The sequence below is a fragment of the Camponotus floridanus genome, unplaced genomic scaffold (assembly GCF_003227725.1).
Source record: "Camponotus floridanus strain SB8 unplaced genomic scaffold, Cflo_v7.5 scaffold234, whole genome shotgun sequence".
NCBI classification, from domain to species: Eukaryota; Metazoa; Arthropoda; class Insecta; order Hymenoptera; family Formicidae; genus Camponotus; species Camponotus floridanus.
This window is the reverse complement of record NW_020229364.1, coordinates 60,104-204,282: the sequence shown is the minus strand read 5'-3', so window position 1 is coordinate 204,282 and position 144,179 is coordinate 60,104. Positions and strand designations below refer to the sequence as shown.

General features: G+C 29.2%; 5 protein-coding genes and 1 long non-coding RNA gene across 10 annotated transcripts; 1 reads left to right on the top strand and 5 right to left on the bottom strand.

Annotated features, from left to right (window-relative positions):
* Positions 1-13,602: 13,602 nt before the first annotated feature.
* Positions 13,603-21,218, bottom strand: LOC105257562 (proto-oncogene tyrosine-protein kinase ROS). Its single transcript, XM_025408850.1, has 7 exons — positions 20,495-21,218; positions 19,712-20,356; positions 17,985-19,432; positions 15,826-15,933; positions 15,431-15,648; positions 14,223-14,696; positions 13,603-13,983 (listed from the first exon to the last, which is right to left on the bottom strand). Exons 1-7 carry the CDS (start codon positions 20,617-20,619, stop codon positions 13,636-13,638), a joined length of 3,366 nt encoding a protein of 1,121 aa, XP_025264635.1. The 5' UTR covers positions 20,620-21,218; the 3' UTR covers positions 13,603-13,635.
* Positions 21,219-29,473: 8,255 nt separating this feature from the next.
* Positions 29,474-33,216, bottom strand: LOC112638000. Its single transcript, XM_025408849.1, has 6 exons — positions 33,115-33,216; positions 32,734-32,841; positions 31,923-32,682; positions 30,646-30,753; positions 30,209-30,423; positions 29,474-29,944 (listed from the first exon to the last, which is right to left on the bottom strand). Exons 1-5 carry the CDS (start codon positions 33,214-33,216, stop codon positions 30,323-30,325), a joined length of 1,179 nt encoding a protein of 392 aa, XP_025264634.1. The 3' UTR covers positions 29,474-29,944; positions 30,209-30,322.
* A 511-nt stretch (positions 33,217-33,727) lies between these two features.
* LOC105249376 lies at positions 33,728-36,055 on the bottom strand. The gene is made up of 5 exons (XR_889040.3): positions 35,924-36,055; positions 35,276-35,447; positions 34,367-34,460; positions 34,057-34,229; positions 33,728-33,970 (listed from the first exon to the last, which is right to left on the bottom strand). It is a non-coding gene; the product is annotated as an uncharacterized LOC105249376 (long non-coding RNA).
* Positions 36,056-51,640: 15,585 nt separating this feature from the next.
* Positions 51,641-85,116, bottom strand: LOC105258086 (epidermal growth factor receptor kinase substrate 8). 3 transcript variants are annotated; one of them, XM_011269152.3, is made up of 10 exons: positions 85,090-85,116; positions 67,383-67,462; positions 66,672-66,907; positions 64,719-65,058; positions 61,581-62,800; positions 59,214-59,331; positions 54,966-55,433; positions 52,129-52,300; positions 51,916-52,051; positions 51,641-51,849 (listed from the first exon to the last, which is right to left on the bottom strand). In XM_011269152.3, the coding sequence occupies exons 2-10, from the start codon at positions 67,423-67,425 to the stop codon at positions 51,769-51,771; spliced, it is 2,814 nt and encodes a 937-aa protein (XP_011267454.1). In that variant the 5' UTR covers positions 67,426-67,462; positions 85,090-85,116; the 3' UTR covers positions 51,641-51,768. The 3 variants fall into 3 exon arrangements, with proteins under 3 accessions (XP_011267454.1, XP_011267453.1, XP_011267455.1); XM_011269151.3 differs by lacking the exon at positions 85,090-85,116 and adding an exon at positions 84,881-85,078; XM_011269153.3 differs by lacking the exon at positions 85,090-85,116 and adding an exon at positions 84,881-85,078 and having other exon boundaries at positions 61,581-62,797.
* Positions 85,117-86,756: 1,640 nt separating this feature from the next.
* Positions 86,757-88,849, bottom strand: LOC105258085 (cytochrome b-c1 complex subunit 8). Of its 2 annotated transcripts, none has more exons than XM_025408845.1 (3): positions 88,644-88,849; positions 88,300-88,465; positions 86,757-86,946 (listed from the first exon to the last, which is right to left on the bottom strand). In XM_025408845.1, the coding sequence occupies exons 2-3, from the start codon at positions 88,451-88,453 to the stop codon at positions 86,852-86,854; spliced, it is 249 nt and encodes an 82-aa protein (XP_025264630.1). In that variant the 5' UTR covers positions 88,454-88,465; positions 88,644-88,849; the 3' UTR covers positions 86,757-86,851. The 2 variants fall into 2 exon arrangements, with proteins under 2 accessions (XP_025264630.1, XP_025264631.1); XM_025408846.1 differs by lacking the exon at positions 88,644-88,849 and adding an exon at positions 88,563-88,609.
* A 4,879-nt stretch (positions 88,850-93,728) lies between these two features.
* Positions 93,729-119,546, top strand: LOC105258084 (lysine-specific demethylase lid). Of its 2 annotated transcripts, none has more exons than XM_025408843.1 (18): positions 93,729-94,315; positions 99,509-99,725; positions 99,808-99,968; positions 100,215-100,583; positions 100,692-100,970; positions 102,193-102,685; positions 102,959-103,086; positions 103,333-103,527; positions 107,809-108,263; positions 109,790-110,051; positions 110,133-110,961; positions 111,914-112,122; positions 112,194-112,418; positions 112,546-112,627; positions 112,709-113,118; positions 113,899-114,025; positions 114,344-114,486; positions 118,234-119,546. In XM_025408843.1, exons 1-18 carry the CDS (start codon positions 94,154-94,156, stop codon positions 118,279-118,281), a joined length of 4,794 nt encoding a protein of 1,597 aa, XP_025264628.1. In that variant the 5' UTR covers positions 93,729-94,153; the 3' UTR covers positions 118,282-119,546. The 2 variants fall into 2 exon arrangements, with proteins under 2 accessions (XP_025264628.1, XP_011267451.1); XM_011269149.3 differs by having other exon boundaries at positions 118,163-119,546.
* The last annotated feature ends 24,633 nt before the right edge of the window (positions 119,547-144,179 follow it).

The following is a 144,179-nucleotide window of genomic DNA, read 5'->3' as shown; positions in this document are numbered from 1 at the left end:
ATTCGATATAACTGCGAAGCCATGGAAATTGCGTAAATTGTAATACGCGATGTATTTTTGTTACACGAAGGCCGTGACGCGTACACTGCTGTAGGTTACGGTAGTGTATCACGTAACGCTTCTTATCATATAACGTTGCAAGTAGTTTGAATTCCCGCTTACCGGGCGGCTTGTCGCGCGTCGGACAAAACGGTAGGTCAATGTGCGTATCGTGAAGATGTCGTGGGTATTCGAGATCGACTTCGAGGATATAGCCTGTAGGGGAATCTAGCGCGATGGATGATACATCAAAATTCGACACGTCGTCGACCCATCGAAAATCGGCATAGGGCAACGGTTGACACATTGCCCATCCGTATAAATTATTAACGTCAAAATACATCAAGTACGACGATGGTTTCGATGGATCGTACGACTCCATGTACTTGTTATTAGCGCGAGCGTATCTGTTGGAACATTGGCTCAGACCACCGCGTATACCGCGTTCGATGAACATAACCATGTCGATATCCGTAAGCAACTCGAACGTGATCTTTGTATGCTTTAACATGGCGTCCCACGTGTATCCGGGGAGAGTATAATAATACGCGGGGTCGAGTCCGTAACTTTCGATACATTTATCGCGAAAATTTTCGAAAATATCTGCTAATAACAATACGTCGATTTTGAGATACATGTCGCTATATTCACCCAGCGTCCGAATGGAGAACCGCGTCCAGACGTTCTCGGCGTGCGCGTAATCGCTCTCGGATACAGTTTCACCGGTCAAAGAACTGTAAAACGATTCGCGCGGTGGTAAACACGTATCGTGCAACCTGTCAATGGAATCGATGTATTCGTATGGAAATACACCTTTTCGCGTTAACAAATTGAAATTTTCGGCAGATAAATTTTGAAATTCCGATTTTAAAATTTTGAGTTTATCTTTGTCCAAAAATGATGCCAATTTATCGAGACTCGATGTGAGAAATTTGTATGAATCGATGAAACGTAATTTTATTTGATTTTTTGATTCTTCTTTAAAATCAACACTTTTAGTAAATGAAATATATTTTTCCTTAGTTATCGGCAATAACTCGATTTTCCCTTCGAACGCTGTGGCTATTTCCTCGATAATAAAATGAGAATCGTAACCGGATAAATTGTGAAAAACTATCGGAATGCAAAAAGAATCTTTATAATTTAGATTACAATTTGAATGTGCAGGACCTCTGTACCGCCCGGTCAGATGGCAATGATCGCGAACGCGTGTATCGTCTTGCGCGAACGGTTTTTTGCATATGTGACATTGAGTAACGTGATAAAATTCTTTCTGTTCTTCGAACGTTAAATCTACCATGGGGACATTTGTTTTTAAAATATTTTTTACGCGTAATGCCAAATTTTTAAGATCTTTAACGAACCATGCTATACAATCGGCGCTACGATGCGAATGATACGCCGATAAAGATTTGTCGAACGAGCAATGTACATAGTAAGCTATGCTAAATACTTGATGATGATGTTGATATAATTTCTCTTCTTCCTTTTTGGCCAGGACGCATTCCAAGTCGGCGTACACAATGAATGGAAGCCGCTCCTTCCGATTAGGGTTGCTGAACTCGAGCCACTTGTCCTTGTCGCTCGGCAATCGGACAGCGCAGTCGTTTAGCTTTCCGCAGTCGACCGTATGCAACTGCAACTTGTCGTCCGAACCAAAATAATGTAGACATCTGTAAAGGAAAAAAATTTAATTAAGATTTTAACAATTCATATTATAATTATACAAATAATAATTATTCAAATAATATAAAATAAACTAACCGATCGCAGATATATTTCTTGTGATCTTTTTTGCTGAGTTGCGAGCTCACTAGTCGGGATAGATTCTTGATCCACGCGAAATGTCCCACGCTGTTGTTACCATCTTCCACGTATAGCAGATTCACATGCTTGTCCCGTTTCTGCTGTGAAAGATGTATCGGGGCAATGTTGTTCTCTTTCTCGATGCTGTACACGTTGATTGAAATGTTATTTGCATGTTCAAATTTCTTAATCTGATTCATAGTCGCTGGAAACTCAATGTCCCGGAGATTCAACACTGTCGCGTAATGCGGGTACGATGATTTCCGTTCCGCGTGACTTTCGGCGGGATACAGAGCGGCGACCACTGCCCACGCGAAACATGCATTGTCCTTTGATTGCACATTAATCACCGCTCTCTTCATCATAATATCCCGCGGTAACTTGATGTGACATCCCGCGTGCATGGGATTGAACTTGTTAATATTTACAGTCAAGTTCAATATTCGCGACAAAGCCCACCCGCTATCGCGTTCCTGAAATTCTTCCAGAGACGCTAGGGTGGACTCGATAACGCGCTGTTCGTACCACTCGCGTAAATTGGATGTGCGAAAGAGTTCATGGTTTCTTGTATTTACACTTTTATTTTCGCATGTTTATCTCCGGCCACAAATTCACCATTGAATATTGTGTTCACTTTTATACTGCTGTGTTTTTCTAGAGCGTCCTGCACATGTTCTATCACAATGTCTTCGGCATCCTTGAGAAATTGGCGCGGTTCGATGTGATTATAATTTATCACCGCACCAGTCGATACGCGACTCTCGAACGCGGTATCGATCTCTCGCCAAACGAGTCTCTCCGCGTTATTGTCATCGCTGTATTCACCACCACTGGGAATAAATCTTCTCTGCAATCGAGTTTTTGCACCTTCGAGCTGCGCGATTTTGGCTGCCAGAGATTGCCTCTTTCCGATCGAGAGTCGCGGACGCTTAACACGACTGCGTTTTTCGAGCTCTTTGATCAATTCTTCGCAACGCTGCAGCCATGCAAAATACTCGCCCAAGGTGGTAATTTGGCGAGATCGCTCTATCAGATCGCCTTCAGTCTGCTCGATGTTTTCCATTTTATGTATTATCACACAATATATATATCACAGAAGACTAACAGAACACTATCTTTTTTCTGACAAAACACTTTCCGAGAGAACACTATTTTTTGCTACCGACGTGTCGATGCGTTTTCAAATGATGTACTATGATCTGCTGCGCTTCGATCCTTCTTATATTCGACCAACAAGCTTTCAGAGACTGTTGGGGGTTGACACGAAAGAAAATTTTCTTGCAAATGTACCTAGGATCGTAGAAAAAATGCGCTATTATATTACACAGATTGCTTGAAAAGGTTGGACTGAAATATCTCAAAAATGTAAGTTTATGAAATAAAGTCATAAAAATATGTATAAGAGTAAAAAAAAAAAAAAAGAGTATAAAAGGTTTTCTATAGTATCCCATTTACAAGAAAAAATTTTCTTTGTGTCCGCCGATAATCTCTGAAAGCTTGTCCGCTTAATCTCTATTGTTTATACGTCGAACGGGAAAAAAAACCTGGAATTATCTATTACGGGTGTACCTCGAGAGTACAAAGCAGCCGAACATCGGCGCTGATATGTAAACGAGGGAGACACCTCCGATTAGTCAATCAAAGCCAATTGTGTCCAATTGTATTGTGTCTAATCGAGTAATCCCCAGACAAAGCAGCCGATCATTAGCGCTATTAAAATTTTTCCTTAAAAAATAAAATAAAATACAATAAAATAAAAGAACAATAAAAAGGATTAGGTCCGCAAAATCTTTTTCAAAATATATAATAAAATACAATATATATAAAAATATATATAAAAATATAAAAATATATATAAATATATATAAAATATATATAAAAATATATAATAAAATACAATAAAAATAAAATAAAAGAACAATAAAAAAGATTAGGTCCCCAAAATCTTTTTCAAAATATAATAAAATACAATAAAATAAAATAAAAGAACAATAAAAAAGATTAGGTCCCCAAAATCTTTTTCAAAATATAATAAAATATAAAATATAATAAAATATAATAAAATACAATAAAATAAAATAAAAGAACAATAAAAAGGATTAGACCCAAAAAAGGATTAGACCCAAAAAAGGATTAGGCCTAAAATCCTTTTCAAAAGAATACCGCTCTTTTGTTTATGCTTGTCATTAACGTGACCCCCCCCCAACCCCCGCGTGACGTCATACCCCCGCTCCGCTGAGATCCCCTCGCACCTCACCTCCCTCAGAGGACCTGGGTTAGAACCGGCCTACTACATCTACTTTCCATGTATTCAGATTTTAATTTCGCAGGTAAAAGACGTTTTTCTCTTGATCAAGAAACAATTGAATGTTATTGCAGCTAGTAGTGTGACTAAAAATGAATGATAATAAATTATATATTTTATCTATATTCCAGGAGTATATTTAATTATATGCACATATTCTTATCGAGGCATTATCGGTTTATACTTATTATTTCCCGGATTTGTTTGTTAAAAAAATAACGACACTCGAGAAAAAACTTGACAAGATTATAAATAAAAGAATTTATATAATTCTATGATTAATATTTAATAACTGTAAAAAAACAATATTTTTAACCTTTTTATTCTTGGAGTACAAACATTAATAAAACTTTAATAATATCGGCAAATTGTTAAAAAGAAATATAAGTTACTACTGGAAGATATTTTTTCTTTTTTCGTGAGAAAGAATCAAATCGTTAGACAACATTGTTTTAATAATTGCAAAAAGCTACACTTTCGCTTGTACTACTTGATAAAAACTGTTATGAATACTTATTGACACTCGTTAACCTATTGATTGATTCTTTTTTTGACATGAGTTATGTTTGATTTACAAGATGCCTTGAAAAAATAAATAAAAAAATAAATTTTACGATATGAATAAAACTACGTCACATTCAATTTATATCATTTAGGAATGATATATATCAAACCGGTATTATTAAGCAAACAAAGAACGAATGGCAATTTTAATTTTATAATTTATATAATTTTTATCATTAAAAGAACCAAAAACAACCGCTTTAACGATATTCACTTAATTCTTTTCATATGTTATACTTTACGAAGGATATTTCAATGTCCGAGAAAAGTGATCATCATATACTAAATTTCAAATCTGACCGGAGTCTTTCTGATAATACTGTAAGAAATGAGCGAGAAGTCGGTGAAGTTATGCTAGCAAATATTTCTATCATCCCTGAATCTATCGGTAAATTGCAAAGAAATGCATAAAACGTTAATAACAAAATTTATGATAAAAAAGTTTAAATATAATTTAAATTCAAGAGAGAGTGGAAATCAAATCTAAAAATATCTTCCAGTAGTGAGAAGAATATAAATTCTAATTCCGTCCAAAAAAAAAATAGAAAAGCATAATATAAACATGACAGTGTACATAAAAATTGTCATAATTTAAGATAAAGTCAATTTTATTAATTTGCTACTCTGTTTTAAAGCAATGGCAAATATTATACTTCTAATTTCTTAAGCTGTAGAAATTTTTCGAAAAGTACTTTATTAAAAGTTATCTATTCGTTTTTGCCATGAATTAATGATTACTTTTTTAAATCTTAAATGATGCAAAAAATTCTTATATTATGTTTTTAAAGGTCAAGGTATTGTAATTTCCATATTTTGTAGTTTACATTTATTTTTCCTCTTTCCTTAATTTTCACATTAAATTGTTTTTTTTTTTGATTTACTGAGATAATCCACTTAATCTTATATATAATTAGGTTAATATGTACGATCTTAAAATCTCTAGAAAGCAGTTTGAGCAAGCCAACATCTCTCAGAGCATTTGTACAATTCGACAGTCAATTCACAGAAAAAATTAACGACATTTTTGTGACATTGAGGTAAGGAATCTAAATTTTCAGTTTCTATTTTTTCATTTTTCTCTCTTTTTCTTAAATTCAGGGACATAAATATATCAAAATGTTAATTCTGTTATAATTTCGTTAAATATAAAAAAGCTAAAAATTTTTTTTTACAGATGGGACCAACCTAAATTAGCCGATAAAAAAATACAAGGGTACCAAGTGCAGTGTTCTTTCTTCGAGAACTTTAAAGAAACCTGCGACAATAAAAATATCACAACTACAAAATTGGAGCACACGGTGCACAATCTAACATCTAACACGACGTATTATTTTCGAGTACGTGCGCATACTAAAATTAATGCTGGTCTTTACACGGATTTAATCAATGTGTCGACTACACATGAAAATACAATACCTAAATTATTACTCAGAACGAATCTAGGTATCCAAATATTCGACGTGGATTTAAATAGTATTAATTTTGTTATGTCAGAGTACATATACTAATAAAAAAAATAGTTATAATTATCATAAATTATTTTTAACACTAACTATAAAATTAAAATTATTATTATTATGCACAAGTTTATTATTATCAACATTATAATAATGACTATAAAATTAGAAATCTCAACTGAAATTTTTTACTATACAATTATAGTTCCCTTTTGTCAGATTAGTAATAGAATATAGCTCCTTTCTTCAGATCAATACAAGATGTTGTTTATTCGATACAAGAACATAGAATTTATTGGACAACATCAGTAAACCTAATGACATTGAAGGTTAATGAAAATAATATCACAAAAATAGCTAGCTTTGATAGTTATCTATATCATCTCTGCATTGACTGGAAAACAAGAAATCTATATTTTACACTTCGAGAGTCAGGCTATTCTTATATTGTAAAGTTTGACTTAACAATATGGGAAAATGGTATGATTAAATTTGATAAGATTTTGAAATCAAAATTTGATTATTACGATATACGTGTATCACCGTCTATGGGGTAAGTTTACTACCATTTACCTAAAAAATAATTTTCCAGTAAAGATTTATGCAAATTTGTAATTTTTCTATAATTTTACATGGTTTTATAATTAAGATCATAAAAAAATAATAAGTTATATAATTATAAAAATTTCAAATTTTTACTACATATAAGTTTCTGTTTTTTTTTAAGATAATGTTTTATAATGATTAAAATAATTATATACTTTTTAGAATTTTATATTTCCTATCATACAATTCGATGAATGGTGTATATGATATGATGCAATATCATCTTGATGGAAAAAATGAGCAAATTGTTCATATAAATTCATCCTTTTGCCTATTTAATCGTATGCATTATTATATTCATACAATTGATAACATGAATAATAAGGAACCATTAAGATACTGGATAAATTCTGATCACGTATTTGTGACAGACATTAACATGTCTATGTGCAATAATATTTTACACAAGAACAACATAAGTGATAACATCCGATTCCAAGATATGACGATTGACAAAACAAACATTTACATTTTAGCATATAAATTATTATATTATTATTCAAAACGTATATATAGATCTCATTATATGTACGTTTTGAAAAAGAAGTATGCAAGTCTCAAGAGCGTAAATGCAACTGAATATGTTAAAGAGATAAAATCATTTAAAAATCCAGCTGTTTATGGAATTTAACGCTTTTGATAAATCTTTACAACCATATCCTCCAATGAGATGCCTGACACCTGACGAAAATGTTTATAATTTTAAGAATGTGACTGTCACGACATCAAACAGGATCATTGTAAATCTTCCAAAACCGATTGTAAAGAGTGGATGCAAAAAATATAATTTACCAACTACTACATATACTATCTTCGTAGACTGTTTAAACAACAATCTCACCAAGTCTGAGAAATTCAATGTGCAGACGTATGAGCGATATTACGAGATTCAGAACTTAATACCCTTTACAGAGTACAAGTTGAAGTTTATTTTAAGCAATTTTTACTTTGATCAATTATCAATAAATCCATTCAATTTGAATGTGATACTAATAAAAACTAATTCGAGCAAACTTAATGCACCAGAAAACATAAGTGTTCTAGGTTTGACGCTTACTATAGCAGTAGTTCATTGGATTGGCCACTCAAGAAAGTGTACTGCGCGGCCGTGACCTGCGAAATGCATTGGAAGTCAATTACATATATGTGAACGGCACACAACAAAAGAGCAAACAATTTATCAATATGCCAAAACGTATGGCAGATGGAAGATTTTTCACAAAGTTTAACTTGTCGCTACCAGTATACTATTACTGGATATACGTGCGTATCCAAGTAATTTCAGCGATTTCTACAACAGGAATATATGCAAGGGCTATCAAATATACTCAGAACCAAATAACATTACTTTGAGTGAGGCCAACATAAATAGCATGGACATTTCATGGATTTCAAACATTAATCTGATTTTTCTACACTAGAGTACAAAGACATTACAACAGAAAAGTGGCAAACAACGAATTATACTAAAATGAATTATAACAAAGAAATAATATATCATGTCGAAAATCGGGAACTTTATACAAGTTTCGCTTGATATTGAGATACTCCGAGGAAAATTTTATATAGCCGGCTGATGAAAGATTTATTTTTTCAACACGTGGTACCAAACGTGGTAAGCAAATGAAAATATCCATACAACACAATAAAATTGAGGATATATTGAAGAATAATTTCATTCAAACATTGCATATTGCAAATCGATTGCGAAACTCTGCTGAGTTATTATTATAAGATTATGACAACGTTAAGATGTTCGCTTTTTGTAATATTGCAATGAAATATATATTATAACAACATTACAGTGGAATATATTTAAAAGAATGCAATGTTATTTGCAACCATTTAATAATATTACGTATAGAATATTTTTGTTTCTGACAAATAATTATCTTGGAAGCATAAATAATTAAATTAAAAAGTTTGATATAAATAGAAGTTTCCAACAATTTCGTATTTAATGTTATATATATATAAGGTAGATATTTTAATCAATATACGCGAATATCTCAGAAACACTGTATTAAATCGAAAAATGTTTCAGACAAAAGTTGTATGTATGGCTTGAAGGGGGACATGAGATGATGCCATTAGTTTGAAAAAACATAATTATTTTTGAGAAAAAATATGTTATAATTATTAATTGCAAATTACATACTTTCTCCGAAGCAATTATGTTGTGTTTTCTTTACATTAGTCAATTTCTCACATTATTTTGTGTATAAGTGTATTAAGGTAAAATAATCGAAAAATGAATATTTTACTAGATATTTTATAGTTTATGTAAAATTAAGATATTATTTTAAGCCTCATAACTCGAAAAGTACTAAATGAAAAAATATTTTATTATAGTGTTTCGGAAAGTCTTGAGGCAAGCTATAAGAATATAAAAGTATGTAGGGTATCCCATTTAAAAAGTTGGAAATGACATTTACGTGACTTTCAGGTGACTCTATATGGTAAAACTAATGGCACCATCTTATCCCCTTTCAAGCCATACAACTTTTGTTTGAAACATTTTTCAATTTAATGCAGTGTTTCTGACAAGGAGAGGTCGCGACCTTGGGGTCATCGAATTAAATAAAATTTTAACTGCGTGTAGTACTCGACCAAAGAAGTTTTTGAGGAAAGTGAGAGGACGCAACGTTCAGCCGTTTAAAAAAAAACTAAGTGAAAAATAGGCCGTATCTTGTATACCGGTAAGTTTAGACTGATCGTCAAGTAAGCGGCGTAGCTCGGGCGGTAAAGACCGATACTATTTTGCTGCTGATCACAGGTTCGATCCCGACCTGTGGTAGTTTCTTTTTTTTTTCATTTTTTTTTACGCGAAACATACAATATTTTTTTAAAAATTAAATAAATAATTTAATTTTTTTGTTTTTATTTTATTTTTATTTTAGGAAAGGCAATTATTTACGATATGTTAATTTATATTAAATTTTATAAAACGTCACAATTCTATATATTCTACTCGATACTAACAAAAAAAATATATAAAATTATTATGCCACTTATTAATTAATTATAAAATTTAATATAAATTAACATATCGTAAATAATTGCCTTTCCTAAAAGAAAAATAAAATAAAAACAAAAAAATTAAATTATTTATTTAATTTTTTTCATTAAAAAAATATTGTACGTTTCGCGTAAAAAAAAAATGAAAAAAAAAAGAAACTACTACAAATCGGGATCGAACCTGTGACCAGCAGCATAATAGTATCGGGCTTTACCGCCCGAGCTACGCCGCTTACTTGACGATCAGTCTAAACTTACCGGTATACAAGATACGGCCTATTTTTCACTTGGTTTTTTTTTTTGAGCGTTGCGTCCTCTCACTTTCCTCAAAAATTTCTTTGGTCGAGTACTACACGCACTTAAAATTTTATTTAATTCGGTGACCCCAAGGTTGCGACCTCTCCTTGTGAGATATTCGCGTGTATTGATTAAAATGGTCTACCTTATATATATATATATATATATATATATATATATATATATATACAGGGTGTCCGTCGATTTTCGACCTAAATGAAATAAATAAGTAGATTGGCTCGAATTAAGAAGGAATTACCTGTATTGTTTTGGGATTGTCGCAATAATTAACGAAATATTAAATAAAACAGATCGGCCAATCTGCGTGAGTAAAAGCGCGCGGCGACGAGAGTCGTCCCACCGTAATCCGATACTACGAGCGCGGCGAAGCGGTGGGCGGGTCGCTCTCCGAGACATGATGGTGGTTTGCGATATATCGCAATACCGCGCCGAAAAATGATCCGTCCCCCCTTTTCGTGGCGAGAAAATGATGCGCTATCATTTCCACACCACCTTGCGGTAGATAGCATGGTGCGCTTTTTTTATAGTGGTTTTCCCCATAGGCCTATTCCACTCTCAATTTAAAAATTATTCAAAATACCATTTACCATACGCCGAATATATCGTAAATGTAAAAAATTAATGGACAGTACCTTTACAAAAATTGATTCGTGGTTGAAAATCCCTCGATAAAATGTATTGCACACGTTGATAATGTGATACGATGATAAAATTCTTCAAGAATCCTTTCTTCATCTCGTACACGAAGACGCACTGCTGGACCGGTTATCCCGATATTATGCACGACACTCAGTTTCACATAATTATTGCACAACACGTAAAATTGTACGGCCACTTGGTTTTCGTGCACGCCCGAGAAATGATTCCATGTAAATTGCGGCCGCACGATAAGTATTTTCTCCCGCTAGTCCGTATGCCACAATCATATCCGTATATTCCTGCAGAGTATACTTCATTTTCTCTGTTAATTTACTACGCAAACACAAGATTTTTATTAAAACGTCTTAGCTCTCGCACGCTGTTACCAGACTGCGTACGCCAGCAGCACGCAACTACAGCTGACAGCTGAGCGGACTGAGTGTAATTATAGTGCGCAGGCGTCGAACTCACACGTACGCTTACACTCACATGTCCGCTCAGCTGTCAGCTGTAGTTGCGTGCTGCTGGCGTACGCAGTCTGGTAACAGCGTGTGAGAGCTAAGACGTTTTAATAAAAATCTTGTGTTTGCGTAGTAAATTAACAGAGAAAATGAAGTGTACTCTGCAGGAATATACGGATATGATTGTGGCATACAGACTAGCGGGAGAAAATACTTATCGTGCGGCCGCAATTTACATGGAATCATTTCTCGGGCGTGCACGAATCCAAGTGGCCGTATAATTTTACGTGTTGTGCAATAATTATGTGAAACTGAGTGTCGTGCATAATATCGGGATAACTGGTCCAGCAGTGCGTCTTCGTGTACGAGATGAAGAAAGGATTCTTGAAGAATTTTATCATCGTATCACATTATCAACGTGTGCAATACATTTTATCGAGGGATTTTCAACCACGAATCAATTTTTGTAAAGATACTGTCCATTAATTTTTTACATTTACGATATATTCAGCATATAGTAAATGGCATTTTGAATAATTTTTAAATTGAGAGTGGAATAGGCCTATGGGGGAAACCACTATAAAAAAAGCGCACCATGCTATCTACCGCAAGGTGGTGTGGAAATGATAGCGCATCATTTTCTCGCCACGAAAAGGGGGGACGGGTCATTTTTCGGCGCGGTATTGCGATATATCGCAAACCACCATCATGTCTCGGAGAGCGACCCGCCCACCGCTTCGCCGCACTCGTAGTATCGGATTACGGTGGGACGACTCTCGTCGCCGCGCGCTTTTACTCACGCAGATTGGCCGATCTTTTTTATTTAATATTTCGTTAATTATTGCGACAATCCCAAAACAATACAGGTCATTCCTTCTTAATTCGAGCCAATCTACTTATTTATTTCATTTAGGTCGAAAATCGACGGACACCCTGTATATATATATATATATATATATATATATATATATGTTTTATATATATATATATATATATATTTATATATATATATTTGTTTTATATACAGGGTGAGCCATTTTAATTTATCCACCCCAATAACTTTTTTATATTTGAATGTACAACAAAATGTTTCAAATAAAAGTTGCTTGACTTCGAGGGAGACAGAAGATGGGTGGCAAAAATTTGACCTTGGATAGTCATTTGAAAGTCGCATAAAGGTAACCTTCAATTTCTTAAATGGAAACCCCTATTTTTCATTACATATTCTTGTAGTTGTGTGTAGTAGTGTGTTAGTAGTGTGTTATCTCGAGAGCTTTCCGAAACACTATAATTAAGTACCTTTTCATTAAGTACTTTTTGAATTATAAGGCTTGAAATAATTTCTTAATTTTACATAAACCTTAAAATATCTAGTAAACCATTCATTTTTCGATTATCTTACCTTAATACTTTTATATACAAAATAATGAGAGGAATCAATTGGTGTAAAGAAAACATATAATTGTTTTTAAGAAAAAATATGGAATTGTTAATTGCAAATTACATATTTCATATTATAATTCACATATTTCTATAATTGAAATTAATTACAGGTATATAATTCGCAAACTTTGTAAAATTATATGTATTATAATGTGACCCGAGCACGTCAAGTTTTTGTAAGTTGTTTTGATGTTAATTTTTTTAGTTCCAAATTTACTTGGAACTTATTTTGAAAATCATTTTTATTTTGTCGAGAATCTAATATATAAATACAAGATTGAATTTGTGACAAATATTTCAAATTACAAATCCCTATCAATTGCTTCAATTAATCATCAATACTTGGCTAATTAATCATTGATTTCATATTTAGTTTTGATTTTTTTTAGGAAAATTATATATTTAGAAAATTATTGTATATATTTTTTGAAGAAAATTTTTATAAATTATTTATTATAAGGGTATTTTTTTATTAAACATTTTGTTGCATACGAGGTGGAATATTTTTTATGTACTTGGCGTATTTTTTTTACCTTTGTAAGGTTTTTTTTGGAAGGATTATTATATTTATATATTCACAATTTTAGAAGATTATTTGCGTTTCTCCTTTCACTCATAAATTTTATAAACAGTTTGTAATTATCGGTACATAATGTCAAAAATTAATTATATTTCCATATTGAAAAAAATATTGTTTATACATATATATATAATTATTAGATTTCGATTCGATTACTCAAAAAACCCAAATAAAATATATCATTATATTACGTTGTTGTACAATCAAAACGGATGTAATATTTTTTAATAATCAAAATTTTATGGAAGGTAAAATTTAAAAAATTTTTTATCTTTATTGATACATCTAATATTAAGTTTAAACCTGAAAATAACAGAATCAATTTAGAAATATTCTTCCTACATTAAAATTTATTGAATCGTTCGGAACAGAAGATAAACATTAATTTAATTATATGGGCTAAAAAGTATCGACTGGACTCAATAAGGCATCTTCTATGTTCTTTCTTAATGCTATAATATTTTTAAGACAAAGTTTAAAATTTGGTCTGGTATTCGCTGTACTCCAGCAACACAGCATTAACTGGTACAACATTGACGGACAGTTAAGAGTCATCGGCAACCTGCCTCCAGCACGTACATAATTTAGTACTTCTTCATTAGTTTTGGCACTGTAAGGTTGTTCACCCAATGATGTAATTTCCCACATTAATACCCCAAATGACCAAACATCGCTTAGAGAAGTAAATATTCCGATCACCAAAGATTCCGGTGCCATCCAACGAACAGGAAACAGACCTTCTCCTTTCTGAAACATGATTTAAACTAAAATCTAATTTTTTTATTCAAGTTGTCCATTTTTAGAGTATGAAAAATAAAAATAAAAAATGTTCATTCATCTCTTGTCTTATATAAATGAAAATAATTTATTTATATTTAATATTATTCAAAAAGAAAATGCACAATGCTGATTATGATAAAAAATGAAAAACATTTTCAAAAGAACTCGTTTTTTTAATAATTAATTTTTTAAATAATTATATTTACCGTGCGATAATAATCATCCTTGTAGATATCCTTAGCTAGACCAAAATCTCCAATTTTGATGATACGGTCCTCGCGATTTCTCGAAGATAATAAGCAATTACGACACGCAAGATCTCTATGTACGAAACGCAACTCTTCCAAGTAGCAACAGCCTCGAGCAACATCTTCGCACATGGCGAGCAAATCCTGCAAACGCAGTGCATGCGAATCTGACGCTTGCAAAGTTCGACAATCTCTTAAATATTTTAACAGATCACCAGTTTCCATCAATTCCAACACTAGTAACGGCGAATCTCCATCTAAACAAACGGCTAACAATCTTAATATATGTTTATGTCGAAAGTGATTCATAAGTCTGGCTTCTTCTAAAAATTTCTTTTTCTCATAGGAAGAAGCATCTTTTCGAAGCACTTTTATTGCAGCGGATATCTCTGTGCCTGATCTTTCTAAGTTTTTCACATTTCCTTGAAATACCTGCGAAATATTGTACACAAATTTACATACGTATTTCATTAAAAAATGTACAATTTACATACGTATTTCATTAGAAAATGTATAATTTAATGTCAAGTAACGTTTTACTTTATATTAAATAATTAAACGAAAAATACATAATAAAGTGCATGTATGTTCCCAGATAGCCAAGCTTGATATGATATATTCAGCAAATAAATGCATCGCATGTATTATTATATATTTACAGTATATTTGCTGACATCGAGATGCGGAATGCGTTACGAATGCAGCTATGTCTGCTTCTATATGCAATCAATTAACGAAGCAAATAGTCTGCAATATTGATGTATTACGTTGTCTACACAATAAGCTGACACGTTGCAATTAATTTGTTGTTATTAGCACATGAATTCATGTGAGTTCAACGTAACAGACATAATGCTGTCTCACCTTGTCTCTAATTTGTTAAAATTAGTTGCTTCAACAATTATTGTCAACATGACAGCAACCTCAACAGACATAATGCTGTCTCACCTTGTCTCTAGTTTGTTAAAATTAGTTGCTTCAACAATTATTGTCAACATGACAGCAACCTCATTGCATTTGGCTATCTGGGTTGTTCCACCTAAATTTTATATTATGATCTATAATAAAAATTCATGTTATTCGTGTCTTTATTATTATACGTATATCTGTTTTGTTGATCTAGAAATTAATATCGTGAAACGTTGCTTGAAAAAATTAATTTTTACCATTCCGAATGCGCCGCTACCAAGAAGTTTTATTAGTGTAATTTGTTTACGTTTGATTTCGGTGATTTCATATTTATCCGGATTATAATGTAACATAGGACTGTAAATCATATTGAATTGAATGTTTTGGCAAGGTATTTCATGTAGAATCTTCAATTCTATATCGGTCATTGTTGAAGACAAACATTGTTCATTATTACTTCTGCGTTGACGATACACTGTTATAAAATTTCGACTTAATTATGTAATAATATGTATTATAAAATTTTTTGTTTTTTAGTAAATTTATTCATTTAGTTTTATATAAATAAATTACTACTTTCAGTAAATTCTTAAATATTACATCAGATATATATGTATAATCTACAATTCATACCTACATCAAATGTACTTACAACGATAATAGTAGCAGATGCAAATTATAATAATTACAACGATAAAACTTAACATCAATAATAATAAGTAATATTGTTTCGGTATTATTCCAGGAGTGCTCGAAATATCTATATTAAGCAAAAATATAATTTTAATATCTTCGTATGTGTATCTTTTTACAAATTTATTTTTACTTATGACTTTATTACAAAAATTTAATTTTTTTAAATTTTAGGCCTATTCATATCTAAAAAAATTAGCACATAATATTATAATATCTATGCAGCACAGAATGTTACAACTTTGCAACAATATTGCAATATTATAAATTGCAATGCAACATTACGGAAACATTGTAGAAATATAAATTAACAACGTATGAATTAGATATTAGCAAAATGATATTTATATTTTGCAAACAGTGTAAATCTATAACAATCTTTAATTTATCTATAAAAATAATATATTTTTTATATTTGTATACAGGGTGGGCATTTTAAGTGATCCACTCGAATAACTTTTTTATATTTGAATATACAACAAAATGTTTCAAATAAAAGTTGCTTGACTTCGAGAGGGACAGAAGATGGGTGGCAAAAATTTGACCTTGGATAGTCATTTGAAGGTCACATAAAGGTTACCTTCAATTTCTTAAATGGAACCCTCTATTTTTCATTGCACATTCTTGTAGCTTATCTCGAGAGCTTTCCAAAACACTATAATTAAGTACCTTTTCATTAAGTACTTTTTGAGTTATAAGGCTTGAAATAATTTCTTAATTTTACATAAACCATAAAATATCTAGTAAACCATTTATTTTTCGATTATCTTACCTTCATACTTTTATGTACAAAATAATGAGAGGAATCAATTGGTGTAAAGAAAACACATAGTTGTTTCTAAGAAAAAATATGTAATTTGCAATTAACAATTCCATATTTTTTCTTAAAAACAACTGTATGTTTTCTTTACACCAATTGATTCCTTTCATTATTTTGTATATAAAAGTATGAAGGTAAGACAATCGAGAAATGAATGGTTTACTAGATATTTTATGGTTTATGTAAAATTAAGAAATTATTTCAAGCCTTATAACTCAAAAAGTACTTAATGAAAAGGTACTTAATTATAGTGTTTTGGAAAGCTCTCGAGATGAGCTACAAGAATATGCAATGAAAAATAGGGGGTTCCATTTAAGAAATTGAAAGTAACCTTTATGTGACTCTCAAATGACTATCCAAGGTCAAATTTTTGCCACCCATTTTCTGTCCCCCTCGAAGTCAAGCAACTTTTATTTGAAACATTTTGTTGTACATTCAAATATAAAAAAGTTATTGGAGTGGATCACTTAAAATGGCCCATCCTGTATATGCGATAAGTTTTACTTTTTTGCAGAAATCAAATGAATTAATGACACAGAAATAATATCAGTAGAGTAATTATAATTCTAAGCTAAAAATAAGCATTGCTATTTTTTTATTAAAATATAGATAACATTTTATATGAATGTTACACTATATTTTCTGATATATTTTCACTTTATGTGAATACGATGTTAATCTTCAAAAATAATATATTTTTTTCTTATATTCAAAATAGATACTATTATATCTATCATTATATTTTTCTATGCATTCTTATGTATATTTCACATGCAAATATATATAATTATAACGGATTTTTAAAATTTTTAAATAAAAATATAATTAGTAATGTTTAATTAATTCTATAACTAATGTTTATATATGTATAAAGTACCCATTAAAAGAGTATATAGAACATTTAAAATAAAAAAAATGATTTGTAACAGTTTAAAGTAATTTTGTATAAAAATATAATATTTTGTAATATAACTAAGTTTAAATATAATTTTGCAATATATTATCTTAGATATGATTATCTTAGATATTGCAAATTTTTACTTATATCAAGCTTTTTAATTATTTCCAAGATATTTATCCATCACAAACAAAAATATTTTATACGTAATATTATTAAATGATTGCAATGACATTGCATTCTTTTCAATATATTACACTGTAATATTCCTACAATGTTTCATTGCAAAAAGCGGACATCTTAACTTTATCACATCTTATAATAATGACTCTTTCAATTAAATTATTCTTCAATATATCTTCAATCTTATTGTGCCATATGGATATTTTCATTTGCTTACCTCGTTTGCTACTACGTGTTGAAAAAATAAATCTTTTATCAGACGGCCATATAAAAGTTTCCTCATATTCAAGGTATATCAATATCAAGCGAAATTGGTATAAAGTTCCTGATCGTAAATTTTCGATATGATATATTACTTCTTTGTTATAATTCATTTCAATATAATTCGTTGTTTCCCACTTTTCTGTTACAATGTCTTTGTACTCTAGTGTAGAAAGAACCGTCAGATTAATGTTTGAAATCCATGAAATGTTCATGCTATTTATATTGACCCAACTCAAAGTAATATTGTTTGGTTCTGAATATATGTGATTAATCTTGCTTAAACTCTCGTTGTAGAAATCGCTAAAATTACTTGGATACACCCGCACGTATATCAAGTAATCTTGTACTAATAGCGACAAATTAATCTTTGTGAAAAATCTACCGTCTGTCACACGTTTCGGCACATTGATAAATTGTTTGCTCTTGTGTTGCGTGCCGTTCACTAATGAAACTGACTTCCAAAGCACTTCGTAGGTCACGGCCACGCAGGTCAGTTTTTTGAGTGGCATCCAATGAACTACTGCTGTAGTAGGTGTCAAAGCTACAACACTTATGTTTTCTGGTGCATTAAGCTTACCCAAATTAGTTTTTATTGGTATCACATTCGAATCGAATGGATTTATCAATAATTGATCAAAATAAAAATTGCTTAAAGTAAACTTTAACTTGTACTCTGTAAATGGTATTAAGTTCTGAATCTCATAATACCGCTCGTACGTCTGCACATTGAATTTCTCAGACTTGTTGAAATTGTTGTTTAAACAGCTTACGAAGATAATATATATAGTAGTTGGTAAATTATATTTTTTGCATCCACTCTTTACAACCGGTTCCGGAAGATTTACAATGATGCTGTTTGTCGTTGCAATCACATTCTCAAAATTATAACCTTTTTCGTAAGGTGTCAGACATCTCATTGGAGGATAAGGTTGTAAAGATTTATCAATAGCGTAAATTCTACCTATAGAATATTTATCTGAGTCTATTATTATCTTTTCAACATATTCGTCTACATTTACGCTCTTGAGACTTGAGTATTTCTTTTTTGAAACGTAGATATGATGAGTATGTTGAAGCCGATTATACACTAAAATGTAAATGTTTGTTTTGTCAATCGTCATAGATTTGAAACTGATGTTATCACCTACGTTTTTTGTGTGTAAAATCGTATTGCACATAGAAAGGTTAATGTTTGTGACAGTTATATGAGAAGCAAATATCCAGTAAATTAATGGTTCCTCATTATTCATATTATCAATTATCATATGATTCATATAATACCAAGGAAATTGACAAAGGGATGAATTTATCTGAACAATTTGCATGTTTTTTCCATCAAAATGATATTTTATCATATCATATTTTTTATTCGTCCAATTGTATGATGTGTAATATAAAATTCTAAAATATATATAATTATTTTACTCATTATAAAACATTATTTTAACAAAAACAGAAACTTATATGTAGTAAAAATTCTAAATTCTTATAATTAATATACCTTAATAATTCTTATAATTAATATACCTTAATAATTCTTATAACTTATTATTATTTTTTACTTATGATCTTAATTATAAAACCACGTAAAATTATACAAAAATTACTAATGTGCATAAATCTTTAATAGAAAATTATTTTTTCAGAAAACAGTAGTAGACAAAAAAGTAGTAAACTTACCCCATAGACGATGATACAATTAAATGGTGAAGAAAAAGAGTTTCTTTTGTTTTGAAAATCTCATCAAATTTAATTATGCCATTTTCCCACATTGTTAAGTCGAACTTTACAATGAAAGAGTAGTTTCTCTCACCATAATAGGTTATATATAGATTTCTTGCTACCCAGTCAATGCAAAGATATATGTTATTATATAGCTCAAAACTAAAGCTAGCTATTTTTGTGATATTATTTTCAGTAATGTCCAATGTCATTAGATTATTTTCGTGCATCCAATAAATTTTATGTTCTTGTGCCCAGTAAGCGACATCTCCTATATCCGATTGTTCAACGAGATTATTAATAGTATTTGAATCTAAGTCCAATATGTGGAGGCCAGCATCCGTTACTAATAATAATTTAGGTATTGGATTTTCATGCGTAGTTGATACATCGATTAAATCCGAGTAAGGACCAGCAATAACTTCAGTATGTGCACGTACTCGGAAATAATATGTCCTATTAGGTTTAAGATTGTGCACGGTGTGCTCCAGTGTTGTAGTTGTGATATTTTTATCGTCGCAGATTTGAATCTCTTTTAAGTCCTCGATGAAAAAACATTGCACTGTATATCCTTGTAAATCGGTAAATTCAGATTGGTTCCATCTGTAAAAAAATAAAATTTTATCCATTTTATATTTAACAAAACTAACAGAATTAACATTTTGATATAGTTATGCCGTTGAATTTAAAAAAAAAGAGAGAACAATGAAAGATTACAAACTGAACATTTAGATTCTTTACCTCAATGTCACAAAAATGTCGTTTACTTTTTTTGTGAATTGACTGTCGAATTGTACGAATGCTCTGAGAGATGTTGGCTTGCTCAAATTGCTTTCTAGAGATTTTAAGATCGTACATATTAACATAATTATATATAAGATTAAGTGGATTATCTCTGTAAATGAGAAAGAACAATTTAATATCAAAATATCCTGATAGAAATTGCCTCGCTGACGCCATAACACTTGTCAGCGCCATGTAAGTTTGCCACGTCACAGCCTTATTTTCAAAAACTGAAAAGATTCACACCAGAACTATAGTCACGGCCGATATATAAATGGCGTAATATTATTATAAAATTAAACGGACGCAGATTTGAATTTGACTGGGCTTCTGATGCAGTCCATACTTGCGCGTCAGATGCTCAGACATCTTTTTGCTTTGTCAAAAAAGATAACATAAAAAGGATACAATATATGATACATGTTTCTTTACTTGCCGTAATGCGGCGACACCAGACTTAACTAAACTCGTATTCAATTTTTTATGAAGTGTGTATAAAGGACTGGTACACACATGAGATCTAAAATATATTTTTTTTTTGTGAGTAGTATCTAACTAAGGAGAGGACTTTGTGAGTAGTATCTAAGCTAAGGAGAGGACGCTGCTCACACAATCAGAAAGCCATGGCTCTCTGATTGTGTGTGAGTGAACCGCGTTTTCTTCTTAACATCACTTTATTAATTTAATTTAATTCTATTTTTGACAAACTGAATTTAAAAAAAAAATTATTTAATAATGTGTTCCTTGTGGGATTCAAAATTTTTTTTCTTGTTGAATTTTAGAATTTTTTTCCAATTTTAGTAATATTTTTATGCGACTTGATGCTGTGTAGGAATTTTTTTTATCAATAGTCAAATAGTTAAATAGTATTTTTTTGGAAAGCAATATTACACTGTACTACAGTAATTCCGAATCTGCCCTATGGCAATACCTTACTAAGACTATGTTAATGCCATGTTAGCACCACACAAAATTCACTTCAACGTGGCGACAGCGGGCAAAACGTGACGATTTCGAGGATGGCGCTTACCAGCGTGTCATGCCAGCTCCTTAACTAGCAGTGTGGCATGCTGGTCAGTGCCATACAAACGCTCGATCAAAATTTCTATCAGGGTAGAAAAAAAGAAAGAATAAATAAAAAAGTAAACTACAAAATATGGAAATTAGCACAGTATTGACCTTTAAAAAAATAATATAAAAATTTTTTACGTCACTTTAGATTTAGAAAAGTAATAATTAATTCATGACAAAAACGAATAAATAACTTTTAATAAAATGAGAAGTACCTTTCGCAAAATTCCTGTAACTTAAGAAATCAAAAGTATAATATTTGCGATTACTTTATAACAAAGTAGCAAATTAATAAAATTGACTTTACCTTAAATCATGACAATTTTTATGTACAATGTTATGTTTATATTATGCTTTTCTATTTCTTTTAGACGGAATTAGAATTTATATATATCGTCTTACTACTGGAAGATATTTTTATATTTGATTTCTACTCTTTCTTGAATTTAAATTTATATTTGCACTTTTTTGTCATAGATTTTGTTATTAATGTTTTATGCATTTTTTGCAACTTACCGATAGATTCTGGGATGATAGAAATATTTGCAAGTGTAACTTTATCGACTTCTCGCTCATTTCTCACAATACTATCAGAATGATTCCGGTCAGATTTGAAAGATAGGATATGATAATCACTTTTCTCAGATATTGAAATATCCTTCATAAAGTGTAAGATACGAAAAGAATTATAAAATAAATATCATTGAAGCGGTTATTTCTAGTGCTTTTAATGATAAATTATATAAATTATAAAATTAAATGAAAAATTGCCATTCGTTTTTTGTTTGCTTAATAATGTCGGTTTAATATATATCATTCCTAAATGATATATAAATGCGATGTAGTTTTATTCATATTTTAAAATCTACTTCTTATTTTTTTAAAGACATCTTGTACATCAAACATAATTCATATCAAAAATAAAATCAATCAATAGGTTAACGAGAGTCAATAAGGATTCATAAGCTTTTAGCAAGTTGTACAAACAAAAGTGTAGCCTTGGCAATTATTAAAACAATTTTGTGCCCAACAATTTGATTCTTTCATGATAGGTTAGATAACTCTTCTCCAATTTTATCGTAACTCAATTTTTTTCAAAAATTTGCCGATATTATTAAAATTTTATTAATGTTTTATTAATGTTTGTACTTCAAAAATGTTAAAAATATTGTTTCTTTACAGATATTAAATATTAGTCGTAGAAATTATGTAAATTCTTTCATCTATAACCTTATCAAATTTTCTCTCGATTATTGTTATATTTTTAACACACAAATTCTATAGATGATAGTATAAACCGATAATGCCTCGATAAGAATATGTGTAATTATATATTATTAGATATATGTGTATGTATGTACAACAAAAGTTAATATAAATTTTAGCATCTAGCGACTTTCTAAATTAATTTTTTAAAATAAAATCTACATTAATATAAACCTTACACTATATATCAATAAATATTATTATAGATATCTAGAAAAATAAAGAAATTTTAAAAATTGAAGAAAAATGACATAAAAGTCTGTTCAAGTGTCATCGTATATATGTATATATTAATGTCGCGGATATATAGTAAGCAGCAAATTTTATTAATTTTAAAAATTGTTATTTTTAGAAATAATAATTATATATATATAAAGAGAGATAGATAGATAGATAGAGAGAGAAAGAGAGAGAAGAGAGAGAGAGAGAGAGGAGAGAGAGAGAGAGACAATAATACTATCAAGTTTTGATATACCGTTTTACTTAAACTTAATATATTATACTATATAACACATCCATTTATAAATAAAATTTCGAAACTTTATACATCCTTTTTTTATAACACACTTTTTCTTTTATGTTAGATAGTTTTATTTTATTTTATCTTATTATATAGATAGAGAGAGTATATATAATTTATTATCATTCATTTATGAATTACTAGCTGCAATAACATTCAATTGTTTCTTAATCAAACGAAAAATATCACTCACCTGCGTGAAGTTTAAATCCTGATACATGGAAACATTTTCTTTTTGAAGGCTGTTTGAAGTGATATAATTTTTCGGCGTAAATGTGATAGTTGCTCTTGTCAGTACTAAACCTTTCAATAAAATACATAAAATTGTTCCAAATATAATTTGCATTTTTTGTAAATGTTTGCACTTAATCAGTTTCCGTTGAATTCTTTGCTAATTGTTTTTCTCACTCTACTAATTCTAATGTGCTAATCGAATTGATATTAATTCATATATATATACACATCATTCGTACGATTATGTTACTGTATGCTTTTTAAAATCTACTATTCGTATACAATTACACGTTTTTGTGACACGTTTATGTGATATATTCATACGATGCAGTTTGAATCAAGTGACAAGTAACGCGCTAGTGGTTTTGGCTAGTAGCGAGCGCAATGATAACTGACTTCGAATGATCAATCTGATCATGTGTTGCCATGACGTCTTATTAACTGCATTCCGTTTGTAATTTATTTTTCTCTACGATGCGATACTTGGCGTTATTTCAAAAAGAATTAAAATCTTTAAAAATTGTTTCACAAAAAGTTATATACGTATAAAACAAAAATAGTTCTATATATAAATAAAAATAATTATATGTATATATAACTATTTAATGAATTTTATTAAATTTTTTATATATTAATTTATTTCTGAGTATCTTCTCTTTGGTATGGGAAAGAGGCGTTTATTGTATAAAAGATATTTTGATTATAATGAAAGTAATAATGGTTTTAAAAAAAATGATTTATACGTTTTCTGTGACATTCATTTAATGTAGTTTAAATACGTAACGCGGTAGTGTTTTTACACTAGTATAAATAAATACAAATTTACAATAGCAATAAATAACTAAAATATATAAAATAATTGTACGAGTTATTATTATTGTTATTGTTCTTTGCATTGAATAACCTTATAATATAATAACGTATATAATTGATAATATACTTGATATAATATAATATAATATAAAAACTTATAATATTAATTACTTTATTATTTTAATTATACTATTGTAATTTTATATACAGCAATCTTTATATGCATCAGTGTGCATTAGTGCATCCAATTCAATCAAATTTCTTTTTTCTTCCGCTAATCATCAATTACTTATTTCCAAAAAAGTGTTATAAACACTTAATTACGCGAAATATAATGGAAAATAATTCTCCGATCCTTTTTGTGACATATATTCAGTCATTCATATATTAAATGATATACAACATTTTTATTTTTAAAAATGTCTTTATATTATTAAAAAAACATTCTGCATAGAATGATTTAAACAAGTATTTATATAATGGTCTCTTTTTAAATTCATGTATAATAATAGACATATTTTCAAATATTTTACAAATTTATAAAAATTTATTCCCTCCAACAATGATATATGTACGTACAAAAATTTATATGTATAATTTGAAATAGGAAAAAGTTTCAAAACATAATATAAAAAAAACTGAAAAAGAAAATTATAATTGTGTGTTCATATTTATGAATTTACAAAATAGTTAATACTGCATTAAAAAGTGCAGATCTTATATAATTTATAAAATACAAAAATACACATGTTAAATGTCTAATAAATATCGTAAAAAACAAACATTCCAATATTAATTCATACATATCCATCTACAATTTATTTCCCATTAACTAAAAGTTATGTATATCAGTTAGATAATATAAATATAATATTTACTAAATTCAATAAATGTCTTCTATGTCACTTCTTAGAACTATAATATTTTTGAGACAAAACTTGATATTTGATTTAATTTCTTTGCATTGCAACAACACAGCTTTAATATTGAACAGTTAAGTGGACAGTTAACCCTTTAACGGCATTGTCAATAGATGATTAAACATTTTATAGCTGTTGTCAATAAGTAACTTTAAGATATGCTATAATGCGAAAATTGCTTATTGACAATTCCACCCAGGTAGCAAGCACACGTCATTTTGACATTCCAAACTGATCATATTTGGTCATACGTCGTCAAAATGACTGATTTGTTACATTTGACTTTATATTGACATCTTGATATAACATTATTTTGACATCATTTTTCTGACATAAAGTGACGATTATTTTATTATTAATGTCATTAGTTAGTACATCGATCCCATAAAAAAATGTTTAAAAATTTTTTATATAACATGACTTTCGCGATCAGATTTTAATAATTATTAAAGTAAAATTCACTATAGAACCAGTAAATTTCACTGTAAAACCAGTAATCGCTAATTCATTCGTTTACTATTTAAAATAATGCTACGATCGCTATGATCGCTATCTCTCTCTTATTTAAGTGATTTTAGTCATAAGAATCATATAAAGTTTGCAAATAGTGACAAATAAAATTAGAAATATTACTTCGATTTAATTTCTGATAATCTCAATAGAGCGGCTTCAGAAATTAAATCAATCTTATAAGTCGGACAAATAAATGTCTGGCTACTTAGTGAAAATTACTCGTTCGTTATCTATTTAAAATAACAAGTTCAATATACATGTAATATAAATAATATAAAATTTTTAATATAATAAATAAATTTTTAATATAATAAATATTTAGTAAATATAAATAAAATTTTTAATTTTATATATATTTATTTATATAACATAAATTATATTAATATCGCTAGTCAATTAATCAAAGGATCGTTGGAAATAATATAATCGACCAAAACTAGCCAAAAATTTTTTGTTTATTGATTACGACGTTTCGATCATATGATTGTGATCCTTTTCAAGTAAATTGTTATATTCCAGTATTTACTCGATTATTTTCAACGATATTTATTTATATTTTTATATATTTATTTATCTTTATATTATATTTATGAAATAGATAGAGAGATGAATTGTAGTTAATAAGTATTTAATATTACTGTAATAACGAAAGAAATATTACTGATTGTGAGATATTACTGATTGAAATAGTCAAAATTATTAACTAGTTCTTTCAATAAAATATCACTGATTATAGCAGTTATAAGTACAGTGCTGTACTTATAACTGCTGTAATTAGTGACTATTTACTGTTTTTCAGTGATAATGCACTGATTTACTTTTAGAGAGCGCTTTATTCGACAACACTATTAAATATATTATTATGCTAAGAGAAAGACATCAAAATATGATACATTTTATGACGTCAAAATGTGGTACATATTATGATGTCAAGAATCTATGATGACATTAGACCGTCATTTTTACATCTTAAATTTTTCGTAACGTCAAGAATAGACAGTGAATGACCAATTTGAAACGTGAAAAAATGACGTGTGCTTGCTAGCTGAGAACGTTGTCAGTATTTGATGATTTTTCGAAATGATAGAGCGTACTTAATTGTGCGTAAATATTGTACATTAGCTTTATTAAATATAGCTAGTGGAGATAGAACAATAAATATAGTTCATTTTTACAACTGCATTCTTTTGTAATCAGTATAATTTGAATATATAGTAAGTTATTAAATATAAAGATAAAATATATGTATATATGTATATACTTATCCCAAATGATGTAAAAATTTATACATGATAACTGTTATAAATTCAAAAATTCAAAAATAATTATATTATTATATTTATGTATTCACAATTAATTATAAAGAATATTATTCGCGTTTCCTCTTTCGCTCATAAATTTTACAATCAGTTTGTAATTATCGGTCATATATAATGACGAACATTAATTATATTTCCATGTTGAAAAAAATATTGTTTATACATATATATATATATATATATATATATATACAGGGTCTACCAAAAGTGTGGAAACCCCTAAATATCTCGGAAAATATACGTTTTACAGAAAAGTGTTTCCAACAAAAGTTGTAGGGTTTAAGAAGATCTATATACTGATTCTATCAGTTTGACCTTGGATGGCGTCGTCAAGGTCAGGTCAAGGTCACATTGACTTTTTTAAATGACACCCCCTACATTTGATTGCATATTCTTATAGCTTAATTCAAGAGCTTTCCAAAACACTATAATAATGTTCATTTTTATTAAGTACTTTGCGAGTTATGAGGGTTGAAATAATTTCTTAATTTTACATAAACCATAAAATATCTAGTAAACCATTCATTTTTCGATTATCTTACCTTCATACTTTTATGTACAAATTAATGAGAGGAATCAATTGGTGTAAAGAAAACACATAGTTGTTTCTAAGAAAAAATATGTAATTTGCAATTAACAATTCCATATTTTTTCTTAAAAACAACTGTATGTTTTCTTTACACCAATTGATTCCTTTCATTATTTTGTACATAAAAGTATGAAGGTAAGATAATCGAAAAATGAATGGTTTACTAGATATTTTATGGTTTATGTAAAATTAAGAAATTATTTCAACCCTCATAACTCGCAAAGTACTTAATAAAAATGAACATTATTATAGTGTTTTGGAAAGCTCTTGAATTAAGCTATAAGAATATGCAATCAAATGTAGGGGGTGTCATTTAAAAAAGTCAATGTGACCTTGACCTGACCTTGACGACGCCATCCAAGGTCAAACTGATAGAATCAGTATATAGATCTTCTTAAACCCTACAACTTTTGTTGGAAACACTTTTCTGTAAAACGTATATTTTCCGAGATATTTAGGGGTTTCCACACTTTTGGTAGACCCTGTATATATATATATATATATGTATAAACAATATTTTTTTCAACATATAATTATCGGTTATATATAATGGCGAACATTAATTATATTTCCATGTTGAAAAAAATATTGTTTATACATATATATATATATGTATAAACAATATTTTTTTCAACATGGAAATATAATTAATGTTCGCCATTATATATGACCGATAATTACAAACTGATTATAAAATTTATGAACGAAAGAGGAAACGCGAATAATATTCTTTATAATTAATTGTGAATACATAAATATAATAATATAATTATTATACATATATATAATTGCAATTATTAGATTTCGATTCGATTACTCAAAAACACAAATTAGATACATCATTATATTACGTTGTTGTACAATCATGAAAACGGATGTGATATTTTTTAATCATCTAAATTTTATAAAAGGTAAAATTAATAAATTTCTTTTATTTTTATTAATCTAATATTAAGATTAAGCCTGAAAATAACAGAATTAATTTAGAAATATTCTAAAAATATTTTTCCTACATTAAGATTTATCGAAGATTTATCGTTTGCAAAAAAAAAAGAAAAACATTAATTTAATTATATCGGCTAAATAGTATCGACTGGACTCAGTAAGGCATCTTCCATGTTCTCTCTTAATGCTATAATATTTTTCAGACAAAATTGGAAATTTCATCTAGCATCCGCTGTAGTCCAGCAACGTAGCATCAACTGGTACAATGGTGACGGACAGTTAAGAGTCATCGGCAACCTGCCTCCAGCACGTACATAATTTATCACTTCTTCATTAGTCTTGGTAATATAAGATTGTTCACCCAACGATATAATTTCCCACATTAATACACCAAATGACCAAACATCGCTTTGAGAAGTAAATATTTTGATCATCGAAGATTCGGGTGCCATCCAGCTAGTAGGAAGGAAAGTTTCTTCTTTCTAAAACATGAGAGAGAGAGAGATGTTAACAAAAATTTAATTTTCTGGTTCAAGGTGTTCATTTTTAGAATATGTTTAAAATGAAAAATATTCATTTATTCATTTTTTCTTATTCATTTTTTCTCTTGCTATATATAAATAAAAACTATTTATATTTTATGTTACTTAAAGAAACAATGCATAATGCTATTATGATAAAAAATGGAAAGTATTTTCAAAAGAATTCATTTTTTAATCAATAATTTTTTTTAATAATCGTATTTACCACGCGATAATAATCATTCTTGTAGATCTCTCTAGCTAATCCAAAATCTCCAATTTTGATGACACAATTCTCGCGATTTCTCGCGGATACTAAGTAATTTCGACACGCTAGATCTCTATGTACGTAACGCAATTCTTCCAAGTAGCAACAGCCTCGTGCAACATCTTCGCACATGCCGAGCAAATCCTGCAAACGCAGAGCATTCGAATCTGATGCTTGTAAATTTCGACAATCTCTCAAATATTTTAACAGATCAGCTTCCATCAATTCCAACACTAGTAACAGAGAATTCCCATCTAAACAAACGGCCAACAATCTTAATATATGTTTGTGTTGAAAATGATTCATAAGCTCGGCTTCCTTTAACAATTTCTTTTTCTCATAGGAAAAAGCATCTTTTGGAACCGTTTTTATTGCAACGGATATCTCTGTGCCCGATTTTTCTAAGTTCTTCACATTTCCTTGAAACACCTGCAAAGTATTTCACACAAATTTACATGCGTACTTCGTTAGAAAATGTATAAAGTTTAATGTCAAGTAATATTATATTTTACTTTATATTAAATAATTAAACGAAAAATATATAATAAAGTGCATGTTTGTCTCATCTAAATTTTATGTTACTTATAATCTGTTATAAATATTCATGTAATTATATCTTTATTAGAAAATACATATCCGTTTTATTGATCCAGAAATTAATTTGAAACATTGCTTGAAAAAATTAATTTTTACCATTCTGGATGCGCCGCTACCAAGACGTTTTGTTAGTGTAATTTGTTTACGTGCGATTTTAGTTATCGCACATTCATCCGGATTATAATGTAACGTAGGACTGTAAATATTGAATTAAGTGTTTCGGTAAGGTACTTCATGTAGAATCTCCAATTCTATATCAGTAATTGTTGAAGACAAAAATTGTTCATCATTACTTCTGCGTTGACGATGCACTGTTATAAAATTTCGACTTAATTATGTAATAATATGTATTATAAAATTTTTCGTTTTTTAGTAAATTTATTCATTTAGTTTTATATAAGTAAATTACTATAACATCACATTTTCAGTAAATCAGATATTATATCAGATATATATATATATATATATATATATATATATATATGTGTGTATAATCTACAATTCAAGTCGATACCTACATCAAATATACTTACAACGATAAAAGTAGCAGACGCAGATTATAATAATTATAACGATAAAACTTAACATCAATAATAAGAAGTAATATTTTTTCGGTATTATTCCAGCAGTGCCCAAAATATCTATATTAAGCAAAAATATAATTTTAATATCTTCGTGTGTGTATGTTTTTACAAATTTATTTTTACTTATGACTTTATTATAAAAATTTAATTTTTTTAAATTTTAGGCCTATTTATATCTAAAAAAATTAGCACATAATATCTATGCAGCACAGAATGTTACAACTATTTTACAATGATATTGCAATATTACAAATTGCAATGCAACATTACGAAAACATTGTAGAAATATAAATTAATAAAGTATAAATTAGATATTAGCAAAATGATATTTATATTTTAAAAACAGTATAAATCTTTAATAATCTTTAATTTATCTATAAAAATAATGTAATAATATATTTTTTATATTTGTATATTGCGATAAGTTTTACTTTTTTGCAGAAATCAAATGAATTAATGACACAGAAATAATATCAGTAAAGTAAATATAATTCTAAGCTAAAGATAAGCATTGCTATTTTTTTATTAAAATACAGATAACATTTTATATGAATGTTACAATATATTTTCTGATATATTTTCACTTTATGTGAATACGATGTTAATCTTCAAAGATAATATATTTTTTTCTTATATTCAAAATAGATACTATTATATCTATCATTATATTTTTCTATGCATTCTTATGTATATTTCACATGCAAATATATATAATTATAACGGATTTTTAAAATTTTTAAATAAAAATATAATTAGTAATGTTTAATTAATTCTATAACTAATGTTTATATATGTATAAAGTACCCATTAAAAGAGTATATAGAACATTTAAAATAAAAAAAGTGATTTGTAACAGTTTAAAGTAATTTTGTATAAAAATATAATATTTTGTAATATAACTAAGTTTAAATATAATTTTGCAATATATTATCTTAGATATGATTATCTTAGATATTGCAAATTTTTATTTATATCAAGCTTTTTAATTATTTCCAAAATATTTATCCATCAACAAACAAAAATATTTTATACCTAATATTATTAAATGATTGCAATGACATTGCATTCTTTTCAATATATTACACTGTAATATTCCTACAATGTTTTATTGCAAAAAGCGGACATCTTAACTTTATCACATCTTATAACAATGACTCTTTCAATTAAATTATTCTTCAATATATCTTCAATCTTATTGTGCCATATGGATATTTTCATTTGTTTACCTCGTTTGCTACCACGTGTTGAAAAAATAAATCTTTTATCAGACGGCCATATAAAAGTTTCCTCATATTCAAGGTATATCAATATCAAGCGAAATTGGTATAAAGTTCCTGATCGTAAATTTTCGATATGATATATTACTTCTTTGTTATAATTCATTTCAATATAATTCGTTGTTTCCCACTTTTCTGTTACAATGTCTTTGTACTCTAGTGTAGAAAGAACCGTCAGATTAATGTTTGAAATCCATGAAATGTTCATGCTATTTATATTGACCCAACTCAAAGTAATATTGTTTGGTTCTGAATATATGTGATTAATCTTGCTTAAACTCTCGTTGTAGAAATCGCTAAAATTACTTGGATACACCCGCACGTATATCAAGTAATCTTGTACTAATAGCGACAAATTAATCTTTGTGAAAAATCTACCGTCTGTCACACGTTTCGGCACATTGATAAATTGTTTGCTCTTGTGTTGCGTGCCGTTCACTAATGAAACTGACTTCCAAAGCACTTCGTAGGTCACGGCCACGCAGGTCAGTTTTTTGAGTGGCATCCAATGAACTACTGCTATAGTAGGCGCCAAAGCTAGAACACTTATGTTTTCTGGTGCATTAAGCTTACTCAAATTAATTTTTATCACATTCGAAACGAATGGATTTATTGATAATTGATCAAAGTAAAAATTGCTTATAGTAAACTTCAACTTGTACTCTGTAAATGGTATTAAGTTCTGAATCTCGTAATATGGCTCGTACGTCTACATATTGAATTCTTCAGATTTGTTGAGATTGTTGTCTAAACAGCTTACGGAGATAGTATACATAGTAGTTGGTAAATTATATTTTTTGCATCCATTCTTCACAACCGGCTCCGGAAGATTTACAATGATGCTGTTTGTTGTCGTTGCAGTCACATTCTGAAAATTATAAACTTTTTCGTAAGATATCAGACATCTCATTGGAGGATATGGTTGTGAAGATTTATCAAAAGCGTGAATTTCTTTTAAAAAATATTTATCTGAGCCTATTATTATCTTTTTAACATATTCATCTACATTTACGTTCTTGATACTTGCGTATTTTTTTTTTCAAAATGTAGATATAATAAGTATGTTGAGCAAATCACGTGCTAAAATGTAAATGTTTGTTTTGTCAATCGTCATAGATTTGAAACTGATGTTATCACCTACGTTTTTCGTGTGTAAAATCGTATTGCACATAGAAAGGTTAGTGTTTGTGACAATTATGTCATATTCACCTATCCAGTAAATTAAAGGCTTCTCATTATTCATGTTATCAATTATCATATGATTCATATAAGTCGCAGGACGAAATTGGCAAAGGGATAAACTTATTTGAAAAATTTGCTCGTTTTTTCCATCAAAATGATATTTGATCATACCATATTCTTTATTCATCCAATTGTATGATATGCGATATAAAATTCTAAAAAATATATAATTATTTTACTCATTATAAAACATTATTTTAACAAAAACAGAAACTTGTATGTAGTAAAAATTCGAAATTCTTGTAATTATGTGATAACTTATTATTATTTTTTACTTATGATCTTAATTAAAACCACGTAAAATTATGATAAAATTACAAATTTGCATAAATCATTAGTGGAAAATTATTTTTTCAAGTAGTAAACGTACCCCATAGACGATGATAGAATTAAATAGTCAGAAGTTCTTGCTTTGGAAATCTCATCAAATTTAGTTATGCCATTTTCCCACATTGTTAAGTCGAACTTTACAATGCAAGAGTAATGGTTTGTATCTATATAGACTATATATAGATTTTTTATATATAGATTACCCAATCAATGCAGAGATTATATGCATGATAATCGAAGCTAACTATTTTTGTGATATTATTTTCAGTAATGTCCAATGTCATTAGATTATTATATTTGTGCATCCAATAAATTTTATGTTCTTGTGCCCAGTAAGCGATCCTCATCTCCTATGTCCGATTGTTCAACGAGATTATTAATAGTATTTGAATCTAAGTCCAATATGTGGAGGCCAGCATCCGTTACTAATAATAATTTAGGTATTGAATTTTCATGCGTAGTCGATACATCGATTAAATCCGAGTTAAGTTAAAGACCAACAATAACTTACCAGTATGTGCACGTACTCGGAAATAATATGTTGTATTAGGTTTAAGATTGTGCACGGTGTGCTCCAGTGTTGTGATATTTTTATCGTCGCAGATTTGAATCTTTTTTAAGTCCTCGATGAAAAAACATTGCACTGTGTATCCTTGTAAATCGGTAAATTCAGATTGATTCCATCTGTAAAAAAATAAAATTTGATCCATTTTATATTTAACAAAACTAACAGAATTAACATTTTGATATAGTTATGTCGTTGAATTTAAAAAAAAGAGAGAAAAATGAAAGATTACAAATTGAAAATTTAGATTCTTTACCTCAATGTCACAAAAATATCGTTTACTTTTTTTGTGAATTGACTGTCGAATTGTACAAATGCTCTGAGAGATGTTGGCTTGTTCAAACTGCTTTCTAGAGATTTTAAGGTCGTATATATTAATATAATTATATATAAGAGTGGATTATCTCAGTAAATCAGAACAATTTAATGTGAAAATACTGGTAGAAATTGCCTTGCCAGCGCCATAACACTTGTCAACGCCATGTAAGTTTGCCACGTCAGATCATTATTTTTAAAAAGATCCACATTAGAACCATAGTCGCGGACGACATATAAATGGCGTAATGTTATTATAAAATTAAACGGGCGCAGATTTAAATTTGACGGGACTTCTGATGCGGTCCATACTTGCATCAAATGCTCAGACATCTTTTCACTTTGTCAAAAAAAATAACATAAGAAGAACACAATATATGACACGTGTTTCTTCACTTGCCGAAACGCGGCGACACCGGACTTAACTAAACTATTCAATTTTTTATGAATTGTGTATAAAGGACTGGTATACACATGAGATCTAAAGTATATTTTTTTTCTTTTGTGAGTAGTATCGCCAAAAAGAGAACGTTGTTCACACGATCAGAGAACCATGGCTCTCTGATTGTGTGCGAGTGAACTGCGTTTTCTTCTTGACATCACTTTATCAATTTAATTTCTGACAAACTGAATTTAAAAAAACATATTTAATAATGTGGATTCCTTGTGGGATTCAAAATTTTTTTCCTTGTTGGATTTCAGATTTTTTTTCTAGTTTTAGTAATATTTTTAGGCGACTTGATACTGTGTAGGAAGTTTTTTGTCAATAGTCAAATAGTTCAGTAGTCTTTTTTTGTAAAGCAATATTACGCTATATTACAGTAATTCCGCATCTGCCCTATGACAATACCTTACTAGGACTATGTTAATGCCATGTTAGTACCACACAATTCATTTCAACGTGGCGCCAGCGAGCAAAACGTGATGATTTGGAGGATAGCTTTTACCAGCGTGTCATGCCAGCTCCTTAAGTGGCAGTGTGGCGCGCTGGTCAGTGCCATATAAACGCTCGATCAAAATTTCTACCAAGGTAAAGGAAAGAAAAAGAATAAATAAAAAAGTAAAAAAACTACAAAATATGAAAATTAGCACAGTATTGACCTTTAAAAAAATAACATAAGAATTTTTTGCGTCATTTAAGATTTAGAAAAGTAATTGTTAATTTATGACAAACACGAATAAATAACTTTCAATAAAATGAGAAGTACTTCTCGAAAATTCCTGTAACTAAAAAAATCAAAAGTATAATATTTGCGATTGCTTTGAAACAAAGTAGGAAATTAATAAAATTGACTTTACCTTAAATCACGACAATTTTGATGTACAATGTTATGTTTATATTATGCTTTTTTATTTCTTTTTGGAATTAGAATTTATATTTTTCTCACTATTGGAAGATATTTTTAGATTTAATTTCTACTCTTTCTTGAATTTAAATTATATTTACACTTTTCATAGATTTTGTTATTAATGTTTTATGTATATTTTTGCAACTTACCGATAGAGTCTGGGATGATAGAAATATTTGCAAGTGTAACTTCATCGACTTCTCCCTCATTTCTCGCAGTCCAGTCAGATTTGAAATTTAGTATATGATGATCACTTTTTTCGAACATTGAAATATCCTTTATGAAATGTAACATACGGAAAGAATTAAGTGAATATCGTTGAATCGATTGTTTCTGGCGCTTTATGATAAATTATATAAATTATAAAATTAAACAAAAAATTGCCGTTTATAAAACAAAAAACGAAAAATTCGTTTTTTGTTTGCTTAATAATATTGATAATATTAATAATAATATTGAATAATATTGATTTGATATATACTATTCCTTAATTGATATAAATTGAATGTGATGTAGTTTTATTCATATCGTAAAATTTATTTTTTATTTATTTCTTTTAAGATATCTTGTATATCAAACATCATATCTTGTATATCAAACTCATGTCAAAAGTAAAATCAATCAATAGGTTAACGATAGTCAATAAGGTTTCAACAGATTTTAGCAAGTAATACAAACAAAACTGCAGCCTTTGCAATTATTAAAACAATTTTGTTTAACGATTTGATTCTTTTTCGTGATAGATTAGTTAACTCTTCTCAATTTACCATAATTCAAATTTCTTTTCAAAAATTTGCCAATTTTACTAAAGTTACTAAAGTTTTATTAATTGTTAATTGCAAATTACATTTTTTTGTTCGAAACAATTATGTGTTTTCTTTACACAAATCATAAACCTTTACACCAGAAATATTATTAATTATTCTTAGCAGAAGTGTCTTTAATAATATAAAAATATTTTTGAAAATAAAAATGTTGTATATTATTTAATATATGAATGGATTGAATAAGTCACAAAAGGATACCGAAGCATACAAAATCATTTTCACGTAATTGAAGTGTTTATCACTTTTTTGGAAAAAGTAATTGATTTATAGCGGGAGAAAGGGAGAATTTGATGGGATGCACTAATGCAAACTGTGCATTTAAAAATTGTCGTATAAAACCTAAAAAAATTACCTTTTCAAAAAAAGGTAAAAAAAAGAAGTTGAGTCATCTCAGTAGTAAAACATTATTGTATAAAACTATTTTACAAAAAATTATTTTAATAAAAAATTGCTGTATTAAAAAAAATTGTGTAAAATAGTTGTCATAAATCTATCTACAAAAATTAATGATATATTTAAATAGAAAATTACGACGAGAATAAAAGAGTGCGATTTTATTTTATGTTTATCAACAGTGTGTGTGTGTATGTCTGTCTGTCTGTCTGTCTGTGTGTTTGTGTGCGTTAGATGTGATTGACTGCTGATAAATAATTAAATGAAGAAAAATTATGTTTATATTTTCGTCGAAAGTTATTACATCTTTGTCGTAAAAGTCAGAATCCCGATTTCTTCAACGATGAACAGTTGATTCATGTAGCTTGTAATTTAAAAAATTTTAATTATTAAAAAACTCCATGCTGCCAAATTTATTTGTATATTATTCAGTTAATTTTTTTGTATTCGGCTTACCAACGGAGATATTCGATTAAAATGGGCCACGGTGTATATATATATATATATATATATATATATATATATATATATATATATATATACAGGGTGTTCTAAAAAGGTATGTCAAATATTTAAGGAGATATTCCTCATACTTGAAGAATGAAAAAATGTTATATGGACGTAGGTGCGGAAATGCTTATTTCACGAGTTATGTTGAAAATACTGTTAGCTGTATTACTTACACAAGGAAAAATTTAGGATTAATTATTGACGACAATCGTTTAATTAGGCTTATTTACATTTGGTTTTAATGTGACCTTGAGTATGTTACAATAAATGTTGAAAATGTTGAAAATTCACCATTTTCCTGAATACAAGCAATGACACGTCGACGTATCGATTCACGGACACATTCAAAAATACCTGGCCTACAGAGGGTTGTCTCGCAATCTACAGTGATACGGTCACGAAGATCTTGAATATTACGCACTGATGACGTTTTTGAACGTGAAGGAGTGAAATTAGTGTATTTGCATTATTCACCTATTTCTTGTTTTAGTTGTTTGTATTTATGCCTAATTAAAGTGTATATATTGACGTAATTATTTGCCGGTGTATTCTTATAATACTTTTCTTATAATACTTTATAATACTTTTATTCTAAAAAAAAGTAACACGTTTCAATGCTTAAAGTATAAGAGCTGGTCCCGTAATAACTATACCAAAAGCGAGTCTTATTACGTATGCCATAATTAAAATTCGGAATAGATATCTCTTTTGTATATAAGTAGTTACCATACAATTTTTACACTATTATTTAGACTTAAAAAAATACAAGACTGGTGTAATACTAAGTATAATTATTTTATGATATTACTTATAATTATTTTGCTTAGCGAAGATTATTTCTTTTAAGTTTTTCAAAGATAAAAATAAATATTTATTTTATTTTTTATTTTAGTATAATATAATACAAATTTATAAAAAGAATTATCTTGCTTAATAAAAGATTATAATAAAAGTTGCCTTAAATTTAAAAAAGACATATTTATTTTCCCGAAAATAAGAACTGTTACTTTCATCCCCAGACTATGTTACTTTCGTCCCCGGTCCCAGGACAAAAGTAACAATCAACGTACTGCGAAAAGCTATAATAACTCTTTAAATATTTATCATTTGAGATTGAAACATAGGTATAATAATAGAGCAATAAATGGAGTTTTTAACATATAATTTTTTTTTATATCTTTAACGATAATTAATTAGTGATGTTACATTTGTCCCCGGTCTCGCCTATATATATATATATATATATATATATATATATATATATATATATATATATAGAGAGAGAGAGAGAGAGAGAGAGAGAAAGAGAGAGAGAGAGAGTGAGAGAAAGAGAGAAAATAATACAGTCAAATTTTAAAATAATTAAATATTTAATTAAATTTAATTTACTATATAACATTCATTTGTAAATAAAATTTCGAAACTTTAATCATTTTTTTACAACACACATATATTTTCACATACTTTTTTCTTTTATATCGAATTGTTTTATTTTATCTTATCTTATTATAGGTAGAATATATAATTTATTATCACTCATTTTTAATTACACTACTAACTGCAATAGCATGCAATTGTTTCTTAATCAAGCGAAAAATATCTCTTACCTGTGTGAAATTTAAATCCGGACACATGGAAACACTTTCTTCCTGGAAAATGTTTGAAGTGGTATAATCTTTTGGCGTGATAGTTGCCTTTGTCAATACTAAACCTTTCTATAAAATATATAAAATTATTCCAAACATAATTTGCATTTTTCGTAAATGTTTGCACTCAATCGGTTTCCAATGAATCTTCAATCAGTTGTTTTTCTCACTCTACTAATTCTGATGTGTTGATCGAATTGATATTAATTCATATATATATATATATATATATATATATATATATATATATACACATATATTTTCGACAAATTCCTTGAAACTCAGTTCTAACGAATCGCAAGTTAATATCTTTTAATATTATGTTTTTAGATTTCTTTTTATGGTCATGATCACAGTATATATTAAGATTAAATTAGAAAATTCTTAGTAAGTAAATAATTTCTATTTTTTTAGGAGAACAAATGATAATGCAAAATGATACATATTTATTGGATTGTATCGCGAATACAGAAATATTATTATATAATTATTATCAGCTTTCCTTTTTCATTAATATTATAGCACAGAAAAACATCGATAAAAAGATAACCACAATCAAATTACAAACGATCAAAGAAGTTATAGAATTATAGATCTTGTAACATTTTCAGCCATATTCAAGCACACACAGCGTGTAATCGAATTCACTTAAATATTTACTATATCTTTGGTTTTATTAAATATATAACTATGACAATTCGTTCGTACGATTGGTTGTGTTATTATATACAATTATGTTATTACGTATGCTTTTGAAAATCCACTCTATTCGTACACAATTTTTTGTGATATTCATATGATGCAATTTGAATTAAACGATAAGTAACGTGGCAGTGTGTTTGGTTAGCGATCACAGTAGTAACTGACTTCGAATGACTAATCTGATCATGTGTTGCCATGACGTTTTATTAACTGCATTCCGATGTAATTTATTTTTCTCCGCGGAGATACTCACGTTATTAAAAAGAATTAAAATCTATAAAAATTGTTTAACAAAAAAGTTAGATATGTATAAAACAAAAATAGTTCAATAAATAAAAATAATTATATGTATATATAATTGTTTAATAAATTTTATTTTAAACTTTTTATATTAATTTATTTCTGAGTATCTTCTCTTTAGCATCAGAGGCACATTTACTATATAAAAAGTTATTCTGATTATAAGAAAAATAATAATTGATTTAAAAAAGTGATTTATACGTTTTCTGTGATACTCATATAATGCAATTTGAATCAATACGTACCATTTTTAGTATAAATCTAGTAGTTCTAGTATAAATAAATACAAATTTCCAATAACACAGAAATAACTAAAATAAATAAAATAATTATACGAGTTATTATTATTGTTATTTGCGTTGAATAACCTTATAATGTAATATAATGTATATAATATAACTTTACTTAATATTAACTTAACATAATATACTTAATATACTATAATATAATATGAAAAGCTTATAATATTAATTATTTTATTATTTTAATTATATTATTTTAATTTTATATATGACAATTTTTGTATGCACCAGTATGCATTAGTGCATCCAATCAAATTTTCTCTTTCTCTCGCTATAAATAAATTATTTTTTCCAAAAAAGCTTTAATTACGTGAAATATAATTAAAAATAATTTTTTAATACTTCGATCTCCTTTTGTGACTAATTCGGTCCATTCAGACATTAAATGATATACATTTTTATTTTTAAAAATATTTTTATATCATTAAAGAAACTTCTGCTAAAAATAATTAAGAATAATTCTGTTAAGAATAACTAAAAATAATTCTGTTAAGAATAACTAAATAATTAAATAAGTAAAGTTAAAAATAATTAAATAAGTATTTATATAATAGTCTCCTTTTAAATTCATGCATAATAATAGACGTATTTTCAAATAATTTATAAATGATTACTAAGAATCAGTATTTCATTGATCTCTAATAGAAACACTTCTTTGTTACTTTATCTTATATCTCATTAATTATAGTCAGTGGAAGTAAAATTTCACTGAAAATCAGTAATCGCTAGTTCGTTCGTTTATACCGCTACGGTGCGCTAATTTTCTCGTACTTAAGTTTTAGTCATGAGAATTATATAAAACTTGCAAAGGGAGACAGATAAAATTAAAAGTATTACTTCAATTTAATTTCCAATACAATCTCAATAGAGGAACTTCAGATATTTAATCGATTTTATAAGTCGGACAAGTAAATGTCCGGCAAATAAACGATAATTATCTGTTCATTATATATTAAAAATGTAAAATGAACTATCATCTATTTAACATTCTTGTTCTAATACGCATGTAAATATAAATAAAATTTTTAATTTTATACGAAGTAGATAAATTAATATTACTGATTAAAACAATCAATATTATTAATTCTTCCAGTGAAATATTATTGATTTACAGTGCTATAATAACTTATAACTGCTCAATTGTGCCTCTGTTTACTGTTTTCAGTGATAATATACTGACTCATTTTTAGAGAGAGTATGTATGAATACATTATTTTATTAATTCCATAAAAAACGAAAGGTTTTTCGTTACGTTAATTATTTGATTTTGTTATTCGATTCGCTTTACTATGCATTTTCAGAACGATAACAAAAAAATAAAATAAAATCATAATAAAATTATTTAATGTGTGGTGCTAATGATTGAAACTCTTTGTAAAATGAAAGACTATTGTTCAGACTATTAATTCATATTTTTATGTAAATATCTTAATATTTTACAAAATGTTTCACAATGATATAATTATTTAGATACTTAATTATTGATTTGAACAGTCCAAGTTGCATTCTTTTATTTTATAAGTTTCATTAACAGAGTTTTAATAAGCATTGTTAATTAATAGGAAAACTGTAATATAATAGATCTTGGTTTCGAAAATCGTGCAACGTTTTGAAAAGATGCGTTAGAAAATGTAATAATGCCTTCAACTTGCTTCCAACCGAATGATCATTAAATCATAAAAAAATTAATTAATATTGTAATTAATAAAAAACATAAGTTAAATCGACCACACTGACAATTTATTGATTGGTATTGTATCACAACGTTTCGACCATGAGTTTTGGTCTTTATCAAGTAAAAGTATCTTAATTAACTGTTATATTGCAATATTATATTAGTCTTTCTCAATTTGTTGGACAGAGAGATTGACATAATGCAATCTTGACACAGTGATTTCCTTATTTCTGACGATATAACAGTTAACTAAGATACTGTCACTTAATAAGGACCAAAACCCATGGTCAAAACGTGATGTCGTACATTTGTGATACATTACCAATCAATAAATTCCTAGTATGGTATATCGATTTAACTTATGTCTTTTATTTTATCTACTGGCGACATTTAAGGATTTAATATTATTATAATTAATATTGTAACAAAAACTGTAATAGAATACACAAAACGTTCAAAAATCAATAAATTATCTAAATAATTATGTATGTCTGTATATATACAATATAGGGTAAACCATTTTAATCAATACACGCGAATATCTCAGAAATACTACGTTAAATCGAAAAATGTTTCAGACATAAGTTGTATGGCTTGAAGGGAGACATAAGATGGTGCCATTAGTTTGACCTTGAAGAGTCACCTGAAGGTCACGTGAAGATCGCCTCCAACTTTTTAAATAGAATACCCTATATACTCATGCATATTCTTGTAGTTTACCTCAAGAACTTTCCGAAATAGTATAATAGTATAATAAAGTAGTTTTTCATTCAGTACTTTTCGAGTTATGAGGCTTAAAATAATATCTTAATTTTAAATAAACCATAAAATATCTAGTAAAATATTCATTTTTCGATTATCTTACTTTAATACTTTTATGTACAAAATAATGAAAGGAATCAATTAATCTAAAGAAAATACATAATTGTTTCGAAAAAAAAAATGTAATTTGCAATTAACAATTACACATTTTTTCTTAAAAACAAACATGTTTTCACACATGTTTTCTTTATAGCTATCCATTCCTCTCATTATTTTGTACATAAAAGTATTAAGGTAAGATAATCGAAAAATGAATATCTTGCTAGATATTTTATAGTTTATATAAAATTAAGAAATTATTTCAAGCCTCATAACTCGGAAAGTACTTAATGAAAACTAGTACTTAATGAAACTAACTTAATTATAGTGTTTTGGAAAGCTCTCGAGATAAACTATAAGAACATGAAAACATGAACTATAAGAACATGCACTTTTTAAATGGGACACTCTATATGCTTTTGCATATAGGGTGTCCCATTTAAAAAGTGCATGTTCTTATAGTTCATGTTTTCATGTTCTTATAGTTTATCTCGAGAGCTTTCCAAAACACTATAATTAAGTTAGTTTCATTAAGTACTAGTTTTCATTAAGTACTTTCCGAGTTATGAGGCTTGAAATAATTTATATATATATATATATATACAGGGTGTTTCATTTTAATCCGACCATCTAAATTTCTCGGAACCTAAGCAAGATAGAGAAAAATGTTTTAGACAAAAGTTGTATGGTTTCAAGAGAGACATAAGATGGTGTCATTAGTTTGATCTTGAAGAGCCATCTGAAGGACAAGCGAAGGTCAGCTCCAACTTTTTAAATGGGACACCCTATATGCTTTTGCATATTCTTGTAGCTCATCTCAAGAGCTTTCCAAAGCACTATAATTAAGTTAGTTTTCATTAAGTACTTTCCAAGTTATGAGGCTTGAAATCATTTTTTAATTTTACATAAACCGTAAAATATCTTGTAAAATATTCATTTTTCGATTATTTTACCTTAATACTTTTATGTACAAAATAATGAGAGGAATCAATTGGTGTAAAGAAAAGACATAGTTATTTTTAAGAAAAAATATGTAATTGTTAATTGTAAATTACATATTTTTTTTCGAAACAACTATGAGTTTTCTTTACACCAATTGATTCTTCTCATTATTTTGTACATAAAAGTATTAAGGTAAAATAATCGAAAAATGAATATTTTACAAGATATTTTACGGTTTATGTAAAATTAAAAAATGATTTCAAGCCTCATAACTTGGAAAGTACTTAATGAAAAGTACTTAATGAAAACTAACTTAATTATAGTGTTTTGGAAAGCTCTTGAGATGAGCTACAAGAATATGCAAAAGCATATAGGGTGTCCCATTTAAAAAGTTGGAGCTGACCTTCGCGTGTCCTTCAGGTGGCTCTTCAAGATCAAACTAATGACACCATCTTATGTCCCCCTTGAAACCATACAACTTTTGTCTAAAACATTTTTCTCTATCTTGCTTAGGTTCCGAGAAATTTAGGTGATCGAATTAAAATGAAACACCCTGTATATAAATTATTTCAAGCCTCATAACTCGGAAAGTACTTAATGAAAACTGGTACTTAATGAAACTAACTTAATTATAGTGTTTTGGAAAGCTCTCGAGATAAACTATAAGAACATGCAAAACATGAACTATAAGAACATGCACTTTATATACATATATATATATATATATATATATATATATATATATATATTGTTTTGATTGATTGTTCACGTTATATGACCTCGTGTTATTCGAAAAAAATGTATAGTTTACGACATAAATGACAGAGCTAAGATATTCTATTTATGTCTGTTAATAATGTATGTATTATCGCTTTAAATAAATCAATAATATATCAACAATGCATTATTTTTTTTATACATGATTTTTTTATAGTCTAATACAGAAATCCAGAATTTTCTATTTAAATTTTTATTCTTATGTATCTTAGCACAAATACTGTTACATAACATGAAGAATTCTAAGAAAATATATCAGACTTAGTATTTTAAACTTCAAGCATTTTAATATATACATTACTTTAAAAAATTATAGAATAAAAATCTCAGAATATTTAACATTTATATACACTCTCCAGCAAAAAAAGCGGTACACTAAAAATTTAGGAAAAATTTACCAAACTTCAAACGCTTGTAAAACAGGAAATATTTATGATACGGGGGTGTTTAAAAAACGAAATTAAAGCTTGAAGCCAGTGCTTTGAGAAACTTTTAATGCCGATTAAGTGGCGTGCTTAATTTACTAATGGTCGATGACAGAATGAAAACTTGCAAAATCGATAAGTACAACGTGCAGTTTCTAGAGTTGTGTGGAGTGAAGCAGTTGACATAACTCAATGAAGTGAAAAGCGCGTGAAAGTTCGAAATTTTTCCTTCAAAATGCGCTTTTGCGGAACTCGATACAATAATTTTTCGCTAAGTTATGCCAATCTGAAGAAAAAGTGTTTTTTACGAGATAATGAATTATGAATTGTAATGCCGCCGTTATGAGTGCAAATCACCACAATTCTGTCCAAGCCATGTTGTTAGTCTGAAAACATATCAGTGTGTGTGTGTGTATTTGCACACCACAAGGATAAGGACCCCGTGGTTCGTCAACTCCACAGTATTTAAAGACTCCAAACCCTCCTTATGGTGTGTGTGTACGTGCGCGCACATGTGCACTAATAATGAGTATGACTTCCTCGTGCGCGTATTACTTCATTCATACGATCAGATACTGTCTCAAGCGAAACACTTGTTTGGAAACACTTTAAATACTGTGAGAGTTGACGAACCACGGGGTCCTTATCCTTGTGGTGTGCAAATACACACACACACACACACATACGCGCGCGCGCACACGCGCACACACACACACACACACACACACACACACACACACACTGATATGTTTTCAGACTAACAACATGGCTTGGACAGAATTGTGGTAATTTGCACTCATAACGGCGGCATTACAATTCATAATTCATTATTATCTCGTAAAAAACACTTTTTCTTCAGATTGGCATAACTTAGCGAAAAATTATTGTATCGAGTTCCGCAAAAGCGCATTTTAAAGGGAAAATTTCGAACTTTCACGCGCTTTTCACTTCATTGAGTTACGTCAACTGCTTCACTCCACACAACTCTAGAAACTGCACGTTGTACTTATCGATTTTGCAAGTTTTCGTTCTATCATCGACCATTAGTAAATTAAGCACGCCACTTAATCGGCATTAAAAGTTTCTCAAAGCACTGGCTTCAAGCTTTAATTTCGTTTTTTAAACACCCCCGTATCATAAATATTTCCTGTTTTACAAGCGTTTGAAGTTTGGTAAATTTTTCCTAAATTTTTAGTGTACCGCTTTTTTTGCTGGGGAGTGTATATAACAAATTCTAACAAAATTCATTTATGGCAAAAATATAGAAATCTTCATTCCTTTTTTGAAGATTTTTGAAAAGTAATTTGTACAGGAAATCTTAAAATTTCTGAGAAAGTTTTAGAAGATTTTTATAGAAAATTTAACAATTTTTAGAATTTTGAGAAATTCTGTAAATAATTTTCACCAGGGGTATTATATAATATAGTTATATATCTATTTGTTGTGAGTTAAAAAAATATAGGGATATATAAAACTCTACCGAATATATAAAAGGATTATATATCCGGTAGACTGTTTTTATTTATTTAATCAATTAATCAATTGATAATATTTAATCAATTAACGATTTAATAATTTATTTTACAGATATAATATATAAATTGCTGATACGTCATATACATTGATTACATAATCTTTTAATTACTACTTCCAAATATTAGTTTTGATAGAATATTTTCTTTTTTTGTAACAATTAATTTAAATTTGATTAAAATTTATTTTGCTTAATATTTTGCTACGTTGCTGTCGAATAATAAAGTAATTTATTTATTCTACATATATATTTATAAAGTGTATAATAAATACCAAACTCTAATAATGTGTATAATAAATATCAAATTAAAATGCTTTAATTGAATTTTCAATTCAAATACCGCACTGGAAAACAACTTATATTTATGTATTGAATAAATCTATTAAAATATAATAAATGGATTATATTGCTTGAATCTTAAAAAAAACATCACAGGTTTTTATTGTATATAACACATGCTTGTATCTTGCTAAAAATCCTTTGCATGTAATATTGCTTTAATTAGCTATGTAAATAATATTATCACAATATATAAGGTAAAATAAAATATATCAGTTTGATAGGATATTTTTATATCGACAATTTTTGTATTGAAATTTTTTTATGAAAAGTTTGTCCTATGGAAAATTACGAAAAAAGTATTTTATTTTAAAATTCATCTTCTTCCATTTATCCTCCTTCCTATTAGTCCTCGCGTATTACAACTCGCACATATTATTTTTATATAGGATAAGTCATTTTAGAAAAACTTCCTTCTAAAGTATTTTCATATTAAATATTGATTTTACATAAAAACAGACAAAAATTAAATAATTTTAAAAGGACTACATTTTGGCTATCTTGGTTTTTTTTTAGCTGACATCAAGAAGTTTTAAACGTTATCTTTAAATTTTGTAAATGAAAAAACCTATTTTTAATCAGTGTGGAAAAAACCTATTTTTAATCAGTTATGTGTCTTCGGGAATTATTGATACATTTAGATATATTATATATATATATATATTTGTTTATTATCATTCCAATATGAAATCTCAATGATCACTGATTCTATTCCCTTGTGTTTATTGACCTCGAAGATATGCGATTATAATAATATATATTAATAGAAATTATATTAATAACGTATTAATGCTTATCGAATGATTTTAAAAGATATATTGCAAAGGATTCGCGAATCTTACAAAGAGCGGATCATAAAATAAATGGACAACACTTTGAATACCTTAATAAATAAAATTAATGGTAAATGTTTATTTTAGGTTACACAGAAAAATTTTCATTTTGACATATATATTGTAGAGGGTACATTCCTAAGTAATAAAATACCGTTTGTATTTTGCAGCAATCTCTCTTGGTATTCCTGAGATACGGTTTTGAAATTTCTTATTTATCTTTTCATTATATTCTATTTATGTGTTTATATTTTTTTTTGTTTACATTTGCTCGTCACAGTTTCATGTTATATTTTACCCAGATAGCACCGAACATTCTATGGATGTTCATTTTATGTCCATTTTACATCTGCATGTCCATGGACATGAAATGAACGTTTATCATACATCCGATTCCAGATATTCATTACGGCCAATATTTGAATGTCCACAAAATGTCCAATCTTGGATGTTAATGTTTCGCACAAGCACATGAGGATGTGTTAGTTCGTTCGTTTACCGCTACGCAATGTGCGATGCTCTATCTTTCTCGTATTTAAGTTTTAGTTATTAGAATTATATAAAGTTTGCAAATAAGGGTAATAAATAAAATTAAAAATATATTATTTAATTTAATTTGTGATCTTATTGCAAGAGCTTCAGATATTAAATTGATTTTATAAATCGGACAAGTAAATGTCCGGCAAATAAACGAAAATAATCTGGTACCTATTTAAACTTGCTTATTGCACTTTACATTTTAAATTACCTATTTAAAATGTAAAGTTCAATAAACAAGTATAAATATAAATAAAATTTTTACATGAATTTTATGTAAAATTTTATATGAAATAGATAAATTATATTATTTAATTTTGTTGGGCCAAAAAATTTATGTTTTATATGTTATAAAGGATGCATAATGCGATTTATTTGTGTATAATAAAGAATAATTTTTTATATATGATTAAATTAGGTCAAAATCCATACATAATTATATCTACACAATTATACAATTAAATATAAACTTTTTTCTGAGTTTATGAATTTTTAATGTTTATTTCAACGATAATTTGGAAGAGTAGGACATTGAAAATGATATCCATTTTAGAGTATTAAACATCCTTTTTTGAATATTATTTTGAACGTCCGAAATTGTGACAAACCGACGCCTTATGGACGTTCAATGGATGTCCGTCGAACTTAATTCACGTCTTTTGGATGTCCCAATGTCTGAACTCGGACATCCACTGGACATCAATGGGACGTCCATGTACTATCTGGGAATTACTTATGTATTTATATATTTTTTGTTTACATTTTCTCATTACATTTTCAGTGTCGTTAAGTTATAAATTAAAATAAAATATAGTAAAAGGCCATAAAGAGCCAACGCAGTTGTAAGGCGTGATTTTTGGAGAAAAAAGTAGTCCATGAAAACGATCACATTCGACGATCTTTCTTCTTTATTGACAAACGTTTCGGACTCATTTCGAGCCTTCTTCAGTGAATATGTATAGTCTTAGAGAGCGAACGTGGACCCGTCAAGGCAAGTCAACCCGAAGGAAGTCAGATGCAAGCAGTCCTTTGAGCGTTTGCGCCTTGCAACGCTCAAAGGACTGCTTGCATCTGACTTCCTTCGGGTTGACTTGCCTTGACGGGTCCACGTTCGCTCTCTAAGACTATACATATTCACTGAAGAAGGCTCGAAATGAGTCCGAAACGTTTGTCAATAAAGAAGAAAGATCGTCGAATGTGATCGTTTTCATGGACTACTTTTTTCTCCAAAAATCACGCCTTACAACTGCGTTGGCTCTTTATGGCCTTTTACTATATTTCATTTTAATTTGTTAATTTCGAGAGCCTTTTATTTTGTTTAATTTTATTTTAAGTTATAAAATTATTGTTTTACCTAAATTTTTTAATAAATGTAAGTATTGTATATACTTACTTCTGTACTAACTTATTTTGTCTTGTAAAATGCATGCGGATACCGCTCCCATAGTTCTAAAGTATTTTCATTTCCATATAAATTTGCAACTTTTTATGCGAAGCGAGGTATATCCTACACTTCAAACACTCATCGTCATGGACTCTACACTGAGAAAAATATCCAGCAATTCTAATTGGAAAAAACCATTCGAACACTTTATCCAGTCGGTTTTGAATGGATCTTGGACTATCCGATGAAATAATGGATGTCTTTATCCGATGAAATGTAATTTCCGATGAAATATGAACGGATAATGAGCCGCGATTTATTTATTCTTAAATTAATATACAATATGATCGGAAATTGCACTTGATTGGATAAAAACAGAGTATTTTATTCGATCAAGCTGAATATCCGATCTAATGTACTATTTCCGATTAAAATAAATCCGATGAAATACAATTTATTCGTTCAGAATGTATCTGATAGTTCTGCATGAGGCATGCACGAGCTTGTACTCTATTGTCTCATGTCTCGTCAAAGCAGCATGTATGCCGTGCAGTGTAATACAGTATTACTTGTGAACAGTGGAAGTGTCGAAAATCCTATTTTGTTCGCGATTTTTGCTTTTTTCCGTAATTATTGAGATTTTTTAATTAAAGAAAATCTCCGAAGACACTTATTCACCGATTTAATATCTCAATAACTTGAGTAAATAATTATATAGATTTTTCTGTTCTATCAGCTCATGAACGTTATGCCAATTATCAGTATAATTTGAGCAAATTTTGAAAATTAAAAATATTCATTAATATTTAATAGGAAAATTCCGACCAAGAGTTAGATCTATTGATTGGATATGATGTAATCGGACTATCCGCTCAAAAAGTAACAAACGGATATTTTAGATCGGATATTTTCTAATCGAAACTTTCTGATCGGATATTTTTGATTGGTCATTTCGGCTCTCATCGATATTTTTTTCCGATTAAAGAGATCAATAATATCCGTTTGTTACCTTTTGAGCGGATTTTTCGTTCAATTTTCACCGGATATTTTTCTCAGTGTACTTTCAGAAGATATAAGTTAACCTAATCTATGCTTGAAGTGTGAGATAGGGACGGAACCCACAGTGTTCACGCATGTACTTTACAAGACAAAGCAAAGTTACATATACAAATATATATTCCATTAAATATATTTTTTTTAAATATACATGGAGTCGTGAAATTACGGTATATTCATTAAACTTTTAAATAAATAATTTTTTAAATGACGAACGACGGTTAAAACCTTCTGAAAGTTATTTAGAAAGTTATTTAGAAAGTTATTTGACTTCGATGAATGTAAACAAAAGAATATGCTTAAAAAGCAAATATAAGCAAAAAATATATAATACACATTTAAGATATAACAAAAAGATGATGCAAGTATTAAGTATGAAATTTCAAAATCACATATCTCAGGAACCAGAGGAAGAGAGATCGCTGCAAAATTTAAACAGTGTATTACTCAGGAATATACTCTTTGCAATATATGTCAAAATGAAAATTTTTCGTGCTATGTAACCTAAAGTAAATAAGTAAATAATACCAAATTAATTTCCATTTTGTTCGAAAATTATTACTTTAATTATTTACCTATTACTCATCTTATTTTTCTGGATTTTTCATTCCAAGATCATCTTATGGTCAACATTTTACATGTTGTTGGATCTTTTCATCCTCTATAATCATAGCTGATTAAAAAAAAGGATTTTTCACTTTCAAAAATTTGAGATGACCTAATCTTCAAAACTTTTTGACGCTTCCACCTAAAAAAAATTCAGACAACCATAATGTAACTCTTTCAAAATTATTTAATTTCTGTCTTACAAAACATTTTTATATAAAATCAATATTTATGAAAATATCTCAGAAGGCAGTTTCTAGTAATTCATCATATTTGCATTATTTTCGCACAATGCGTAATGTAAGGAACATATGATTTACAGAATATATGATTCACTGTTTTACTTCATTTATCGTTTAACTCTTCTGCTCTTTGGCGCGCTTTTTCTAAAATTTGCTTGAGTTCCGATGATCGAGCTGTTTTGTACTAAAAATAAACAATTTCAAGCATAAAAAAAGTGACGCAGAATTATCTAATCTAAAATGCACTTACCTCGCATTCATTTTTCGCTAAAGTCAATTGACCGTTGAGCCTGCTTCCCTCGGACAATCCACACATTTGTTCCAATCGTCTTCGCGATAAATTAAATAATTCCATGCCGTTTATATCTTCCAATTGTTTGCAAACTCTGCAAGTAAAATAAATCATTGAATAATCGAATTCATTGGATAATAAATATCGAGATAAAATATGAAATCAATGTACTTCTCCGAAAATCCTTTGGCCGTCAACCAAATTTGAATTTCTCGAGAGGTCGAGTATTGATTCACCCAAATCTCCCGCATATCACTGCTAAGAGAAGAACTTGCTTTCTTTTCTCGCAACATCGTCAAGACAAACTTGAGCTCTTTTTGAACCTCATCTTGGCCGGAAGTGCCTTTTTTATTCAGGATGATATTAACAATACAAAAGTGATTATGCTAATATTCCAAAAAATAAAAATTTCATTTCTTCTTTATAAAATTAATCAATTCTTACGAAAAATGAGACAAGAAAAATGAACATGACACTATATTTTTATTAGAGAGTTCTAGATTTCGAGATATAACATTCAACTCTCTTTTTAACAAATAAAATATTTAATTTAATAAGTTTTGCAGAAGAATTTAATATTCAAATGTCAATTTAAGTAATTTCTATATCTTTATCAGGCTTTAGAATATATTCTGGTGGGATAGAAACAACAAGGCAGCAAGCACATGTCATTTTGACGTTCACACTGGTCATTTTTGGTCATATGTCGTCAAAATAACTAATTTGTTACATGACTTTATATTGACGTCTTGATATAACATTATTTTAATGTCATGAACTGACGAGTATTTTATTATTAATTTTGTGATTAGTTAGTACATCGATCCCATAAAAAATCTTTTAAAATTTTTTATATAACATGACTTTCGCGATCAGACTTTAACAATTTTTTGTATGTATTTTAAATTAGTGCACAGTGAAAATATTAATTATATCAATTGAGTGTAATTAAAGTGCCAAAAAATATACACATTTTTTAATAATACAGTTGATTGGCAAAATACATTTTTATAAAATGCAGGCAATGGAAGACATTATTTATTGAAATTTTATGTGATATTAGAAGTAAATTTTTATTTATGTTCTCTAACAGCACATGTAGATACTGAGAATGTTCGAAGAATATCGCAAAAGTACAATGGCATATATTCTCAGAACATTCGAGATACATACTAAGTATATACTAAGAATGCTCTAATGTCCGCCTATTTCGGTTAATAGCAAATACTGAGAATATCTTGTAATATAATTCATATATGTAATAGAAATACTTTAAATAAATGCAGTAAACGCACACACTATTTCTCATTTTAATTTCCAATAATCTTTTTAATATTCTGAATCCCAACAAGGAATCCAGAACAACTAAACTACTAAACAAATAAAAAATTTTAAATTAAGTCAGTTTATTATAAATTAAACTGACTAAAAAGAAAAAAGAAGAAACTTTGGAATTCATGTTAGTACCAGTCCTTTATATCCATTTCACCAAAAATTAAGTACGAGTTCGGTGGCGCGCGTAGCGGCAAAATGAGGAAACGCATGTAATATTATAGAATATCCTGAAAATATATGAGAAAGAATATACTAATACGAGATATGCAAAGTATATTTTGAGAATATATGAAAAATAATATACAACAAGAGATGTTATGGGATTATTCTCATCAGTATATTATATCTGTAACGTATATTTACAGTATGAGTATAGAATATTCAAATGATATCATGTGCTGTTAGGATTTAAATAAAATAATAACAAATATAAAACTTGTGACCTATTATATACATATATTATATTTATGTTTAAATAAAATAATGACAAATATAAAACTTGTTCTTATCGTTTGTGTGTTATCCAGTGTTTTTCAAATAAAGTAGTTTAATCATTCCAAGATTCCTCTGAAAAATAGAATGACTGTAATTGTTCAATGATGCTCTCGAATCAATTAATCTGCTTTATTCCACAACGTTATTAAATACATTATTATGCTAAAAAAAAAGACATCAAAATATGGTACATTTTATGATGTCAAAATGCGGTACATGTCATGACGTCAAAATGCGATACATGTCATAACGTCAAGAATCTGTGACATTAAATCGTTACTTTTACGTCAACTTGTAAAAAAAAAGTCAACTTGTGACGTCAAGAATAGTCAGTAAATAACCAATTTGAGACGTCAAAAGGACGTGTACTTGCTAAGAAGTAAGCTGTTTTCATGTGATACTGATCATATAACTGATGGGATATTTAGATTGTTGATGATTCACTTTCTTTGACATTTCATGCTGAAGAGAAGGCAATATTTCATGTAAAAATAATTACTTGATCTTTAGATTCTCATCGTATCATAGGAATGACGAAGATCATTGACCGTATTTTATTTCTTAATTACTCACAAAGATCATATATCACAGCATATGAATTAAAGAAATGTGTGTGCTCAGGTTTATACAATTAGTTTTCTACTTTACACTCGAAATAATGGTAATATGCTGTTTTAATTAAAGAAATAATTAATGTTTCTGATATGAAAAAGTCGTCTCATCCTATATACATATAATAAAAATAGTCAATACATTTACGTGACATTTTGAAAATGAAATGTAAAACAAAGCAAAATATTTAAACATGCAATCAATATATTTAAAAACAGCAGTTTCACAATAAATCAAGTTTATGCTAGCTCAATATAAATGCAAAATAAATTTAATACAAAAATAAATTTTAATAATATAGCTTCCATTTTAATAATATACTTAAAATCAGTATGAATCAGAACCTAAATTCTTTGGATTCAAAATTTCTTTGATAAAAATTAAATACTTCTTTAAATCCTAAAAGAAGCTATATGAAAATGAGAGCTAAGAATTTTAATTATTATATTCTTTTTCTTTTTATCAGAATTAATAAGAATTGACTATTTCAGAAAATATTTCTCATGTTTCAGTATTGAGAACTAAAATATTATGAGGCAAAAAGTTAAAATTTGATCATAACTTACCATTGAAAAATTTAATATTTTTGGAAAATTCCGTTTTGGGAATAGAAATTGTTGAAGGCGCAGATTTTTGAGTTTGTAGCGGCGGAATAGGTCTTATTGGCGTCGGTGGTGGTGGTGGAGGTGGTGGTGGAGGCGTTGAAGATATCTTTGACGAAGCTAACGCAGGTGATGCGGGCGCTGATTTCGGTGAAGATAGTGCTGGTGATGATTGCAATATAGGTAATATTGGTGCCGATTTTGATGTAGCTAATGTTGATTTTGGTGTAAATGTTAATGCAGATATTGCTGGCACAAGCAGTGGCGCTGGCTTATCGGATATTACATCTGGTATTACATCGCGAGGCGGGGAATGCACTTCCACGATACTTTGTTGTGTGTTGAGTTTTCCATGTGATTCAGAGATGCTTTCAGTGGAGGAAATACTTGATCTGCTGCTGTTACTGGTTTCATTGTAAGCATTAATGTTGTCTGCAAAATAATTTTGTAATTAATTTTACAAAATAATTAAAAATTAATTACAAAATAATTTTGTAATTAATTTAAATTGTGTAAACTACCATAAAGAATTATTTATCGCATAAGCATTTGATTGATATAAATAAATCGTAATGTTAACATAAAAGAGCTATTAAACAGAAATGAAATATGACTATAACTTACCCTAAAAAGCTTTCGCATAAAACACACACAATCTTATATGTTGGACGAACAAACATTAAGCACATGTAGTTTAAGCGTCACAAGTGACAATATTTAAAATTTTCTATAGTTAGGAATTTAATTTCTATTAATAAAAATCGGAATAATAAATCAGTTGTCAAATATGCATGTTTTATTCTGCAAAATGTACATGCACGCACGTGCTTGTATTAAATGTGCGTGTATGTACAATGTACTTTTATCATATTTCATTAAACAATGTGTTTGTATAAAATATGACACAATATTACTTCAATTAAGTTTAATAATCGATTTGCAGGAAACAAAAAAAATGAAGGAGACGATGATACTTCACACAAATACAATCTGTAACTGCATATATTTATTAACAATAAGAGTGATATACATAAATTACAGTGTAATGAAATTCTGGACATGAATCGCATCCCCAACCCACCCATGGACAAACATATAAATATAGAGTAAAGATTTCCATCAATCGCAAAAAAAAGAAAAGATAAGAAATAGCGCGCGTGTAACTGTTTACGTTGGAATTAAAATGTTTTGCAGAAATTATATGTCATGATTTTGGATTGCTATATTTCAGAGAGCACTTTATCAACGCATATATATTGTGTAATTTTATAATATATGGAGAATTTAAAAAAATGCCTCTGTGATAAGAACGGATTAATAAATGCTTGTCTACTTCTTGTCCACGATTATTGTTTACGCGCGAATATATTGTTTATTAATTTCTTGATTTTTATTTATTATTATCGTGTTACAATACTTCGATGTAAATTTAAATATATAATAATAAATAATGCAAGCTATAAGAAGTCATGACAGTATCGATTTGATAATATCATTTTCATATTTTGCTTGTACCTTCTATTACTATCCTTTAAAATAGTAAAGATTTAGAATAAATGTATATTGAGATAAGTTTAGACCGTGTTACATTAATAATGAAATTAATATAAATCATAGGAGGGAAACGAATTGATCATACAAGAAAAAAATTTTCTTGTTTACTGGAAAAATTATAAATATAATTTTTCGTCCTTTTTTAAAGTTGATTTTGCGAACATTTTTTACCTCTGTTTCTTTTTCTTTTCTTTTACTGTTTCTTTCAATTATTTGTACAAGCTTATTTACATTGATCTAATAAATACAAAATGCATGCGACGACATATACAAGCTGAACCGAACAAAAGATATTTTGCTTCAATAAAGGCTATTGATAGAATACAGAGTATACAACATAAATGCCAAAATGTGTCATATAATAATATCAGAAAAATTTTCTTCGCTTTTCCTTTCTGTATTTTTTTCATTGGATTCTTATCAAGAGCCTTTATTGAAATTGTAAAACTTTTCCTCACAAATGAAACTCCCAATATAAAGACAAACGACAGACACAGCAATTCTGCTATAGTAATATAGTGTGGATATATCTTAATCAGACTAATTTAACTTTGCCATTCAAATATATTTCTTCATAAAATTAAAGCATCACTTCGAATCAAGTCGAAAAAATAATAAAATTTAAATGTAACTTTGTGAAAAATGATTAATGTTCCTAAAAGTTTAAGAACGTTTCTTCTTTTACGTATATGTGATCTTAAAATTGAAATTTCTCGGTCAATTTTTCACCGTTGATTTGGAAGTGATACTAGGTTTGTTCTTTTTTTTAGCTGCATTAATTTAGAGTTTATATTTTTTCTTCCAATGTAATGTAAAAAAAGAATTAAATTCTGTGAATTATAATAGTACATACACAGCAAGTTCAGTTAAAAAAAAACATAGCTATAATTCAAAAAAAATGATTGCCGGAAAAAAGCATAATAGTGTTTAAAAATAGATTTCCAATTTTAAAATGTTTCCAAGAATATTGTTGTATGATCATTTATCGCAAAGTTACAATCGAATTTCATTATTGTTTTCGATCGATTCAAAGTGATGCTTTAATCTTAATCAGGAATATTACACACACATACATACACAATATATATAATATTTGAACAGCAAAATTATAGAGTATCTTGAAATTTGCAAAGCAAATATTATAACAAAAATGTTTTCGAAAAATTAAGTTAAAAAATTATTTTGATTTGCGAATCTCAGAGCAACCTGTATATATAATTTATTTGACATAACTTGCACTGTTTTACTTGTATAAATATACTTACATATATAAGTATTTGTATGTATGTACTTTCTAACTAGAATATGTTCAATGCGTTAACATAACATTTCTATATAATAAAATATAGTACGTATATAACGTATGTATGTATATGTGTGTGTAAAAATACATATATTTATACATATATATTTCTTTTCCTTCTGTTACTATAAAATTATATAATTAATTATTTAATTATATAATTAAATTTAGTTAGTCGATAAATACAGAGGATATAATATATGACGGTAATCTTTAATTATACAATCGATAATTAAAAATACAATATTAAAAACTAATCCGGTAATTCTCAGCTACTAGATGTCAGATTGTCATTATTACTCGAGATGACTCTAACACATTTCATATTATTAATTAATTAATTAATTTCGTGCTAAGTTTCAATATATGTATATATCTTAGCCTTTCGATACAATATATCATTATATATTGAGAAATAATTTCCTTCAATATCTTCAATGTCATATTGCCATTGCGCTTTCATTTCTGATTATTATCAATCATAATTTCTCTGTCTATGATAACGCATGATACGTTTATGATAACGATAAAAGAGATTCAACAAAATAATTAATCGGTATTTTCGAGAATAAAAATTATTATATAAATATCCACATATAAGAGTGAATAGTGATATAGAGTGAATTATTATTATTTATTTCTCATAAAACTTATTTAAATAATTAAAAAAATTTCTTTTAAAACTTATTTATATGTATTAATCTGTCGATAGCAACTATGCAGTTTATTACAGTTTAGGTTGTACGACAAAAATGCAATGGTATCGCAACGAAAAGAAAATAAGAACAATATAGTTCTTTGAAAAAAAGTCAAATGTACTTACACGTCACTCTAAATGTTAAAATAATCGCGATACAAAGAATTTAGAATGCCACGCCCATCTTGTAGTCGTATGAACGGCTCAGTCTACGTACTATTTATTTATATATCTCTTTCTATGTACACATTCAAGAGAAAAAAATCATCAGATATTACAATATTCTTCAACGAATGCGCTAATTGGGACGTGACGTGAACGATGATCTAATAATTAATTATGCTAATTCATATACATACTAACGTAATACGCTTTTCTTTACCTCTTATGTATTAACTTCCTTTATCAAATTTTTGATATATTGACTTTAGTGTCCTATCCACGCCAATTAAGGCAGCATCTTTCAATTTTGAAAGACATTCATTGATATTTAATTATAAAATAATCGAAGCTTATTTATATAAAAAAGGCAATGAAAGTAAAAACTGCATTTTATAATTTCACTTTTGATGGGATAGTATTTAGAAATTGCTTCAAATTCGAATGCAGATAGAACGCCTGTAATCGCCTGAAATAACTTAAAAGTATCGAAATTCACCTTTTTTCCCGAGTCTTTCTTTTCTCACCCAATCAGCAGGCGCTGGTGGTGGAATCGCGTGTGCTCGATGAGTGGCTTCTGGTCCTGGACTAGTGCTGGTTCTTTCGATCTCCGAATCCTGCGATACATATACAAATTACAATTTTCATTTTATAAATATTACAAATTTTCAACTAAAAGGAACACGTATAAACATATATAACAATATTATATTACAATTATATTTAGCAATTATACATTACTATTATAATATTACAAATAATATGATATATTATAGTTTTATGTTATATTATTGTTATATTATTTTATCGTTATTATATTATTGTTATATATTATTTAGTTATTATATTATTTTTATATATTATGTTACATTATGTTACATTACACAGGCCTGCGAGGTTTTTTTTAAAGATGCAATAGTGATTTCCGATGTAATTTTGTGAACTGAATTCGAATCTGGCCACCGAATTTGCGTAGCACATCATGTTTTTGAATATTTGTAATTGAATGGCTCAAAAATCTATTTTGGCCAATTTCATGAATTTATTGCGAGGAAACCAAATTTTTTGAACCAATGTAGTTTATAGAATTAATTGTTCGGATTGTGACGCTTCATATATTGGCCAAACTTCGAGAATGCTAAAGACGAGAATATCGGAGTATAGATCACAACTTAATAGAAATTATACTACTCGCTCTGTCGTTACAAATCATAGGCTGCAATACGGTCATGATTTTTGTTGGGACGACGTTAAAATTCTGGATGAAGCTCCTTTTTTCAATAGAAGATTAATTTCTGAAATGCTTTACATCAAGAGACAAAAGAATGGTTTAAATTTACAGACAGACACAGAAAATTTACCGTCTTTATATCATGATATTATAAACAAGCTACCGAAAATTTGAATGTCATGTTCGGGTATATATACCAGCCTTCTCTTCGGCATTTCTAACAGTAACTGTTTCTCATGTTGAACCTTATTGTTTCTCTCCATCTTTCGTATTATCGTTGAACAGTCTCTTTGTAAGTATTTATATTGTCACACAGTATATTATATGAATTGTTTAAAATACCGGATCACGCCAATTTCAGGCTGCATTTGGTACTGTTGTCGAGTTTCTATTCATCACCAATTACACTTGCACAATAAGGTTTCTATTTTTTACCATGAAGATCCATTACTTCGATAAGCATCTATTAACGTTGCACCGATTGCGATTTTATCATTATTTATATGTTACCCAATACTTTATTATATTCATGATTTATTAGTTTTTATATTAATTTCTGTTGGTTATTATTATTGCGCTGAAGAAGGCTCAAAGCGAGAGCCAGAAACGTTCGTACCTTATGTATATTCTTATCTTTAATTTTTGTATGTTTAATCATATTACATTTCTCAGCTATTTATATCGTACTTAATTTGCTTTATTAAATTATGATTTTTCTATTTTAATCTTGATTATCTAATTATTTACATGCTCTCTATCGCCTATGACCTTTCTATTTATTGTTAAAATTTAAGAGAGCTTTTCTCAATATTTGTTCAAATTTTTTGAAATATTTCTGCCAATGGCATCGTATAATACTCACTTTCGCCTTTCAAATCCACTTTCGATTACCGCCGCACGATTTTTCTTCGCTGAGATATATAAGTATGACGTTGTAAGAAAATTTACGTTAAAGAACATTTATATAGACATTAATATGGTAGATCCATGATGTTGAAAGTTGGAAAGACTGACATATGTCAGGTTTGGTTGTCCAAAAAAGTATTGTAAAGAAATATCTAATACAGTTGTCACATTTTGATAAATTTTTCTAAATTTTATGCCTTTTTATTGTGATTCTACTCGCTATATTGGATGCGCCATTTCTAATTTCAAAAGGTGACAGAAGGTTTAAAAATGTATATTTTTATCCTAATTTTGATTCGTAGTGAAATAAAGAGGTGACACGGTTGATTTAGAATGGCTTATTAGATTCCTATGCATGACCAGTCTTATGACTTGTATATCTGAGCGAAAAAAAATCGTGCGGCGGTAATCGAAAGTGGATTCGAAAGATGAAGGTGAGTACTATACGATGCCATTGATAGAAATATTTCAAAAAATTTTGTTTCCTCACAATAAATTCATGAAATTGGCCAAAATAGCGATTTTTAGGCTATTCAACTACAAATAACTCAAAAACCTGACGTGCTACGCAAATTCGGCGGCCAGATTCGGATTCAGCGCACAAAATTTCGTCAAAAATCACTATTGCATCTTAAAAAGAAATTTTGACCCCCTTTTTTGCAGGCCTGTGTAATTATTCATCGATAAACTATTTGTCAAAAGGAATATTCACTCTTCAACGATTCTCACCTCATAATTATAGCCGTGTCCCTGCCTCGGATATCTGCTAGTATACAAAGGATTGTTGAAAACATCATTGTCAGCAGTATGAGCGGTGGAATTATGCGATGTAACGATAGTGTGCGGCACGTGAGCAACCTGTCCCCGAGAATTTCTCGCCTTCCACCATTTCCTGCTGTCGTCAAGGATCTCCAAATATTCGCCCCTGACTACAGTGAGCTCCTTGTCGTTGTTTGCCGTTCGCGGATAGGTAACTTGTACTATTTTGGCATGGCGCGCTGCCAATTCATCCAACCAAGCTTCCTGCGCTCTGTCTATACCAGCAGACGTTCGAGGAGCTCTCTCAATCGAATCCACAGAAATGTCGCTATGCGCCCTGGTCTGATCTACTCTCTCCTCTCTACCGTATAACTCCGAACTAGGTCCGTAATTTCTCTCAAAGTACTCGTTACCGCCGCGCTCCTCTCGACTTTCATACTCTAGATAATCGCTACTATAATGCGACTCATCTACATCACGGTGATTATAGTAAGGATCATTCTGCTGTTCTGGTAACTCATCTCTCTTCTGTTTATCTGCGTTTAGTAAGGACGCCAAGTGATCGTGGTCTCTATCCTCGGGGATAGGATATTCCGGTGACCAACCATCCATGAAAATTGGATGATAAGGCGGTACATGACCTTTCCATTGATCGCGTGGTATTAGCCACGTGTCGCCTAGCGAATGCCAGAGTTCGGTTTCTTTGCTGGTTACACAGTTTATTAATAGATTGACGGCTTCTCGCGTGAGAAGTGGCGACACCACTTTGCTAGGTAAATTCGGATCGTAATTGGTGTCGTGGGATGCATCTACGATGAGTGCGAGCGGCGTGAAGAGAAAGTGCACAAGTTCTGGCGCATTGGGATCGTGGATATGCGCTTTGAGCTTGGCTAACAGATTGAACGAAAGCTTAAATTTCTGGAATATATCAATAAATTCCATCTCAGGTGGTGGTTTCGCCCTCATCGTCAGCATACCGTCGCCAAGGTTTCTCTTTTTCGATTTCCGGTTACGTCGTCGACGTTCCAACTCTCGTGACGCAGCAGCTGCGTGCTGCAGACGCGCGATGAACTTCTCGATGTCATCAAAGCAGTGATTCAGAATCGTCACATCGCGCTCGTATTTCTCTGATGACGTTGATGACACCTCATCGTTGTTTTCTTCTCGGGAAATGTCATTTTGACTGTCTGCTACATTACAAATATCATATACAAAAATCTCCACACATGTATTAACATTATTAATATTATTAATCCAAAAACCGTGAAAAACTTTGATTACACAAAATAAAATATGTCTATGTAGGATAAAATGGTATAATACGCTCCACAATTACTTAAATCAATATAAAATACATTAATGATGAACAGATTTTATTGATTGTTGAAATTTCTAAAGATTTACTAATATTACAACTAATCATTGCATCAATTTTCATTAAATATTCTAATTATAAGATCAATTTTTTAAAACTAAAGATATTTATAGATGATGGAAAGATATTCACTTCGTTTTCATTTCCATGAAAAGTTTCAAATAAATATAATTTAAAAAAATAATTCTTTTTAAGTTACATAATTCGATAAAATATAAAAATTTATATTTTAACTCACTAAAAATATTAATTGTACATATTTGCGAAGATTACATTTTTCTCTATTTCTTCAAAGGGAAAATATATTGACACATGTTTATGGCTTGATCTTCGCTAGTGCTAATGCCTCTTTATTTTATTTCGCACTAATTTTTTTGATAGTTATAGTCTACTAGAAAAAATATTATAATATATAGAGCCAGTATATTACCTTTATTCAGAACATTTTAAAAAAAAAGTATATCCTCATATACGTTAAATAGAAAAAACTTTGTTGCTGATTATATTTTATGTTAGAAATTTTGTAATTTTTTAAAAATGTAAAACACCACATTTAGAGTGTGGTTTCCTGATTGATTGTGTATTGCTATACAGGATGTCCCAAAAGTCCCGGACTGGTTGAATATTTCATAAACTATGCACTTTAGAAAGAAATGTTTCAGACAAAAGTTGTATGACTTGAAGGGGGCCATCAGATAGTGGCAATGATTTCAGACATGGGAGAGTCATTTGAAGATCACCGTCAATTTCTTAAATGGAACCCCCTATTTTTTATTTCATATTCGTGTAGCTTATCTCGAGAGCTTTCCAAAACACTATAATAAAGTATTTCTTCATTGAGTACTTTTCGAGTTATGAGGCTTGAAATCATTTCTTAATTTTACATAAACCGTAAAATATCTTGTAAAATATTCATTTTTCGATTATCTTACTTTAATAATTTTATGTACAAAATAATGAGAGGAATCAATTGGTGTAAAGAAAAAACATAGTTGTTTTTAAGAAAAAAATATGTAATTTGCAATTAACAATTACATTTTTTTTTTAAACAACTATGTGTTTTCTTTACACCAATTGATTCCTCACATTATTTTGTACATAAAATTATTAAGGTGAGATAATCGAAAAATGAATATTTCACAAGATATTTTACGGTTTATGTAAAATTAAGAAATGATTTCAAGCCTCATAACTCGTAAAGTACTCTATGAAGAAATACTTTATTATAGTGTTTGGAAAGCTCTCGAGATAAACTACACGAATATGTAATAAAAAATAGAGAATTCTATTTAAAAAATTGAAGGTGACGTCATCTTCAAATGACTCTCCAAGGTCAAATCATTGCTACTCTCTGATGGCCCCCTACAAGCCATACAACTTTTGTCTGAAATATTTCTTTCTAAAGTGCATAGTTTATGAAATATTCGACCGGTCCGAGACTCTTGGAACACACTGTATGTCAATATAATCATGTGTCATATATATGTCAATATCTCTCCCGTTTCAGGAATACTTATTGGTAAGCTCATTATGTCTGAGCAATGAGTGAGGTATTTTCCCTGCCAGAGCATATTATACCGTTTTACTCGTATATATCACTGTAATTTTTCTATTCGAGCTTTCCATTTATGTTTAAATTAATGTTTGAAATGTTAACGCTCTTCTTTTATGTAAAAATGTTAATATTATTCCCAACGATATAAAATATTGATTTTCGACAATTACATACTTACCACTCGCCGTGTTGAAAGCGGACACTTGTTCTCTGACGTTAACGCCGTTCAAAGGTGGTTCCGGGGGCGGTAAGGTCGGCGGAGGTGGAATGTGACCTCTAGGACCTCTGGGTGAACCACCCGTAACAAGTTTTCCCATTTGCAACATCTTCAAGTCCTCGACAAGATCCTGTGCCGATACACTCTGGCATTGGAATATGTGCATCTCTGCTCGCTGGCCAGAACCACTGTCATCGGCCACCGTGAAGACTAAAATATTATTGTACATCTCCATGGGATCCCTCGACGTAAACGCCGTCGGTTCCTGTATCAAGGAAGCCGGGAATCGTTCCATGACAGCCTAAAAATTGTATTATTAAGTGAAACTGTCACCAATTGTACTTTTTTGCGTAAAATGTCAAATCGAAATGTTGATACAAATTACACAGGCCTGCGAAAAAGGGGGTCAAAATTTCTTTTTAAGATGCAATAGTGATTTTTGACGTAATTTTGTGCGCTGGATCCGAATTTGGCCGCCGAATTTGCGTAGCACGTCAGGTTTTTGAGTTATTTGTAGTTGAATAGCCCAAAAATCGCTATTTTGGCCAATTTCATGAATTTATTGTGAGTAAACCAAATTTTTTGAAATATTTCTGTCAATGGCATCGTATAGTACTCACCTTCATCTTTCGAATCCACTTTCGATTACCGCCGCACAATTTTTTTTCGCTCAGATATACAAGTCATAAGACTGGTCATGCATAGGAATCTAATAAGCCATTCTAAATCAACCGTGCCACTTCTTTATTTCACTACGAATCAAAATTAGGATAAAAATATACATTTTTAAACCTTCTGTCACCTTTTGAAATTAGAAATGGCGCATCCACTATAGCGAATAAAATCACAATAAAAAGGCATAAAATTTAGAAAAATTTATCAAAATGTGTAACAACTGTATTAGATATTTCTTTACAATACTTTTTTGGACAACCGAACCTGACATATGTCAGTCTTTCCAACTTTCAACATCATGGATCTACCATATTGATGTCTATATAAATGTTCTTTAACGTAAATTTTCTTACAACGTCATACTTATATATCTCAGCGAAGAAAAATCGTGCGGTGGTAATCGAAAGTGGATTTGAAAGGCGAAAGTAAGTATTATACGATGCCATTGGCAGAAATATTTCAAAAAATTTGGTTTCCTCGCAATAAATTCATGAAATTGGCCAAAATAGCGATTATCGAGCCATTCAATTACGAATTACTCAAAAACGTGACGTGCTACGCAAATTCGGCGGCCAGATTCGGATTCAGCGCACAAAATTACGTCGAAAATCACTATTTACATCTTAAAAAAAGAAACCTCGCAGGCCTGTGTTATGTAGTCCTCATTATGTCAAATAATTTCGTTTGAGATATCATATTACTACATAAAAATATATATAATTTTATTTTAAAAAAAATAATGTCAATGAATATTGAAGATAATTGGATTTAGAACAACATTAAAATGTCTTCCTCTTATTGTTAGAGCAGAATTGATCTAGTTGTAGGTTTTGAACAACTTATCACTTTTAGATACACACAGTATCCGATATTAAAGATCATATTTACGAATAATTTATAAACAACAATTAATATTAAATTTATATGTTATATCATAAATTTTTAAATAACGAAATAGTTTTATGAAAGAATTGTTTAAAAATCGCATTTTGAAGAGTGCAAAATAATATTTGTATAACTTAAGTGTCTTAAATGACTGTAATAGTTTTAGAAAGAAATAGAAAAAAAAAAGAGAGAGAAAGAAAGGAAAATTGTAATAATTTTTACAATTATATAAAGGGTCGAGAGAAGACATGATGGAAGGCATAATTAAATTTAATTAAAAACGTTATGAAGTCCCATAAAAATGATTTTCGATTGTTACTATATTTATAGTAAAATCTCTAAAAGAGAAATTACCCCTGTTTCATTGTCCATGATAAGAACCCAGTTTCGTTCTAGACGAAGCTGCATTTTTTGACTCCAAATGCCATTACTTTTCTCCAGTTGTAGAAGCCGGCGCATACCATCTGCTGGATAAACAATACCGGTTTCCTTTGTGACAGTGAACGTGGCTAGGTGCTCCATCATATACGTCGGTTCCGAACTGCTGGCACGACCACCAGAAGTGCTCGACGGCCCGCTGGAACCGCCATCTGAAATGTAAGATTTGTTTTTAATTAATTTACTCATTTAAAAAATCTATCTCTATTTTCTTTGCTCCTTCGTTACTCAATTTTTAAAATGTCATTTATATTTATAATTCTTTTTTAATTTTTTAATCATTTAACCAATGTTATTAAATTTTTTTTTTCGAAACATTTCTCATTTGTTCCTCCTTTCTTTCTAAAATAATAACAAAATATTTTTAATTTATTTTTCTTATTTATATGTAATTTGTTGTACTATTTATTATTCTGATTTATTATTCTGATCTTTTTATATATTTACATAAAGCTACACTTTGTTATTTCCGGTGCAATAATTTGCAATAATAAATAGATTAATAAATAAAATAACATTAGTAATAATAAATAAAATAAAATTAGCAGAAAATTAATATTTTAGTGAATAATAATATATATGAAAATTAATTTTAATTCCGTAATATAATCTAATAAGATTACTCACCTTTGTTATAAGCGGGACTGTGGTTACTATTGTAATACGGCATTATGAACAGGATATACAGATCTCCTTTCTGATTATAACTGAAACAATAAAATGACGAATGAGTCTTTGAATTAGGAACGTAAAATATATAAAGTAAGTCGTCATGGGCGAGTAAGAGTACAACAAAAATCTTAATTGGCTTTCAGAATTCGCGTCCGCCCGTTTAATTTATGCACATCTAGTTACGTCATCTCTTTATTCCGGATCGCACAATTAGTCAAAAAGATACTAGTGTTGCTAAGTATCAAATAATCAGACAACAGAGTACGTACATTATTTAATAATTTAAATAACAGTGACGACCAATAGCAATATATTCGCACAATGTGCGATTCGTAAAAGAAAAAGAAGAAGAGGAAGAAGAAGAAGCACGTTGTATGATGCATATCCGGCTACCAGGTCAGGAGTGCCATACTTGGCGCTCAAAAAGGCCAACGCATCGCCAAAGTGAAATTTCAATGAACCTAAATTCATTTGACAGGCGTGTCTGGAATTCTTCTTTCTCCCTTCTTCTTCTCCATTTCCTTCTTCTTCTAGTTTACTACACTTTATTGTCGAAGGTGAAACTTAACATTCAACGCGGAGCTAATCACTCGTTAGACACTTCACTCGTCATTTAATTTGCGTGCATGCAACTCTTCGTTCACTTCTCATTTCTTGTTGGAATATACAGACTGTTTCATATAAAGCGTAATTTTTATTTTTTTGTTAATATCGTATAAAAAATGTTGCAAACAAAATTTATAAAGTTTTGAGAGAAAAAAAGTTAATCTAAAATTTTTACTAACGTCATTTTTCAAAATCGTAGCCGGATCAATCCAGTCTTGTAAACGGAATCATCCTAATTTTTTTATATAATATAAATTGATGTCTCTATTTGACATACAAAATTATAAGAATAGAATTGCCAAAAATTGAGTAGTTTACGAAATATTTTATATATTTTATTAATTTGACATAATTTTATATAAACTACGAAATATCTCATAAAATATCTTTAATAATCTTTTTTTATGCATAAATGACGAAAGAAATGATAAAAGGAATATAAAAAAATAACAGATCAATATAAAAAAAAGACAGATGCTTTAAAAAAAATATGCAACTGCTCGTGCAATTCATATTTATTCTTTTAACATAAGAAAAAATATTAAATAAGGATCATTTAATTAGCAACATTTTTAAGCGAGGACACGTCCATGAGCCATTCGTCAATTGAATGTAACTATGTACACTTCTTGATACGCAATTCACGTATGTCGTTTAAAAAACCGCGCTGATTGGATAATCTTTATTTAACAATTCTTACTACTTAAGTATTACAGAAAAAAATGGATCCGGACTTTTTAATTCAGAATTTTTCATTAAGAAATAACGTCTTATAATTTGTGAATTATAATAAACTTTTTCGTGTGTAATGACAAATATATATATATATATATATATATATATATATGTAAACAAAGGAAATAAATTAAAATAAAAACAATTTATGGGAGAAGCTGTATTATCCTGATAAGGAAAATTATTTTGCATACAATATAATTTCTAAATCGCTGTGTGCTTGTTAAAGCAATATTTTTCTTTTCACTTCCTAACGGAAAAATTTCTCACATCGCGTGTAGATAGATCCATCATAAAATCTACACGTTCGCCAATAATCACTTCTATAAGCACAAGAGAAACTGAGATGACGATTAGTTTTTGCATAACTATGCATGAGGAATGTGAAATTCTGAATTTGTTCCAAGAGAAATTCTTCTCCTCGAGTCAATCACATGAGCAAACGCATGACTATTTAAACTTACTACATTCAAAAAGGCTATGATGCATGGAAAAATATAAGCAATAAACAAATGGATCAACAACCAGTCAAGTTTTTTGATAGATCAATTGTAAAATATAAGCAATAATCAAATAAAAATATTAATTTGCTTATTACTTATGTCTCTTGCTTATGTTTTTTTATATGCCATCTTTAAAGAAATTACTCAAAAAATCTGTTCTTTTTAGCCTGCATTGTATATTAGTTCAGAGTTTACCTTTTCTTTTTCATTGTGGAATAAAAAAGATAATATAGATAAGCAACTTACGATAAAGTATATATCACAAGCACATCAATTAAGATAACAAATTTAAATTAATACAATCCCACAATTAATATATACCTATGAATAGATTAATAAGAAATATTTAAAATTTTAAAATAATTTGCAATTATATTTTATATGTCTCGATTTAATATCGGTAAATAAAACTAGATTATTATAGTAAATGTATTTGTATTACAGTAGTATATTCTATGAAACAAAGAGAAAACAAAGAGAGAGAGGGAGAGAGAAGACGAAGAAGAAGAAGAAGAAGAAAAGAAGTAGAGAGAGAGAGAAAGAAATGGATACTGTTTTCAATATTCAAAAAGGTCATATAATATTATATTGTCCATCAACTAAGTTAATACTAATTATATACAAATATTGCGCAAGGATATATGACTAGATAAAAACATTTGCAATTATCGTCAGTAAAAATGTGGTTTATGTTTCCGCATGAACAAAACACTCATTGCTTTTTACTAAAATTATGCTGATATTTTAGTTGCGGTTGCGGCTAACAAGAAAAGAAATCAGGAAGCACAGTGATGGACTAATGCAACTGTATATGTTTATAAGGTTTTTATACTTTATTTCTTTAAATTTTTCGGTTAATTTGTTATTTTTTTCTTTGATAAACGTATAATATATAAAACATATTTAATTTTATTTTTTAATTTTTAGCATTATATACAGGGTATCCCATGACTGAAGGTCCATACTTTAAGGGCATGTTGCTGATGCTATTTAGAGTAAAAAAAGTCTAATAAACATATGTCCGCAAATACTTCCTAACAGAAGTACAAGTATTAAAAGTTGAATATTTAAAAAAAGAAAGACATTTAGAAAAGAAAAGAAAGACATTTAATTTAATTTGTTCATTTACAAATTCTGTTTAAAATGACATTTTGCAGATTCAATACAAAGTCTTGCCCTGCGTAAAAGTGATCTAACAACTTGCTCCACCATTCCAAAAGAATTTCTGATTTGTGTTGCCGCATCCATAATTCTGTTAATAAGTTCATCCCTATTGTTAGATTATTTCTCATAAACCATCGACTTCATATGCCCCCAAAGAAAGTAATCCAGGGGTGATAGATCTGGTGATCTCGGAGGTCAAGAAACCTCTTCCGATCCAACGGTATGAATTATTTAAAAATGCAGTTACTTTACAGAAGATATAAACGATACTAGATTGACCGAAAGTGTAAACGATACTAAACTAACCGAAAATGTGAAAAAAATCAGACAGAAAATGTAAACAATACCAGTCTGATAAAAATGTAAACAATAACAGACTAATAGAAAATGTTTCACATATTCATATCAACTTTTAATGCTTGTATTTCTGTTAGGAAGCATTTGCGGACATATATTTATTAGACTTTTTTTACTCTACATGGCATCAGGAACACGTCCTTAAAATATGGACCTTCAGTCATGAGACACCCTGTATATTAGTTATGTTTCAAATAAAAATATTATATAAAAATTTGATTATATTGCTATCTCATATGCAAGGTGTTTTGAAAAATTCCAGGATTATTGCGAATTGTATCGCATGCGTTCATAATCCTGTCAATGAGCTCATTTCGGGTATTAACAGGAGTTGCATACGACATTGTATCGGGAGCAACAAATATGCAACCGTAAATATTCATTGCAGCCTGGAGGCACGGACACAGGTTGCTTAATAAAAATTGTTCCATTTATCGAGATCTATCACCCCTTTAAATTTGTCGCAAATGTCCGGAAATATCCTGTATATTTCGCATTAATTTATTATTTATTTTATATATACAGTGTGTAGTTCATCAATTATAATTATTTAAAATATTATATTGAATAATTATTTTTTCAAAAAACATTTTATAGATTTATTCAATTTCAAGAGAAGAAAAATGTTTTTAAATCGATTTTTTTAAATAAAATGTAAAGACACTTTTATTTTTTAAAAAAATTATTCATTTTTTGTTGTAAATGTTTTCTAAATGTTTTATGAATAATTCAAGGACTTATTATTATATTTTTGAAATAACCTTACACAAAAAAAATTTTTAAATATACCATAATGATTAAATACTTTCAATATACCATCAATTTTCAAAAATTTATTAAACTGATAAATAAATAAAAATGAAACTTTATTTATAGAGTTTTATTATTAGTACAAAAATAAATAAATAATAAACCATGCGTTATAAAGTCTCATTACTAATAGAATTATATACATTTTTATAATATTAGCTATTTTTATAATATTACTATATTATTATATCTTTTGGCGTTGTAGGCGTATTTGCAAATGTTTAATATTTTTGAAAGAAATAATGTAATGTGTGAAAATTTGATAAATGTGCTGCCCAATAAATACATGTGTCTCTTCTTATTGATATTTGATGCTAAATGCTAAATATTGATTAGAAAAAGATAAGTGTTGATTATTATATTTTAATACAAATTTTATATTTTTTAATTCACATATGTTTCAAATTGCGAAAATTATGCAAATTATATGTAAAAACGGTGAAGCGGAACTAAATTCGTTTCATGTTTTTCTACAGGTTATTAGTATTGGGATATTAATAGAATTAAATTTTCATTTTTTCATAATTGACTTAAAAATTTTCTGGAATATGATAATAGATATTTCGCACATATTTTGTTATATTGTCGTAATACATTTTTTAAATTTGTCGCGCACAAAGTTAATTCAAGGTTATTTCAAGGTCTTTGAATTAACTTTGTGTTAAATATATTATTTGTGCTTAAATAATATTTTCGATCCTTAGATTGTTCATAAAAACTATAATAAAAATTAAAAAAAAAATATATATATAATTTCATTTAAAACAATAAAAATAAACTATAAAATCTATGTTTAAGAAATCAATTTAAAAACATTTTTCTTCTATTAATCCTTTAAAACTAAAAAAATCCGTAAAATTCATTTTTTTAAAGTATTAAAATTAATATTATTAATTATTACAAATAATATTTTAGACAATTATAATGTACTATATTTATACAGTTCGCTTAATATAATTTTAAGTTTACTTCTTTAATTTTACTTCGTCAGTTAAGAATTAAGATAAAAATAATTAAGCAGAATGCGAATTATGAAAATAAAGATATGTAAAAAAACGTTAATATAGAAATTATATATATAAAATATTAAATATAATTATAGATATTAAATATTAAATATAATTATAGAAATTATATATATAAAATATTAAATATAATTATTTCGCCTTGAATTCTCTCTCACGCATGTAGGTAGCTATTCGATGAAAGAATTTCTGTTCATGGTGCGGTTCTAATGCTTGCGGGCATAAGAATCTCGACAACGACCTAACATACAGTAATCATGGCGAAAAGGGAAGGGAAAAGGAAGGAAGGTGAGAGTGGGCTTCAATGTGTATATCTCTCTACACACTAAAGTTGCCAATGTGTTTTCTGCGTACCAGAAATTCCTCACCAATACTCTGAATTATAGATTTCCGTTTATATAAAATTTTTAATTACTGTTCTCATTAATATTTTCTATTCCATGTATACATACACACACACACACATCATATATATATATATATATATATATATCATATTTATATATTAATATATTTATATAGTTACATATTTATATATTTATATATATATAATATATATATATTTATATATATGATTATATATTTATTTATATATGATATGATTTATATATATATATTATATATTTATATATATGATATATATATAAATATATAAATATATAAATATATAGATATGATATGATTTGTGCGTAGCACAAGAAAATTTAAATATTTCTTGTACAAATTTCATATTCAATTTATAACAGAAAAAAATATAACAAAAATGATAGAAATAGAGATATATTCTTTTAGATTACATTTTTTCGAACGCACAATGCGAAATATGTATTCATATACATGTATCAATACAAAATTGCATTGTTATACACATGCACATGCACATGCACACGCGCGTGCGCACATACATACAAAAATTATAAAAAATATACATTAATGTAATTACTGATCATATGTACATATATACACATATACGCGACAATTTTACAAGCTGACATGCCTCAAATCTCAGAAAGTTAAAAAGGTATCAGAAAAAGGAGAGAAAGTGTACGCGACATATAGAGTTATAATCATTCCTGACGAATGTGTCATATTACCATAATATTTAGTCAATAATGATATAATTGATGTATATTTATCATAATTTTTACGTTGACATTATATGACGATTTCTTGATTACATCTTATTACGGACATAAAAATTTTTATAGATATATTTGTAATAATTATCATTATTATCAATGACTACTGCATAATTATTTTATGAGATGTCATATTGTGTGGGAGTGTTGTGGAATAACACGAACAAAGTAAATAATCGTGCATGAAATTACGCCATTCTCTTTAAACGCGTGGTAATTATTACTTAATAATACTCAAATACGTTTATCTGGGATGTATGTAGGATGCACATGCAAATTACAGAAAAGAAAGAAGACTCTCAATAAGAATATATAATCTGTATATAATCAGTTACACAAAAAATAATTTAATATTGCGCCAATATTAATTAATCATTAGTCAATATCAAATTAGCGCTTATTTATACATTTGTTTCAATTTATAGGATAGAACGTTCTAATGTAATACGTTCTAATAGGGAAAAATGCCTTATTCATTATTCAGGCATAATAAGCTTACCAATAAGTGTTGTTGAAACGGGTGTCACATATGTATGGGTAATTATTTACTTTAAAGGAGCAATTTCTGATGACCTCGACCTTGATATATGTTATAGTAATCACCCTTCTAAGTAACCTTCAGAAGATTTTAGTCATCGCTTGTGATTCGTTGAAAAGTTATCAACATAAGAAGTTATAAATGGAATGTAATAAATGTTATTGACACCGTGTAGATAGGACTATAGTATATACAACCTATATAAACATGAATTGTAGTATTCTCGATTCTTATTCATATACAAGTGTTCAGTTGTTCCAGACATCATAGTGAACAATTTCTGTTACTTATTCTTGTGAGTTCAACCCTCAACAAATAAAACATATTGTTTGATGTTGTGTACATATAGATGTTCACGTTTCACCCTGAAAGTATACATTTTACTTTGTCTTTCATAGAAAGTGAACTTTGCTTCTCCTTGTTATTTTGACTCTCGCAGAGAGTTAACTTTGCTTCACCTTGCAAAGTACACGCGAGGTCCATTCCACACCACCTCTGTCAGCGCGAAATGAGGTCTATGAGTCCCCGCTTCGCATTGCAAACTCATGTGGAACCGTATAATATACCTCATGTGGAACCAATAATAGACCTCATTTCGCACTGATTCAAGGTGGTATGGGATAGACCCCGTTTCGTATGGAGAGTTGCAAATCTATGTGGAACCATACAATAATAGACCTCGAACTTTCGCGCTGATTCAGGGGTGGTGTGGGGTGGACCTTGCGTGTACTTTGCAAGGTGAAGCAAAGTTAACTCTCTGCGAGAGTCAAAGTAAAATGTATACGCGTGGATACAGTGGGTTCCGCCTCCCTGCGGGGGGCTCCACTTTCGAAAGGTATAACCTAACCCAAACCTATTTTTTATTTAAACCAAATTTTAGTTCTAATGTCTAAGGAACAATTTGTATATAAATAAGAATCGAGAATATTATAATTCATGTTTATACAGGTTATATATACTATAGTTCTATCTACACGGTGTCAATAAAATTTACATTCCATTTATAACTTCTTATCTTGATAATTTTTCAACGAGCGATGGCTAAAACCTAGGTTACTTAAAAGGGTGACCTCTATAACATATGTCAAGGTCAAGGTAATCAAAGATTGCACCCCTAAAGTAAATAATGATGAAAAAAATGATTTTTATTATAATTATCTGAGATGTTTTTTACTGAAATCCGAGAGAAATCGTGCGTTTCAATATTTTCAAAAAGTTGTCATATCAATCTCAATAATTAGAATATTTTAATTAATCTAAAATTGATGCATTTATTAATTATAATTAATAAATCTTTATAAATTTAAACTCCTAATAAAATCTGTCCATCATATGTGTATTTTATATTTATTTAAGCAAATATGAAGCATATTATACCGTTTTACCGTTTTAAGTTTAATGTTTTAAAATTTTCAAAAAGTTAATCTCATAATTAGAATATTTTAATTAATCTAAAATTGATGCATTTATTAATTATAATTAGTAAATCTTTATAAATTTAAACTCCTAATAAAATCTGTCCATCATATGTGTATTTATTTAAGCAAATATGGAGCATATTATATTATACCGTTTTCATATTTTACCGTTTTAAGTTTAATGTTTTAAAATTACAAAAATAATATCTTTCTTAAGAGAGAAATATATTTCGGTAAAGTCAACCTTGCATAAAACATATTTTTACATGGAATATAAATGGAATTTTGATCGTTTTTCAATTTTATATATACATAAGATCGGAATGCCGGCCACACCAACAAGACATGTTGAAAGTAAATATATACATCGCGGACATAAGTCTATATAAGCGTTGAAAAAGTGGAAAGAAAGTTGCCAATGCACTTCGCATACCTACAGCGATCCGTTCGCGTTGAGTTGCGAACGAGTTTTGCAGTGAATGGACCGAATCGTAGCACGAATCAACTTTTCACTTGACCGTTTGGCTCGTTGATTAATCATTAAGGATTAAGGAATAATTCAGTCGATCATCTGTTGTCGAATGAATTTGAACGACACGGTACGTTTGCCCCATATCATCCGTTATATTCCAAGAGATTAAAAGAATATTCATTTTAATTGCGTGCTTTATGTAAATCTTTTTTCATTTAACTATCTAAAAGTATGTATGAGATATAGTTTAATAAACATGGAATAGTCTATGCGATCGATATATAGAGAAATTCTTATGATCTTTTTAATAAATTCTATATGCGCTAAAGATCTATAATCCTTTAATTTTATACAGTAATAATTAAACATAGTTAAATAAGCGATAATTCATATCAAATATTCTAATTATATGAAAATGCTAGTTTTTCGTAGAAAGCTAATGTAATCCATTATAATAATAATGTAATTGATTATATTATTTTATGTAAAATATAATAATATGATTAATATATTATTTATCTTTAATTAATAAGTAATAATATGTATATTAGAATTTTGTTTTATATATAAATATAGATATTATGTATATGTATACAAAGTGTCAAAGCTATCTGTTGTCAAAAAAAAGTTCTTGTAGCTTACCTCGAAAGCTTTTCAAAATACTATAATAAAGTATTTTTTCATCGAGTACTTTTCAAGTTATGAGACTTAAAATAATTTCTTTACAATTTTAACATTAATTATTAATTTTACATAAATCATCAAATATCTAGTAAAATATTCATTTTTCGATTACCTTACCTTAATACTTTTATGTACAAAATAATGAGAGAAATCAATTGATATAAAGAAAACACATAATTGTTTCGAAGAAAAAATATATAATTTGCAATTAACTACATATTTTTTTTAAACAATTATGTGTTTTCTTTACATCAATTGATTCCTTTCATTATTTTGTATATAAAAGTATTAATGTAAGATCGAAAAATGAATATTTTACTAGAAATTTTATAATTTATGTAAAAATTAAAAAATTATTTTAAGCCTCATAACTCGAAAAGTACTCGATGAAAAAATATTTTATTATAGTATTTTGAAAAGTTCTCGAGATAAGTTACAAGAGCATTTTTTGGCAACAGATAGCCTAGCACCCTGCATAAATATAGATATTTTGTATACAAAATAAGTTAATCTATATTATTCTATATGTGTATAGATATTACACATATATAAGAACACACAATAAGCAATTATGTATCTGCGTAGGAGGTTTAATATTGATTTTACATATGTATTATAATCAAATGGATAGATTTCGAAATTAATGTTTTAGAAAACTGCCTTTCTAGCTAATCGTTAAAATACAACATATTTAAGATGTACATATGTATGTATGTATGTATATTTAACTGCAAGGAAGAACATCGCACGTCAAGACGACTCACTTACGAAACAATCTCTTGAAAAAATATGTTCAAGTGGAATGTCATGTCCATATATCAAGTTTTCCAGATAACATAGCCTGGAAAAAGGCGAAAAGAGAAGTCAGCAAGTTTATAAAAAGAGAATTCCAAATAATTTTCATAATGGTGAATGTAATTTGTGCTTCCGTACCTTTCGTTTTTTCTCTTTTTTTTGCAATGTAACGTTTGTGTACAAAAAATACAAAAATATGTTGGTTCACGAAAAACATATATATGATACCAAATATATATGATATCAAATGCATACTTCGAAATATTTCCATAAAAGCTAGAAATTTGCTCAATATAGATTTTATATAGATATTATTCAGAAAAAATATATAGGATTTTCTATTTTTATTTTACACACACACACACACACACTGTTGTAATAAATATAAATATAATAAAAATAACAATATAAATATAATAAAAATAACGATATTAATATCGATAAATCTGTGATAAATAATCTATCAAATGAATAAACGTATTAATTAAGCTTATGTAATACTTTGTGACTGGATTATTAATATAAAAACACAATAAATAAATAAATTTATATATATATGTTTATAGAAATATCATGCTTATTTGTACATAAAAATATTTACAAAAAAAATTTTTAATGTTTATATTCGTAGTGTATGAAAAATTATACTAATGGACACGAAACAGAAATATTCTTCATGTGTGTCACGCGCGAAATCGCAAACGTATTAAGAGGTCAACAAACTAATGCTATGTGCAACTACGTTTTCCATATGTACGTTAGATTATAAGAAACCAGGACATTATTAAAGTCAATGTGTATATGCATATTATAAAAATAAAATTTAATAGGCAAGTTTCAAAATTATATTACTACTATAGAACATTAAATTAGAATTGAAATTAAAATTTTCAAGATTTTGCTTTAATTTTTTTCATTATAATAATAATTTGAATTATAATAATAATTTGAATATAATAATAAAGAAAAAAAAGTACTCTTTATATATAAAAACACATTAAGAAAATTATTTACATCAATAATCTTTATTTTTTATTTTCCTCTGAGGAAGATACAAATTAAATTTCATTGTAATAATCTCATCAGAAACGTAGATTTAGCAGTTTGTAAAAAATAAGTTTCTCGATGTGTACATTAATCTATCACGAATATCAAAATGATGAGAATTCATGTGCACAGTAATAAGCATTCGCGATCTGTGGATCTGTGTCACAATGCTAGATTTCACGTGGGAGATCACGTAGGCATTTCGTAGGCGTGAATTACAGGTGTCGTTTGACGATGAGATACGAGAAATGATTCGATGGGATTATCGCTTGGATGAACTTAACGGATTATTGACATACTCTGTATGATGTCTTTTCTCCTATTATGGTACAAAGTGAATTACATATATCATCGTCGATCATTTAGAACAAAATTTTTGCACGATCTCGAAAACGATCAACGTCATTCTCGATACCAATTACATGTATTCATCCGAATATAAACATGTTTGAAAACATAATACATAATACATGCATATATAATATAACAAAGTTCTGATATCGTCCATCACTGATTATATATGTATATCGCGGTTATAATTGATTAAATAGCGAACAATGTAGTTGTGCAATTGTGACACGACACAAGAATGCAGATCGCAAATGTCACGGGCGAGCAGCGACATGGGATTAGGTTTAATAAGAGACTGGGAGCTCTTCTCGTATTGCGATGTCCGTCGTGAACTTTTACCTGCTCATTCAATGGAAAGATGCCGACATTCGCGACTTTAGCGCGTGATTTCAAGTTACAAATACCGCGAAACTACCGATTCCTATATATTTACAAGCAACGATGCTGCGCTTTTAAGTTTTAAGGAATTTTTTCATGTTGATATTCATTCACATAAGACGCTCATTTTCGTCAAAAAACATCATGTGATCAAAAAATGACGAATTGATATATATTTTTAATTACGTGATATCTTTTGAATCTGAAAATGAATATCGAACGTCAATATGAAAAGACATCTTAACGAATGCAATAATTGTTTTTTACAAAGAATGTGTATGTACATCTTATATAAAAAATATGTGTGTATATATATATATATATATTTTTTTTTTTTTTTTTTTAAGAAATATCGTGACAAGAAAAAGCTATTGTAAATATGGAACAGGATAAAGTTCGTGTAACTTATAATGAATATTATTACTATATTCATCATGGAGTATGAATATTGATATTGTATAATTATATAATTTATTTTATATAATTTATTTTATATAATTTATATAATTATTTATATAATTTATTTTAATTCAAGTATTTTTCTTTAAATTTCGGATAATATTATATGTAATTATGTGTGCATACAAAAAAATTAAAAATTCACAAATTATATGAATTATAAAAATATCATTGACTACATATTGAAATCATATTATGATTATATCATGACATTAAATCATATCATGACATATTATATTAAAATATGATGAACTACATAATTATATATGTATAACTATATTATAGATATATAATTATTGCTTTATTTATACAATATATTAATTATACAATATATAATTGTCATTTATAAATGATAAATAAAATGAAGATTATGATTTAAATTATGACTAAATGCTTATCTGCGATAAAAAAATGGAAATTGCACGTAATACAACTAGTGAATAAAATAAAAGAGTATGATCAAAGGTCGGCGATCAGTGAATCATCACACAGATCTCGATAATGATAATCCGATAAGAATTGGCGGATCAATATTACAATAGAAATAATGATCGATGTCGCGCATTCGTTATAGATATAGCACATTCGCAAAGCAATAATCTTTATGGCTAATCCTTAATATTATGATTAGAAAGTATTTTTCCAATAAACATTGGATTCCCGTACATATAACAATATTAAAATCACCAATAAAATTCTTGTATTTAATGCAAACTTGTAATTTCTTTTAACTTTTGTCATTTTCTCAATTGTAATTGAACAATATTGCATTCTATTTTTATCGTTAATTTTATATTCAAGATTTTTTATTATAATAATAAAGACTAATATAAAAATATGTTATATTTATTTTTTATAAATGAGAATATTCTTTTAATATTGTAGATTTAAATATTTTATAATTAAATTTTAAATTTTAATCCCTCGATATGGAAAAAGATTCGAGAAATTTAAACATATATATATCATACGTGCTCTAGATACAATAAACTATCCGACAATTAAAATGTTATCCATCCAATTAAGAAATTTATCTTAATCTCAAAAACACATCAATCTTTAATTATTATTTAATTAGTTAATTATGTTAGAAAATAGTGTAAAGCTGTTTTAATGTCATTGAAAGCGCATAGTCACACGCATATGCAGTATGCAGCAACACATCATACACACGCACACAAATATGTACGATACACACATACATATTTCGATAGAATTATTTATAAATCTGTCAGGAAAGCACAGATAATTTATAAAACATATAGAAATTTCCTCTTTTTTATATAAAATGTCAAATTATTTTTCAAAATTTTATGAAAATAAAGAAATTATGTATATATTTCTATTATATTACATGTATAAAAGAAATTAAGCACATTTATACGATATAGAATTAGAATGTTAATAAGGATAAAATCTGTTAATTTTATTATTCATATTAATTTTATATTAATTCATATTAATTTCATATTAATTTTATTATTCATATTAATTTTTATATTAATTTTTCCTTTAATATTTTTTTTATCTCTGATCTTTAGTTATACTTTGATTAAAATAAACTTGAAATTTTCACGTTAGTCGGATTTAAAACGTGGGAAAAATGTTACTTTTCTTAACTTTTTAATACTGTAATTTTTTCTCATACTCACAAGTTTCCCGTCGATGTCATGACCTAGAGTTAAAACACGACGCTATATTCCGACTCTATGTTCCTTCTGCATTTGTAGAAGGTTGCGATATACATAAATTTGACATCAGTCATATTACGTTGTAATATAATAATTCTTGTCGTTCAATAAATATTGTTATATTAATATAATATAAAAGCAATAAAACAGGATGTTACACGTAATATATACATATAAATATTACCGATATAAATATTATATATACCGACAAGTGATTACTGATTAATTGTAATTTCCCATTATAAATGAAACATATAATATAACATTTGTATATATATAAGTATTGTTGTTAAATTGTAATTATATTCCATATAAAATTGTTTCATATAGAATATTAATCATATATAAAATTAGTAATTAAATAAATAAAAATAATTATATGTATTTAATATATAAGATTTAAAATAATTTATATAGAAATTTTATTTAGGTAGTCGAATTAAATAATTTATATAAAAATTTCGAGTTTTTACTCCAAACTTAGAAAATAAATGAACTTTCTCATTTACAGGCTCAATTTAAAGTTATCTATTTAATATTCTGAATCTCGTGTGCTGAGATTGTAATAGTAATTAAATTAATAAAAAAGTGATATACTTTGAATCTTACATTAAGGATGTTTTGTATGTACAATCCCAGCAAAAAGTAGCTGAAAATCAATATTATAGACGAATATATCCACTTTTGGTGTATTTTGAGTAAAAAATTGTGTGGAATATTACAATTTAATCTTAGCTACACTGCAGAGATGTATTTTTTAATATTTATTGCATTTTTACTGGAGTATTCCGAATTTTGTGAATCGAAATGCTTAACTTTTGGCAGAGAATTTCGCCTTGTAACAGATACATGGCTAACTTCATTGAATTATATTTAATATCTTTTTAATCAGTTAGTATTTGTATAATATTATTTGACCAAATATTTCATCTATATCTAAACTTTTGCAAATTTTAAATAAATTCTGAATATTATTTTATTTCCATGTGTTTTTGTCATTTGAATCGACGTGGTTATACGTTTCCCATAAGAACACATGTTAATTCGGTGCAAATTAAAATCCTTATAACTTGTGAACGCTTTGGTGAATCGATTTAAAAATTGTACTGAAGATTCTAAACATATGTAAGAACATTCTGTACAATTTTCATTAAATTCTCATTAATTTCATTAAATTCTTTTGAAAATAGGTACAAAACATCCTTAATTCTCGTTCTTTGTAAGTTTTACATCCATTTCATGATGAAAAATTTAATACGACGATCAGTTAAGTCTGGTTTCGCCACGTAGCGGCAAACGAAGGAACATGTATATAACATGTATATAACAATATATTGCAATAATATATTCTGTTACTATTGTAATGCTGCAAAATAATATACATACAATTTTATATCATATATCATGTTACATTCCCTAACAGCACATGATATCATTCGAATATTCTATAATAATAATATTCTACTCATACTGTAAATATACGTTACAGATATAATATACTGAGAATAATCACATAACATCTCTTGTTGTATATTATTTTTCATATATTCTCAGAATATTTTTTGAATATCTCGTATTAGAATATTTTTTCTCGTATATTTTCAGGATATTCTATAATATTGCATGTGTTTCCTCATTTTGCCGCTACGCGCGCTACCAAACTCATACTTAATTTTTGGTGAAATGGACATAAAGGACTGGTACTAACATGAGTTCCAAAGTTTCTTCTTTTTCCTTTTTAGTCAGTTCAATTTATAATAAAGTAACTTAATTTAAAGTAATTTGTCTAATAATCTGGATTCCTTGTTGGAATTCAGAATATTAAACAAATTATTTAAAATTAAAATAAGCAATAATCCATTTACTGCGTTTATATAGAATATAGAAAATATCCGTAGAATGTCTTGAGTATACTATACGTATATTATACGCAGTGTTTGCTGGTATCTAGATAAAATTATCTAGATAATCATCTAGATAAAGAAATGGATCATCTTTATTTCTAACTAAATGAAGAAATATAAAGTATCTTTATCTTTATCTTAGATGAAAAATATGTCATCTTATCTAAAAATTGTCTAAGATGACGTTTTCATTATGCAAAAAAGTTTTCCAAAAATCTGAAGCAAGCTTCTAAAAATCTATCTAAAATGTCTAAAATATATTTTTTATATTATTATTATATTATTATTAATATATTAATATATTAATATATTAATATATTAATATATTAATATATTATTGTTAATATATTATAAATATATTATTATTATAATATTATTAATATATTATAAATATAAATTAATAAATAAATATTTATCATATCATTTATATATCTTTTTGCTATTATTTAAATATTCTTTAGGAAAAGAGAAAGAATATGTGTTTATGATTTTAATATCCCATTTATAATCTGCGTCACATTTTTTACAAATATTTATAGTCTTCTAAAATAAACAAAAATATCTAGATAATTATCTAGATTATCACAATAATTATCTCATCTTTCATCTAGATTAAGTAAAAGCAAAATCATCTTTATCTCATCTAAGATAAATTTATGGATTTTTACCTTTATCTTTATCTAGATAATTTTAAAATTATCTACAGCAAACACCGATTATACGTGTATCATATGTGTACTAATAACATACTTAAAATATTCTATGGATATATACTTCTTATGTACTGAAAGATATCCTCAGTATGTACTAAGAAGTAGGAAAACTTGGACATAGTAGCATTCTTAGTACGTACTTAGTACTTATATCGCAGTACGTATTTCGAATATTCCTAGAATATACGCAATATACTCTTTTCTGTTATTCTTCGAATATTTTCAGAATCTACATGTGCTGTGTGGGTTATTTGTTACTTCTACGTTATATTACTGCAACAAACAGTGTTTACTAATCGTAGAAAGGAAAATTCATATGTGAATCTCACGTTGATAACGGGAGTTAGCGCTGCAACCCGCGCCTTTTGTTAAGCGATTTTTATCTGCCATGCGCTCGTTGAGGCCTGCTCGTCATCATCATAGACGAGCAGCACGCACGGGCACGCAACGCGGCCATGGAAGATGGCAACAGGTGCGCGTGACCGGATGATTCGTCCCGGCTCGTTGCAACGATCGGTGCAGTATTAATCCCGTGCTCATTTTTCGGAGTAGCCCGGTGCGAGATTCCATCTCCGTGTTTACTCCAATCGTATTCTCGATGAAGAGATGCACGAAAATCACTTCGTGCACGCAATATTTGCGCGAGAGGAGGAAAATTACTTACCTATTTACAAATTTCTCACAACACGCCTTACACCACTCGTACCCAGAAACGGTGACAAACGAAGGGAGAGGTTGGGGAGGAAGGGGAAAGCTTACGAGTTCGAGACGACACGAGAGAGACACGCCGCAAAATTTACGTCCCGAACATGCTCGACCGCAAATACTCCGGCGACTAATCCGACCGATCGCCGTCGATCCTACGCATCTTACCTGTCTCAGGTGCGCCTCACGTAACGCAACGTATCATTGGCTGAACCTCGAGCGAGACCAATATGGTGGTCGGACCCGTTGGAATCGGTAATCTACGCCATCGTCGTACCCAGGATCGTATACTAGAATCGACGTTATAACGGTCGATGTGTTTCTTGCAAAAATGTTTTTTACTTTTTTATAGGGTTTACTAGTAACAGTAATTGGAGTCGTACAATATCATCGTAAAAGGATTGCATCGAATAATAAATGTAAATTTTTTTATGCGTTATAAACACGTAGCGCGAGGCATTGCGATGATGTTATACCACACGAGATGAACGCACCCGAAGACTAGTATCTCGAGCCAATAAAACTACTTGTTATAAAGAGATCATAAAGAATGTGACTCGAGGAAAGGTGGAAAGTACCTGTTGATTGCACCAGTTTGATGTATCGGATTGGCTAAAAATGAGACGAAACAATTTAAAATGTTACGCGCTTGTAACAAATGTTAAATTAAATCTACTACTTTTATTCAATAGATGTAGAATATTTAAGTGCCGTATATACAAGTAGAACTAATTAGTTTAAAATTGCATTTACGTAATTGATTTTAAATCAAAGAATTCTTTTAAGATTTATATAAAATACATAAATTATCTTAATATCGCTAGTCAATTAATCAAAGGATCGTTGGAAATAATATAGTCGACCAACACTAGCCAAAAATTTTTTGTTTATTGATTACGACGTTCACCTAATATTTTACACAATGAAAAATATGTATGAAAGAAAGAAATTGCTGAAATGTTTTATATTAAAAAATTCAATAATTTAATCAACCAGCAGAAAGTTTATGGATAGTTTAAACAACATCTACGACAAAATAATAAAGGTCATGTAATGTATTTTTTATTTAATACTCAGTTCGTTGACGAAGTCTCACACCACATCGTTTTTATCTCACGATTTTAAATTTATTAATATGTAACGATCGTGCAAACTTGTACATTTTACAACACTATGATTTATATCTGTCATTTGATCTGTATGTACTCAAATTGTTCACATTTAATTCGTGTGTATACTCGTTATTCAAACCGTTAAAAATTTAATTGTTTAATTGTTATATTCCAGTATTTACTTGAAAAGGACCACAACCATATGGTCGAAACGTCGTAATCAATAAACAAAAAATTTCTGGCTTTTGGTCGATTATATTATTTCCAACGACCCTTTGATTTATATAAAGATTTTTGTATAAATATTTAAATAAAGATTCAAAAATTATAAAAATTAAAAAAATAAAAAGAATAGAAAAACTTAATTTTGAAAAGAAATTAATTTATAAGAAAATAATCTTAACAATATGTAAAAAAAATTATTATATTTGACATTATGTTTATCTATTAATATAGTATATACATATAGTAATGTTATAACTTATATATATAATTACATAGAATATCTCTAAGATATATCAAATTTAATGTAAAGACAAAAGTATATTTATATTGAAAACTTATTTTCTTAATAGATCTTTAAAAATAAATCAAATGTTTTCTTTTTCAATTTTACTTTCTATTTTACTTAGATATTCTCTGTAAAAAGAGGAGCTTAAAATGGACTTACAAAAGAAGAAAAGTCCAATAAGAATCTAATATATTTTATAACATATATATTAATAATTTATTTTTTTATTTCAAGATTAGTATCTTACAATGTACTACTTAGATATGCTTATATATTATTCGAGCTAAAATTTATTTACTCATATATTTTATGTATCATTTTCATAATCCTTAGGATTTTTGCGACTAAGCTCTTGATTCTTCTCCTTTGCCCAATTTATAAGCAAGTAGGAAAACATGAATACTGTGACAAACAAATAATCCATTATTAGGGTATTAAAATCTATTATTAAATCTATTATTAAATCTATTATTAAATAAAAAAATAAATAATTATTAACTTATGTAACTATTAACATATTATAAAATTATATACTGAGTAAATTTTATATATGTTGTCATCTATGCAAGAATTTTTTATCATTGAAAGTATATAATTATAAAAGATATAGAATATATATATATATATATATATATATATATATATATATATACAGGGTGGGCCATTTTAAGTGATCCACTCAAATATTTCGGAAAATAATGAAAAATCGAAAAAATGTTTCAGATAAAAGTTGTATGGCTTGAAGGGGGCCATCAGATAGTGGCAATGATTTGACCTTGGAGAGTCATTTGAAGATGACGTAAAGGTAACCTTCAATTTCTTAAATGGAACTCCCTATTTTTTATTACATATTCGTGTAGCTTATCTCGAGAGCTTTCCAAAACACTATAAAGTATTTCTTCATTGAGTACTTTTCGAGTTATGAGGCTTGAAATCATTTCTTAATTTTGTATAAACCGTAAAATATCTAGTAAAATATTCATTTTTCGATTATCTTGCTTTAATACTTTTATGTACAAAATAATGAGAGAAATCAATTGGTGTAAAAAAAACACATAGTTGTTTCAAAGAAAAAATATGTAATTGTTAATTGCAAATTACATATTTTTTCTTAAAAATAACTATGTGTTTTCTTTACACCAATTGATTCCTCTCATTATTTTGTACATAAAAATATTAAAGCAAGATAATCGAAAAATGAATATTTTACTAGATATTTTACAGTTTATACAAAATTAAGAAATGATTTCAAGCCTCATAACTCGAAAAGTACTCAATGAAGAAATACTTTATTATAGTGTTTTGGAAAGCTCTCGAGATAAGCTACACGAATATGTAATAAAAAATAGAGAGTTCCATTTAAGAAATTGAAGGTTATCTTTACGTCATCTTCCAATGACTCTCCAAGGTCAAATCATTGCCACTATCTGATGGTCCCCTTCAAGCCATACAACTTTTATCTGAAACATTTTTTTGATTTTTCATTATTTTCCGAAATATTTGAGTGGATCATTTAAAATGGCCCACCCTGTATATATATATATATATATATGTAGCACATTTATGTATTTTCTCAAGTGACTTTCTTATGGCGCACCCATACATTCTATTTTATTTAGAAGTAAAAAATTACAATTTATTTGTCGTAAATGTTTTAAATTAACTTAAATATTGTTGCCATAAAAAATCGACTACTTGTTAATGAGGATTCACATAAATATTTAATATGTTGAATATGTAATCAAATATGCTTACTAGGTGCAACTCGAAATACACGATTTTGGAAACGTCGTATAATGTTTGGTACACCTTCGGAGATTAGTCCCTTGAAGGGTTTTTGTTCATATGGACTAAGACGGAAATAAACAATGCCATTAATTTTGGCAAGATTTCCGAATTCCTTTCCCATGTTAGGTAGAATCTATAAAAAAAAAGTCGTAATTATATACCTAATTAATATAATTTAACAACACATAACCAATTTCGAATAATTATAAATGCTCCTTAAATTCAATAACCTCAATTTAAATCAAATTTGGCAACTTTGAAGAAAATATACGACAACTTATTATTTAATTATATAATTTTTCTACACTTACTCAGCGCACACACAAACAAATCCAAATGTTGCAAAGCTTGCAAACTATGGGCACAGTATATACAGTAGCACAACCATAGACTTATATAATAGACCGGCCCCTACCATAAGAGGCAGGGTTGAAAAATCTAAAGGACAAAGAGATGATTACGGGTATCTCTGTCCTTCTCTTTTGTCTCGTGGTGAGGACACTGATGGGATGAGTGAAAACGAAGCGAGCATGCACACTGCTTTCCCCTCAACTCCTACAGTGTCCCCACCACGAGACAAAAGAGAAGGACAGAGATATCCGTAATCATCTCTCTGTCCTTTAGATCTTTCAACTCTGTCTCTTACGGTAGGGGCCGGTCTATTATATAAATCTGTGAGCGCAACTCTCTGTCAGCACTTTTGATGTTAAGCCGGATCTTCATTGATCGTATCGTAACGTCGCAAAAGCCGGATCTACATTGGTCGTATAGTAACATCGCAAGTCGTAAGTCATAGGCAAATTGACCAAATTTGGTTAATTATTTTTGAAATAATTAACCATGATTGGTCATTTGGCCTACGACTTAAGGCTATAGCACACACTTTCCATAAGGCCGGGTCTACAATAGATAATTTAAGCCTTAAGCCTTAAGAGATTGACCTATCACAGTCAAGTATGAAGAGAATACTCGACTGTGATTGGTCAATTTTTTAAGGCTTAATGCTTAAATTACCTATTGTAGACCCGGCCTAAGACGTAACAATAAGGTTTCGATCAATCGCGTTGCTCAATTTGGCCGTCCGTAACCAAATTGAGCAATGCGATTGAAACCTTACTGTTATGTCTTATGAAATGTGTGTTACAACACGTCGTCTACAATGGCAGTAGGATCAAGCATCAAAAGAATACTCGACTGTGATTGGTCAATTTCTTGAGTTACAGCTTTAATCCATTAATCCTACTGCCATTGTAGACAACGCTTAAGACTATAGCACACACTTTCCATAAGACATAACAGTAAGGTTTCGACCAATCGTGTTGCTCAATTTGGTTACAAACGGCCAAATTCGAAACCTTACTGTTATGTCTTATGGAAAGTGTGTGCTATAGCCTATAGCCTTTACGACTTGCGACATTATGATATGACCAATGTAGATCCGGCTTAAGGAGTCGCAAGTCGTAAGTCGTAGGCAAATTGATCAATCATGATTGATTATTTTTGAAATAATCGATTATGATTGGTCAATTTACCTACGATTTACAACTTGCGACTCCTTTGCGACATTACGATACGACCAATGTAGATCCGGCTTTAGGCCCGTTCTACAATGAGTATACTCCGCGACAACGATTCGTTCCATGGTCTCTCTCGCGGGGCAAGGGGAGCGTAGCTTCTAACCAATCAGCCACTGCCACACTGCCAGCTGATTGGTCACTTCTACGCTCCCCTTGCCCCGTGAGAGAGGGGCCGAGAAACGAATCGTTGTCGCGCAGTGTACTTTCCGATTCAAGCGTCGTCTACAATGGCCGGTATTCATAGTCCGATCTTATATTTGAGATCGTCTTAAGTTCAAGCCTGAAATGCTACGCAGCTGTTTGATTGGTTGAATGATGTCTTAAGTCAACCTTAGACCAGACTTAAGACAATCTTAAATATAAGATCGGACTATAAATACCGGCCAATGAGATTTTAAGGGGACTTAAGGCATAAGATTTAAGAAATTGACCAATCACAATCAAGTATTAAGGAGAATATTCGATTGTGATTGGTCAATTTCTTAAGTCTTACGCCTTAATGGTGCGGTCCCATGATACGGAACGTATGCGCAATGCGGAATTGGCGGAACGCTCGTGATTGGTTTAACCTGTTTTACGTCTGTTCCGCCGATTTCTATCCGCAAGTTTCTATTTTATACACATTTTGTGCGGAACTTCGAAATTGTGTGTATGATGAAAAATGTCGAAACAGCAGATATCCGTAAGAATATTATTAAAAAATATTTTAAATAAGAGTGTAACAAGGAATGGTCCAACTAATGCTAATAATGCGTCAAATAATTGAGGTGCCATTCTAAAATAATCCATATATTTTTCTGTGTCTTCGATCAGCATTTCCTTTACAAGATTCTCACTTGCTCCTTTTGTTGGAATCTTCTTTCTAAGCTGAATATAGGTCGCATCCAATATTTTCGTCATTTTTTAATATTTTCATTTCTTTTTACAATTATATACAAATATAATTTGTGTAATTGAATATAATTTTATAATCTTACGGCGTAATTCATTCTTTTTAAATATACACCAACTTTGTTTTAATTTACTTAACAATCCACAAATAATAATAAACAATTTTTCAGAATCCATATTCAATATTAAGTTGTTGTCAGTTTTGAAAGTTATATATGAAATTCATGAATTTTTTGACATATATGTGTGAATCCGATCCGCATAAATTTGTATTTCCTATGTCCCATGCAGCGGAAAATACGGAAGCGTAATTTGCGCGAGCCAATAATGTACGCTGTTCCGATATAGACAACAAAAAAATCTATGGGAAAGAATCTTGTGATTGGCCAACACCAATTGCGCTTCCGCATTTTCCGCTCCATGGGACATAAGAAAATATATTTCAACGGAACGCAATTGACGGAATGTCTGTGATTGGACGAACTTCGTTCCGCCAATTCCGCATTGCGCATACGTTCCGTATCATGGGACCGCACCATAAATGTCCTTAAAATATCATTGTAGACGCCGCTTAAGGCCGGGTCTACAACAGGTAATTTAAGCCTTAAGCCTTAAAAAATTGACCAATCACAATCAAGTATGAAGAAAATACTCGGCTGTGATTGGTCAATTTCTTAAAGCTAGCGTCAGACTATGCGTGATTCGTAATTCGCGATTCGTAATTCGCGATTCGTAATTCGTGATTCATAGAGATTCGTTGGAGATTCAGAAAGATTCGTTATTCGTCAGTGTAAACTTTCAACACTATTCGCGATTCGCGTGGATTGCCCGATTAGACACAGTACAATTAGACACAGCCAATCATATCGACCGATGCTTAGAGGCCTAGCACGGATCAATAGAGAGTCCGAGAGAGTCCTGTGTCCGATTTATTCTGTGCGCAACTGGGCCTCACTCAAAACGACGAATTATGAATTACGAATGATATATAGGGAATCGCGAATAGTGTGGAAGCTTTACATTGACGAATAACAAATCTCCCTGAATGTCCAACGAATTTCTATGAATCACGAATTACGAATCGGGAATTACGAATCGTGCATAATCTGGCGCTAGCTTTAGAGCTTAAATTATCTATTGTAGATCTAGAACTAAGGCTGAATCTGCAACAGACAATTTAAGACCTATGCCTTAAGAAATTGACCAATCGCAGTCGAGTATTCTCTTCATACTCAACTGTGATTGGTCAATTTCTTAAGGCTTAGGTCTTAAATTATCTATTGTAGATCCGATCTAAAGCGTCGTCTACAATGGCAGTAGGATTAATGGATTAAAGTTGTAACTTAAGGAATTGACCAAATACAGTCAAGCATTAAGAAAATACTCGACTGTGATTGGTCAATTTCTTGAGTTACAGCTTCAACTCATTAATCTTACTGCCATTGTAGACACGCTTAATGGGACTGCAATAGAAACAGGAAGTGGACATTCTCTGTCTTTTCGCGCATATTTACATTATTAAAATTTCTAAAAATATTTATATATAAGTAAATTATAATTTATAAATAAATGCGTTTATTTTTTAATGTTGCAAAAATAGTTAATTTAATGTTTGGAAAATTATAAATGTTTGGAATTTAAATTATAAATAATAATAGTTAAACTTAATTTATTAATTTCAATATGAATAATTTATTATTTACTTAATAATTAATTAATTAATTATTTATTTAGAGTTTATTTAATTTATTTATAATTTATAATTTAGCTTTATTAAAATAAAATCTGAAATTGTAAATTAAATAAATTAAATTTCTATATATTAAATAAAAATATATAAAGTAATAAGAAATAAGTAATAAAACAATAAGAAATATTTCTTGAATTTATTGTTAAACAAAATACATATGTACATGTGTATATATGTGTATTTACACATATGCATTTTGTTCAGATAATAATAAATTATAAAAAAGAGAGATACTATTCGTATTATATATTCCCTGTTTTAATAATGCATTACTTGTCGAGGAACATGTTTTCTTTAGAAGAGAATAGGCAATGTTTAGTTATATATGTCTGTAGATATAATATAATAATTATAATTTGGGATTAAATTCTACAAGATAAATCTTTATTTTGACTTAAATTAATAATTAATTTTATGTTTTAAATTTTATATTTTAAATTATTAATTTTATATTTTATCAAAGATTGAAAGTACTTTGTGTAATGATTTATTAATTTTTAATATACTTAAGTGGGGTCTATGCAATTCCTTCTTTAAAACTTTTGAAATCAATAGATCATCAAAGCAACAAAATATAATATCAATAATTAGTTTTGAAATAAAGATGATTTGTTTTACAAATATAAATATTTTAATATTTTATTATTCTTAACATTTTATTTATTTTTTAAAATGTTTTATTACGTAAATATATGTAAATATTTTAATATTTGTACTACAAATATATAAATATAAATATTTATATAAATATTTATATATTTATATAAATATTTATATAAATAAATATTTATATAAATATTAATATTGAACGAATTTTCTAAAACTCTATCATAATAATGTTACAGTGATTGTAAACAAAAAATTCATGAAAATAAGAATTTTAATTCTGCAAGGCATTTGAAGTAAAGATACTTTACTCACAAATTTACTTATTAATTTTATATCTTAAAGAGCTAAAAATACATTGATCGCGATATCAAAAATTCGACGTAACCAAAGTGCATTACCTCTTGAAAAATCTAGGAACCAGTGAATTAGAGCACCAATCAAAAACGCTGACACAGGTGTCCTAACTTTTACTCGAAGACTCTAGAGCTCGGCGAGCCAATGAAAAACCATCACTCGGTGCATCCTAACTTTTACCCGAGACTATATACTTCTACGAAAAGTGGGGGGGAGCAAGCGAAACACGGAGCGGAATAATCAGTTACGTACAGTTACGGTGAATCGTGTGACAGGCTGATGCGTCTCGTCGATGTTGCGTCCGCGTGATACGTCGCGTTCGCGTCGTTCATTGTCAAGCGTAGCAATAACAGCGTGTGTACACGCGGAAAACATGATCGGGAGGCAGGAACGTCGTGGTTACGTGGTCGTACGAAAGTTAATCCGAATTGAGTAATCGAGCGTCGCGGAAGTGAACATCGTCTAGCGTGGGCTCCTCGCTCTAGAATTTCAAGTGCGTGCATGCGTACGTACGTACGTACGTACGTACGTGCATACGTGCCAGCCAGCGGCCAATCAGCCGAGCGGTGTGAAAGTAGCCGCGATCCCCAGAGCGGGCTCGAGGAGTAACTGCGGGGCTCGTCGTTGCGTTCGAGACAACATGGCCTGCGATCGCGCCGAGAGCGACTTTGACTTTACGGTACCGCCAGAGGCGCCGGTATTCGAACCCACCAACGAGGAGTTTCACGATCCCCTCGCGTACATCGCGAAAATACGCCCGATCGCCGAAAGGTCCGGCATCTGCAAGATTAAACCGCCGCCCGTGAGTAGCCAGGACAATCCAAGCGCTTATGGCCCTTATTATTGTCATGGGATGTTTTATTTAAAATCGCACGAAAATGAGACGTAAATTGAATAATTCTTAACGGAGACTCTTGTTATCGTCCTCGAAACGAAGGATGTTAAATTTAAAAATGATGACTACTTTTTTTTCATATATTTATTTATTATGTATGATTTTTTTTATAATGATTAAAATGTACTTTTGTTGGCAGCAGTTGGGAGTTTTTTTAGAATATAATTAGCATATTTTTCTCTCGTGTAGCTATGATAGTAATTTCTGCAGGATAAGTAGAATCGCCAATGATTGCGATGACATTGGGATCAGAAAAAAAAAAGGAACCAAGGTTCTCGAGCGTTCACACTATTTTGAATATTTACGTTTGCGAAATGCAATTCCATGTAATTACTTTACATTGTTGCATCCGAGATGCGCGTCATAGAGAAAAAAAAATTAATTTATGCTGTTTCGAAATGCGAAATATGAAACAAGATGGAAAGAGAAAGATTTTACTATATTTCTTCTCTCTCTCTCTCTCTCTCTGTTTCTTTCTCTCGCTTTTGACTAGTATTGCACGAGGTATATTAATGATTGTAATTTTTTTGTAAAACGCATCTTCGACTGATAATAGCAATATTGATGAAAAAACAATACTAGTTACATTAATTCGAATACGTCTAATTAAATAAAAGACTGGCAAGCTAAAACTGCCAACGTTTTATAACGAAATGACAACGCCATGTGATAAAATGGCCGTGACAGTAGGATCTAACGATGTCACGTCGAGGAAATGTGGGAAAAATATTCTAAAACCAGAAAAAAATAAGGAGCAATTAATAAGAAGGTGGCTAGGTTCCTAAATTTCGGTGAAAAATATGTGCCTTTTTTCTAACCATTCCGAACTTGTTTCGGACCTGTCCTCGTTCGTTTTTCCACGAAATTGTTTCATGCAATTGCACTTGCGAAAATGTACAGAGTCTCGATTACATTGATTCCTGCGTGAGAATCTCTCCGCGTGACATAATTTTTTCTATCGTCACCTTTCACTCCGCGAGATCCTCGACCTTAGCAGGGATCTCCTTTGTACTATGGATTTCTAAAGATTTCATCGCGATTTTTTCATCCGACAATATCCTTCCTTAGGCAATTTGCTCTCGCATGCCGTTGATTTAAGCCACCATTAGAAACGATTTGAGCCACCATCTTGTTTCTGTATGCGCGGAAGAAAAATTAGGACCGGAAATCGAGCCTTTCCTCTTTACGACTTGAAGCGTAGGCCAGCACGAATATATTTGGACAAATTCGCGATGTACATATATTTCCAACAAGAATACGTGTCTTCGATGCAATTTCGTTCTGCTAAAATAAAATCAAAATCCTATTTGGAAAAGTCTTCCATAACACAAAACGTACAGTATTGGGAACACTTAAGAGCTTACATAATGGTAGCTTAATTATGAGCGTAATCCTCACGTACATATCAATTTGCCACATCAAATGAAATATACATTCGAAATTTTATATTTATTTTTCTTTTTATAAATATTTGTTCTCCGAATAATTTTATCTAATTTGGATTATATTTTTACAAAATTCTCATTATATTGATTTTCGAATCCTTGTTTCGCAAAGTGCAATAGAAAGAATGTACAATAAACGAAATATATATATACAGGGTGTCCCAAAAATCCCGGATCGGTCAAATATTTCATAAACTATGCACTTTAGAAAGAAATGTTTCAGACAAAAGTTGTATGGCTTGAAGGGGGCCATCAGATAGTGGCAATGATTTGACATGGGAGAATCATTTGAAAGTCACGTGAAGATCGCCGTTAATTTCTTAAATGGAACCCTCTATTTTTTATTACATATTCGTGTAGCTTATCTCGAAAGCTTTCCAAAACACTATAATAAAGTATTTCTTCATTGAGTACTTTTCGAGTTATAAGGCTCGAAATCATTTCTTAATTTTGCATAAACCAAAATATAGTAAAATATAGTAAAATATTCATTTTTCGATTATCTTACCTTAATAATTTTATGTACAAAATAATGAGAGGAATCAATTGGTGTAAAAAAAACACATAGTTGTTTTAAAAAAAATATGTAATTGTTAATTGCAAATTACATATTTTTTTCTTAAAAACAACTATGTTTAAAATAATTTTTTTTAACTAACTTTTATTTTATTTTCATAAAAGAAAAAGATTTTTATTTTTATCGTTTTTTTTCAAGAAATTTATTTAGTTTCATTTTCTTTTTATTTCATTTTCTTTTCACCTTTTGCTCTTCCTTCATCAGAGGTTTTTGAGCGATAACTTCTTAAGGAAGCATTTTTCGACCCATGTTTATAGAAAATTTTTTGTTCAGAATTAAATCCTTTCCTATAAAATCTCAAAGTCTTATTTCCTATAAAATCTCAAAGTCTGGCTGAAACGTTCGGGGCCACCCTGCATAATAGTAGCCTTTAATAATCGAGATACATCGTGTGCATACATTTGTCGAGAAAAATTAATAGATTATCACACATACATGTACACATATATAGGATGTATGATTACATGTATCCTCTCATTCTCTCGGGCAAGTGCCAAAAGCAAAGCGCCACGAACTCTCAAGTGATTATTGATTTTTATCTACGCCACAGCTAATCAATAGTTAATAATTAAATATTCAGCTACAGTCGATTGTTTATTTTCTTTGTTCAAGGCAATTTTTTGAAATTTGCTCCAGTGTATTTTTTGCTCCCATACAATCAATTGCGAATAATCCTATGCAATTTATAAGTATTATTACGTTTTTATCTAATCATTATTTGTGATATTGAATCACATGTATTTGAGTGTGATATAGATTTAAAATTGCTTTGTTTATCTAGTCTAACATTAAGACATGCATAAATAAGTGTAACGTAAAAATGTTTGAATTTCGTTGAAGACGTTAATGCGCAGTGCTACTTATTTTTCGAATAATTTTTATTATTATTATATTGATTGAAAAGTTGAATAAATTTAAAACTCGTCATTTCGTAAATAACGTAATTTTTCATTGATTTTTAAATATATTAAATACATATCGCATTTTTTTCAATTATTTAATAAACTTTGAAATAATTGAGAGAGGTAATACATTTCTTTTATCGACAAAAAGATAAAAAAATAAAAGATATTTCATGAAAATGGAATTTTTTATCTGGAGAAACAACACTCTTTGTTTCAAAATTATTCAAATATATACATATAATTGAAATATAAATGCAAGAGATCTATGATAAAGTTTGCTGATGTGTTGAATTATAAAATATTTTCCATCATTTATACCGCCTTTATGTGCTAAGACATTAATATTCTCGTATATGTACATATATATACATATATCAAGAAAAATTTCCCAAAAGATATTTTTAATTAGCCATAGTTGTAACATATTTTAGATATTTATTATGATTATTTTGGATTCTTATATATCATATATTTTTCAAGCATTTATTATTTCGTCACTTTTTTATCATCTTATCGTTATGATAAAATTTCAAATTTCTTTTTCATTTTACTAATACTTAAATTTTTTATTATTTAGGGATTTATTGGGAAAAATTTAAAAATACTATGAATCGTATGTGTGTGAAAAATGTATCATCAATACATGAATTAATAATTTAATAATAATTTAATATTGTTTAGAATTTATTTATTCAATTAGACTTATAATTTAATTTACTCAATTAAGTGATATTGATTTGTTCAATTTTTTTTCCTTCCCAGAAAAGGTACAGTTTAGCATAAAAATTAAATTTAAATTTTATGATTAAATGGAAAATATAAAGATTTATAATTAACAATCTATTTATATTGTCAGATAAAATCACATATATCATTTTTTTATATTTTTAAATTCAAGTAAATATTACTACGATATTATATTATCACACAAGGAAGCTTTCGGGGCATTTATCGATCATCTTGTTTCGTCGTTTCATCACATAATTCTTATGGACGGTTTATATACAGTGTATATATTTTTAGAAACACGATTCTACAATTTTTACGCGAGCATATATTATGCACTATTGATTAATAGTACGTATATATGTATATTATTTCATGATAGATATAATTTTTATTTTACTGCACTAAACAAATCATAAAGATTTTGAATCCACTGTGTAAAATAACAATTAATTTAACTGCCATTTTACAATGAAATAAAATGATGATCGTAATATATATCTTATCTTAAGTTATAGGACTTTCAATTTTCAATACAGGATTTTTTTATAAATTCCAAATATATATGATTTTGAAATATGAAGTGTTATATTGATATATGATGTTTTTTTATCTATTTTTTCTATCTTTTTTTTTATCTATCTATCTATTTTATCTATCTATTTTATCTATCTATCTATCTATCTATCTATCTTATCTATCTATCTATCTATCTATCTATCTATCTATCTATCTATCTATCTATCTATCTATCTATCTATCTATCTATCTATCTATCTATCTATCTATCTATCTATCTATCTATCTATCTATCTATCTATCTATATCTATCTATTTATCTATATATATATATATATCTATTTATCTATATATATATATATATATATATATATATATATCATATCATATCATATATCAATATACTTCATATCTTCTTATATATCAATATCATGTATACACATATATATATATATATATATATATATATATATATATATATGATATTGATATATAAGTAGATATGAAGTATATTGATATGAAGATATTTGTTAATGAACTTTAAAATCAAAATATTTTTAGAATCTTTTTAATAAATATAAAAATTTTTTTGAAATAAATATTATATAGATATTAAATAGATATAATAATATTAAATAGATATTTATTAATGAACTTTAAAATCAAAATATTTTTAGAATTTGATCTTTTCAATAAATATAAAAATAATTTTCTTGAAATAAATATTATATAGATATTAAATAGATATAATAATATTAAATAGATATTTGTTAATGTACTTTAAAATCAAAATATTTTTAGAATTTGATCTTTTCAATAAATATAAAAATAATTTTCTTATCAATAATTTTCTAATCAAATAAATCTACTTTAAAAAAATCATATTTTTTTTATAAGAAATATTTATAAGGTCTAACGTTTGTTGCAGAATTGGCAGCCACCATTTGCCGTGGACGTGGACAAATTTAAATTTGTTCCGAGAATACAAAGATTAAATGAATTAGAAGCTAAAACCAGGATAAAGCTTAATTTCTTAGATCAAATTGCAAAATTCTGGGAGCTCCAAGGTTCCTCCTTGAAGATTCCACTTGTAGAACGTAAGGCATTGGATTTGTATTCCTTACATAAAATAGTTACAGATGAAGGTCAGTTTTATTTATATATGTTTTATTTATTATATGTTTTATATTTTACAGACTCATAACTTTAATCGTTATTATGTTACAGGTGGTATAGAAACTGTAACAAAAGAAAGAAGGTGGGCAAAAATTGCCAATAAACTGGGTTATCCATCAGGTCGAAGTGTAGGCAGCATATTAAAAAATCACTATGAGAGAATTTTATATCCATTTGATGTTTTTAAACAGGGAAAAACATTGTCAGATATTGTAAGTCAAAGTTTCACCTGCAGAAAAAAAATTTATTTACAAAAACAAATTGTGAAATCAATTATTTATAATATAATTTAATTTAATTTAATTTAATAATATAATTTAATTATTGATAATAATAATTAATTTAATAATAATATAATTAATTATTTAATAATAATATAACTTAATAATTATTATTATCTAATAATTACTTGTGTGTGTAATTTTAATTTAATATAGAAGTGGTTTTGTTTGATACAGAAAATCGAGCCAGAATCAGACTTGAACGAGAAGAGGGATCGAGATTATAAGCCGCATGGTATAATATCTCGTCAGCAAATTAAACCGCCGAATGAGAAATTTTCGCGGCGATCGAAACGGTATTCCGGCCAAGAAGAGAAGCAGGATGTATCAATTAAACAAGAGGACTATAAAGAGGAATGCGACTCAGACAACGAATGCAAGGATAAAGTTAAAAGCAGGCATTTCACTTTTGAAACGGATAAAAGCAAGGAGCTTAAAAAATTACAATTTTATGGAGCAGGACCGAAAATGGCAGGTTTTAATACCAAAGAGGGAAAGAAATCTAATAAGACACGCGGTTTGAAGCTTGTTTACGAGTTTGATCCTGTAAATATAATTTAACAATCTCCTATATTGTGCATTTTTAGAAAATTAAATCAGATAATTTAATTAGATTTAATTAGATATTAATTATCTTTTTATCTTTTACTTAAGTTGGCAAAATACATTTGTCACAATTGTGGAAGAGGTGACAATGAAGAGAACATGCTGTTGTGCGACGGTTGCGACGACAGCTATCACACTTTTTGCCTTATGCCGCCTTTAACAGAAATACCAAAGGGTGATTGGCGATGTCCTAAATGCGTCGCCGAAGAAGTCTCTAAGCCTATGGAGGCTTTCGGCTTTGAACAAGCGCAAAGGGAATACACATTGCAGCAATTCGGAGAAATGGCCGATCAATTTAAAAGTGACTACTTTAATATGCCTGTTCATGTAAGTTCTTATTGTTTAGACCAAATTACAAAATGTATTTTAAAAGATTACAGTGAATATAAAATAACACATATGTATATACAGGGTTTTCGAAAAGACCGGAAACGGTCGAATATCTAAAAAATAAAGCATTTTAGAGAAAAATGTTTCAAATAAAAATTGTTTGGTTTAAAGAGAGCTATAAAATGATGGCAATGATTTGACCTTGAATAAAAAAAATATGTAATTTGCAATTAACAATTACATATTTTTTCTCAAAAACAACTATGTCTTTTATTTACACTAATTGATTCCTCACATTGTTCTGTGCATAAAAGTATTAAGTTAAGATAATCGAAAAATGAATATTTTACTAGATATTATGGTATATGTAAAATTAAAAAATTATTTCAAGCCTCATAACTCGAAAAGTACTTAATGAAAAAATACTTAGTTATAGTGTTTTGGAAAGATTTCGAGATAAGCTACAAGAATATGCAAAAAATATATAGGATGTTCCATTTAATAAATTCAAGATGACCTTCATGTGACCTTCCAGCGACTATTCAAGGTCAAACCATTGCCATCATTTTATAGCTCTCTTTAAACCAAATAATTTTTATTTGAAACATTTTTCTCTAAAATGCTTTATTTTTTAGATATTCGACCGTTTCCGGACTTTTCGAAAACCCTGTATGTATATATGTGTCTACATATAATATAGAGTGCCCTGAATTTAAATATCAAAATTTTGAGAGCATATGAAGAATAAATTAAGTAAAAAAATCTTTTTGCTTCTTTTTATTTCGTTTTGGAATCGCAATCTTATTTACTTATGTTGTCAATTTTTTGTAATGAAGATATTTAAAATATAAGTAATATAAATATATAAACATAAACAAACTATAGTAAACAGGATACAATAATCCTATATTGGCATGTATTTATTTACGATTTTCTAATTTTACTTTAAAATGATTTTAATTCACTCTCTTTTCTTAATTCTATGCTCTAGAACTTTTCGATAAATTTTATAATTTTAATTTTTATGTTTTTTTGATGAAAACTTTTTTTTCCATTTTCTCCAAAATGAAGCAAAAATGATCAAATCTTTAAAGAGATCTCTAAACTTTTTTTCTTTATTTACTGATCTCCTGAAATTTTGACATTTAAATTTGGGATATTGTATATTTATTTTATATTTATCTTCTATTTATTGTATTTAATAAGTTTTTGTTTGCAGATGGTTCCAACATCATTGGTGGAAAAGGAGTTCTGGCGAATAGTTTCATCTATCGATGAGGATGTGACTGTAGAATATGGCGCTGATTTGCATACGATGGATCATGGATCTGGATTTCCGACTAAGACCAGTGTCAATTTATTCACCTGCGATCAGGAATATGCCGAATCTTCATGGAATTTAAATAATTTGCCAGTCTTGCGTGGCAGCATCCTAGGTCATATTAATGCTGATATCAGCGGCATGAAAGTTCCTTGGATGTATGTTGGCATGTGCTTTGCCACATTCTGTTGGCACAACGAAGACCATTGGAGTTATTCCATCAATTATTTACATTGGGGCGAACCAAAAACATGGTACGGTGTACCTGGCTCTCAGGCAGAGCGCTTTGAACAATCCATGAAGTCCGCTGCACCAGAACTGTTTCATAGTCAGCCTGATTTATTGCATCAGCTCGTTACCATCATGAATCCGAACATATTGACGAGCGAAGGTACATCACTGTTCATTAAGCTTAAAATTAACAAGAAAAGTTCTAATAAATTAAAAGAAGGAATAAGATGTTTTTATTTCGTTAAAAGAAAAATTGAATAAATTTGGCTAGGATTTCCTATTAATTTGTTTATATCTATTTAAAATAATTTTTTTACTAAATATAGATTGTTTATTTTATACCTATTTGAAATAAATTTTTTACTGAAAAACTTTTCTAAATATATGTGTATCAAAATATATGTATCAAAATAATTTTATAATTATTCATTAGGAGTGCCAGTATTTAGAACAGATCAGCATGCAGGCGAATTTGTCGTGACATTTCCAAGAGCATATCACGCAGGTTTTAATCAGGGTTATAATTTTGCTGAAGCCGTCAATTTCGCACCTGCAGATTGGGTATGTAAATTGTTGCGCAATCAAATTCGCTTTTTTAGGCCTTATTGAATTAAAAATATGATTAAATATAATGTATTATAATTAAGATAATGTATTAATATATTCAAGAATTCAATTTAATTATTTAAGTACAAATAAAAGGCATTACTTGTATAAATAGAATGTATTCTATTATAATTTTGTGATTTATATATTTAAATATTTAAATTTCATGCAAATTATAATAAATTATATATCTTATTCTAGCTTAAGGTTGGACGAGATTGTATCACGCATTATTCGAATTTGAGGAGATTTTGTGTATTTTCTCACGATGAGTTAGTTTGTAAAATGTCATTGGATCCAGATTTGCTAGATATTGGTATTGCAACAGCTACATATTATGATATGCTGCAAATGGTTGAAGATGAAAAGAAATTACGAAAAAACTTGCTGGAATGGGTAAGTCTATATCTATTTTCTATATTTTTTGCTAAATAATATTTGAAGTCTATATAATCAATTATTATTATCATAAATTTCTAACAATAAGTGAAAAACTTTTGACATTCTACATGAAATATTTTTTAATAAGAATTTATTTTGAGTCTTTAAATATTTAGCTTTAATATTTTTGTTGTTTAATTTTTAATTAAATATATTTATTTTAATTAAATATATTTATTTATGCTTATGTATTATAATTATTAATTTATATTATTCATGTTATTAGTTGTATTTATTTGTATTAGGTCTATTTATTTATATTATTACTTATATATTTATAAATATTAATGCATATACATACACTTATATGCTGCTTATATAAAGTGTTTGATATGTAATTCCAAGATTTAAAACCACTGTACATGAAGAAGTTTTAATTGTAACTATAAGACTCTAAGCAAAAATCGAGCAATCACAATCATTCTCACTAGTAAATGCTTAATTGTGATTCATTATTACATTTATAGTCTTACGATTGGCTAAAACTTTTTTACATGTAATAGCTTTTGAAGAAAGAAAAATTTTATGAGACTCTATATATGTATTCCATACTAATCATATGCATACTCTACATTTAACACTAAATAGCTGATTCTATGTTTTATTTAATTTATAAGGATATCCTCGTATGTGTAGTTTGATTTTTCACACAAGAAATCAATAGGTTTGTTCTTTTGTTGCTTCTTGCACTTTTCTTTCCTCTCTTTCTCTTCAACTTCCAAAATATACAGTACAAATGTTTTTAAAAATATACTCAGTTATTTTTTTTTAAGTAATAGAATTTTTAAAATGTGTTTTGAATAAAAGTTTTATATTGAAAATCTATATGATATGTAAATTAAAGAAAAATAAAAAATTTTAAATTATTTACTCTCAAATATTGTCTATAATTTTTTTAATAAAATATTATATCTATTTTGTTGTAGTTCTAAAGTGTACGAGAAATACAATAATATGCAATAAAGTGAGATATTTAATAGTGAGATATTTAATAATCATTCATAAGATATTGTTACTGTCATGTTGCTTTTTTTATATGAGCAGAAAAAAATTCTATTATTAAAAAAAAAAGAAAGAAAACATTCTATTATTATTATTTAAACAATTTACAATTATTATAATTATTTAATTATTATTCTTATTACTTCTTTATTATGGTTAATTATTTAAACGGTTTTAATAATTTAAACAATTATTATTGTTAATAATTATTTAAAAAAGCCTATATATTAGTTATTTAAAATAGTTATTAACTAAATTATTATCTGCATATCATTAAAAAAAAATAACCGAGTATGTACACTTAAACTGGAAGCACATTGTACAGAAGGCATCATTAATGTTTTCTCGCCCCTTAGAATGATAAGTAGCATTGTATCTTAGTTATTTGTACATCATGGTTCAAGAAATTTTTACATAATTATGTAAGTAAATACGTACACACACGCACACACACACGGTTTCAAAAAATGGTTTTAAATCTTTTTCAGTATAGAAAAAAATGGTTCAGAATTTTTGGACTCAGTTTTCCACCAGGAATATCTCTATATATTTATATATAGAGATATTCCTGGTGGAAAACTGAGTCCAAAAATTCTGAACCATTTTTTTCCCACTATTTAGTGGGCGCCAATTAAGTGATATCCTGTGTGTATGTGTGTGTGTATATATATATATACAGGGTGTTTCATTTTAATTTCCCCAGGCAAATATTTCGGAAAATAATGAAAAATCGAAAAAATGTTTCAGACAAAAGTTGTATGGTTTCTAGGGGGACATAAGATATTAATTTGATCTTGAAGAGTCACATGAAGGTTACGGAAAGGTCATTTTGAATTTCTTAAATGGAACACCCTATATATTTTTACATATTCTTAGCTTATCTCGAGAGCTTTCCAAAACACTATAAATAAACATTTTTTCATCAAGTACTTTTCGAGTTATGAAGCTTGAAATCATTTCTTAATTTTACATAAACCATAAAATATCTTGTAAAAAATATTCATTTTTCGATTATCTTACCTTAATACTTTTATGTACAAAATAATGAGAGGAATCAATTGATGTAAAGAAAACATACAGTTGTTTTTAAGAAAAAATATGGAATTGTTAATTGCAAATTACATATTTTTTCTTCGAAATAATTATGTGTTTTCTTTACACCAATTAATTCCTCTCATTATTTTGTACGTAAAAGTGTTAAGGTAGGACGATCGAAAAACGAATATTTTACAAAATATTTTACGGTTTATGTAAAATTAAGAAATGATTTCAAGTCTCATAACTCGAAAAGTACTTGATGAAAAAATGTTTATTTATAGTGTTTTGGAAAGCTCTCGAGATAAGCTACAAGAATATGCAAAAATATATAGGGTGTTCCATTTAAGAAATTCAAAATGACCTTCACGAAACCTTCATGTGACTCTTGAAGGTCAAACTAATGGCACCATCTTATGTCCCCCAAAGAAACCATACAACTTTTATCTGAAACATTTTTTCGATTTTTCATTATTTTCCGAAATATTTGCCTGGGGAAATTAAAATGAAACACCCTATATATATAAGAGTGGCCCAAAAGTTCCGGACCGGTCGAATATTTCATAAACTATGCACTTTAGAAAGAAATGTTTCAGACAAAAGTTGTATGGCTTGAAGGGGGTCATCAGATAGTGGCAATGATTTGACATGGGAGAGTCATTTGAAAGTCACGTGAAGATCACTGTCAATTTCTTAAATGGAACTCCCTATTTTTTATTACATATTCGTGTAGCTTATCTCGAGAGCTTTCCAAAACACTATAATAAAGTATTTCTTCATTGAGTACTTTTCGAGTTATGAGGCTTGAAATAATTTCTTAATTTTGCATAAACCATAAAATATCTAGTAAAATATTCATTTTTCGATTATCTTACCTTAATACTTTTATGTACAAAATAATGAGAGGAATTAATTGGTGTAAAGAAAACACATAGTTGTTTTTAAAAAAAAAATGTAATTGTTAATTGCAAATTACATATTTTTTTCTTAAAAACAACTATGTTTTTTCTTTACACGAATTGATTCCTCTCATTATTTTGTACATAAAATTATTAAGGTAAGATAATCGAAAAATGAATATTTCACAAGATATTTTACGGTTTATGTAAAATTAAGAAATGATTTCAAGCCTCATAACTCGAAAAGTACTTGATGAAAAAATATTTATTTATAGTGTTTTGGAAAGCTCTCGAGATAAGCTACAAGAATATGCAAAAATATATAGGGTGTTCCATTTAAGAAATTCAAAATGACCTTCACGAAATCTTCATGTGACTCTTCAAGATCAAACTAATGGCACCATCTTATGTCCCCCTAGAAACCATACAACTTTTGTCTGAAACATTTTTTCGATTTTTCATTATTTTCCGAAATATTTGCCTGGGGAAAGTAAAATGAAACACCCTATTATATATATATATATATAATATATATATATATATATATATATATATATATATATATATATTTCTTGAATCAACAGTCATGACGTACAAATAATTAGAGGCGATACTTCTAGCCATTATTCGAAAGAAGCAAACTTAAGAAACTAATGATGCCTTCTATACATCTCCATCTCACTTGATCTCATTTCTGTTTAGCTACATACAAGAACAAACCTAATGATATCGCGCTTAAACGCGCGGTCTCATTTCCAACATCGAAGAAATCGCCACATGCGAACACTGCCAATATATCCCCCACGAGAAAGAGAGATCAACATATTCAGGTCAAGCAGTACATACGGAGCGCGCGCTCGTAGCTCACATATGTACACATGCACACGTGGCGTGCGTGCGTATACGCGCTGTATTGTCGTTGGACGTGTTGGAGTTGGCATCGGACTGACCGATCTCGTCCACGTTTATATAGATCCTAATTAATGCCGCCACGTATTTTTTATGTTCTCTCAAGATTCTGTCGATTTATCATGTTTTCATCATCGATGTTATATTCGTAGTTCGCTTTACCGTTAGCCCTCATCGAAACCGATGCCCATTTGTCAGACGCGTCTCGGCAATTCTAGATTATGTAACTCAACGTACGTACATAGCGTACAGAGGGTTATGTTTTCGAAGCCTTGTGTGCCATGATGCTAAACACGCATCTTGTCACTTATGCGTGAAATTAAGGGAATAGGGAGGGAGAGGATTTTTCGGTGACTTTGAATTTCGGTTGAACCTGCTCTTCTCGTTCTAGGGCGTGACGGAAGCGGAACGGGAGGCGTTCGAGCTTCTACCGGACGATGAGAGACAGTGCGAGGCATGCAAGACTACTTGCTTCCTGAGCGCGGTTACATGCTCGTGTCATAACTCGCAGTTGGTGTGTTTAAGACATTTCGCTGATCTGTGCACCTGTCCACCAGAGAAGCACACTTTGCGTTATCGGTATACGTTGGACGAATTGCCAATCATGCTACAGAAGCTAAAACTGAAGGCCGAGTCGTTCGACTCGTGGGTGACCAAGGTGAAGGAGGCGATGGATCCCAAGAATGATAAGATTGAGCTGAGCGAATTGAGGGAGCTTCTCAACGAGGCTGAGAACAAGAAATTCCCTGAGAGCGAATTACTCACAGCTCTAACCACCGCTGTGCAAGATGCTGAGAAGTGTGCGAGTGTTGCGCAACAGCTGTTGAACAATAAACAGCGTACAAGGTTGATGGAATAAAAATTTTATTAAAAATGTCACTCACGAATATAAAATTAAATATACAGGGTGTGCCAAAAGTCCCGAACTGCTCGAATATTTCATAAACTATGCACTTTAGAAAGAAATGTTTCAAACAAAAGTTGTATGGCTTGAAGGGGGCCATCAGATAGGCAATGATTTGATAGAGATTTGGGAGAGTTATTTGAAAGTCACATGAAGATCACCGTCAATTTCTTAAATGGAACTCCCTATTTTTTATTACATATTCGTGTAGCTTATCTGGAGAGCTTTCCAAAACACTATAATAAAGTATTTCTTTATTGAGTACTTTTCGAGTTATGAGGTTTGAAATCATTTCTTAATTTTGCATAAACCATAAAATATCTACTAAAATATTCATTTTTCGATTATCTTACCTTAATACTTTTATGTACAAAATAATGAGAGGAATCAATTGGTGTAAAGAAAACACATAGTTGTTTTAGAAAAAAATATGTAATTGTTAATTGCAAATTACATATTTTTTCTTCGAAACAATTATGTGTTTTCTTTACACCAATTGATTCCTCTCATTACTTTGTACATAAAAGTATTAAGGTAAGAGAATCGAAAAATGAATATTTTAAAAGACATTTTACGGTTTATGTAAAATTAAGAAATTATTTCAAGCCTCATAATTCGGAAAGTACTTAATGAAAACTAACTTAATTATAGTGTTTTGGATAGCTCTCGACGTGAGCTACCAGAATATTTAATAAAAATAGGGAATTCCATTTAAGAAATTGACGATGATCTTCACGTGACTTTCAAATGACTCTCATGTCAAATCATTGCCACTATTTGATGGTCCCCTTCAAGCCATACAACTTTTGTCTGAAACATTTCTTTCTAAAGTGCATAGTGTGTATAGTGTGCATAGTGTGTGTGTATAGTTTATGAAATATTCGATCGGTCCGGGACTTTTGGGACATCCTGTATAAATTGGTACAAATGGCAATATGAGTCTAGTGTCGATATTGTTACACCGTTATTTATTCTATAAAAAACAATCATAAAAACATTCATTTAATAAATATACATATGAGTGGTGATTGGCAGTTTCGACCCTATTTTGGGTCATCTTCAGCGCAAATGTAAACGGACTAAATAATAATACAGTAGAATTGTTACATAATTGAAGTTAAGTATGCAGGACTAAAAATATGTTACAGCTGAATGATGCGGCTCATTGTCATTTTGATGATGTTTCCAGACATTGAAAATATTGGCGGACTATGAAGGTGAAGAGAGACCGATCATCATTTCTAACGACAAAATTCGACTAGTCTTGTGCTGAAGATGATTTTCCAAATTTTTATTAAATGAATGTTTTTATATGATTGTTTTTTATACAATAAATAAGGGTGTAAGAATAGCGACACTAGACTCATATTGCCATTTGTACCAATTTATATATTTAATAAAAATTTTATTTTTGTAGAATTTTGTGACGATGATTCGTGCAATTTTATTTGCTTTTATACAATTCTAGGACTAGGCAATCGGTTGATACCAAGTATAAACTCACTGTAGAAGAATTAACACTTTTTTACAAGGAGATCACCAATTTGTGCTGCGAACTTAAAGAGTCGGATGGTGTAAAGTTTATACTTGATCAAGTATTGCAGTTTCAAAAGGATGCGGAGGAATTGGAGTCGAAAGATGAAGAGTGTGATGTTGACAAATTGAAGAAATGCATCGAATTTGGAGACTCTATTTGCATTGATCTGCCTCAACTTGTGCTATTGAAACAAGTATGTAATAGTAAAAATATATAGTTTTGTCTCTTGAAGAAAGATTAGATATACATAGATTACATTTTCTTTGTTTCGCAGAGATTAACACAGATACAGTGGCTAGAAGAAGTAAAATCCCTCCAAGACGATCCGAAAGCAGTCAGCCGCGAAGAGGTGGCCAAGCTAATCGAGAAAGGCATGACGATACCGCCTCATTTTAGAATCGAAAATACACTGTCGGAATTGCATGCTTTAACAAAAGCAATTGATAAATGGGAAGAGAAGGCTAAAATATTTCTTCACTCGAAAAATAGACGAACAATTACCAATGTGGAAGAATTTATTCACGAGGCAGATGAAGTCGAGGCATACTTGCCGAGCTTAGATAGTCTTCAAGATACACTGAATAAGGCAAAAAATTGGACAAAGCTCGTAGATGACATACAAACGAAAGAGAATTTTCCATATTACGACACTCTGGACGACCTGATAAGGAAAGGCAGAAATATTTCGTTGCATTTGGATGCTCTTCCGACACTGGAAGCTACGCTATCACAGGCAAAAGCATGGAAAGAGAGAACTGCGAGAACATTCCTGAGGAAAAACTCCCACTACACGTTAATGGAAGCTCTATCTCCGCGAATTGGTGTTGGTGTGCAAGCGATGAAGACTAAAAAGCATAAGGGCGATGAGTCCGTAGGGGCTGTTTATGTCTGTGATACAAAATTGGATGACTCTAGTGATTCGGCGAATGTGGTTGCTGCCTTTAAACTAGCAGAGCAACGCGAGATGGAGGCAATGAGAAGCTTGAGGGAGAGAAATCTGATGAAGATGAAAGCCGAAGTGGAAGATTCCAAATACTGCGTTTGCCGGCGACCAAGATTTGGCATTATGCTTCAATGTGAGCTTTGCAAAGATTGGTTTCACAGTAAGTATGGCAGCATATACAGGATGTTCCAAAAGTCCTGGCCCGGTCGAATATTTCATAAACTATGCACTTTAGAAAGAAATGTTTCAGACAAAAGTTGTATGGCTTGAAGGGGGCTCTCAGATAGTGGCAATGATTTGACATGGGAGAGTCATTTGAAAGTCACGTGAAGATCACCGTCAATTTCTTAACTGGAACTCCCTATTTTTTATTACATATTCGTGTAGCTTATCTCAAGATCTTTCCAAAACACTATAATAAGGTATTTCTTCATTGAGTACTTTTCGAGTTATGAGGCTTGAAATCATTTTTTAATTTTACATAAACCGTAAAATATCTTGTGAAATATTCATTTTTCGATTATCTTACCTTAATACTTTTATGTACAAAATAATGAGAGGAATCAATTCGTGTAAAGAAAAAACATAGTTGTTTTTAAGAAAAAATATGTAATTTGCAATTAACAATTACATTTTTTTTTAAAATAACTACGTGTTTTTTTTACACCAATTGATTCCTCTCATTATTTTGTACATAAAAGTATTAAGGTAAGATAAATGAATATTTTACTAAATATTTTATGGTTTATGCAAAATTAAGAAATGATTTCAAACCTCATAACTCGAAAAGTACTCAATGAAGAAATACTTTATTATAGTGTTTTAGAAAGCTCTCGAGATAAGCTACACGAATATGTAATAAAAAATAGGGAGTTCCATTTAAGAAATTGATGGTGATCTTCACGTGACTTTCAAATGAAACTCTCCCATGTCAAATCATTGCTACTATCTGATGGCCCCCTTCAAGCCATACAACTTTTGTCTGAAACATTTCTTTCTAAAGTTCATAGTTTATGAAATATTCGACCGGTCCGGGACTTTTGGGACACTCTGTACATCGTAAATCATAAGAAAACATGATTTTTGCTATTATTAATCATCAATTTTTGCAGCAAACTGCGTGCCTTTACCTAAGACATCATACAAAGGTAAACCTCCAGGTCCCAGGGACATAAAATTCTTATGTCCATGTTGTCTACGTTCTCGACGACCTCGTCTAGAGACGATACTAGCCCTCTTAGTGAGTCTCCAGAAAATTCCAATTCGATTGCCAGAGGGAGAGGCATTGCAATGCTTGACTGAACGTGCAATGAATTGGCAGGTAAGTATATATCAATTTTTAATATTGTTTAACTAATTGATATCTATATAACATAAATAAACATAATATAGGATCGAGCGAGACAAGCATTGGACACTGAAGAGATCTCATCGATATTGGCAAAACTTTCTGTGATGTCGCAAAAATTAGTTGAAGCGGCAGCGAGAGAGAAAACAGAAAAAATAATCAGCAGCGAGTTAAAGAAGGCAGCAAATAATCCTGAATTACATCAAAGAGTGCAAGCCATCGCACCTCTCAGTGGAGTGCATTCGGATGATAGCACACTTAGTACTGCTGTGAGTATCAATTGTGTGACTTGTCGATTTATATTTTCATCTTTTACATTATAAATAATATTGTAATTAATAATATAATATAATGTATAAAATATAAAATGTATAAACTATATTTTTAATATTGTAGGATGACGATGATGATGTCATTGCTATGGATGACGAACCGACGTGTAGTACCTTCAACAGCAACGAACATGCATATTCATATAGTAAGTTTTTAATTGTAACAAAGATATACGATATATTTGAAATACATTGAATAATAATTATGTTTTGTGTTATTACTTTAGTTTCAAAAATTCGGCGGAAAGTTCAATCGGATGACAGCGGTGGCGAGTCGTTTGGCCTATTATCGTCAAACGCGAGATTACGTTTAGAGGAACTGATGATGGAGGGCGATTTGTTGGAAGTTGCTTTAGACGAGACGCAACATATCTGGCGTATTTTAAGTCACATGAATAATCATAACACTATGCGAAAGTATAAGTCATTGGAAGAGGTTCAAGTGAATCCCAATCAGGAGATAAAAGACATAAAAAAACGAGGAAGGAAGCGGAAGGAGGAATTCGAATTGTTGAAAAAAATTGGACGGCAGAAAGTCGAAGAGAAAAACGCGATTAAACGAAATAAAAGCAATCCTGTCATTAAGGAGAAGAGACAGAGCAGTTCACCGGTTCTCATGAAACGTGGACCTCGTAAGGTATTTGACTCTCTCTTTCTTTCTAATTTATATATCAATAAATTTTTATTTTATTCACACACATATAAGGAAATTATTAATTTATAAAAAAAATACAAGATGTAACTCATACCCTTTAAACACATAACGGGAGAATCTTGTTAGCATAGTTGAATAACATATATCCATTCATATATCAATTGATAAAATTTCTAAATTTTTAAAATTCTCTCTTAAAAATGTTTCTCTCTATTTTGTACCTTTCTCTTATCAATGTTTTTTTTCTTATCAATGTTGATAATTTTGTCCTTATAATGTAAGCAGTTGGTAATTGCCTGATAAGCCAAATTGTAAATTATGTCTTTAAGATATAAATATATCTCTCTTTATATATTCAATGTATAATTGCATAGCTACTTATGTTTATATATTTTTAATAAAGTATTGAATATGCATACATATTCTTTATTTTAACTTTTAATGATAAATGAAAATATTATGCAAGTGTAAAATATTTATTTTCCATTCAGCTTTTTTTGATACATTTGTAAATCTAATTTAAACTTAAAGGGCTTTGTGTTTTTTTCTTTTGTATGAAAAATTGCACCAAAAAAATCTTTAAAATATATATATATATATTTATTTATTTATTTATTTATTTATTTATTTATTTATTTATTTATCTAAGCAATATATATTTTAAATCGAAATAGTTTATGACAAATGATTATAATTGATATTATAATTGATACAATTTACTTTTTGAATATCAGTATGAATTCAATCAAATATGAATTACAGATGAAGCGTAAGAGTGAAGGTGATGAAGGTCCTAGGAAGCGAGGTGGTAATCGCACGAAAAAAACCAAACAAGAAAGCTCAGATGAAGAGGATGACTGCGCAGCGGTTAACTGTTTGCGGCCTAGTGGTAAGGATTATTTTCTATATATTAGTAACGTAGTTGTGATAATGATGTTAAGTTACAAATGTTTTAAACATAATAATAATGCTTTAAACATAATTTTATATTATTATATAAAAATATCATAAATTGTCTACACAATAAATATTATCAATGTGTACATAAATTTTTTAGATTAAATATCGCATATTACATAATTTGTGCATATACTTGATTGATTGTGTATGTGTGTGTGCGCGCGCACATTTTAAAAATTAGATATTATTTAAAATTACGTTTTCTTTTAATGTTTCAAAAGATATATTATTTTATTTTGTTGTTTAGGTAAAGAAGTTGATTGGGTTCAGTGTGATGGTGGCTGCGAAGGTTGGTTCCATATGCATTGTGTTGGTTTGGATCGTACAGAAATTGCTGAAGAAGACGATTATATTTGTAGCAATTGTAAAGAAGTCGATCAAAATGCATCGGTAAGAGAAAAAATGTTCGCAAAAACATGAATCGTATTTTGCTCTATTTTTCTTTTATCAGATTCTGTATGTTTTCGAATTATGAGTTTTTATTTTTCTATTAGTATCTTATGATCTAATTTTTTACATTTTATTTTGTGAATTACACACACATACACGAGATCTGTCTGGAAAATATTCTTGAACTTTTCAGAAAATAGACCATTTTCTGACTCGTATAAGAACTATTCAATCTTGTTATATTTAAAATGTTTCTTTTTAAATCCATCTGTCATATATCTTTTTTAAATACCTTGTTTAAAGTTCTTTTTTCAAATTTATCTGTTATATATCAACTTTCTTTTATGAAATGTTTTTATGAAATTATGAATATTTTTGTAAGTTTCACAAAATCGTTGCATCAATTCACGATAATTTATTCATTGTTTTGCTTGTCGGAAAAATTTATAGTGAACTATATCTTCAGAATTGAAAAAAAAAGATTGTTAGCATGAATATAATGTTTGATCGCATTTGCCGTGTTTTAAAAACTTTTCTATCACTCATATATTGCAATCTTAAGGTCTTATCTCCAAAAAATATTTTCAATATTTCAAATATTTATAAAAGATTTTTTTAATTGCACACAAAATTTTACACAAATTTTTTGTTCCTTCAAATTACTCATTTTAATCAAACAAAAAATCGCCAGATACATTAAACATGTACTATAAAAACAGACTAAATACAACTAGGCGAAATAGAACAATAACATTTTCTAGAAATTTTACTAGTTAAGAATAGAATAACCGTTTTATTGACGTTCTTTTATTTGAAAATTTCGTAAAAATCATACATTAATATGAAAATATCACAAATTTTCTAAACAGATTATATACATATATGTGTACAAAAGATGAATCATTGAATATATTGTTTGCAAAATAATTGAATATACATCAAACAAAAAATGTCCAAATATAAATTGTTGTTTGATTTCGAGGGAAAAAAGCACGATTTTTTTTTTATTTTGAATGAACCTGCAATTTCAAAATCATTTAAAGATCAACTTTAATTTTTTTAATACAAACTTTTTTACATATTTTTCACATATTTGTACGTAAAAATTAAAACTTATTCTCTCCGCGACATTTTTCTCCTATCCAAGTACTATAATTTTTAAAATATTTCAAACTGAATAAATTATTTTTTTCTTATTTTTTGGATGCTTACTTGGAAAACTTCATTCAAGATAAAAAAAATAAGTCATATTTTTTCTTCTTGAAACATCTTTTGAAAAATATTTTCGTTTGATATTTGTATGTTTCTTCAGTTATTTTTAAAAGATATTAAAATGACTGACCTTGTATATAGGGTGTTCGGAAATTCAACCGACAAATTTTCAGAGATTATCGGGGGCACCATAAAAATAACTTTTTGTAAATGAACCTGGGGTCGAAAATTTGTCATTACATCGCTACGGCATACGGAGTGTTCAAAAGAGTCGGGACCTCGAAATATCACAAAAAGTAAAAGTTTTACAAAAAATTGTTTCAAACAAAAGTTGTAGGATGTAAAAAGGTCTATTTATTGGCGCCATGTGTTTGACCTTAGATGGCGTCGCCAAGGTCACCTTGAATTTTTGAAATGGAACTCTCCACTTTTTATTGCATATTCTTGTAGCTCATCTCGAGAGATTTCCAAAACACTATAATTAAGTTAATTTTTATTAAGTACTTTCCGAGTTATGAGGCTTCAATCATTTCTTAATTTTACATAACTGTAAAATATCTTGTAAAATATTCATTTTTTTATTGTCTTACCTTAATACTTTTATGTACAAAATAATGAGAGAAACCAATTGGTGTAAAGAAAACACAGTTATTTTTAAGAAAAAAAATGTAATTGTTAATTGCATTTTTTCGAAACAATTATGTTCCTCTCATTATGTTGTACATAAAAGTATTAAGATAACATAATCGAAAAATGAATATTTTACAAGATATTTTACAGTTTATGTAAAATTAAGAAATGATTTCAAGTCTCATAATTCGGAAAGTACTTAATGAAAACTAACTTAATTATAGTGTTTTAGAAAACTCTCGAGATGAGCTACAAGAATATGCAATAAAAAGTGGAGGGTTCCATTTCAAAAATTCAATTTGGCCTTGTCGTGACCTTGGCGACGCCATCCAAGGTCAAACACATGATGTCAGTAAATAGATGTTTTTGCACTCTACAACTTTTATTTCAAACAATTTTTTGTAAAACTTCTATTTTTTATGATATTTCGAGGTTCCGACTCTTTCGAAAACTCCGCATGACGTAGCGATGTAATGACACGTTTCCGACCCCAGGTTCATTTGCAAAAAATAATTCTTATAGTGCCCCCGACAATCTCTGAAAATTTGTCGGTTGAATTTCCGAACACTTTGTATATGTATCTGTGCGCATGCGTGCGTGCGTGTACACACACACAGGATGTTTCATAAGTGGGCAAAATTTCAGGAATGGATTCCTCATGTTTAGAGAAGAAAAAAAAGTTAATCAACATAAATCCGAAAATGACTAGTTTTTGAGTTATTAAGATTTTTGTAATACAAAATTTTGTCTCATTTCTTATCTTAGAAGTTTTAGAAGTCTTTTTACAGGCATCAACAATGTTTTTCAAGTTCGACAGTCTGAAAAACATTGTTGATGCCTGTAAAAGGACTTCTAAGACGAGAAATAAGACAAAATTTTATATTACAAAAATTTTAATAACTCAAAAACTAATCATTTCCGGACCTATGTTGAATAACTTTTTTTTTTCTCTAAGCATGAGGAATCCACTCCTGAAATTTTACCCACCACTTATGAAAAACCCTGTATATACAGAGTGTCCCTGAACATGAGCTCACGCACTTGTGAGGAGGTAGAGGGCAGTAAATTAAATAAAAAAATCCTATTCCATGTAAATTGCTATGCTATAGCTCGAGCGGTCGTGCTTCTCTCATTTGTTCGATTTTAATAATTAATATTTCTATTATTATTACAAAAATCGTTACGTGGAATACGATTTTTTTATTTACTGCGCTCTACCTCCTCACAAGTGCGTGAGCTCATGCTCAGCATATATATATATATATACAGGGTGTCCCGAAACTTATAATCAATTTTTCAAAGATAGATTCCTGGAATCATCTGAAGACGATTTTTCCTCAACGAAAATGTCGAAGCACTAATAATTTTCGAATTATAAGTGATTGGAAATAAGGGGTTTTTCGTAAACTAAGCTTTGTAGAAATAAAATATTAACAAAACCACATTCTTCGATTAATTTTAAATAAAGTTTACTTTAGTTGAGTTTTAATTTAAGGCTTAATTGCAAAGATATATGATGACAAAAATCGGGAACATGCAAAAAATGATGGCCTTCATCGACATTTTTGCTGAGGAAAAATCGTCTCTAAATGATCCCAGGAATCTGTCTTTGAAAGATTGATTATGAGTTTTGGGATACCCTGTATATATGTGTGTGTGTGTGTGTGCATTTGTAACAATGATTTACATAGAGATTCCTGTAAACACAGCACAGATCATGACATTTTCTTTAACAACATTTCATATATACATCTTTCTTTACATTATTTTTTCGATTATACATTGTATCATATAATTTCAATTAGAGCGAGGTTTTTCTTTTTTTTTCTTTTAGCATTGTAGTCGAGATCTGCGCTAGATCTGACTGAATCATTAGGTATGGATGCACTTCTTTCCCTTTCTTAGCCCCAGGGATACCACGGCAGCACCACCGACACTGAAGCAGGCGTCTAGAAAAGCGAAATCCCTTGTCCTAGGATTTATTAGTCCACTTCATGTCGTCCGTTAGCTCTGTACGAGATTCCGGGGGTGTTTCTGATAATTACGACTCTCGATCTAAAAACTCGCGATACGAAAATTAATGTTTATGTGATTGTCTCTAAACCATTATCTAAGAAACCAGCGATATTATTCGAGGTCGTACATTATTCGATTACTACAGTTTTACGAGCAGACAAACTTAAAAAGTTAAGTATTATAGTATAGTCGAATTACAACACACCGATTACACATTATGATAAACGTTTCCTGTTAACAGTGACTTTCGTTTATATATTGCGATTATATTTTTTTTAGATACTGGTAGTACCACTAGTCAATCATATATTTGCATTTATATCAATATGTAAAATTTTCGTTCACGTAAATACGAATAATGTTGCACAATGTATAATAATATCAAAGAAATCGTTTTTTTCCGTGCTTCCATATGCGCGTACACTATATGCACGTCCTCGAAATTCGATTGTACAGAGATAAGCGCCCATTTTACTTCAATCTTCACGACTGTGAGAGTATTTGTCTTTATGTCTTCATTGAATTTGTTCTTTTTTTTTTTAATTATCAACTTTGCATATTTCGCGCCGAGATGAATCACGGATGAACCGTTGATATACATCATTTTCATAATTTTATAATTTGTAGAAAAAATGTTTTCGACATTATTATTTTACGTGTATTGCATCACACTGTGAATGATCGAATGAAACAGTTTTCTACGCGAGATGAAAGATCTGCAATCACGTATCCTTTCAAGCGATGTTAACAACGCGATCCGTAATATGTGTTACCTTATTTTATCCATTGGACATTGGATAGACATTGGATAGATTCCAAAATGGGAAAATATCGCGAGTTAAAGTGACCTGAACAGTGAGTGATACGTCGTGAGAACGTTTTCAGTCTATTGATAAAATTTGAAATCAATCAATTTCGAAATATTGTGTCGTGTTATGACAGAAAGGGATTTGGTCGGTCTTTTATACCGGCTTTTAAGTGTCTCTTGAGCGCACAAAGCGAGGATTTTCTTTGCGCCAAGTATATTATGTACAGAATAAAGTAAGAGATGTGTGTATTATGATTATATATATATAGGATGTATTAAAACTATCGGATGGCTTTAATAGCAATTTCTCCGGTCAATTTGGAGACAATTTTTCCTTTGCGAAAAGATAATAATTTCCATGTATGACAACGATAAAATAAACAAAATAAATTATTCAGTTAGTGTTCTTTTAAATGGAATTTAATAGAATTTTAATTACATTAAAAAATTAAAAATTTTTTAAAAATGATTTGACATTTTCACTAGGGAAAAATTAATTGCAAATTGTTCAAAGAATCTGCTATTAAAAGAATATCTGGAATTTTTGAGACACTATATATATTAGGATATATCAGAACACGTAGAATAAGTAAGCTATAGTTTGTATAAAATAAAAAGAAACGATTAACAAGCAGATATATAGATATAGTATCTACTTTGCCTTCCCGAAATGATAATCTGTGTTTCCTGTCAATTTTGCACCAGAGGCTATACAAGTGTATTGCGTTTTGCGTTTGCTCTTTCTTGCATTTTTATCGATTTCTTTAGTTATCTTTTCCCGTTATCTTTGTTATTTAAAAAAATATAATCTTTACAATCTTTCTTAATAATCTAAATAGCTAGTAGATGTACATTTATTTTTCCTTGACATATCTTAAAAAAAAAAATAATAAATGTGTCCATGTGTAAAAAAATATTGTTCATACACATAACATTCATAAATGCGGATATTATAAGTGGTTATCATTTTTCCTATTGTTTTTCCTATCATATCATTTATTAAATAAAAAATTGAAAAAAGTAATACTTGATTTATTCATCCCTTATAAATATGAATTTAAATTAGTCAATTCAAATATAGTTCAGGTAGTGATCCAAATAAAGATATTAAATCATTAATAAATGTAGAAATTTTGAATTTATATATCGTGATATATAAATGATAAAATTACTAGTTTTATATCAATGTTTTGTTTCAAATGTTATATATCAATCATGTGTATAATTAGAGAGTTAGGAAAATATTTTTTTGTTAATTGTAAAGTTTTTTCATTAATAAGTCGATTTTTAAAAAATTTTTGATAAACTAAAAATAACTTAAATTTTCGCCGAAAACTGTCATTACTTTATAAACTGTCATATTATAGAATATCTATTTCCTGAAAAAACCTGAAATTTTCAGAGTTCCTTTTTATCTAGAAAAAAAGGGAATTCTATTTAAAATTATATTTTAGTAAAATTCAGGTATTAAAAAAAATATGATAATTTTGTTCTTATATTGCAATAACTCACCAATTGGCCAAGGTGTAAATTAAGATTGCTTGCAATATAAGAGCAAAATTATATCAATTATAATTTTTTTTAATATTCTTGACTTCTAATTAAATATCATAAGAATTTCATGACATATATGTATATATATATATATATATATATATATATATATATATATATATATATATATATACACAGGGTCTGTCCCAACTTGGACAGTAAAATATCTCAAAAACTAAGCCCAGCAAACAAAAATGTTACAGACAAAAGTTGTATGGTGTCGAGGGGGACATAAGATGGTACCATTGGTTTGATCTTATTTGACACATGAAGGTCACCTTCAATTTCTTAAATGGAACCTACATTTTCTCATTACATATTTTTGTAGCTTATCTCGAAAGCTTTCCAAAACACTATAATAAAATATTTTTTCATTGTGTACTTTTCGAATTATGAGGCTTGAAATCATTTCTTCATTTTACATAAACTGTAATATATCGAATAAAATATTCATTTTTCGATTATTTTGCCTTAATACTTTTATGTACAAAATAATGAGAGAAATCAATTGGTGTAAAAAAAACACATAGTTGTTTAAAAAAAAAATATGTAATTGTTAATTACAAATTACATATTTTTTCTTAAAAATAACTATGTGTTTTCTTGTTAATTACAAATTACATATCTTTTATTAAAAATAACTATATGTTTTCTTTACACCAATTGATTCTTCTCATTATTTTGTACATAAAAATATTAAGGCAAGATAATCGACAAATAAATATTTTACTAGGTATATTACGGTTTATGTAAAATTAAGAAATGATTTCAAGCCTCATAACTCGAAAAATACTTGACGCACAGTAACATAATTATAGTGCTTTGGAAAGCTCTCAAAATAAGCTTCAAGAATATGCAATAAAAAATTGGGGTTTTCATTTACAGAGTTCAAGGTGAACCTTTACGTAATCTTTTTTTTTCTCGAGAGAGGAAAAAATGTTACGCACACACTCTTCCACCCTGGCATTGCGGAGGGATAGTGCGGGACTCGGCCTATTTAACGGCCCCTACCCGCTAAAAATTCCTCTCTATCGCATCTTTTCTTGTTACAATTGAATCAGGAGCCCGGTCCCTGTTTCGCACAATCTCCGGGTTACTGGTTTAACAACCTTGTGCGCTACAGTGCGCCGTTCTGTTCCGGTTTCCTTCCTCTCCTAGCTACCTACCTTTCCCTCCCTGCCTCCAAACCCCTTCCCCCATCTCTCCCTTCAAACTCCCCCTCCCCCATTTCTTCAACCCCGTGCCCAACCTCCCTATCATGACCTTTACGTGACCTTAACAACACTCTTCAAGATCATATTGATACCGCCATGTAATGCGTTACTTGAAACCTTACAACTTTTGTCTGCTGCGCTCAATTTTTGAGATATTCGGCTGATACGGGTGGTCTGCGACACCCTGTATATGTATATATACAATATATATGTATATATGTATGTATATGAATGTATATTTTTTTCCTTTTGTTTATTTGTGTATTTTTCTTATCAAAATGCCGAATATGCAGTATACATTTTCCATTGTAATTCGTAATAACAAAAGAAAAATGTATTATGCAAAAAAATACTATCCTTATGAAAGTTATTTTGTTCTTTTTAGTACAAATATTTAATGCATTTCAAATATTTAGTACATACACTTATTCAAATCTAGTATTTGAAATTTAAGTGGCTCTTTATTGTTCTTCGTTTAAATGAAAAACATTAACGTAAAGAAACGTAAATCAAAAGAAACAATAAGAAAAACATTTCAAAAAATTTTACCATTTCAAAAAATTGTAAATAAAAACATAATTTTAAGATAGAAATGTAGAGGGATTTTTTCATAAAATTTGATTAGACATCTTGTATTATTAAGATTAACTTTGTAGGATATTCAAATGATTTTAGCATAAATCTGAATGTTTTTAATTATTACTCGTAAAATTTCTATACAATTATTTTCAAAAAAATTCTGTATATAATCTAAAAAAATTAAATAATATTAAATAATATTAAATAAATATATTAAAAACATGTAATATATTATTAAATAATATATTAAAAATAAATTATAATTTAAAAATGTATATAATTATATATAAATAATATATATTTTTTTTATATTAATATAAACTATGTATTAATATATATTGTTTTAATAACTCTCTATTAATATATACTATGAATAGGAAAAATGAAAAGAAAAATAGTTAAAGGATAATTAGAAGAATAATTTTCGTATTGCTTTTTTAGAGAGAAATTTGAAAAATTAAAAAATTGTCTACATTTATAAATTTATTAAAAATTTTATTAAAAATTTTTATTAAAAATTGCCTATATTTATAAATTTATGTATAATTATTTATGGATTACTTTTATAGATTTCACTTTTTTAAAAAAATAATGCAAATATTATTTTTTTAAATTATATTTTTATTATTTTTCATGTACAAGATATTTCAGAAAAAAGGGCCCAAATTTTAAGAGCATCTATAAATCATAAGGATGAAGAAAAGACATATGAATGTTACTCTGGAAACGCTTTTTTTCAAAATTATAAACATTTTTTATTTGCAATAAATAATATGCCTCATATCGACATCTTATGAATTGTACTTTTATTCACTAATTACATAGCCTATACGTTCTCTTGATTTAAACTTGTTGGATTTTTAACAACATCTTACAACTTTTGTTTACGATACTCCTGTTATTGTTGAAGTACTTTAGAATCATATTATCGTTTTGTGTGACAAAGTATGAAATATTCCGCAAATTTTTGAATGTCTTTAACAATTCATGAGACATTGATATGAGATATGAATTTTAATACGGAAGAAAGTCGCTAACAATTTCTCTAATAAAATGTTCTTATAATATTTATTGTAAATAAAAAAGTGTTTATAATTTAGCAACAAAGCGTTTCCATATTTATGTTTATATGAGTTTTTTTAATTCTTGATGAATAATATATGCTCTTAAAGTTCTCATTTATTTTTGAAACACTTCGAAACTATGTAAACGGATTAGACAAAAGAAAGAAATATTATGTGGACATAATATATATGGATTATTTTTCGGGATGTAATATTTTATTTTAAATACAAAGTTTAATGTGAAATTTCCCGCGTAGAAAACTTTAAATATTGACGAACAATATCCTTATTTAAGTCAGATTTATAAGAGAAAATTTTGTACAAAATTTTGTAATTATTTATTAAAAATCTTGAGTTTTTTTTAATATAGATATAAAAAAACCTAAATCAATTAATGCATTATTTTAATATATTTGTATAATGTGAACATACTTTATACATATATTAGACATGTATATAAATTTACATATACATGTATATATGTACATATGTTTATAAGATGTTTTATTTTAAATGATGAATATCTGATAAAGTAAAAAAGATGGAAAAAAATGTTTCAGACAAAAGTTGTTTAACTTGAAGGGGAACATAAGATGATGCCATTGATTTGACCTTGAATAATTGTTTAAAGGTCACCTTTAATTTTTTGAACGAAATCCCCTATTTTTTATTACTTATTCTTATAGTTTATCTCGAAAGCTGTTTAAAACACTATAATAAAGTATTTTTTCATTGAGTACTTTTCGAGTTATGAGGTTTGAAATAATTTCTTAACTTTACATAAACTATATCTTACCTTATTATCTATTATTTTACCTTAATACTTTTATGTACAAAAGGTAATTATTTAGCTTAGGGGAGCCACCTCGGATAACCTTGACCTTGATATATGTTGTCAAGGTCACTGTTCTGAGTAACATTCAAAAGGTTTTAGCTGGCGCTTGTTGTTTATTTAAAAGTTATTAACAAAAGAATTTCACAATTATAATGTTTTTTATCTCCGAAAATATTGATTTAAGAAAAAAAATTTTTAGCAAAAAATAAAGCCGCTGAAAAACTCTGTAAAAAAGGTTATATCCTTATTTTTCATAAACCTACTATTTTAGCTGTTATATAAAAAATAATTATTTTAAATCATTACTTGGAGGATCACTTAAGTCATTATTTAGCGCCGGCTAAAACCTTTTGAATGTTAGTCAGGACAATGACCTTGACATTTCTACGTATTTTTCACATACACATATATGTAAATGGATCTTAACAATTTTTAAATAAAAATATGTAATTAATTCTAATTAATGTTTGTTCTTTTATATCATTGTAAGAGTATATAAATTAAAAAACTTGATGTAAATAAAAATTTGTAATGATTTTATTCAAGATAACATATTATAAAGTCATATCTAAATATATATATTTAGATATGACTTTATAATATATTGTAAATTAAGTCATATCTAAATATATATATTATCTAAATATATATATTAATATAAATATATATTATTTTAAATAAAATCATGGGAAGAAATAGTTTTTGATAGATGAATCTTGAAAATTTATAAAAACATATAAAGTAAAAAATCTTGATATAAATACAAATTTGTAATGATTGTATTCAAGATAAGATATTGTAAAGTCATATCTATAAATATGTATATATATTTAGATATATCCATACAACACACAAAGATTGCATACACATTGCAGCAATCTTTCACCGCAATATTGCAACGTTGCAAATTCACTACAAAATGTTGCTGCATCATTGTTGAGATTGCAGCAACATTAAAATGTCCGTTTTTAGAAATATTACAATGTAAGATTGTAGCAATGTTACGGTGCAATGTATTTGTAATATTAAAACGCGTTTTGCTACAAAACAGATACTGTTTTAAATTTAATAAATAAACTTTGAAAATATAAAAAAATGTTTAAAAAAGATAAGAAAAAATGCCTTAAAAAAACATGTATTAGTGTTTTTTATTAGATGTTTAAATATTTATCTCAATAATATACATACAACTATTTTACATACATTCGATACCAGAATATTTTATACGTGCAATAAATGAATTATTTCCTATTTACTCATTCAATTAAGAAACATCTGTTTAATATTTTGAAACCCAATGAAGGATACAGATTTCCAGATAGCACATGGATGTCCCATTGACGTCCAGTGGATGTCCGTGTTCGGACATTGGGACATCCAAAAGACGTGTGAATTAAGTTCGACGGACATCCATTGAACGTCCATAAGGCGTCCGTTTGTCACAACTTCGGACGCTTTTCTGACGTTCAAAATAATACTCAAAAAAGGACCTAAAATGGACATCATTTTCAGTGTCTTACTCTTCCAAATTATTGTTGGAATAAAAAATTCATAAACTCAGAAAAAAATTTATATTTAATTATGTATAATTGTGTAGATATAATTATGTATGGATTTTGATCTAATTTAATCATATATAAAAAATTATTCTTTATTATACATAAATAAATCGCATTATGCATCCTTTATAACATATAAAACAAATTCTTTGGCCCAACTAAATTAAATAATATAATAAAATAATATAATTTATCTATTTCATATAAAACTTTACATAAAATTCATGTAAAAATTTTACTTATATTTATACTTGCTTATTGCACTCTACATTTTAAATAGGTAATTTAAAATGTAAAGTACAACAAGCAAGTTTAAATAGGTACCGGATTATCTTCGTTTATTTGCCGGACATTTACTTGTCTGACTTATAAAATCAATTTAATATTCGAAACTCTTGTATTGAGATCAGAAATTAAATTGAACAGTATATTTTTAATCTTATTTGTTACTCTTTACAAACTTTATATAATTCTCATAATTAAAACTTAAATACGAGAAAGATAGCGCATCGCAAGTCGCATAGCGCTAAACGAACGAACTAACATATCCTTGCGTGCTCGCGTGAAACTTTGACGTCCAAGATCGGACATTTTGTGGACGTCCAAATATTGGCCGTTAACGGATGTCCCGAATCGGATGTACGATGATCATTTCATGTCCATGGACGTGCGGACGTAAAATGGACATAAAATGAATGTCCATAGAATGTTCTGTGCTGTCTAGGTTATTAAACAAATAATTTATTTAATAATCTAGATCCCTAAACCAAGTCAGTTTATCAGAAATTAAACTGACACAAGACAAGAAATATAATTACTATATTAATCCTTTGTAGATCTTATATCCTTCTTAGATGAATTCGAATATGAGTTATTATGGGTGTCGCCGCATAGCGGCAAGTAAAGAAACACATGTTATACATTTTCGCTATATTAAAACGTTGCTGCAACATTGCCAAAGTAATATTACAAAATAATGTCTCTGCATTATTTCTGCAACATTACACTGTAGTGAGCAATATTGTAACATTGCAGCAATGTTGATGCAAGCTTTTGTGCTGTAATAAAATCTAAATATACATATTTAAATATGATTTTACAATATATTATCTTGAATACAGTCATTACAATTTTTTATTTATATTAAGATTTTTTTATTTTGTTTTTTATAAACTTCCAAGATTCATGTATCAAGAATTATTTAAAAAAAATGTTTTATATGCAATATTGCTACATGATTGCAACAATGTTGTATTTTTTCAAATATATTACATTGCAACATTTCTGCAACATTTCATTGTAATATTATAAAAAGGAGCGATGAGTGTGTAAGCGCGTGGCGAAAGCTCCTCCCCTCCCCAATCATCGCTTCGCCGCGCGCCGCCATTATGTCAGACCACCTTCGCCGTCGTGTGCTTCTAGCCACGCGCATTGGCCGATCTTCTTTATTTAATTTTTCGTTAATTATTGCAACAATCACAAAACAATAGAGGTCATTCCTTTTTAATTTGAGCCAATCTACTTCCTTATTTCGTCAAGGTCGAAAATTGATGGACACCCTGTATATACTACTGTGTCCAAAAAGTAAGACCAGTTTTTATTTATTTCAAAAAATATTTATTTAGTCTTCCAAATCTATTTCGTCGCCTTCAAAGTAATCCCCTCCCGACACATTACACTTATGCCAACGTATTTTCCAGTCCTCGAAACAAGAATTAAAGTCGCCTTCCGGGATGGCTTTCAGAGCGCGTAGCGATTCACGTTGTATCTCTTCTATCGTCTCAAGACGATTTCCCCGCAGTGGTCTTTTGAGTTTCGGGAATAGCCAGAAGTCACACGGTGCTAAATCAGGCGAATACGGTGGTTGTGGAACGATATGGATCGAATTTTTGGCGAAAAAGTCACGAAGAACGAGCGCAGTGTGAGAAGGTGCATTATCGTGATGCAAAAACCAAGAATTATTTGCCCACAATTCTGGCCTCTTCTTGCGAATAGCTTCACGCAAACGACGCATAACACTCAAATAATACTCTTTGTTGACGGTTTGGCCGGGTGGAAGGAATTCTGAATGGACAACACCACGATAATCGATGAAAACTGTCAACATGATCTTGATTTTCGATCGACTTTGGCGCGATCTTTTCGGTTTGGCTTTTGCACGATATTCACTGGATTGGTCGGATGCGTCGTTTGCGTGAAGCTATTCGCAAGAAGAGGCCAGAATTGTGGGCAAATAATTCTTGGTTTTTGCATCACGATAATGCACCTTCTCACACTGCACTCGTTCTTCGTGACTTTTTCGCCAAAAATTCGATCCATATCGTTCCACAACCACCGTATTCGCCTGATTTAGCACCGTGTGCTTTAGATCAGAAATTAAATTGGACAATACATTTTTAATCTTATTTGTTATCTTTTGCAAACTTTATGTAATTCTCATAACTGAAACTTAAATACGAGAAAGATAGCGCATCGTACGTCGCGTAGCGGTAAACGAACGAATTAATACATGCTTGCATGAATGTCCATAGAATGTCCTGTGTTGTCTGGGTTTGGATGTACAAATTCTAGACTTTAAAAGGTCGACGAAAGGATGTCTTGTTTTAATCGTCTTTTCGACATAACGAAAAGACATTTATAAGACGTCTTTTTCGCCATGTCCAAAAGTCGACTTAGAAAAGACATCTTATCGTCGTCTTTTAGTATTTTGTGCCCTGTGGGTGGTTTCCGGGTCGTAAGCATAGATCCAAGTCTCATCTTCAGTAATAATCCGTTTCATAACCGATTGATAGTCAGAAAGCATCTCTTCACAGATCTTAATGCGACGTTAACAGCGTGTGCAACCCGACCAACAGCGTCTTGCCACACAGTGTATTGTTAGCAAAAGTTAAATAATAGCTAACCTCACCTCATTAACATACTGTTTTGTCAGCATTTCTGGTAGCTACCTAAGCTCTACGCTTAAAGGTTTCTTCTCTTCTTAGCTTTTGCAAAATTTTGTGAAAAATTAAATAATGGCGGCTTTGTCGGAAAAAGAACGTATTTACGTTTTGATAATGAAAGGGTACGGAGATAAAGAAAGGTCATATCAAGAAACATGTGATCTCTTCAATATTACTTTCAATACGCGAGATCCAATTTCAAGATCGACAGTTATAAGAACGGTTCAGCGTTTCAATGAAACAGGTAGCGTGAATGATCGTTCGCGCAGTGGACGGCCTAAATCTGTCACCAATGACGAAAAGAGTGCAGATATTTTGCTGAACTTTATTGAAACGCCTAATACATCCACTAGAAAGGTTGCAGCATTAAACGAAGTCTGCCAAAAATCGGTGCGTAATATTTTAAAGAAGCACAAATTTCATCCGTATAAAATGCATTATGTCCAAGAGTTGGTTCATGAAGATTTTGATCGAAGAATGGAATTTTGTGAGCTTATTGAGATGCGTGGAAATGATTTCATAACTAACATTGTATTTTCAGATGAAGCTAGTTTCGAACTTCATGGAAACGTTAATAGTCAAAATTTCCGATATTGGAGCTCCGAAAATCCACATTGGGTGACAGATAATAAATCTCAATATCCTAAAAAGGTTAACGTATGGACAGGAATGAGTGAAACTCATTTAATAGGTCCATTTTTCTTCGATGAAAATCTTAATTCTGAAATGTATGAAGCAATGTTAATTCATCAAATTATTCCTGCTATTCGAAATCTCTTTCCTAATGACTTCGATCGCGTATAGTTTCAGCAAGATGGAGCTCCAGCGCATTTTGGATTAAGAGTACGTAATTTATTAAACGAAACTTTTCCGAACAGATGGATTGGGAGACGAGGAACAATCGAGTGGCCTCCAAGATCTCCCGATTTGACACCACTTGATTTTTTTTTATGGGGCTACTTAAAAGAGCGTGTTTATAAAACACAACCTGCGAGCGTGGAAGAATTGAAGCAAAGAATAACTGACGAAATGAATTTAATAACCATTGATATGTTAAGAAATGTCAGATATTCTATTCAATTAAGGCCAGCACATTGTCAAGCGGTAGAAGGGAAACAATTCGAACATCTATTATAATAATGATTAACTCCTGCAGAAGAACATTGTAGAGAGGGTTTGGAGTCTTTTAAATACTGTGGGAGTGACGAACCACGGGGTCCTGATCTCTACATGTTATGGCTCTTGCACACTGGACGCAATGAGCGACGAGCGATGAGCGATATCCAATGAAAGTTCTAGTTTTTTCAAAAAGTAAACCTATCATTGGATATCGCTCATCGCTCGTCGCCCATCGCGTTCAGTGTGCAAGAGCCATTATGCGCGCGCGTATGCCGGCGGTACTGTAACCTTCCAAGTCCTCTAACTCCAAAAGTTCTTAACCAAAATGAACTTTATTGTAGTGTTTTGAAAAGCTCTTAACACCAGCTATTAGATTCTGGTATCAAATATAGGGTGTTCAATTTAAAAAAATCGACGTGATCTTGATCTGACCTTGACGATGTTATCCAAGGTCAATTTGATAGGTTCAGTAAATAGATCTTTTCAAACCCTACAACTTTTATCTAAACCATTTGTCTCGAAAATGCTTTGTTTCCGAGATATTTTACTGGTCCGGGACTTTTTACTCACCCTGTATGTATATTATATCTGGATATTATTATATTATTGTCTGCGTATTATCGTATATATATATATATTAATCTATATTATTATCTATATATATTAATCCATATTATTATCACTCCTTAAATATCTAAGGTAAGTGCCTGTGTATTTTCGACATACTGTTACATGCATTGATTTGTCGTTGTAGTATCGTTTTCCATAATTTGATGATTAATGACACTCGATTATATATATAATTGTGCAAATATATTAAATTAGGATAAATTGCTTGAAATTATTTCAATCGATCAAGTCATGACGACATAAAGTGTTGCATTTTGTTCGCGGTTAGTTTTGTAAGTATATTTTACAAACTTATGTTATGTATATGATTATACGTGCACATTCATATATAACGAAATTGTTTTCTAATCTGTACATGTTATATTTTTAGAATGAAATGTGTATGTGTGATTTGTGTGTTAAAAATTTTTAAGAAAAGAAATATTTTTAGAAATTGATATTAATTATTCTTGATTTATTAGATAATTTTTATACTTATTAGCACTTTTTTTGTTTTTTTATGCAGATTATTATTATATATTTGCAGTTTTCTCTATTAAATGAATATTAGTAGCGAATTCTAATATTCCGTGGATTAAGTATTTTAGGCCTTTGTAATTTTATTAAAATTAATCTGAAAATCAAACGATGCATAATTTATTTATTATATACCCCAATAGCCAAATCTGCTAAAGCAGATCTTGTCAGGGAATCTGTTACAAATTGTTGTCGACAGAAAGATTACAGAATCGATGCAGGTTCTGATATATCATGTGATGTCGGCAGAATGTCAACAGAAATATAACAAAGCTTGTTAACATAATCAGTTACCAGATTGGCAGCAAAAATCGAACAGATTCTGCCGGCATAACTTAGTGGCAGATTGGTGGCAGAAATTGAACAGGATCTGTGCGATGCAATTTGACAACAGATTGTCGGCAAAAGTCAAACAGGATCTGCGCATACAATCTCTGATAGCAGATTGATGGCAGAAACGGAACAGGGTTTGCATGATTCGATAATTCTTTCACTTACCGCTACGCGAGCTGTACTTTCTCGTAATTGAATTTCTGTCAGAAATATATATAAAGTCGCGAATATGAATAAAAGACTAAAAATGTAGTAATTATTTTAATTTCTATCACTTTAATTTCTGATATCTGATACAAGCAAATGAGAGATCAGAATATTAAACTGATTGAAATCAATATGATAAATGAAAAATTATTCATGTACTGCTTATTTGAGGCATAAAGCAAGAATTTAATTCTAAATATAATAAATTAGTCTCAAGTCAATTCATCTCAAGTTTTACAAGTTACATTTACTTTTATCATTTACTTTATTATTAATTTAATTAAATTGAATTAGTCCTTCGCTATATGAGATATAACTACGATATAACATATTACATATATGTCATTTTCTAAGAAAATTCTAATTAATTTGCCGATAATATTGTTATTTAGCACCTGATCAATTGTGTTGCATTTATATAACATTAATAAAAGTAAGCGCAAATCTTGTGAAGTTTCTGCTGTCAATTTGTTATCAGGTTGCATGCGCAGATTTTGCTCGGTTTCTGCTGACAATCTAACATCAAATTGCATGCGCAGATCCTGCTCGATTTTTGCTGTCAATCTGCTGTCAGTTTATGTTGACAGATTCTGCTAGCAGAATCCAAGCTTAATGCGGACGCAGTTGATGCCAAACTGCCGCAATATTCTGTTTGAATCTGCTCGCATGCTGCTGGCAGACTGCTAACATTTTGCTTACTGGGATAAGTATATATTGTATAAAATAAGACAATTTTATAATTTTCGATCGAAGACTTTAATTTAATTAATGTAACGATAAATATAATGATAAATATATTACTTTACGTAATAGGACTTTATTTATGGATCTATTTCTTTCGATAAGAAAGCAATTTACTTCTTGTTGTGTAATTTATTGATAAATATGATAATAATATTATTTATTATCATATTTATCAATAAATTAGTTAAGGTTAGTGAAACTATTCTTGAAAGTACTTTAGTACTTTTAATTCTTTGATATTACTTAATCTTATTCCTGATTTATTTCATGCTCTTTTTTCTCATTTTTTAAATATTTGTTAACGTTTCTCTATTCCTCATTATTTTCATTTTACTATTACTTAATCATTATAAAATTAAAAATTATCACAAAATATATATTTTCTTAAAATTTTATAAACTACAATTTAAATTAGAGAAATTCTATATTATTTATATTATTTTGTATTATTTACATTATTATATTACTTTATATTATTTATATTATTTTTTGAATGTAATCTTTTTCAATAAAATTTGTTTGTTATGTTTTTATTTTTTCTGCCCTTCCACCCTTGTTAAAACTATTTTATATTTTTATGTTATTATTCTAATACTTGTAAGCGTTTTTCGAAACAACTCTTTTTTTTATTGGGCAAAAGCCAGCCTTGGTCACATGACCATACAGCAATGAAGGAGAGTATTCTATAGGTTTGTTCTTTTCAGCTGCACTAGTTCTGCACTAGTTCTGAACTAGAACTGACGAGTACAGTAAAAATTTCATAGGTACAGAAATGTAGATAGAAACGAAAAGAACGCCACAGTGCAGAAATCAACATGGCGCAACACATGATTCCGGATAGCTATTTGCATAGATAATGTTTATTGATATATTTAGATACATAATTTTAATACCTTCCAATTTACAAGTAATATTTCCATCTTTATCAATTAAAATATTTCCAGCTGCATCTCTTGCAATATATGCAACACTTATTTTCTCCATGTCGAAAACTTTTTTTTATACCACTAAAGTTTTAATATAATTAATATAAATTAAAAAAGCTAAAAAAACATATATATATATATATATATATATATATATATATATCATATATTCTCTTCATATTTACTTTTTTTAAGTTATGTTAATACTTAAGATTTTTTACTATATGTTTGTCTGTCGCTATTGTTATTGCGTATATAAAAAATATTATTTATCATAGTATTTTATACTTCTATTATATTACTACCAATTATATATACAGGGTGGGGCATTTATCTTGAGACAAGATAATATCTCGATTGGAGTCGATTATTTTGAAAAAAGTTTTAGACAAAAGTGGTAGGATTTTTCCCGGGCAATCCGACGGTGACCTTAGATTTGACCTTGGATAGTCATTTGAAGGTCGCATAAAGATTACCTTCAATTTCTTAAATGGAACCCCCTATTTTTCATTGCATATTCTTGTAGCTTATCTCGAGAGCTTTCCAAAACACTATAATTAAGTACCTTTTTATTAAGTACTTTTTGAGTTATAAGGCTTGAAATAATTTCTTAATTTTACATAAACCGAGGAATCAATTGGTGTAAAGAAAACACATTAGTATAGTTGTTTCTAAGAAAAAATATGTAATTTGCAATTAACAATTCCATATTTTTTCTTAAAAACAACTGTATGTTTTCTTTACACCAATTGATTCCTCTCATTATTTTGTACATAAAAGTATAAAGGTAAGATAATCGAAAAATGAATGGTTTACTAGATATTTTATGGTTTATGTAAAAGAAATTATTTCAAGCCTTATAACTCAAAAAGTACTTAATAAAAAGGTACTTAATTATAGTGTTTTGGAAAGCTCTCGAGATAAGCTACAAGAATATGCAATGAAAAATAGGGGGTTCCATTTAAGAAATTGAAGGTAATCTTTATGTGACCTTCAAATGACTATCCAAGGTCAAATCTAAGGTCACCGTCGGATTGCCCGGGAAAAATCCTACAACTTTTGTCTAAAACTTTTTTCAAAATAATCGACTCCAATCGAGATATTATCTTGTCTCAAGATAAATGCCCCACCCTGTATATATATATATATATATGTGTGTGTGTGTGTGTGTGTGTGTGTGTGTGTGTGTGTGTGTGTGTATACTAGTATATGTAAAAATACTGATCAATAATATTTTTATATACGCAAAAATAATAGTAAAAGACGAATATAGAGTGAAAAATCTTAAGTATTAACATAACTTAAAAAAGTAAATATAAAGATAATATAATTTTTAATTTTAGGTTAAGTTGTACTGTTTTTAATTTTAGGTTAAGTTGTACTGTTATTCTCGTTTTGCCTAAGCTGCCATATTGAACTGTACCGCTGCACTCAAGACCTGGGGCAGGCAGTTCAATGAACTGCTGTACTCAATTCAATTGCACTATTGAAAAGAACAGTCATCTCTGACGTCACTTCTGCTAAAAAGAATGCCTCAGTGTACACTTTATAAACTAGTACAGAAAGTTCAGCTGGAAAGAACAAACCTTATATCACAGTGTTACAGTACAGCGTTGCGCGCCAAATATAAATCTCAAGGACTAAGGCACATAGTCAAGAACTTAACTTAACTTAATGTTGCAGAATTTTATATCTATTAATAGATTAAGCGTAATAACTATTAGAAATTAATTCTATATCAGGGAATAATATACACGGCACTAGGAAATAAAAGTTACGAAATAAATACAAGTTCAAATTGAATTTAAATTAAATTAAAATTAGTGTCAATATTTAGACTAGATACTCAAAATTGCACCTCCCTATGAATGCCTAAATGATTGGTCCCCTTAATATCTAATAATAGTCGAGCCCAGAAATAATAATAATAAATATATTACAGGTTAACGAAAAATAGTACCGACCGCAAGATATAAGGTCAACTCTAAAACAAAAATTAAAAGAGCTCAAGAAGGAAAGAAAGGCAGTGTAAAGCCGTAGAATAATTTCAACTTAAAACTAAAACTAAAACTAAAACTAAAATTATTATTAAAATTTAAAATAAAATGCAATGCATGCCTATCTTAGACACTTGAAATAAAGATCTTAATTTAGCTTAATACTATCTGAGATAATAACTAGTAAACGCAAACAATAAATACTTAAAAACTAAAAGGTTCTCTCTATATTCCCGACTAAATGAACTCATGAATTGGGAAACAAACAATGTAAGATTACAATAAACATTACACATTAGATATTAAAATACTTATGACAAATTTATGTAATGAGGAAATCACTTCCACATCCCCTTCCAATTGAGATAAAAGTAGCTCCATTGAAAGGGGGAATGACTTCCCGGATCCTATCAGGCTCTCAATTAAAATTTTTCTTTGCGATTTGAATTGAGCACATTTCCAAAAAATGTGGTTTGCGGATTTTTCCTCATCACAGGCAGGTAGAGGAAGGAGCTATCCGAAATCTATGCAGGTTAGCCAAGAAAGAAGTGTGACCGCTCCTTAATCTACAAATCGAGACCACTGATCTCCTCGAAATATCAACTTCATGGAACCATGTCCTCCTAGAACTTGTAAGACAATTATCCATATACCAAGCTCTATCAATGCCAGAATTCTTGCACCAATCAAAGAAAAGAGGTTTTTACTCCATTTAATTCTAAGGTCCCACGAGGAAACATTGAGAGGAGAATCTGTACCCGAGCAGATAGTCTCTTTAGCTGCTACATCCGCTCTTTCATTCCCCACAATGACTGGGAATCCAAAAATTTGATTCTTTTTCCCACTTTCAAAAGATTAGCTGAGCAATCCCAGACAGTACACAGATATCCATAAAATATTCTACAAATATCCTTGAAGGATATTGAAAATATCCATAAAATATGTCCGTTTTATGTTCCTCAAATATACACTGAATATCCATAGCATATCCAAATATGAAATTGGTGGACATAATTTAATCCCTGACGTGTCCAAAAGACATCCGATGGACGACTAATGGACATAAATTAGCAATAACAGATATACAAAACGGACTTTATATGGACGTAATAAGAAGATGAAAAAGGGATTACATACAAAATTTGAATTTACATATTAAAAAGATGAAATATATATTTTTTTTAAGCAATACATTTATTAAAGAAAATTTATATCACATATTATTTAAATGTTACTTTTTTTGCACAAAACGATTATAAAACAGATAATTTAAAAAAAAAATGTGTATTATATGTGTGAAAAAAGAACAACCTTTATGATCTAAACATATCATAATTTTTAAACGAAACATATATATTTCAATCCCTAAATAATAATATAATTTATCTATTTCATATAAAATTTTACATAAAAATTTTATATAAAAATTTTATTTATAATTTATACTTGCATATTGCACTTTACATCTTAAATAGATAATGAAAAATTATTTTCGTTTATTCGCCGGACATTTACTTGTCCGACTTATAAAATCAATTGAAACCCGTGCTTTTAGATCAAAAATTAAATTGAACAATACATTTTAAATTTTATTTGTTACCTTTTGCAAACTTTATATAATTCTCATAACTGAAACTTAAATACGAGAAAGATAGCGCATCGCACGTCGCGTAGCGGTAAACGAACGAACTAATACATGCTTGCGTGCTCGCGAGAAGCTTTGACCTCCAAGACCGGACATTTTGTGGACGTCCAAATATTGACCATTAACAGATGTCTTAAATCAGATGTACGATGGACGTTTATTTTATGTCCATGGACGTGCGGACGTAAAATGGACATAAAATGAATGTTCATAGAATGTCCTGTGCTGTCTGGGGTGTTCCATTTCAAGAATAAGAAAAGAAGTTCTACCACTTACCTTGGCATTAGCAAGCGCAACAATCACTGATTTAAAGTCCGAGAATATAGTAAACCTTTCACCTTCAACCCTTTTAATTTCTTTAACTGCACATAAGATAGCCATTGCTTCCAAAGTAAAAATGGAAACAAAGCCCAGCGATCTAAATTTCCTCACCAAGGACCCATTCTCCGATATCATCGAAAAACCAGAATACTCTGATATCATCGAAAAACCAGAATAGTCCGATTCATCCTTCCTGGAACCATCTGTGAAAAGACAGTAAGACGTTGCACGTTCTTAAAAACGTTGCACGTTCTTCTTTAAAAATATCACAAAAAAGTCTCTGGCCGTTAACAGACTTATCAAATTTAACACCATCCTTGAGATTGGATTTCCGGAGAGAAAATGAAAAGAGGAGTGGTTCCTTCGCTTCCGCCAGAATGAAATTAGTTGGAGTGGACTTCCTCAAACCCAAAACAATTATCACAGCCTTATATTGAATCCTATTCAGCTTAATTCTTTGGTTCCTAGAGAGACCGTTAAGAATGAAGCAACCAAAATCCAGCCTAGACCTGATCAAAGCGTTATAGATGATTTTTAATAAACGGGGGTCCACTCCCCACCATGTATGGGTCAAACAACTAAGAATCTTCAATGGACACTGACACTTACGTTATAAGTTATCGACATGGGCGCCCCACGAAAGAAAATTAGGAGAAACAAAAATTCCCAAAAATTTAACCCTCGGCGAGGGGCGAATCACTCCACCATTTAGAAATAGCTGTGGGTTCCTCTCCATACAACTTCTGGAGCTTCTCTTAAAGAGACAGAACTTCGTTTTCTCAGTCGAGAGGTCCAAACCTATCGAAGATAATTCCTCACTCACCATTTCAAGAGACAAATTAAGCTGATTAATATCCTGATGCAAATTTCCAGTAGCGCAAAATATGATAATGTCATCTGCAAATTGAATTATTTTACAGTCTCCTACACATTTAGATTCAATTTCCGAAACGTAAATATTATAAAGAAGCGGACTCAAGACACTCCCCTGAGGGAGACCTTTGGAGGTCAAAACGATTTCATCAATATCTTCAAAGCGATAGTAGACTTGTCTAGCGTAAGGCATTCTGTATAAAGGCAGTAACATTCGGAGATACCCCAAGATCAATTAATTTCGAGATTAAAATATTCGGAAGGACTATCATAAACAGACTTGATGTCTAAAAACGCGGCTGAAAGAGCACGATCCTTTTTAAAAGCTAAAAGAATTTCAGATTGCAAAATAGCGAGATTATCTATACACGATTTATTTCTTCTAAAGCCAAAGTGAGACTTTGGAAGAATCTCCTTATATTCCACAAACCAGTTAAGTCTGTTCGCAATGAGTTTTTCCATAATCTTAAAAAGACAGGATGCTAACGAAATCGGGCGGAATTTTAAGGCCTGAACGTCCTTCGGAATGAAAAACACCAGGTATTGCGTCCATTCTAAGGGGATTATCTGATCTGAAAAGATTCTATTATATAGTTTCAACAAAAAAGATCTCGCCGAATTAGGGAGGTTTGAAATAATCTTATAGTCTATATTGTCGGGTTGGCTTTAAGTTTGAGGTTATTTAAAACGGCATTCAACTCTTCCATAACAAAAGAGAGGTCAAGGACAGGATCGAAACCATCCAACGGGAGAGGGATCTTAGCACATCGTATCCATGGTGGAAAAAGGGAAGAAATTTGATTTTTGATAGTGTCCACAATGGCTTGATTATACTTATTGGGAGAATCACTAGAGTTAAGAGAATTCTGAAAACTCTTAACTTTTTTCCAAATATAGGTCGGGTTGGAATCTTTTCTCAGAGATTCACAGAACTTCCTAAAGTACTTCTCCTTCTTAATATTTTTAAGACCAATTCTTACCTTAGCACATACAGTAAGAAATCATCTCTAGTACAGTAAGAAATCATCTCTAGTACCGGATTTCTTAAAATTATCCAAAGCTAATTTACGCCTAGCAACCACCTTATCACATTCCTCATTCCACCACGGGCAGTGGTCAGATCTCTTATTTGAATTAGGGGATGATCGATAGGAAGAAGAGAGTGGGATTCCATAATCCACGAATCTAGGAGGGGACAAGATCCTTGACATTTTATTCTTAAGCGAAGCAAAACTCAAGCAATCAGAGATCATAGAAATGAAAGAGGAATAAATAGACTAGACATCCAAATTCTCGTCCTTAAGCAAGATTTCAACCAATTCTATCTTCTAAGGAAGAGCGGAAAATCCCCCAATCAGTCCCGGAAGAATGTAACTTCCGTCTTTTGGAGAATCGATTTTTAAGTGAAACTCTGGCATTCATATTTAATCAAATAGATGTGTGACTACCCCAGAAGTCATCTCTAACACCCCAATCTATTTTAAGATAAAGAGAGGAATTAGCAAATGATAAATCTAAAGAAGAGGAATAATTGTTTTCCATCTCGAAATAAGTGGAAATATCATTAAGTAAGCAAACATCCCCAGCTCCTCAATACTCTCTAATAGTGGAACTATACAATTATTTGGAAGGTTAAAATCACCTCCAACGAGGAAGTCACCTTGGAATTGTGAAGAAAAATTTAACCATTGTTAACTGGACAGATTAGGAAGATCGGGGGATCTATACAAGGATATAATTGAAATCGTGCCCTGATCTGTAAATACCTTAATTCCGCAAATCTCCAGAGTACCATGACCATCGTTGATATTCTCCATGATGGAGTACTTAAATCCCTGGCGAACAAAGATGAGGACACCTCCTCCCCTGCGCCAATTCAATCCAATTCAATCGTTTCGGATTAAGTCAAACCTTTGAGCCTGATAGTATCCTCGGGTTCCAGCCACGTTTCTGAAATGAGAAAAATGTCAACACCATTCGAATACGAAGACAGTTCTAAAATCTTGTCTAATGCTTCTTGCATTCTATTGAACTATTGAGATATTAGCCATTTTTAGAGGGTAAAACTGAATTGGAAGGTTTCCCAATATCTCCGCAATTCTTAATATGCAGGTCAACTGTTTTAATCAATCTCATAGAGTATCTTTATCCGGTGCTGCTGAGAGTTTGACCAGGAAATCTTCCATTATTCCAGAGTTCCCCATCGGTTGGGAATGATTTTTAAGAACTTCCACGAACGAAGAACCCGGGCGAAAATTAAGTTCTTGCAAGAAACCCGTTCCGGGTAATCTCGAAAAATTCCTTAAGTCCTTTTGAAGAAGAGTCAACGGAGAAGCGGAAATTTTCAGAAGATTCAGTGATATTCTTCTAGCCTCCACATAAGAAATGTTATCCAGAACTATGGCCTCGTTAATGGATAGATTCAATTTAAATACTTGGCATTCTCTGCTTAAAGTATGGTGAGCCTCTTGACAATTAATGCACTTCGACTTGTCCGAACAAAGGTTATCTTTAGTCAACGAATGGGCATTCCCACAACTAAGGCAGATGTCCTCTTCCTTTGGACAACCCTTACTTGTGTGGCCAAATCTTCCATAGCGGAAGCATCTCCTAAGTGGAGGAATATAAACTGTAACCGGGAGACTAACTTTCCACACCCTAACAGCCTTGGGTAAGTCTTGATCTTTGAACGTAATATATATTGATTGGGAATCAACCCATTTTCTAGTTGTTCCATCTTTCCTTTTAAGTCTGAAGAGATTATTAATTGAAATAGAAGGATTCTCATATTTAATGGCCTCGTTCAATTCATTAAGAGGGATATTCAAAGGGATACCTCGAATAGCACCCTTACGTTAAATTCTATATCGTGGTACATATAGTGAAAGACTCAGTTTCTTGACTAGCTGATTCCTAACCGCAGTGTTGGCTTCCTGGAACGTACCAAAGTAAACCATCCAGATATTCCACGAGTGGTGGGCAATTGACTGAAACTTAACGTTTGCTTTTTAATAGTGCTTGATAATAGTCTGGAAGCCTCAATTACTGGAATTGACTTAGCGATAGCACGATCTCCCAACTTTCTAGCAAAAACAGAGTACGGACCTTTATTGAATCTATCGTGGAACACAATCGATTCCTCATTGGACGTACTAGAACCAGGCACGATGTTAGTTATCTTCGACTTTAGGCTATTGGAAGAAATTTTTCCTTTGCTTATATTTGAGTTATCCTCTTCACACTTGGATTTCTTTGAGGTCCTATTCTTGAGATATTTATTAATACCGAAAGTAACCCCTGCAATTTGAGAATCGGAAAGAATCTCCTCTGCAGATGACTCCGTAATATGCCTTTTGTTTCTTACAGACAGATCCAAAATAATGTCCATGACCTCTTCCCTGGACATAGCTTCCAGTTTGCCCTTCGAGGAAGTCCAAAATATTTACATCCTCTTCTTCGGTCATTGGCTCTTCAGAGGACAGGAGGATGAAACGCCCGCCTTCCTGATTCCGACTAATGAGATTATCAATAGTATTTGGCTGTGTCAAACGTAAAAAAAAAATTCCTTACACTAGATGTAGAGAGCGTATACAAGTACACTGACAACGGATGATGTCGCCCTCCACAAAGTGCGAAAATCTGACCAAGTAGACTCGAAATTGCGCAAAAGATCGTTCTGGACAAAGAAACACGTGCTATCACTTAACCCGACCAGCACGCTCTCTCCGAAACAACTCTTAAAAAGTGATTGTAAGAGGTGACATCTTTAGGGAATTCAGAAAGAATTCAGAAAGAATTTTTTATCTCTCTTAATCCTCCCTGCGAGATAACATTATTTAAAAGAGGTCGATATCCGTGGAAGCGTATTCATGTAACGGATGGAAGAGATAGAATGTCAATAAAGAAAAGCGAGAAAATGAAAATTCTCGGGATATAAATTTCAAATTTAATACGACATGTTTTTTAAAAACTTTATCAGTTTTTTTTTCAGTGCAAATTATTTAATAATTTCGCATAATATACAGGGTATCTGGAAAGATAAGATCAATCGAATAGGAGATGAAAGAGGAGCATGAGTAGAACACATAATGTAAATAAAATTTTTTTCGTATTCGCTATGATTTTGAAAATACAGTGCTTTATAAGGGTGCATAAAAAATGTTGAAACCCTTAATATTTCAAAAAGTACGCATTTTCGAAAAAAATGTTTTAACAAAAATTATAGGATTTTAAGTGAAGCATTACACAGAAAAATTAGATTTATGACCTTGAATAGCGTTCTCAACGTCACGTAGATAACTTAGAATTTTTTAATGGATATCCTCAGTTTTTATTGCATATTATAGCTTATCCCGAGGACTTTACAAAACAGTATATGAAATACGTTTTTGTTAGATACTTTTCGAAATATTAAGGGTTTCAACACTTTTCATGCACTCCTATAAAGTATTTTCATAGCGAATATGAAACAAAAAAATTATTTACATTATGTGTTTTACTCATGCTCCTTTTTTACCTCCTATTCGATTGACCTTACCTTTCCAGACACCCTGTATATGTATACAAAAGTCTTAAATAATCTTACATACAAAGTGTTTACAGAGAATCGCTGGATATTCTTTTAATAATAGATTTTTTAACTAATTTGGAGACAACGAAAATATCGAAAATATCGAAAATATCGAAAAACGTTGTCATTTTTTTGCAAATTTCCAATTTTGCTATCATACATCTTGTAGTTAAACATTAAATTAAATTGTATAAAGTAAACTTCATTTGAAAATAATTGGAAAACGTAATCTTATTAATTTATTAACTCTCTCTCTTTCTCTTTTCCCCTTTCTTTTTCTTTCCTCTTTTCCTCATTCTGTTTTTCTCTTTTTCTCTACAAAATTTAATTTGTAAAAAATTCTTCTTTTTTAATCGCTTAAATTAAAAAATATAATTAAAAATTATAATTAAAAAATTATAATTTTAAAATTATAATTTTTATAATTAAAAAATTATTGATATCTCAAATTTTTCGTTGAGGAAAAATTAAATTGGCTAAAGAATCCGTTATTAAAAGAATATCTGAAGTTTTTATCATATTCTGTATTATATATATACAGGATGGACCAAAAGTCTGGACACAGTCGAATATCTCGTATAGAATGCATTTTAGAACAAAATGATTTAGACAAAAGTTGTAAGGATTAAAAAGATGTATTTAACTGTAACATCCATTTGACATTGAGTGACGTCGCCAAGCTTAGGGCAAAGTCAACTTGAATTTTTTAAATGGAACCCCCTATTTTTTTTTGCATATTTTTGTAGCTTACCTCGAGAGCTTTCCAAAACACTATAATAAAGTATTTCTTCATTGAATACTTTTCAAATTACGAGGTTTGAAGTAATTTTTTAATTTTACATAAACCATAAAATATCTAGTAAAAAATTCATTTTTGGATTATTTTACCTTAATACTTTTATGTACAAAATAATGAGAGGAATCAATTGGTGTAAAGAAAACATACAGTTGTTTCGAAGAAAAAATATGGAATTGTTAATTGTAAATTACATATTTTTTCTTCGAAACAACTGTATGTTTTCTTTACACCAATTGATTCCTCTCATTATTTTGTACATAAAAGTATTAAGGTAAATTAATCCAAAAATGAATTTTTTACTAGATATTTTATGGTTTATGTAAAATTAAAAAATTACTTCAAGCCTCGTAACTTGAAAAATATTCAATGAAGAAATACTTTATTATAGTGTTTTGGAAAGCTCTCGAGGTAAGCTACAAAAATATGCAATAAAAAATAAGGGGTTCCATTTAAAAAATTCAAGTTGACCTTGCCCTAAGCTTGGCGACGTCACTCAATGTCAAATGGATGTTACAGTTAAATATATCTTTTTAATCCTTACAACTTTTGTCTAAAGCGTTTTGTTCTAAAAATGCATTCTATGTGAGATATTCGACTGTG

Excerpts from the sequence above, each read along its gene's own strand:
- LOC105257562 (XM_025408850.1), bottom strand. The coding sequence starts at position 20,619 with ATGTTAATATGTACGATCTTAAAATCTCTAGAAAGCAATTTGAGCAAG. Across the intron at positions 19,433-19,711 it reads ATTGTATCATCGTCTATGGG|AATTTTATATTACACATCAT; the intron begins GTAAGTTTACTA and ends TATATATTTTAG. Across the intron at positions 15,649-15,825 it reads CATCTGCTACTATTATCGTT|TGTATCGTCAACGCAGAAGT; the intron begins GTAAGTACATTT and ends ATTTTATAACAG.
- LOC112638000 (XM_025408849.1), bottom strand. The coding sequence starts at position 33,216 with ATGAATAATGAGAAGCCTTTAATTTACTGGATAGGTGAATATGACATA. Across the intron at positions 32,842-33,114 it reads CGATTTTACACACGAAAAAC|AATGTGACTGCAACGACAAC; the intron begins GTAGGTGATAAC and ends TATAATTTTCAG. Across the intron at positions 30,424-30,645 it reads CGTCTGCTACTTTTATCGTT|TGCATCGTCAACGCAGAAGT; the intron begins GTAAGTATATTT and ends ATTTTATAACAG.
- LOC105258086 (XM_011269152.3), bottom strand. The coding sequence starts at position 67,425 with ATGCCGTATTACAATAGTAACCACAGTCCCGCTTATAACAAAG. Across the intron at positions 55,434-59,213 it reads AGAAAGACTCGGGAAAAAAG|ACAACATTAATGCTTACAAT; the intron begins GTGAATTTCGAT and ends ATTATTTTGCAG. Across the intron at positions 51,850-51,915 it reads TAGCGAAAAATGAATGCGAG|TACAAAACAGCTCGATCATC; the intron begins GTAAGTGCATTT and ends GTTTATTTTTAG.
- LOC105258085 (XM_025408845.1), bottom strand. The coding sequence starts at position 88,453 with ATGGGAAAGGAATTCGGAAATCTTGCCAAAATTAATGGCATTGTTTAT. Across the intron at positions 86,947-88,299 it reads TGTATTTCGAGTTGCACCTA|TATTCATGTTTTCCTACTTG; the intron begins GTAAGCATATTT and ends TGTTTGTCACAG.
- LOC105258084 (XM_025408843.1), top strand. The coding sequence starts at position 94,154 with ATGGCCTGCGATCGCGCCGAGAGCGACTTTGACTTTACGGTACCGCCA. Across the intron at positions 103,087-103,332 it reads ATTTCGCACCTGCAGATTGG|CTTAAGGTTGGACGAGATTG; the intron begins GTATGTAAATTG and ends ATCTTATTCTAG. Across the intron at positions 103,528-107,808 it reads GAAAAAACTTGCTGGAATGG|GGCGTGACGGAAGCGGAACG; the intron begins GTAAGTCTATAT and ends TTCTCGTTCTAG.